The sequence below is a fragment of the Parasteatoda tepidariorum genome, chromosome 2 (assembly GCF_982258835.1).
Source record: "Parasteatoda tepidariorum strain Cologne lab strain chromosome 2, Ptep-v5.0, whole genome shotgun sequence".
In the NCBI taxonomy this organism is placed as follows: Eukaryota; Metazoa; Arthropoda; class Arachnida; order Araneae; family Theridiidae; genus Parasteatoda; species Parasteatoda tepidariorum.
This window is the reverse complement of record NC_141756.1, coordinates 14,215,513-14,359,691: the sequence shown is the minus strand read 5'-3', so window position 1 is coordinate 14,359,691 and position 144,179 is coordinate 14,215,513. Positions and strand designations below refer to the sequence as shown.

The window sequence follows — 144,179 nt, the reverse complement described above, 5'->3', positions numbered from 1 at the left end:
CGTTTTTGAGCATTGATTCCCAACCGAACCGCAACACCAAATTTAAATTTTATTTACACAGTTCAATGCAAAATTTTTGGGGCCGGGATAGCCAGGTTGGCAGGGAGCTGAACTCACGCTCGTGAGAGCGGTAGTTCGAATCCAGACGGCCGAAGACTCTCCGTGTAGTAAATGGTGACTGGTACACGTGAAATCTGTAAGGTCACAAAGTCTTCCATGTTCCTATAACGAATTATACCTCTGGGAGTACTGGAACGGAGATTGATTGTTCTCTAGTTCAGGTCGAAATTAAGATCTGTGGATGAGTGAAAGAATGTATGAATGGGTCCGCCTAGGCAGACCCATACGAAACAGGTGCGACGTATGGGTGTAAGAATTTTTGGCCACAGAGGGCACCACTAGAAAGCAAGAAAAATCGCACCCCCGGTGGGGCGATTACCCAGTTAATGGCCGACGACAACAACAACAATTCAAAATTTACTGAACTTTAATTTTATATTTGTTAAATTGCCGACCGGCCAGTGTAGGGGGCAGGGAACTGTCCTCTCATCAGAAAAGTTCTGGGTTCGAATCCCGGGCAAGGCATGGATGTTCCTTTCTCTCTATCTGTGTTCTAAGTCCTTTCTCCTTTGTGTGTGAATGTGACCCGCCCTATAAACGGGTTGTGGTAGTGTGACGTGGGCGACGCTGCTCCACCACCGTGGCTTCGCCACAAGTGCCCACTGGGTAACGAAAAGAGAGTTAGCAGTTCTGGCACTTTCTGTGGTCAATGGACAATAGTTCCAAGTGCCCGCCATTTTAAAAATATATATATATATATATATATATATTTGTCAAATTTTGCGTCTAATGCAGTTTTTGGATGTTATGAATCAAAAACTTAAAAATGCAGAAATTTAATTGTTTTTTTTTGGGGGGGGGGGAGAAGGTCTCAAAAGTTTAGGTCATTTCAGAAACCTTCGTATTATTCTTGTTCGACAGGCTTAAAGTGAAAAAAAATAATTTCCAGTTTTCGAAGTTTTTCCTATCTGATTTGATTGGGCAACTTATGAAAACACTCGAAATAATTTTACTAAATTCAATTACCGATAGATGCTAGGTACTTTGTGTGAAACATTTAAAAAAAATTTTAAGCTGGTTTTAAGACCTAAGGATATACATGGAATAAAAAATATACATACTTTTTGAAGAATATCGCAAAAAATGAATTTAAAAAAAACAGAAAGCATTGCTTATCTTATCTTCGTTATGGCTTTGTCACTTAAAAAAATTAATTGATATCAGACCTTCAACATTCCAAACATTGCTGGTCTTTCTAGTGGCTAATTTTTTGAACGATGCGGAAACTGGCGATGTAATTAACTTGGTCCAAAAAGCAAATACAAAAATTGCGAAGTGTAAAAACAACAACAATATAAAAACTGCTATAATAATTATTACGATAAAATTAAGAAATTCTTCATGCAAATAAGATCAAACTTCATTTTAGATTGTTAGAAATTTTTTCATTATTTAAAGTTCACTCACTTCATTAACGCACGTTTTTTATTTAAAGTATCCTTGTGAGAAAATAATGTCCCAGTTATTTTAATTTGTTTTTATTTTCATACTTATTTTAACCAATTAACTAAATTAAGTTGAAGTTCAATTTGAAAAAAAAATGACATTTATTTATTTAAACATAATGTTTATATTTCCTAACCCTAATTTCCTAATGTTGTTTACATTTCCTATTTTGCCCATCAAAAAAAGTACAACAAAGGACATTCACCATTTTACTAAAGAGATGAAGCATGACTTCAAGTTTTTCTCTTTTTTCACGAAATAATCATCTCTTAAATTGCAATGATGCTGAACATTTATTTCATTCATTTCAGCGTTAAAATCGAGCAGGCATTTCGCAATCGCAGGAAAAAAAACATAAGTTAAACTAGTACTTTTATAACTTTTATATATTATTTCATTTTATATATTTGTTATATATTTTATTTTATACATTTTATACGCTATTTTATTTTATACTTTCTATTAATAAATTTGTTTTCTCCTGAGTATCTGGATTCCTAAAACCAACACTTTTATTGTACATTTTTAGAACCCATATGAAAAGTAAGAACAAAAAATATTTACTCATTAAGTTTTCAAAAAAAAAAAAATAGTGCGTGGAGTCCCTTCGCGCGGAAGAAGTGAAACTTCGTAATGTGGAAATGAAAATAGGATGGGGTAGAAATTGATTTTTAGTAAAATCATATTGTTTCTTTAAGACAAACTTTATTAACATTGCTTACAATTCACAATTGATCACATCTTTTAATTATCATTTTCGAGTGGAGAAATATCCAAATCTATAACATTTACAATGGGAATATGATAACTAAAGTAAGATACAAAATGTTTGAGTTCTATTCTTTCAATATTTCTTGCAAAAACTGGATCAATGGTAGTTCCCGCTTTGGTTGTTGGATCATTCCTACCATTTATCATTTCCAATCCAAATTTATCTTTAAGGGGACACTTCAGGTTCAAAATGATTTTTTTAAAATATCAACCAATTTTAATGAAAATTTCATAGATTGTGAATAAAGCATTTAGAAAGATATTCCCAAAATTTGAAGCAAAAATATTAATTTGTTGAAAAGTTATAATTTTTTTAATAATTTATCCGCAAGTTAAATTACTAAATGTTCCAATATTTCAAAATGTTTCCTGCGCATGAGTTTTTATCGTAGCTGTATGAAACTCATTTATATTACAGTTTGAATAAGTATAAATAAAATTGGATATGTTTGAACAACTTAGCACTTAATTTTAAACATATAAAAAATTAAAATATCATAGTCTTTATATAATTTTTAAAAATTGAAACTTGAATAACAATTTAAAGTAATTAAAAAAATATTCAGTGAGTATTCAGCTTTTATTTATATCACATTGGTTACGGAACATTAGGCCAATCATATATATGAGAAAAAAATAAAGATTTATTCAAAACTCATGCGCAAGGAACTTTTCGAAGTTTGAATATTATCGTAAAAAACAACATTGAGAAAAAACAGTTTAACTATAAAAACAGACAGTTTACATAACCTTGTTTACAAATCTTGAAATGCTTATAACTTTGCAAAAAATGACTGAAATTGAAAAATTTTTCTTTTTAATAGTAGCTAGATATAACTATTATTTTTTGAAACAAAAATTGAAAAAAGTATAATTTGGTCGATTTTTGGGTTTTTCATCGTGAAGTGTCCCCTTAAGGAAGGTTAATAATATTTCAGCTTCAGGTAACGAGAAATTCACATTAAAATATCCTGCAAGGATCACAGGCCGCTCGTTGCCATGGTAGCGTTAAACGTTTAACGTAACCTTGTTGGAAGTCGCATTAGAAGTTTCACTTCAGAAAAAAAATGCGTGTTAAAAACATCAAAACCTGATTTATCAGACTAATGAACAATGAGAAGTTGAGGACTAAACCAATCTAACTGATTTTGATATGTTAAAACCAGTCTACCATATTCACAATTTATCAGCTAAATTAGATATCGTTTTTCTGTTTTCTTGGCTCAAATATTGATTTGAGAATCCCTCCCAAAGGTGTAATTTTTTTTTTACCTTCAGTTTTGACACATATTCTAAAACTATATATTAAGGATGATAATTGTGTAATATCCTGTATATGTTTCAAAATTTACGTTCCAAAGGGTTTATAATAGAAACCGAATAAAAAACGACGTACAGTAAAATTTTCAACAAAACGCGTTTCTTTGTTTTATGGATGCATTTTCATCGGTAGGACAAATGGAAAAAATTGACAAAATAGAGTTGGCGAAATTCGACTTATGGTCCGACACGTATTAATTGCAACAAATATACAATTAAAGAGATACAATATTAAATTGATATTGAAAGTTCGAAATTCAAAAAAACTTAGTGATTTCCTAATGTAGGATAAATATAGTATAGTAATAAGATCATTAACAATAGATTTTTTTTTCCTTTGATGTGAAAAAAACACTTACATAAATCGAGGACAATGAATGATTTCCATCATGCATATGCACAGGGACCGCAATAAAAAGGATATACAAAAAATTTTATTCATTAACTTGATTTCCTCGCACCAAGATGTAATCTAAATAATTCAAGGGATAAACCAGAAAATCAGGTTAAAATATTCGTGTGAATTGTATCTTTCTCTAACCAAAAACATACTTTTCCTACATAAACATGTTTTTTTTTCAATTTGGATTTGGATTCATAGTCTTTAAAATATGGATGATAGCTGCAATTCTGAAAATATGGTTCAATAATTTAGGCAGGAAAGTGAGCGAAGGTTAGAGAGACGTAAGTCCCTTAATGTTGATTCAAATTTTGCGCATTTCGCCATTTTTAAAATTTCTCAAAAGCTATTCTACAGATTTTATTCAAATTTTAGATTGTGTCAATTAAAATTATGTACTTGGAGCTAAAATTTGCATATCTTAAAATTCGAAAAAGTTTTGGACGCTTAGCAAAATAAATTATTAAGAAATTATAAAAGTTATTCTGTGCGTAGAATTATTATGCAACACAAACATTACATTGTGTATCCTAAATAGTTCTATAGATACGGAGGAAAGTAAAATGCACCAAAAGTGAAATTAACACATAGGGGACAAACTTTCCGATCTCTTTATAGCCTGAACTATTATGGGACCATATCTTCCAGATGGCGGCTACTGCTATATTTTGTGCTACGAATATTCAAATCAGTCGGAAAAGAACACATGTTTACCTAGAGAAAAGGAGTCAGGTACTGTCAACTAAAATATCGTCTGAGCAAATTAACAAATTTAAAGTAAACTTCTTGAATCATTAAAATTGTACCTTGCTATACCCCATTGTTCAATCCCCAAGCATGCTTGGTCTTCATTTTATCGACCCATTGAAAGGATGAAGGGCTGTGTCAAAATTGCCCGATACGAGGATGAAACCCCGGACCTGTGTTACGGGAGTTTTCTGAAATTTTGATATTACATATATTTAATTCACATTGTATTTTTCTTTTTCTTAATGGCGGGCACTTGGGTCTATTTCCCATTGGCCTCAGAAATGACATAATTGCTAATCTCTTATCGTTACCCAGTGAGCACCTTTGGCTTTGCCACGGCGGTGGAGTAGCGTCGCCCACGTCATACAACCGCAAACCCGTTTATAGGACGGGTTACATTCACACAATCACGCAGAAGAAAGGGCATAGAACATAGAGAAGGAAAGAAACATCCATGCCCTGAGCGGGATTCGAACCCGCAACCATCGGCTCCGCAGTCAGGCACGCTAACCACTCGGTCACCTGGTCGGCTAATTCGTATTTTTCTATTAAATATTCTTATTTTACTATTCGATATTGAAAAATTTTTTGTATTATGTTGTGGAACAATTTTTTGTATTATGTTGTGCTTATATAACTGTCACTACAAATATTAAATACCAATTCCCTAGTATATAAGCAATGTTAATTTGAGTCGAACTAGAGGTACTTTTTGATAGATGAAGGTTGACATTGTCGATCATTATACCCCTATAATGTAAATACATTAAACAGAAACGAATGGCCACAACTTATTCTGAAGAATTGTAATCAAGAAAATGGATTAAAAAAGACAGTTTTCTATAAAGTAATAAAAATGAAGAAACGATGGGCAAAAACAAACAGAAAAAGTTTAACTATTATTTATGATCAAAGATGTCCAAATCAGATTAACGAAAAGTGGTCGAGCATCTTTGTGGGTGTCGCTTAGGGCATCCGTCTCTTTGCTCTTCCAGGTCACTGACCTTCACCGTCAACACAGACTCCTGCTCATATTTTGGTTAATCTTACCCCGCATCATTAAACTGAAATTAATGATCTTTGAAAAAGACTCCTATATGTTTTTAGTACATAAAACATGAAAAAAGAAACTTGCGGTGTTAGTTACAATTTATTATTTTACAATTATTTAGTGTATTTTACAGTCATGCCTTTCTATTGTGAGTTTTACAGTCTTGATTGTCTGTTACTCTTGCGAACTAATATTTACTTTAGAAATTAATTTTATCAAAATTGAATTTTATTTAATTTTAAGACGCATAAATTTGAATAAAAAATATATTTCTATAAACAGGAAAGCATCAACACAAAAAAAGAATAAATTTTCTCAACAAAATGAATTGGTTACATCTGATTACAAATTAATTGTTTACTCTGATCACTGAAAAAAAGCTGGAAATTTTTTTTAATCCACTCAGCTTTTGGTGAAGCAAAGAATTCAGCGTTCCAGTCCCAGACAGTTTTTTTTCCCCTAGCTACATACTTCCAGTTCGGCAACGGGACTGACATCCGAAGATCACTAGGGAGATTTCGCAAATTTACGTTAGCTTCCGTGCGTATAAGATTTCAAATAATTGCGCATGCGCATTTCTAGTACCCATGTGTTAGTTCTGGTGAAGTGTGCATGCACCCGTAAAAAAATATCAACCTACGTGAGAGAAAATAAGAGATTTTGCAAAAATCTGTCAGTTAAAAACGCTAACTTAGTGGAATATTGTCTTAACATTGACCACGAAATCAAAAGAAACATTTACAATGGACGTAGATTATCTCTTTAAAGCTGTTGCATACGGTTCAAGATGCTTTGCTCTACGTATATGCGGATCTGTGAGCGGAAAAATTTTACAGATTATGGATTTTGATGAATTCAGTGAAAAAGAATGCAGCTTAATTTTAGTATTATTATTAATATAATTTGAAAAAATATTATTAAACTTCTATCGATTATTTAACTTTTTTTAACTAAATTGTATAGTTAAAAAATAAATAAAATTCATTATTTTGAAATAGCGAAAATATATTTAGTTTCTGTAGTGCAATTAGACAACCATAATGCTAAACCAAAACCAATAAAATTATTTTTTATTGAATGAACCAATTGTTGTTATACACGATTCATTTCTAAATTTCCCCAATACATTTCTTTCAATTCGCTTTCCATGTCCATGTTTTTAGCTCGAAGATAGGCTTAAATGGAAAACAACATTTAATATCTACAAACAACGTGCTTGTAGCTTTGTCTTTGTAACGTAAATCACGCCAACTGATGTAAAGATACGTAGCATCTAAAATAAGCGCGAGCATGCGCAGTTGCTTCAATCATACGTACGGGAGCATGCGGAAGCTAAAGTAAAAGCGCGCAAGCTCCCTAATATCAAAGAAAGTCGCGTCTTTGGCCAACTGGTCCGCCCTATCATTGCGAGATCACCACTATGGTCCCGAACATAAGAAAAATGAACTTCATCATTACCATCGAGGGAGTACACAATGGACTGAATTTCCACTACATGCTTTTCTACAGAAACTGGCTTAACTATTGGGATCTTATTTTCCAAGGCCAAATACTAATGGTCAAGAATCAAAATACGTCGAAAAGACGAAAAGTACCCTGGAAGAACGTTTTTTCTGTCTTATTATGTAATTTAATGAATAGCTAACACTAAATAATTAGCATTTCTGAGGTCAATCCAGGGCTCGAAAAACAGCCCGTCCGCCCGTCCTCGACGGTCAAAAATTCTCCGCGGACAACGAATTTCTGGAATCCGACATCCGCGCGGACGGCCATTTTCCCGTTAATGTTCGTGATACATTTTCAATTTTTGTTATCTTACAAGAGTCTTGTAAGTTACAAGGCAGCAAAATGACCCACAATACAGCAACATACTGCGCATATATTGATGTTTTCTCTGTCTGGGAGTACTGCAGCGGTTGAAAGTGGCTTTGCAGAAATAAACTTACAAAAAAACACAATACGTACTGGTCTTAAGCAAGAAGCTTTAAAAGCAATTATGAACATCTACCTAAATGGAAAACCCCTTTCAGATTTCTGTTCAGAAACCTCTGTAAATTATTGGCTTGATTGTGGAACTGGCAAACGTCATATTTAATTCATTTAAAAAACGCAGTACCCTCGGATAACTTGACATTCCAGATAACTTGACCCTTGTCATTTAAATTATTTCATAAAAGAAATACTAGGTTACTATTAGTAACCTAGTATTTCTTTTATTACTGTATAATGTAATCCTAGTAACGACTAATTCATTGTGCAATTTATATAAATGTTTGTAATAAATAGGAGAAAATTATATATTTATTTAAAAGCGACGGGTTAGTTTCAACGGAGGACGGGTGCATTGTTGGACAAGCCGTCCTCGGGGACGGGTAAAATTTCTGAGTTTTTTCGAGACCTGGGTCAATCTTTAGTGCCATTACGATTGTCACTTATTACTGCGTGGTGCGATCATTAAAACACAAGTTTTTTGCTCACTTGTTCCTCAAAATATTGTGGCAGGTAATTAAAAACCCGTGCCATAAGTTTTTCAACCAGACATTGTTATTTTGGATAACAGATGTTAATTTAGACAAAATAATTAATTTGGAAAAGTTTTACATTAACTTTCATTACAGAACGATTTACAAATATTTATTTTAAAAGGAAAAAAAAGACACAATTTAAACTTTTATTTTAGAATTCTATTCGGTACAAAAGGGCTCGAATTTTAAGGGTGTTGTATAATATTTTTTAGTAAGTGCAATTTGATAGAAATAAAATAATGAAGGCAAGAGGGTGACCTTTCCGTTGGAGCGTGGCAAAAGTGCTGAAAGTGACGTGAATCTGTCTTTTCACCCCAACAGGTCACACATTCCGTCTTCCACGCAGGTCGCAGACTGTATTTATAAACAGGAACAAACACTTTTAAAATCACGTGACAAGGAAATGAAAATTCGTGAAGAAATATGAATATTTTTTTTTTTCAAATCCGCATGGAGGATGTTGTTTACACAATAAGGGAATTTCAGTTTGTGTGAGAAATTTAAGAACACCATTCGGAAATGGAATTTTTTTTTCTCGCTGCATAAGGTTTTAGTTAGTCGTAATGCCGCATGTTTAAGTTAAGGATTTGCCGAAAATAAATTTCTAAGATAATGACTCAATCTAAAGCATGAAATAGAAAAAAAATTCGTAAATTTCGTAAAATTAGAAAATAGTATGAAAGAAATTCACTTTAATTCCACAATGGACAGGGAGTTGAAAATTCTAGCAATTCAGAATACATATTCCATCACGTGATCTCAATTGTATTACATAAATAGGTATTGTAAATAAAGAAATACTACACAAAAATTGATACATTGGGATACCTTCAAGTGACGTAGTGTGGGTAGATCGATCCTGATTGGTTGCTGAAACGCAGCATTTGTTCACGTTTGCAACTGTTCTTTCCATTCTAATTCGAGTATGCCAAGCCCGTCAAATATCAATTCTCTTTAATGAAACATCCTATATTCTTTCACAAAGATTTTAATTATTTCATTATATATTTCTTAACACAATGGCAGGCATGAAGCCAAGTAAAGCATAAACTAATTATGCATCGAAGTTGCCAGATACTCAAACCAAAAATATATAACGGTTACTATAAAATGCAGAACAAATAATAAATCTAACTAAAGTAAAATACGTATACGAGAAAGAATTATATTTCAACAAATTCGAAGTGTATTTAATTAACTTCACGTTAATTAACATTCAAACTTATGGAGAAAAACTTAGCTCAACTTTACCACGCCATTTTACTTATAAACGATCAGTTGGAACTGACGTCATAGATCACATGTGTGGTTATCGTGATCTTCTTTTTAAAGTTCAAGTACCCAATTATTTGCATGCGTAATTTATCATTCTAGTAACGTTTGTGACTGATTGTAATCACCAATTACAATCGCTTTAACCACGCTCTGTCGATAATATTGTATGTATTTTTTCAATCAAGTTGAAGAATAGTAGCAATCATAAGTATCTATCATTAAAATTAAGTTAACGTCATGATAGAGATCAGCTTTGTTATTTTTATTAATTGAACTTCGGTCTTAAAGTATTTATATTATATTTCCACAAACTATAATTGTTTGTGGAAAAAATGCATCTCAGAATCGAAAATAAATATGCTAGACCGTGTTACAGTATAAAATGTAAAATGTGTGGTAACGACAAAAATAATTGAAAAGTTGAAAACGGAATATCAAATATTATTATGTATCTGTTATCATGGTGGCAAAAAAACTATATTAATTGTCTACTTTCGTAATTTGTAAATAGTTTAAAAATTAATTATCATTTATAGTTTATCTTATTTATGTAGCATTATAAAAAGAAGTTAAAAAATAGTATTTTTCTATTCACACTAGATAAGTTATTCAGATCATAATAATTGCTCCTTGACTTTACAAATAAAAAGTAACAAAAAAATGAATAAATAAATAAACTTATAAAATCAGAAAAAAATTTTAATAGTCGTTAAACAATTGTTTATGTTTAAAAATACTAATTCCAAAAAAAAAAAAAAGGAAAGAATAAAATAAATTGTGTGGGATTAAAAAAATTTTGTTCCAGCAGTTAGTAAGCAGAAATAGCTTATTCCGTTATTATACATAATAAACTTGTTTACATTATCTTGCTCTAGATGCCAGTAAGAAAAAAATATTTAATTAAAAAATAATAATGATTATAAAAGTAATAATAATTAAATAATTATAATAATAATTATTAATAATTTAATTAAATAATTATAATAATAATTATTAATAATTTAATTAAATAATTATAATAATAATTATTAATAATTTAATTAAACAATTATAATAATAATTATTAATAATTTAATTAAACAATTATAATAATAATTAATAATAATTTAATTAAATAATTATAATATTATTAATAATTTAATTAAATAATTAATTATTTAATTAAAAAATATTAATGAAAAGGAACACTGCAACCCTGGTAGCTAGATATATTTTTTCATTAAAATTTTGGGAAAAATCAAGAATGTACAACAAATTTATTTAAATATATATCAATATGAACAATAGATTGCCTAAGAAAGTTTGGCCACTTTTTAATTTCAATTAGAAAAACAATTATGTATATAATGTCACAATTTCTTGGAATTTTGTGACACTTTGTACAACATATAATTTTGTTATATTGTTAATATTTACTAATAACTTGTTATATAACTGTAAATAAAATAAAAAATATTAAAAATTAATTTTAAACCCATTTCTTTACACATTAGTTATTCTTTCACAATTCAGTCATTTTGAGTGCTATTGGGCAATATAGGTATACAGGTATATACTAAGGTATATAGGTATATACTAAGTTTCAGTCTTTCTAGTGTTAATGATTAAAATTAAAGAAAAAAAATCATCTCAATTTCGAACATGAAAAATCATATCAATTTGAATTATGACGTAATAATAGCGTCATGAATTTGTATCCAAAACAAGAATTAAAGGGAAGATTAAACTCTCTTGCAAGCAGTCAATGCTTGGTTCTCATAAGAAGAGCCATGAGAAATCCCATAGATTAATAACAACTCATCTTTTACTGAGGTTATCACGCATCAACCCCTCAATTCCCTCCCTTCAATTCCGTCACAGGTATTTCTGGACTCTCTTCAATGCCAAGAAGAAAATCCCGCCAAGGTCGTTGGTTTTTTTTTTTTTGGCGTGGCTTTTTTTTTTCTTCTTGATGTGGACAAAGGTAGTACTCCTCCTATGCATCTCATCTTTAGAAATGATGAGAGCCAAGGGCAATTAAACAAAAATGCCAGTTTTAGATAGCCGCAACTGCTTTTATCTATCTAATTATAGCGTTGCTTGATATTTGAAGAGCGTTATAAAACTTTTGTATAAGAGTTTTGTTGTCTTTAGTAAACAAAGAATATTGTTGTGGGAATCCTATGAGAGTGATACTACAGCTAAGGATAACTACTTTCACAAATAGTTCGACATATTGTTTATTTTCACTACTTCACTATAAAATAATGAATATATAATAATGAATGAGGTTCACGTTCCTCATTTAAAAGTTTTTTTCTTTATTGACCATAGAGGACTAGGGGGAAAATTATATTATAAAACTATTTGGTTGTTTGATATCAATTAAAAAACATTGTTAATAATATTTTTAATGATTAATAATTGTATTATTAATAATAATTCTATTATTAACAATTATTATTATTATTAATCAGTATTATTAGTAATTAAAATCAATATCATGAACGGAAAAGCTACTTTTGAAAATTAAGTAATGCTATAAAGTAACGATATCTCAAGTTGAAAGTTTAGGCTTTGAAAAACAAAGAGTATAAATTGTACATAGAAAATAAAGTAACATTTTTTTAAATGGACTTACAAATACTGTAAAGTAATTAACTTCGTTTAAAAAATAGGAACACAATTACTCATATTTTTAAATTTAATATAGCAATTATTCAACCACAATCATTGTTTCTGAAATTCTTCATTACATCTACAAAATATTTACTTTAAACTGCTGTCATTTTTCTAGGAAAGTAGATTTGCTATTGTTTCTTTCGAAAAATGAAAAAAAAAAAGTCAACTCTTTCTTTAAATAAATACGCGGTAATAATTTATTGAAATCTGAGAGAAACCTAGAGAAAAATTAAAAGTAAAGATCTTCTCAATATTTTCTTTATAAGAGAGGAAACAATTTTTGTACCAACAGCAAAATTATAAACAATAATACTAAACTTCAAAAGTTACAAATTACAATTTAAAAAAAAAATTTTGATACTTTTATTTGTCACAAGAATAGTACAGGTTCACTTTTGTTCCTTGTAAAGAAAGCATTAGGAAAAATACTAAATTTTAAAGTTAACAAAGTTCAAGCATTGCTAAGCTTGTATTTTCACAACATAGAATAAAATTATTTAAATTAAAATACAAAAGATGCTAAAATTTTCTCAAATTATTGATTAAACAGAGAAATTCGGGTTAAAACATGCGAGTATGTTAATATCGTATTTAGCATCATCATTGGTTATTGTATCTGCGCACATAAGTAAATAGTTTCTCAAGTGAAAGATTATAAAAGTCATATTTTAAAGGAAAACTTATTTAGGTAGGTATTTACTTTATTTACGTGGCTCTAGAGCTGCACAATGGGCTATTGGCGACTGTGTGGGAAGCATCCTTGACGATGATCCGAAGACATGCCATCGATATGGACGATAAGTAATTTAGAAGAAAACAATGTTTTATTTATTTTAACACATTTTATGCATTATTTTTTTAAATAAGAATTATTTCTGCTTTTGATAATTATTATATTTTTTTTTGCTTGTTGAAGATTTAAGAGTTAAACCACTTTTATTAATAAAATACGAGTCGTAAAACTTTTATCGTTTAACACGGATGACTCAACTTTCGAATCCCGATCAGATAAGAGTTCAAATTCATTTATTTGTGGACAATAGACGTGATAAGCATAAAGAAAGAGTTACTTACAATAAACTTTTAGGAAAGAAAAAGACTTAAATGTTTCTTCACTTACATTAATAAAATTTCGATTTTCTATTACTATTACTTGTAAAAAAGGGAACCATACAACTCCATTTTTGCATGAAAATAAACCGTATATCATTAAAATGCTAAAAGTTCGTAGTATTTCTTTGTAAAAGTCTTATCAAAGTTATGCGAAGCCAGAGATGCCAACTGCTCCGGGCAAGCCAAATTAACTAAACAAACGGTAAATAACTAAAGTAAATTTCGAGCATATTTGACTATTTTAGCTTGTTTTTCAAAAGGTATAGCATGACATAAATACTATTAAGTGGGGAATTATATAAGCCAACGAATTAGTTAGAAATACCGGTGGATGAAAATCTAATAAATTGAATTTATTAAACAAAGAATCACAATTGATAAGCTACCACTCGAAAATATTTATTCGCTGTCCGGAGCAAGTTGGCATCTCTGCGAAACACATGTGTGTATTTTATTATATGCTGCGAGGGAAAAAAAAGACATATTTTGATTAGCGTAATTTAATTAGCTTAAATTTGACTGGTTAATTTAAGAAGCTATTCTAATTATTCGAAGATATTGGCATGAATACATGATTTCAACAGAAAATACGAATATTAGTTACAATATAATTATTTTACAATCTAATAAATTTGTTTTCTTCAAATTCAAAATTTTTGTTTCTTCAAAAAACTTGAATTTTATAGAGATCTTTAAATAAACTAACTTGCGTATTTTATAAGTTAATGCAGTTGTAAAATGTGTTCAACGGTAAAATTTGGTTTTCAATAAACAAATAAGAGAAAGTTTAATCTAATACGAATTAAAATTTTGAAAAAATTAAATTTTTTACTTGCCAAACTTTTCATAATATTTTGTTTATTCTACATATTTAAATTCTTTAATGTTTTATTTACTTAATTACCAATAATCCCAGTGTTTAACATTTATAATTTTAAACACATTTCAACCAAATAAGAAATAAAAATAATTTAAAAAGTAACAACTTTTCTCAACATGAAACCTAAAGAACTTTACTTACAAATCTAACCAGGAATAACTTTTTCTTTTAACCCTTGATGCAGATGGGACAACAGCGTCCCTTTTTTATATTTTTTCCAGTCACTCCAATTACAAATAGAAATATATTTCGGTATTTTTCAACTATAAAAAACAGTCTAATACACTAAAAAAACTATTGGAGAAATAGTTAGAATTTTTTTTTCATTCATGTTCAGAAATTTATCCACAATTGATTTTGTAAAATTAAAGAAGACTGTTTCTCTTAAATCTAAATAATTTCAAATTAGAGCGAATTTGAAAATGTATTGTTTGGAAGTGAGCAGTATTTAAAAGATTTTACCTTTAAAGCAAAAAATGGACACCATTCTGTTTCATGCTGTATTTTATAATCATATATTATTAAAATGCTAAATATAATAATTTTCACTTATTTTGTTTTAAAGTTATACAAAATAATGAAAAAAGTATGAAAAATATGCTTAATATCAATTCTGCGTCAAAGGGTTAAAGTTTTATACTTCTATTTTTTACATTTTTTTTCCGCAGCCACAATTTTTAAGATGCAAAATCATGAACTCAATTCAACCAAATAATTAATTGGGAATAAAAACAAATTTAAGAATACCAAGCAATTTTTTCGAACTTAAAAATATAAATCGAATTTATAAACTTCTAATCCTCATGGATTAACTCTTTTCTTTTGAAATGTTGTACTTCAACTTAATATCACCTCTTTATGTTATTTCTCATAGTCTCAAATTAAAAATTTTATTTTATTTCAATTGAAATCGAGCCAATCATTGAACTTCAAAAGAAACCTCGCAGTGCAATCACAAATGTAAATGCTTTCGCAAAGACAGAATTGGCGAGATAGGGAAAACGGAGAGAAATCTTGGAAAAAATTATAGCGAAGAAAATAATTTACCTTGACTTCAGAGGAATTAACAGATGAATTTTGTGACCTTCAAAGGGATAGTGAAAGTGGTCGTTATGCAGACACACATCATTGCGTAAAGGTCACTTATATGTATATGCGCGCCTTGTTTGTTGCCATAATAAGGATTGGATCAAAAGGTTTTTTTTTCTTGAAAAAGTCGCCTTTCATCGTCAAGGTTTTGATGTCACATGGAATAATTATCGCATTGCAATGATACCTGTCAGATTAATTTCAATTTCAAAAATAAATGTGTATTAGCATAGGGCGTGAGCGTATTACGTGAGAGCGTGACACGAAATATTAAGCAGTGTTCAGCCATGGGGATGTTGCATAAAATCTGAAGTTTTGGATAAATTGTGAATTGACCGCATCCGGCTCGCACCGACCTCTCTGATGACGTAAAATACCCTCAATGGTAGACGGATCATGGGTTAGAGTCCCCTTGCCATCAAGCTCACCGTGAGAGGATTTCGATGGTTTTCCCCTCCATGTAACGCAAATGTGGATTAGTTCCATCAAAACGTCCTCCACGAAGGCAAATTTCTCCGAATACTTCATCCAGAAGTTCTCTTGTTTTCTGGATTGGGTTCAAAATTACAAGGTTACGGATTTTAACATTAGTAATTATAAACCCAAACTTGAGTCGGCTGTTCAACAACGGTAATAAAATTGTGAATTGAGAGCAGTGATGGCTTAAGGGACAGCGCTTGCTTTTTAATGACCCGGGTGCGAATCCCAGCGATGACTGGTAGTCCGCACCCGGCTCGCACCGTACACAGTGCTGACATAAAAGATCTTCGGTGGTAGACGGATCATGGGTTAGAATCTCCTTATCATTAGGCTAACCGTAGATGGCTTTCGCGGTTTTCCCCTCCATGTAACACAAATGCAGGTTAGTTCCATCAAAAAGTGTACGGATTAATTAACAAAATTATAAAGTTAAGGAGTTGAACATTGGTTGTCGTAAACCCGAAATTGGGTCAGCTGTTCAACGACGGTTGTAAAATTGAAAAATTGTGAATTGAAAAAATTGTAATAGTAAGTATTGAATGAGCTATAGTAAATATGAAAACCATAAAAAAAAACAGCTGTCACTCATGGTATGTTTCTGTATTACTTTGCAGTACGTTGGATTTAGTTCTCACTCCTTACTGATGCCGAATCATTCGAAACTAACGGCACTGAAAAAAATTGCGAAAGTGAACAATTATGCCACGTGCACAATGATCTGCACGTATACAATGAAGATGCACGTATACAACCATCTATCTAACTCAGAAGACAACAGAACTTCTGAATCAAGTATCGATACATCCTTACCACCGGTGAAAATTTAATGGATTGATAGGTTTGATTTATTTGCATCAGTTTCCATCGTGGTGCGCAGTACTTAATGTGACCTCAGAACATGCTTTAAGTCATTAACGTGGATTGTTTATTATTCCAATCTACAGCTTCTTTTTTCGTTTTCTTTTAAACATGACAGGCCATGAATCCATGAAAGTGTCCTTGATATATTCAAGACCACGACTCCAATATTTGCCAAATAGTTAACTTTATTATTTTTGAGATGTGTTTCTTACGATATATTTCTTTCCGTAGTTTTACATTCACATTTAAAAAAAAAATCTGAAGACGCTCATTTGTTTAATTTATTATTATTTAAGAAACCAGCTGTTTTGAATTCTTTCAACTTTTTTTCCCTTTAATTTATCATTCGTGCAATTATATGCAAAGATAAATTTTATGGAAATGTTTTAAAGAAAGCGGCAAAAAAATTGATTTTCACTAAATGGAGGTGTCATGAAGGGGAAGAAAATTCTCACTAAGTCACGCACGATAACATCATCAACTTCGAGTGAATTCCAAGGGTGACCACTGGACCCGAACAAGAGCATTGCCATCAAAATGTCGATTTATTACACTTCCGCGTAATATCACGACACGAAAGAGAAACTACATTACTTTTTAATTTTTCTCTCTTTCATCTAAAACTTTTATCAAAACTCTCTCGTACTCAGATCTGAAGCAATGTCTGTAGAAACTATCTTACCTGTTTTTTTCAACTAATTCAAAACTAATTACCATAAATTTATTTTTGAAAAGCATTTGTTACATCAAAAAAACATTGCAATTATATTGTTTAGAGTAATTTTTATGAAAAAAGATTTTTTTTTAAGTACCTTTTTTTGCCTTATTAGCCAACATTTTCCTACATTCAGTGACTAATTTTAGATAAATTTCGATTTCAAAGTAATTCGTCATAAATTTATCAGATTTTTTTTAATTAAATAGTTTATATTGTTCTTTTTTCTTTGAGTTTTTGATGAAAAAACAAAACTGATCGAAACGAAAATTATGATTTTTGCTCTAATGACTGAATCTGAAACACTTTTGACATTTTTTTAAAATTTCGAATTAGTTTCAAACTTATTAAATTTTGGTGTTTTTTCGTATAATCCAGAATGGTATATCAAAAACTCGCATTTTTTCCATTTTTAAAACACAACTAAAGCCAAATATTTTTTTCTTTGGTTAATGGCGGGCACTTGGGTATACTAAAGCCAAATATTGCCCTTTCATTGAAAATAGTTCTTTGGATTTTATTTACGGGGCTCGATTTTAGTATTTATATAAATTAGTATCTAGAATTCGATTCTAGCTCTGCCATTTACTGTCCTTTCTTATCCACGTGACGTGTTTGCATCCTTTTTTTTCTTCCTCTTTTCAATGTTTTTATTCATTTGCAAGGAATCATTTTTAATTTGTAACTTAACAGTTCGGATTTTTAAACATTTAAATGTTTTTTAACCAATTAACGTTCAAAATTTCATTGTTTCAATTATGTAGAAAGTTATATTATAAAACGAGTGGTACATCAATACTTGAAATCAATACTAGTCAATATTTGCTTCCACTTAATTTATAAGCGAAACAAAATTCTATGATTACGAATCCAAATTAGAGGATGCCAGTTCCATATTATATTACGGTAGTTATGTTTTATTTCTTTAAAATATAAACTAATCATGAAATAATTATGTGTAAAGAAATACTGTCCTTAAATAAGGGCATTGGGAGTTAAAAGGTTAAAATTTTATACTCTTTCTGGTTTCATTTGGTAATTTAAACGTGTTTAATACCAGGTAAAAACTAAAGGTTCTTAAAAATTCTTAAATTAAGGGAGTACTTTTAAAATTTTTCGATTTGAATCTTTATTTTGTCTTTTCGATCTGAATTAAGTTTTTATTCTGAACTTACGCAATGAAATTTTTTTTTCTTTCATGTTCTTAGTAGTTTAAACTTATTAAATGAATAAGATAAAAAGAATAATGTCATAAGAATAATATTACAAGAATACTATTATAAGAATATTAAGAAAAATATTATAATATTAAAAAAATATGATATTAAAAAAAATATTATAATGTAAAAAATATTATAATATAAAAAAATATTATAATATAAAAAAATATTATAATATAAGAAATATGATATTAATAAAAAATATTATAAGAATATTAAAAAAATATTATAAGAATATTAAAAAAATATTAACTGACTATTAAAAAAATATGACTGACATCTGAACACATGTGTATTCATAATTGTATTTTAAATATTTTAACTAATAAAAATATGAAAACTTACTTTTTAATACAAAATCAGATCACTACTAAATTATATTAATCATTGGATTATATTAATCATCATTGTGTATATTTTTATGTATTTGGTGTCTTTTATGACCATTAAGATGCAGAGTTAAAAACTTTAAAGAAAACGTTGCATTTTAATATAAAAATGGAGGGGGAAAAATCGGTTTGTGTTGCGAAAAATCTTTAATATGGGCACTAAAAGTTTTCAAGCCTAACCTTCATTTATTTCTGAAACTTTATTTTCTTGACTCTGTGTATGAGTCAAGTGATTCACTGATGTGACAAAATAGTATTCAGAAATTTTAAATAGTCAAGTAAAAAGACATTTGAATTAAATGTTCTATTTTTATCCATTCTAAAAATTTAAAAAAAAATTCAAAAATTTATTGAATAATAATATAGATGTTATATTTTTCAAAATAGGATTACATGTAAGAATCCAATTTGATTTTTACGTACTTAACGAATAGTAGTCCGTAGTTAACTCAGATGTAATAGGTAGTAAAAAAGATTAGAGTTACCTTAAAGTTGATGTTTGAAAACTATTATTTACTAGAGTTTTAGAGCTTTTCAATAGCTCAAATTTCTAAAATAATTTAAAATAGACATAGTAGCTATGTTTTATTTTATAACCGCCGTTGAACAACCGACCCAATTTTGAGTTTACGGCTACTACTGCTAAACTCCGTAGCCTTGTAATTTCGATCACAATCCAGAAGACGAGGGAACTCTTGGATCAAGCTACGAAAACCTCTCACGGATAGCCTGATGGCAAAGGGACTCTAACTCACGATCCGTCTACCACAGAGGATATTTTAAGTCAGCACTGTGGTCAGTGCAATCCGGGTGCCGAATTCGTATCGACCAGGCATCGTTGGGATTCGAACCCGGTTTACTTCATTTGAAGACGACCGTTCTATCCCCTGAGCCACCACAGTTCACTTAATAGTTATAACAGATTGATTTTTTTTAAGACACAAACTGTGAAACAAGTTTTGTAGATAACAGTCACAATGTTTTAAGCCATGTTCAAAATTGGAACCTATTTTTTAGAGCTTGAAACATGGCAACTATTATTTCTAATTTGTATATTTTTAATGTGAATGAAATTCTTAATCAAGTAACATCTTATTACTTCAATTTCTTGGAATTATTTATTTAAATAAGATTTGTATTTGATACCACGTAATATTAAAACATTTTAAGAACAAGTTTATTTTTAATTCATTTGTCCATGTTTAGAAATCACACGTACTAGTATCAATAAGCAATAGTTTATTGAAAGTAAACTTTGCTACTTGAGAAATTTGAAAGTAGCTCATTGTGTTTGCTTTTCTTATTAGACTTTGGCTGGAGAAATTAAACTATAATTTAAGCAGCTCGAAAAATGAAAAAAAATCCTAAAACAATTTTGAATTACGTATATTTGAATCCAGTTGGTAATTTATTTTTTCATAAAAATCTCTATTTTGTTGAATTTCTTCAATTGCAAATTAGAAATGATTTTATTCCAATTTTTTTTATCATCACATTCTTATCGTACCAGATATTTAAAGTATAATATAATATAAATATTTTATTTTAAAATTTAGATTTTCTTGCAATTTTTTTAATCAATTTATTGTTTGATTTTAGGATTTATGCTTTGTTGTTTTTCAATTTCAAATTGCAAATGAATCTTTTATAAATGAATAAACAAATTTTTAAAACACAAAATTTTTTATCAATATACAAAAATAAAAACTGAAATTTAAAAAAAAAAATACTATCAATATGAAATAACAGCAGAGTTACACAACATTATCGCTTACTTTTTTATTATTATATTTTATTATTAAATTTCAACTTTAACGACCACAGCGTACAATAATAATTCTTCAATACAATATTAAGCCTTCAGTACAATTATAAACCTTTTTTCAAAACATTGCTTTCGTTAAATGAAGGCAATAAACAAGTGCTTTTTTTTTTAATATGCACTGCATATTATATAAATATATGCTACATTTAACAGCAAAATTCAAAAATCAAATATATTTGTAGGAAATCTAAATATTGTTTTTAAGATTGGGTCTTCAGAATCGAATATGAAATCAAACAAAAATTCGAGAAGTATAATTATTAAAAAATTACAATATTTGAATAACTAGTCTTCAAGAAATAATACTTCCCTAAATAATATATCCAAATATAAAGAGAATTTTCATAATAGTACCTTATGTATGAATACAAATACCTCGCTTTAGGTATCGGAAGTGTATTTTGTAATATGGACAGAAATAATGTCTCGTTCTTAGAACAGCAATAGTATCGCATAATATAATGCTATAGTATCTCATATGCATAGAAATTGCATTTCATAATATGTACAGAAAGAGCATCTAATAATATGCCTAAAAATAATATCTGAGTACCTAAAAATAATATCTAAAAATAATATCTGATAATATAATGATTCGTGTAAATAGTATTTAACAATATCAAAATGTAGGAAAAACTTGTGAGCACATTTTTTAAATAGATATGTTTTGGAAATTTTGCGCAATTTGCAGATTATTGCTGTAAAATATTCTGTTATTGTAAAATAATTTATTTACGTAGATTAATGTAAAATTTATGTAAACTAATGTAAAATTTATGTAGATAATTAAAATAACACTTTTTAAGAGAAAACAATTTTTTTCAAACTTTTGTAGTCGTACAAAAAATGGCACATCATCACATCAAATTTTTAAATTTTTAAAAAATATTTTATTCTACCGCTCAACTCTGTTGTATATTACATTTAAAATTTCATTTTCGCATAGAAAATGTAAACTCTGAGTTTCCCTTTTTCAACTTGAAAACAAAACTGCCTAAATTCTTATAAATAATTCATCTTAAATAAATTTAACCAAAATTTCAAAAAATCACTTACTTTTTCAGTGGGATGCTTAATATAGGATTTATTCGAAGATCCGTCATAACTCATGATTTTTTTTTCCTAAAAAATATTGATTAAAAATTTCTAATAAAAATCAGACATACGACGATATTCTAAAGCACAAACTATGCATATTTCTTATTATCGTTTGCTCGAAGGAACACTAGACACAACAACACAACTCCAAGAGAATTCCAAAAATCGTTTGCAGTTGAGTGTCTTCACTTCACCTGATGTTTCTTCCTCTCGAAACCTGGCCTCAGGTCTGAGGGAACGTGAATCTGACCTTCGAGGGAGTGAAAGTGATGGCAATGAAGTGGAAATTCTCCCCTTCCCTCTATCCTCATAACCACTTATTCTTTTTTTTTTTATTCCTCACTTATTTCTTATATATTTTTTTTTTATTTCGTTCGTTTTCTTACCTGGAATCATTTATTTTCAGTGGCCGGTTGGGTAGTCAAAGTCTGCGCGCACCCCTTGTTGTGACTTGCTCGTTGTTACAGAGCGAGGATGATATTATTCATTATTCTCCTCCAGTGAATACGAATAACTTATTGATTACGTCAAATATAAGGATAGTAATGAATTTTTTTTTCTTAAATAATATAGTTGCTTATTTAACGAAATAATTGAAGTTCAGCAAACAATATTTTCCATCTGCGCGCACCCCTTGTGTGCCTTTGAATCAAATGAATTTTTCGGCTTCGAATAAAAAATATTATTCGTTTAGTATTAATTGAACTATTGATACTAAAGCTACTTAAGTAATATTTAAGTTTCAAAATAAACTAATATTTAATTAGAGAATTATTCTCTGTGTTATTTTATAGTGAAAAAAAATTATCTCTTTAATTTTTTTTGAAAAAGAATTTAAATTTCTATAGTAGATGCAAAGATCTGAATTACAACGAGATTACGGTAATTTATTATTTGGAATAATTAAAGAAATAATAACAAAATAGTTCATAATAATACTAAATAAATAATAAAATAATAACAAAATAATAATAAGTAATAATCAGATGGCGCAGTGAACATTTCTACATGGAGGTGATAAGGTAACTATGATATCTTGTCTTAACCTAGAAACTTTCAATACTATTCAATTACTTCGTAAGCGCAAAGTAAAATAAAGTAGATATCAATGATTCATATGTTTTATAAAATAAATAAATAAATGAATAATATTAATCTTTTTATTAAAATAACTGGAATATTTTGATTTATAAACCTGAAGTATATTTTATGTTATAACCGATGTTGGACGGTGACCGATTTTTAGGTATATGATTATAAATTTTCAACTCTGTGGCCTCATAATTTTTAAAACCTTACCCAGAAGACTAGGGAATTCTCGTATCAAGTCTTGTGACAAACCGAGGATTTTTACACTAACATAAGCATAACATTGCAAAATCGAGAAGAAAAAAACCACAAAAATTTACCAGAATTTGCTCCATGATTAGGGTATTCTAACCCATGGTGTTATCTTGCGTGAACACTGTGTTTGATCTGAACTGCGAGCAAAAATTGTATCTACTAACCATTTGCTGGGAACCCAAATCATTGAAAAATGAAGACCCCCGGACCCACCGTGGCTCAACTATATTATATTTTATTTTATAACCGACGTTGAAGAGCCGAACCAATTTTGAGTGCACGACTACCGATGTTCAACTCCGTAGCCTTGTACTTTTGGACCCAATCCAGAAGATAACAAACTCCTGGATCTAGTATTGGGAGAAATTTTGCATTCAACGAGGTCTTTTTGGTGGAATTAACCCGCCCTTGCTTTACATGGAGAGAAAAACCATAAAAACCTCCCACGGTAACCCTGACGGCAAGGGGATTCTAACCCATGATCCATTTACCACTGAGGATATTTTACGTCAGTACTGTGGTCGAAGCGAGCCGGAATTCGGTAGCTGGATTCATAAATTCATATCGACTAGATATTGCTGGGATTCAAACCCAGATTACCTCATTGGGAGTGGCGTGTTCTTTCTTATGAGCCACCAATAAATAAGATTAAGCACTAAATAAGATGAAGTGATTTCGGTAAAAGAATCTGCCACCTACTTTACCATGTTCTGGGTCCCGCAGTGGACTGATCGTTAAGACACGGCTCCCAGCAGATCACCGAAATCAAGCATCACTGGTTGCGGTCAGTGTGCGGGTGGGTGATCACTTGGATCAGTCTGCGTAGGGGCCGAAGGTGTGCGGTATTGGTCCTCGTTAAATTGTTCTACCGTAAAGTGCTCGACTTCGCGTTTAGGTCGTCGGGCTACCGAAGCAGGGGTGCCCTCCCTTCTACAGAGGATCAAAATTGTGATAGTATGTCTTCGAGTCATCCACAGGGATGTTTTCCAGACCGTCGCCAATAGCCCATTGCGCAGCTCTAGTGCGACGTAAATGAACTACAACAACTACCATGTTCTGGGTGTTAATTTCTCTCCCGATTCAACTTCGGTTCCGTGGGCTGTAGTATAGATGAACTATTAAACGTTTAAATTCGCTTCTGAGCACCAAAGCTCTTCCCAGGCTGTATACTCTGAAGCAGCATAGGGGTAAAGGGTTCGAATCCCACCTTAACTTTGAGTTATATATCTTTGTGTATCCTTCGCTAAGTCGTGCTAAATCTTTTTTATATTTGACTAGGGTATAAGCCGTTCTTTGTATTGAGTATATATAACAGCATATATATGGTAATGGAAAAACTAAACAAATTTAGGGATTGCATGAATAGATTATGTGAAATATTCTGTCGCAGTCGGGTCTCGAGTCTCTTTCTCCACTTAGATCCATCAGGCTGAACTATATAGAATCATACAAGCACTGCTTGTATGATTCTATGTTTGTTTATATTTATAAATACATTTATTGCTCATATGTATAAAGTGGAATTCTTCGTTTTTCAACTGCTTTTTTTAAAAAACCAAAACGCAAAACGCGGCAAAAGTGGCCAATCTATGCAGACATTACAGACATAAGATGTTTCCAAATCAAATAATATCATCTGTGAGTAGTATTGCCTCGAAATCTCGCGTTAAAATACCAAAACTGCCGCTAATTTTAGTTTGACTAAAGCAATTTAGGAAGCGTTTTAGCTTAGGAAATGTCACTTGTGATAAAAACTCACTTTAAATCCTCAAAATGTTGGTAAAATATCCCTAAAGCGACAATGATGCATTCCCTGGGAGTTGAAATGGAACGCAAATTCGGTACAATTGCAAGTATTAGATCTTTTGTCCAGCGATGCATTTTAAGTGATTCAGAACTTACCACAGATAAAAAAGGTCACTCATGGGTATCACAACCATGCCTATCGGACGAAATCAACTATTGGCTGGCTTAACTAATCGAATTAAGCGAATTAATCACAAATTGGTATTTTGATTGCAAATTCGGTTGAGCTGGCTGAGAAAGTAAAGCCGCTGTCGCATACTGGAAGGCTGCAGTTAACAAACTTCACTGTCATTTATACTTTGGTAATGTGACACGGAAAGGTGGAGAAGAACAATTGATTCGTTTTATGCATAAAAGGTTTCAGACTTGGATACTACTTTTCGAAAAAAGTAGAAAAGAAAACTGTTTTCTGCTTTTTCTATCACTGTGGAAAATTTTGAAAAAATTACTAATAACAGACAAGGCAATGCATCTTAAACTAATTCTTTTCTGAAACTTTTCACAGTGATGAAAAAAAAGTTTTAATTTTTACGAAAAGTAGTGGTCGAGTAAGCCTGGTCGGTAGGGTGCTGGGCCCACACCCGATAGTTCGTGGGTTTGAACCCCACCGGCCGAAGACTCCCAGTGTAGTAAAGTGACTGATGCACGTTAAATCTGTCGAGTCGCAAAAGTCTTCCATGTTCCCATAAGAAAACAATGCCTCTGGGGGTACTGGATTAGAGATCGATCATTCTCTGATTCAGGTCAAAATTACGATCTATGGATGAATGAACGGATGTATGAATGGGTCCGCCCTATAAACGGGTGTGACGAATGGTGTGGCAGAAGTCGAATTCTTGGCCATAGATGGCGCCACTGGAAAACAAGAACAATCGCACCCCCTCTGCCTAAACAGGCATACGTCAACAACAACACGAAAAGTAGTAAAGAGGACTGAAGCCTTTTCTACTTACAGCGATTCAATTCTAGTTCTCACAATACTGTCCTTAAATTGAAGTTTGCGTATGCTCCTCGTTTAATTCGTTCTTTCATTTGGTCTTTAGAACTGGTGGTGCAATAAATAATAAACTATTTAGTCTTTTTCAATTGAATCAATCATTCACTTCAAAGTTCAGCTCAGAAAATGAATCACAAACTCTAAACCACGTCCTGTCAAGGATTTTGAATCTCTTCATCATGACCGACAGCAGTAGTGGAAAATTGGGGCTCAAGTCGCAGTCATTGACCCCGAGTCGATGTGACAGTATACTCATGGGGCTCATGTCGCAGTCATTGACCCCGAGTCGATGTGGCAGTATACTCATGGGGCTCCTGTCGCACTTGGACATTTTTCTGAAATGGAGTGAGATTACGAGATCCCCTCTTTAGATAAAGTTTTATCAAAAGGAAGATTTTTATTATCTCTTCTTTGGAAAGTGGAAGAATTATTTTTATTTTCGGGACTTAGAAATTTTTCGCAAACTAGTATATTTTATTATGCTTTCAATATTTAAATTAATTTGTGAATTATTATTTTCTCAATTAAGCATTATAATTTCAATGATTTAATTTTAAGAATGAGCCTTCAAAGATTACATTTTTATTAATTTTAGACTATAAAACTAAAAATTCTAAGCTAATTAAATAGTTTCATAATCAGAATGTTTATATTTAATTTGTTTTCTTCAGTGAGTTCGCTAATGTGATGAGCAACGTTTTTTTTTTCCCTTCCAGGGACTTAGAAATTTTTTGCAAGCTAGTATATTTTTCTTATGTTTTTATTATTTAAATTAATGTGTGAATTATTATTTTCTCATTACAGCATTATAAAAACATTAATTTAATTTCTAAATGAACCATTTTTTAGAGATTAAATTTTTACTAATTTTAAATTATATGTCTAATAATTCTAAACTGATGAAATAGTTTATTAGTCAGAATGTTTGTATTTGATTAGCTGAGATAGTATATATGTAATAATCATTTTAAGAGATAACTATACATATTCAGTTGAATAAAATGGTTTATATTTTCATTACTTAAATTAATGTTCGAATTATTATTTTCCCATTAAAGCATTATAATAACATTGGTTTAATTTCTAAATGAACCCTTCTTTAGAGATTACATTTTTACCAATTTAAAATGATATGTCTAATAATTCTAAACCGATGAAATAGTTTATTAGTCAAAATGTTTGTTTTTAATTAGTCGAGATATAGTAAATATGTAATAATCATTCTGAGCGATAACTATATATAATCAGTTGAAGAAAATGGTTTATGAGTTCGAAAAAACTTGATAAATTTGTCTACTCATTATCAGTTATATAGTGTAATTATTATTCATTAATATTTTTATGAAAACTCGTTAATTAAGTCACTAAAACCCGTAATTCATATTTTAATGAAAATCCGTTAAAACTCGTTTGATTAAGGTAGTTCTTGGAAATATCGATGAAATACTAGCGTATTTATCATTAACCTAAGAAAGTTAAGTAAACTCATATCGTCACTCTGTAACTGAAGTTTTCGATAACTATGTCTCGTTTTTAATCATCTGCGTTCCAAAACACTTCAGATTGGTTGTTAATTTAAAGTTAGAAAAATATTCAAAATGTTTGTTCTTTGAAAATTTCCAATGTTATTGGTACTTAGAAAATTTCTGAAGTTCTTTGTACTTTGCATAACTTTCAAATTGTTTTGAGTTAGAAAAATGTACAATTTTTTTGTACTTAGAAATACCCTGAAGCTGTGTGAACATATAAAATTATTTTAGTTGATTAATACGGTACCTTGGTAGTTATAAATTTTTTCAAGCTTGATTGGAATTTAGAAAACTTTAAATTCGGATGTATTGTTGGTAGAAAATTTCCGAAGTTGGTAGTACTTTGAATTATTTTTAAATTGTTTTAACTTTAAAATATTTTCGAAATTTTTGTCCTTAGAAATATTTTGAAGTTTTGTAAACATGTAAATTTTTGAAGTTGGCAAAAATTTATTTATGAAGTAGCAGAAGTTTATATTTTAAGTAATTTTCAACCTGCTCCGGCTTAGAAAAATTTCACAATTATATGTAATTGGAAAAATTCTGAAGTTCTTTGAACATAGAAAAGTATTTTAGTAGAAAAGAAACGCGTTTATGTAAAATCACAGAAGTTTAGTCACGGAAAAAATTCGAAACTGTTTCGGATTTGTAAAATCTTCTAATAATCTGTAGTTTGAAAAGCTCAGAATAGGTTTGTTTGTGAAAAATTCTGATAATGCTTAGAATTAGGAATATTCTGAAGTTGTTGGCATTTTGAAAAATTCCGAAGTTCTTAAAAACGGGTGAATAAAGAATCGCAGAAGTTTGAAGTTAGAAAAATTTAAGAACTATTACGGTTTTGAAAAATTTTCAAATTATTTGTACTTTGAAAGAATTCCGAATCAGTTTGTTTTCAAAAATTCTGAAAAAACATAGAATTTGGAAAATTCTGAAGTTGTTGGTACTTTGAAAAATTCTGAAGTTTTTAAAAACGGGCATGTAAGGAATCGCAGAAGTTCGAAAAATTTTAAAACTGTTTGTACTTAGAAAATTTCTGATGTTATTGGTACTTAGAAAATTTCTTAATTTGTTTGTACTTTGAGCAGCTTTCAAATTGTTCTGACTTTGAAAAATTTTCCAAATTTTTCTGCTTAGAAATATTTCAAAGCTTTGCAAATTAGAAAATTTTCGCAGTTGGGAAAAAATAAAATTATTTAAGGAGTTGTAAAAGTTTGGTGTTAGAAAAATGTTAGATTTGTTTTTCAAATAATTTTCACTTTGAAAAAATTCCGAAGTTGTTTGAACATAGAAAATTATTTCAGTTGGAAAAAACAAGTATACAAAAGTAACAGAATATTTTATTTTTTTTTTTTCAAATTGTTTTGACTTTGAAATTTTTTAAAATTATTTATACTTTGAAAAAATTTTGAATCCGTCTGTGTTAGAAATATTCTGGAGTTGCATGTACATAAAATTGTTTTAATTTGAAAAAAAAAATGGCTATATATCTAGCAGCAGGTGTTTGGTCGTGGGTAAGTTTTTGTAATTTGGAAAATTTTTAATTTCTTGGTTTTAAAAAAATTCTGAAGTTGTTGGTATTTCTAAATTTCTGAAGTTTTTTAAAAACAGGTATATTAAGAATCGCAGATGTTGTAAGTAATACTGTTGTACTGTTTGTAAAAACTGTTTGTACTATGAAGAATTCTGATGATGTTGGAACTTAAAAAATTTCTCAAGTTATTTCTCAAGTTATAAAATTTTTCAAATTGTTTCGATTTTTGAGCAATTTTCGTAAGAACTCTGAAAAATTCTGAAGCTGTTTGCATTTAAATTTGTTTTGATTAAAAAAAGTTTCAGAAATTTTCAGAGTTCTTACGAAAATTGCTCAGAAATCGAAACAATTTGAAAAATTTTCCTAGACCAAACAAGTATGAGTCGTTATCTGCTAATTTCTTCAACTTCAAAAATTGTGTAAGGTCAAACAATTTCAGATTATTTCTAAGAACAAAAGTATTGAAAGTTTATGAAAGTGTAAACAATTTGAAATTATTCAAAGTACAAACAACTTTAGAAATTTTCTAAGTTCCAACAACATCAGAAATTTTTTTTTTCAAGTACAAACACTTTGAAAATTTTTTTCATGACAAAATAATTTGAAAATATTTCTGCGACTTCTTATATACTAATTTGAAAATTATTCAATGCCATTTCAAGACCAAACTTCTGCTACTCGTTATATAACTGTTTTTTCCGACTTCAATAAATTTCTGTGTATAAAAATATTTCTGTGTATAAAAATATTTCTAAATACAAATGGTTCGAAAACGTTTTTAAAGTCAAAACAATTTGAAAATGACTCAAGAGCTACAATCCGCTTCCCTAGTAGGGATCAGAGTTCAACCCCACTGGTAAGGTATTACTGATTACTCTCAGTATATAGCCATTTTTTCCAACTTAAAAGGTTTTCTACGTTCAAAGAATATCAGAATATTTTAAAGTCCAAATAGTTCGAAATATTTTTCTAAGTTCACACAACTTAAGATTTGATTCTAAGTACTGACAGTCTGAAAATTCTGTAAATCTTAAAGCAATTTGAAAATTATTCAAAGTACAAACTGCTTCAGAATTTTTAAATGTACCAAAAACATTAAAAGTATCAACAAAGAATTAAATCCAAAGAAATTAAAAAATAACTTCAAAAATTGTGTTACATTCAAAAAATTTTGGAATATTTCTGAGAAGAAATTTTTTTAAAGTTTTTGAAGTCAAAGCAATTTGAAATTATTCAAAGTGCAAACAACTTCATTATAATTTTAGGTAAAGAAATTTTTTAAATGTTTTAACTTAAAACAATTTTAAAAAAATTTTCAAGTACCAACAACTTTAGTACCAACTAGTGCAAATAATTTGAATATTCAAACTTCTCCGAGACCAAACTTCTGCTAGGCGTAATAAAGCTGCTTTTTCCGACATAGATAAATTTCTATGTTTAAACAAAGTACAAGCGACTTGAAAATTTTTCAAAGCCAAAAGAATTTGAAAATTATTCAAAGGTAAAACATTTTCTGAATTTTTCTAAGTAATGAACATATGCGAGTTTTTCTCATTACAAAACATTCGAAAATTTTTCAAAGAACAAACTTCTGCTATACGTTATATAGTCGTTTTTTTTCACATTCAAAAAATTTTCTGTATTCAAACAACATCAGAACTTTTCTAAAACCAACAGATTGAGAATTGTTCAAAGTACAAAGAATTAGAAAATTTATCAAAGTTGAAACACGTTAAAAAAAGTTTTTATCTTTAAAATTCTGCAACTCCTTTTTGTTTTTGCCAACTTCAGAAATTTTTAAAATTCACGTATCTTCAGAATATTTCTAAGTGCAAAAAGAAAAGTTTTTCAAAGTACAAACAACTTCAGAATTTTCTAAATACCTAAAACATCAGAATTTCCAAAGTATTAAGAGTTTGAAACTTTTTCTAACTTCAAACTTCTGCGACTCCTTATTTATCCGTTTTTTCAGAACTTCAGAATTTTCCTGATTCTAAACATCTTCAGAGTTTTTCTAAAATCAAAAGTTTCAGAATTTATCAAAGCACGAAAAATTTGACAACTTTCAAAAGTCGAAACAGTTCAAAAATTTTTCCTCGTCCAAACACCTGCTACTCCTTATAAATCCGTTTTTTTTCCAACAAAGGAAAGGAAAACTTTACATTTAAACAACTTACGAATATTTTTAAGTACAAAAATTTGAAACGTTTTATAGACTTCACTCAGCTTTAGAAATCTTCCTTAGTATAAACTATTTGAATATTTTTTCAAAGTCTAAGCAAGTTGAACATTTTTCAGACTTCAAACTTTTGCGATTCTTTATTTATCCATATTTTTTTTTTAAACTAAAAAAAAGTTTCCTAGGTTCAAACAATTTCAGAATATTTCTAAAACCAGCAGATTAAGAATTTTTCAGAGTATAAATAATTTGAAAATTTTTCGAAGTTTAAACAATTTGAAATAAACTTCTGCAACTTCTTATAGATCCATTTTTCCCAACTAAAATAGTTTTCTATGTTTAAAGAATTCAAAAACAATTCTAAGTACAAAACAGGAAAAATTCAGAATTTTCAAGAAATCAGAATTTTCCATCAAAACTTTTCGAAGTACGAAAATGTAAAAATTTTTCAAAGTATGAAAAATTGTAAAATTTTTCAAAGTCAAGACAATTTTAAAATTTTTTATAGAGCAAATAACTTGAGAAATTTTTTAAGTTCCAACATCATCAGAATTCTTCATAGTACAAACAGTTTTTACAAACAGTACAACAGTATTACTTACAACATCTGCGATTCTTAATATACCTGTTTTTAAAAAACTTCAGAAATTTAGAAATACCAACAACTTCAGAATTTTTTTAAAACCAAGAAATTAAAAATTTTCCAAATTACAAAAACTTACCCACGACCAAACACCTGCTGCTAGATATATAGCCATTTTTTTTTTCAAATTAAAACAATTTTATGTACATGCAACTCCAGAATATTTCTAACACAGACGGATTCAAAATTTTTTCAAAGTATAAATAATTTTAAAAAATTTCAAAGTCAAAACAATTTGAAAAAAAAAAAATAAAATATTCTGTTACTTTTGTATACTTGTTTTTTCCAACTGAAATAATTTTCTATGTTCAAACAACTTCGGAATTTTTTCAAAGTGAAAATTATTTGAAAAACAAATCTAACATTTTTCTAACACCAAACTTTTACAACTCCTTAAATAATTTTATTTTTTCCCAACTGCGAAAATTTTCTAATTTGCAAAGCTTTGAAATATTTCTAAGCAGAAAAATTTGGAAAATTTTTCAAAGTCAGAACAATTTGAAAGCTGCTCAAAGTACAAACAAATTAAGAAATTTTCTAAGTACCAATAACATCAGAAATTTTCTAAGTACAAACAGTTTTAAAATTTTTCGAACTTCTGCGATTCCTTACATGCCCGTTTTTAAAAACTTCAGAATTTTTCAAAGTACCAACAACTTCAGAATTTTCCAAATTCTATGTTTTTTCAGAATTTTTGAAAACAAACTGATTCGGAATTCTTTCAAAGTACAAATAATTTGAAAATTTTTCAAAACCGTAATAGTTCTTAAATTTTTCTAACTTCAAACTTCTGCGATTCTTTATTCACCCGTTTTTAAGAACTTCGGAATTTTTCAAAATGCCAACAACTTCAGAATATTCCTAATTCTAAGCATTATCAGAATTTTTCACAAACAAACCTATTCTGAGCTTTTCAAACTACAGATTATTAGAAGATTTTACAAATCCGAAACAGTTTCGAATTTTTTCCGTGACTAAACTTCTGTGATTTTACATAAACGCGTTTCTTTTCTACTAAAATACTTTTCTATGTTCAAAGAACTTCAGAATTTTTCCAATTACATATAATTGTGAAATTTTTCTAAGCCGGAGCAGGTTGAAAATTACTTAAAATATAAACTTCTGCTACTTCATAAATAAATTTTTGCCAACTTCAAAAATTTACATGTTTACAAAACTTCAAAATATTTCTAAGGACAAAAATTTCGAAAATATTTTAAAGTTAAAACAATTTAAAAATAATTCAAAGTACTACCAACTTCGGAAATTTTCTACCAACAATACATCCGAATTTAAAGTTTTCTAAATTCCAATCAAGCTTGAAAAAATTTATAACTACCAAGGTACCGTATTAATCAACTAAAATAATTTTATATGTTCACACAGCTTCAGGGTATTTCTAAGTACAAAAAAATTGTACATTTTTCTAACTCAAAACAATTTGAAAGTTATGCAAAGTACAAAGAACTTCAGAAATTTTCTAAGTACCAATAACATTGGAAATTTTCAAAGAACAAACATTTTGAATATTTTTCTAACTTTAAATTAACAACCAATCTGAAGTGTTTTGGAACGCAGATGATTAAAAACGAGACATAGTTATCGAAAACTTCAGTTACAGAGTGACGATATGAGTTTACTTAACTTTCTTAGGTTAATGATAAATACGCTAGTATTTCATCGATATTTCCAAGAACTACCTTAATCAAACGAGTTTTAACGGATTTTCATTAAAATATGAATTACGGGTTTTAGTGACTTAATTAACGAGTTTTCATAAAAATATTAATGAATAATAATTACACTATATAACTGATAATGAGTAGACAAATTTATCAAGTTTTTTCGAACTCATAAACCATTTTCTTCAACTGATTATATATAGTTATCGCTCAGAATGATTATTACATATTTACTATATCTCGACTAATTAAAAACAAACATTTTGACTAATAAACTATTTCATCGGTTTAGAATTATTAGACATATCATTTTAAATTGGTAAAAATGTAATCTCTAAAGAAGGGTTCATTTAGAAATTAAACCAATGTTATTATAATGCTTTAATGGGAAAATAATAATTCGAACATTAATTTAAGTAATGAAAATATAAACCATTTTATTCAACTGAATATGTATAGTTATCTCTTAAAATGATTATTACATATATACTATCTCAGCTAATCAAATACAAACATTCTGACTAATAAACTATTTCATCAGTTTAGAATTATTAGACATATAATTTAAAATTAGTAAAAATTTAATCTCTAAAAAATGGTTCATTTAGAAATTAAATTAATGTTTTTATAATGCTGTAATGAGAAAATAATAATTCACACATTAATTTAAATAATAAAAACATAAGAAAAATATACTAGCTTGCAAAAAATTTCTAAGTCCCTGGAAGGGAAAAAAAAAAACGTTGCTCATCACATTAGCGAACTCACTGAAGAAAACAAATTAAATATAAACATTCTGATTATGAAACTATTTAATTAGCTTAGAATTTTTAGTTTTATAGTCTAAAATTAATAAAAATGTAATCTTTGAAGGCTCATTCTTAAAATTAAATCATTGAAATTATAATGCTTAATTGAGAAAATAATAATTCACAAATTAATTTAAATATTGAAAGCATAATAAAATATACTAGTTTGCGAAAAATTTCTAAGTCCCGAAAATAAAAATAATTCTTCCACTTTCCAAAGAAGAGATAATAAAAATCTTCCTTTTGATAAAACTTTATCTAAAGAGGGGATCTCGTAATCTCACTCCATTTCAGAAAAATGTCCAAGTGCGACAGGAGCCCCATGAGTATACTGCCACATCGACTCGGGGTCAATGACTGCGACATGAGCCCCATGAGTATACTGTCACATCGACTCGGGGTCAATGACTGCGACTTGAGCCCCAATTTTCCACTACTGACAGCAAGTCGAAAATCAGGCGAGAGGAGTTGCTATGTATTTGTCTGAATGAACTATGCCATCAGATTTAATTCCTTACTAAATTTTTTAACGTGATGAGGTCCCGCAGTGAACTGATTGTAAAGACACGGTTCCCAGTAGAACGCCGAAGTCAAGCATCACTAGCTGCGGTTAGTAAGCGGGTGGTTGACCACTTTGATCAGCCTGCGTTCGAAGCAAGGGTGCGCGGCATCAATCTTCATTAAACTGCTCAGAAAGTAAAGTGCTCGACTTCGAGCTACCAAAGCAGGGGAGCCTCCCCTCGGCAGAGGATCAAATTGCGATGGCATGTCTTATGACCTACCTCTGAATCATTTTTTATAAATTTCCACATTTACGTAAAATAGTAGTACTTGTAATACTCTTAAATCATTAATGTAGCTCATGTAATATTTTCTTTTTAGACTTCTTTACACACGTTTCTTAATTAGCTTGTTGCTACGTGGTTAGTACCCATTGGTAAAATGGTCTTGTTTTGGGTTTGATCGCGCGCATCTTATTTAGACGTCATCACACTTTTCAACTGTGTTCAAGAGTAATAGTAAAGTGTGCGTGTTTCATCATTGCATGCTTTACTGCGGAGACCGCTGCTGTTTGGTAATTTTTTTAGAATTTTCTTTTTCAGTTTTAATTTTGTTATGCATTAAGTTGGTGAGTTTATTTTTGAGATATGGGACCAGAGATATCCTATTAATACTTCTTGAGTTGTGAATAAAAGAAAATTTCATCATATTAACGATATTTTTGTTGATATTGTTTTAATTAAGAATCAGAAATTCTAATCACAGTTCAAACTGGATCGTTTTCAATACTAATTCAGAATATCACAAATGAACACAAAAAGGATCTGAAACTGATTGACACGGTCCCAAAAGTTAGAGTTGAAGCAAGAAAAAAACGATGCCAAGGCGGCCTAAACTTACCGAGGCTGAAAACGCTAAAGCCAAAGAACGTAGGCGGGAATACCTTAAGCGTTACACACGAATAGAAAAGCGAAAAGATTCCGTTCGCAAACGCAAGCATGAAGCCCGTTCCTCACAAAAGTACCAAAGTGGTTGACAGAATTGAACCCTACCGAAGAGCCAGTGGTGGCTCTACGAACCCCTTTCATGTAAATACGAGAACTGGGTGTTGATCATCAGTTAGGGATAAAAGGATTCATTGTCAACGTACCCAATGACTTGCACAAGACCGTAGACTGTCTTCCACGCAACATAAATGATTCATTCACTATTCATATTAAATTGAAAAAAAGCATAGCTTTCAAATTCCATTTCATATATGAACTTGTGAATCCGAAACGGATGTATGATGCAGCTTACAATCTCCTTCAAACACTATTGTACCAATCCGAAAATTTTAATATTGATCTCGATTGGCTGTTCAATGCCTGTTCAATCATCAAAAGAACTTACCCAGAATGTGTCTGAGCTGCATTTAAATGTGTCTGGTTAATAAGCTATTAAATGTTGTTTAAAGATCATATTTTAAATAAATGCTTGCTTCATAAATTCAATTTTCAATGAAAATTCTTTTATTTGATGTATAGTTAAAACGGAACCATTCAAGTAACCCAGAAAAGCTATTTGCTTATTTATTTTTAAAGAAACAGACAAAAACAGGCATTCAGAAACAAGTTCTAACAACTTAAGGTCGTTTATATACTACATATATAAGTAAATAAATTCAATAAATTCAATAAATTGTAAGTAAATGACTATTTTCATCACATAAGCGAGCTCCACTTCCCCTGCAATTCGTTGCCCATTTCATCTTTCTTTCGAGACCTGATTGAAAGCCTTTTAGAAAGCCATTAGAAAGCCTTTTTTTTAAAAACTGTTAGCCCAATTCATCGCGGCACAATTACCCATGTTAATAATTTTAAGTACTTAAATAGCCTTCAAACTCTCACGCCAATGTTAACACTGCTTAACTAGCGAACTTGTTTGCTCCATAATGGCGGACAGCTCAACTCCCACTATAGAGGAGCATTAGTTATGTTCAAGAGCAAAAACTCTAATCTTTGATTTATGTTTATCTTCATGAAAGCTATTTTTTTTAATCTCACACATTTTTTGTAATGTGTTGAATTCTCACAATGCAGGACAAGCAATAAGTATTTTTGTCGAAAAAGTATAATTATATCCAGAAAAAAAAAAAACTTTTTATTGGTTTTTGCATTCTTAGTTTCTTTTGTTATCTAAACTGCGACGAAAGCAAATAAAAATGTTAGATAAGACAGACTTGATAGATAGAGTAGAGGGAGGGAAAAAAGATAGCCTTCTAAACTGCCACAAGCAATTTATTGTCACTAGAAAGGAAGAACAATCTTTTTAAAGTTAGTTAAGGATTCGATGAAACTGCAATAACTTACACAAATAAAAGTAAATTTACTAGTCTTATGGTAGATAGGTAGGTATTTTATTTACGTCGTACTAGAGCTGCACAATGGGCTATACTAGATGCTCTTATGGATACTAACTACAAGTAAATAGTTTCATTAAGTAGGCTACTAGTTTAAAGTTAAAACAAAATTAGTAAAAAGCTAATAATTATACTATTAGCTTTTAGCATAATGAAACTATTAAAACTAGTAAGTTACAATCTGCTAGATTAACTAAGTAATCATTTGTATTATAGGGTCATCATGCATCACAAACATGAAAAATCATGAACAACCTTTACCATGTGCAAATGCCAAAACGGAATTGTGTATATATGTCACGATTTTTGTTTTTATTACGTTTTTTTGTGTAAAAATTTACACGTAGTAATAAATAAAACGTTAACATTTTTGTAAGATAAGCCTAATTGTCCAGAAAATAAACATTTCAATTTTTTTTAAAACCAATTTCTTTTGTAAATTAGACTGGGGCAAAAACCAATGAAGAAATAAGGAGTGGGATAAGATGGATAAGACAGGCTTGATAGATTGACCAGACAACTGGAAAAAAAAGATAGTGTCAAAACTGCCTCAAGCGATTCGCTGACTCTCACGGGAAAATGATTTTTTTTTTCTCTCTTATGTCGTTTAAGAATTTGACGCAACTGTAACAACTGAATATAAATCGTATTAAACTGCAGGTTATATTTTGTTAACTTATTACGCTAAGTTGTTGATTTTAAGATACAAAAATTTGTTCTTTAAATCAACAAGACTCTTTGCTTAAAAATACTGAAATTAATCATTCTAATCTTTAGAGAACAGACAACAATATACAAAAATCTTTTTATCTTAAAACTTTCTTAAAACTAGGCAGATTAAGTAAGAATTTTTTTTACGAAATACTAAAATAGTATGCAAGCAGTAAAACGAAAAAATATCTGAAAGAAAAATGTCTTCTCAAATTTATAATTGGGATTTTCTCCCCGCGTTTTATTTGATAGATGAAGCTTTTTTAAATTAAAGTGAAAAGCAACGGGAATAAAGCACAAATGAATCGCAGAAATGGGCTTAAAGTAACTCTAAAGATACTAAAGATAACTCTAGAGAACCGAAGCTACAGTATGCCCATTTCTGTACTTAATTTGTACTTCATTCGCGTTGCTTCTTACTTTAATCTACGTAACACAAAGTATACCCTATCCGTCTGGTACGAATTTGTAGTACGAGTGGTTTCTATTTTAAATTCTCTTCAAATTTACACCCACCACGCTTCCTAATTATTTTAATTAGCGCATTGACGAATTTTGAAAGTAAGGGTGAAAATGCGAGATTTTAGGTCTCTTCTCGAACATACATCAATATTCTAGTTTTAATTTTGTCGGGGAAAAAACGTACGGTTGTTAAATTTGTGATACGAGTGGCTTCGACTGTAATTTCTCTTCAAATTTACACCCACCACGCTTTCTAACTATTTTAATCAGCTCGTTGACGAATTCTGAAACTAAGGGTGAAAATGCGAGATTTTAGGCCTTTTCTCGCATAGACCGAACATGAACTGGCCCATCAATCGAAAAAGATTTGCCATCTCTGCTTGAGATCGCATAATATACCAAATGCTTAAAATAATTACAAAACTTGGTTTAATGAAATTTTAATTTAATGCCATTTTCTTCGAGTTAATGTCATTTTCCTATTGCTCACAAAAATATACTTGTACAGTTTGAAATCACAGTACAATGGTTTAAATATTATTTTTTAAAAAGAAAAATAGTATGTGGCACACTGAACACCTGAAAATAATGATTCGCAATTTAACTGGTAGATAAATCGAAAAAGATTCGCCATCTCTGCTCTAGATCATATGATAGACGAAATGCTCAAAATTATTATAAAACTAATGTTTTGTACTTATCACGTAAGTAAATTCTATTGCTCAAATTTTTTTTTAAATTCATATAAGATAAGATATGTTTTTTAATAATAGCCCTTAACCTATATTTTTTAAAATTGGAAAACACTGGGAAACATGAAGATTAGAAATTCCTATACTTGGGTGGGGATTCATTAGAAATACATTTCCTTAGTTACTTGCTCCTAAATCTTTTGTAAATGTAAGTTAAATATAAATTGATTTTCGTTCTAAACTTTTTTTTCATAAATTTGGAAGACAAAGGCCTTTTAGAACTCCTTTGAAGTAAGTTTCCATTATATGCATCCAATTCAGGTATTGAGAAAGCAAAGAAAGATTCTTGCAGCTGCTCAATAACATTGTCACAAAGTTGCTCAATGACATTATGATATCACAAAAGTAAATGTTGAAAAATAAATATTGTTTAATATTTATTTATGGAACTAAATTATACTTACATGGCATTCTCTTATAGTTGTATTCGTTTGAAATCAAAAAGAAAATTGTTTCTTGAGAAATAAACACTAAGTTTATTGATTTATAACTTCAATTTAGAATAGTGAAATATAGAAATCAAAGAATCATATTTAAATTCAATTTCTGAATTTTTTTTGAAAAAATGGAATAAAATGCCAAGGAATTAAAGTATGTCTCTAATGTTCTGCATCGTTTCCCATCTACAGTAGATTAATTCTCCTAAATAACCACACAATAAAAAAAAATTAAGAAAAACTTTTAATCACTTACACTTAGCAACATAAAATAACATTCATTTCAATACATCAACAAATCTTACATTTTTTAGATCTATTATTTTCTCATGCTTTCCTTTTTTTAATGAAATTAAATTGTACCTTGAAAATGAATCATTACAATTTATTTATTGTATGAATATATTTGTAAGCAACTGATTTCAAAACTTTTTAATTATTCATAAACATTTGGTATGACAAAAAATTAAGAAAACAAAAGACTAAAATTTCGCATTTTTAATGTCCACTGCAGACGGTAATAACAAAAAATTACATTGATTTAAAATAATTTTTAATGAATATCCAGATTAATTTATAAATAAATAAGAACATAAATGAAACGTTTCCTGCAGTTTTTTTTTATCTTAACTTTTCTTCGCTTTCCCTCATATAGATCTTACCATGAACGACCGAAATTAAGAGAATGTCGACTTTTACCGGTGAATGTCAACAATCACACGTTCGCTTTGGTGAATGTTCGAAATATTTGTTATATCCGATTTGATATAAATGTATTCGTTGATATTATTATCAAGAGAATGTCGACTTTTACCGGTAAATGTCAACAATCACACGTTCGCTTTGGTGAATGTTCGAAATATTTGTTATATCCGATTTGATATTCATTTATTCGTTGATATTATTATCAAGAGAATGTCGACTTTTACCGGTGAATGTCAACAATCACACGTTCGCTTTGGTGAATGTTCGAAATATTTGTTATATCCGATTTGATATTCATTTATTCGTTGATATTATTACCAAGAGAATGTCGACTTTTACCGGTGAATGTCAACAATCACACGTTCGCTTTGGTGAATGTTCGAAATATTTGTTATATCCGATTTGATATTCATTTATTCGTTGATATTATTACCAAGAGAATGTCGACTTTTACCGGTGAATGTCAACAATCACACGTTCGCTTTGGTGAATGTTCGAAATATTTGTTATATCCGATTTGATATTCATTTATTCGTTGATATTATTACCAAGAGAATGTCTACTTTTACCGGTGAATGTCAACAATCACACGTTCGCTTTGGTGAATGTTCGAAATATTTGTTATATCCGATTTGATATTCATTTATTCGTTGATATTATTACCAAGAGAATGTCGACTTTTACCGGTGAATGTCAACAATCACACGTTCGCTTTGGTGAATGTTCGAAATATTTGTTATATCCGATTTGATATTCATTTATTCGTTGATATTATTATCAAGAGAATGTCGACTTTTACCGGTGAATGTCAACAATCACACGTTCGCTTTGGTGAATGTTCGAAATATTTGTTATATCCGATTTGATATTCATTTATTCGTTGATATTATTACCAAGAGAATGTCGACTTTTACCGGTGAATGTCAACAATCACACGTTCGCTTTGGTGAATGTTCGAAATATTTGTTATATCTGATTTGATATTAATTTATTCGTTGATATTATTATATTTGTTCGATATTTTAACATCTGCTGAGGATAGATAAGGAGAAACATCAGAGCTCGGAGTACCGGTTAAACGCATACTGGGCAATGGCAATGAACCTTAAAAAAAACATTGATGAAGGGTATACCTGACAAATGTATACCGGGCAGTGACACTTAACTAGACCTAGTATATATTTCGGACATTTACCAAAGCGACTATGTGATTGTCAACATTCTGTGGTGAAAGTCAACAACCACCACTTTCGGTTATTCACAGTAACATAGACATAAAAAGAGTACCGAGGGGAAAAAACCATCTTAGAGGATGGTGTAACAAGTTCAATTTTGTGTATAATTGGAAAGTTTTCCTGCATAGTAAACCAAGTCTCTCTGTATATCAGTGAAGATACAGCAAAAGTAGAGTTCTAGAGTTATCCAGTTATAGTACGATACCTAGCTGTGCTATGATCCAATAACCTGTGTCGATAGATATTGCTGTTGAAATGTTCTCGCAGTCTGCTCACTTTTTCAGAATCCAATTTGAGACTCAAAGGTAAACGTTTATTAGCAAGCTTTTACATAATAGTAATAATTTTTGCTTATCGTGTCGAGTCTGTAAGTCTCGAACTTCAATACCTCGAAAACCTCGTTATGTCAAAAAAATATTTTTTCCTTGCCTGTCATAAAAATAAAAACCACCGAGAATGATCTATAACTAAATATATGCAGAATGTTCAGCAACCACCGCCCTTATTATGTATCAGAAGAACTTTTGTTTAACACTCAGTTAAAAAAAAATTATGCATATCGAGGGTAGCAAATAAGTACCTCAGTTAAGAGAAAAACATTTTACTCTGTGTTCAAAACCAGTTTAAATGCCTGGTGTTATTTAAAGGTGTTTCGTATTATCACTTTTCAACTCTCATTTTGCAATCAAGCGAATTTCTTATGCTTCGAGTCCTTCCTTTTTTTACTAGACATTTTATAACGTTTAACAGCCGACCAAATTTCTGGGTTTACAACTACTAATAACAAGCTTAAGCCCGTTCCGCCCCCGCAAGGGGGCATCCGGGGGCACTCCGAAAGTTCGAAGTGAGCGTAACAGTTCGACTACTAATGTTCAACTTCGTATCCTTGTAATTTTGAACTCAATCCAGAAGACAAGAGAACTCCTGGATTAAGCAGTGGGAGGAATTTGCCTTCGTGGAGGACTTTTTGATGGAATTAACCCACATTTGCGTTACATTCAGAGGAAGACCTCGAGAACCTCCTACGGTTAGCCAGGCGGCAAAGGGACTCAAACCCGTGATCTGTCTACCACTGAGGATATTTCTTGTTAGCACTGTGGTCGGTGCAAACCGAATGCGGATTCGTATCGATCAGCCATCTTTGGAATTCAAACCCGGTTCACCTCATTGGAAGGCGAACGCTCTATCCCCTGAGCCATCACGACTCTTACTAGACCACAGTGCTGACGTGAAATATCCTCAGTGGTAGACGGATCATGGGTTAGAGGCCCTCGTCATCAGGCTAACCGTGGGAGGTTCTCGTGGTCTTCCTCTCCATGCAATGCAAATGCTGGTTAATTCCATCAAAAAGTCCTCCACGAAGGCAAATTTTTCCCAATACTCGATCCAGGAGTTCCCTTGTCTTCTGGATTGGGTTCAAGGTTACGAAGTTGAACATTACTAGTCGTAAACCCATAAAATTGGGTCGGCTGTTCAACGACGGTTATAAAATAAAATAAAATAAAATAAAATAAAATAAAATAAAATAAAATAAAATAAAATAAAAAGGATTTAAAATTGATGTATTAAGAATGATTTTTATGAAATGCACTGTATATTTATTTCGAACATTGAACTTGAAGTACAGAAGATAAATTTCAAAATAATATACTCTAATCATTATTTATTAGTTGAATCTAATTATACATATAAAAAGGTTTTCCCTTTTGCACAGTTCGAAGTAGTTACTATTACATAATTTAGCCCGGAACGGCGTTCCGCCTAAATTTGCTCTGGCATAATTCAGTCGCTGCTCCTATCCCATACTGCATTCATACCAAAAAAAAATTTCGTAAAGAAAAAAAAAAAAAAAGAAGATACATTGTTACAAAACACATTTTTGATATTTTGTTGTCAGAAATTTTTTTTAAAAAAAAATGTCTGATATTTAATTTATCAGTACGAAATGTATATATATATATGAAAAAAATGGGAGTAGACGGGAAACCAACCCGTGAAGGAACACTACCCAGTGAAGGAACATTTCATATATATTGATTAAAAATAAGAATTTGAAAGTTTTTCTTTAGTTTGATTGATAATAATAGCTTACTGCCAAACAATAGGAAGTCATCTAGCAATGTTTTGGATTACCTGGTCGAATAGACTACTCTGGAAAAAATTTTGAATTTGTTTTTATCTCTGCAACACCTTGCTTCTTTGAAAAAATTATAAGGTGAATGTTTGTATTTATATGTTTGAAGTGGAATTAATTGAATGTAATAGCTTTATTTATCTCACTGTGAAAAAGAGAATTCAAAATATAGTTATTGAAGTAACATTTTTTTTTTTTAATCATCATAGCATAATAAAGTACTGAGAAAAGGAGGTGTTTATTGAAAAACCAGTAAAGGAACAAGTGTTCCTTTACTGTTTTTTTTTTCTAAGTTAATGAATATAAAAGATAAACTTTAATTTTCTTGTACCTTTAGTGATGTTCCGCATCAAAAGTATGTTAAAAATACGAAAAACAACTTCTAACCAGTGAGGGAACAGGCATGTTCATTTACTGGGCATAGATTTCCCAGTGAATGAACGATATGTGTTAATATGTTGACACTTTAATTCTCAATTCATGATTTTAAAAAAAATTAACATTTTCCAAGTATTTATATGTTTTAATTTCAAGAATAGGCTTGTTTTTAAATATTTGTACAATATTTAAAAGCAATTATAAATTCATAAAGAACATTAAAAAATAACCAAAATTAAGTTTTCCTTTACTGGGTGTTCATTCACTGGTAAGAGCTGTTCCTTCACTTGGTCTTCTTACTACTTGTTATTTGAACCTCCGAAACTTTAAAACAATATTATGTAAGTTCTCTATATTTTTTTTACATAATTTGCAATTAGTAACAAATATGTTGACACTGTCATTTAACTAAAATTACGAATTTTGAAATTAATATGATTTTTTAAAAGGCAAACGAAACTTAAGTGTTCCTTCACTGGTTAGTTTACCCTATAATGGAGAAAACCAGAGGTATTCTGATTTTTGACTTTTAAAGTGAGATTAAAATAAGGTACTAAATTTTTTCAATTATTTTAGTTATGTATACTTTTGATTCATTTTTAGTTATAAAATTATTATGATTTAGTTGCAAACAAAATTCATAGATGGCAACACTATGAAGAAGTTGGTGTGAAGAGTAGAAGATTGAAAATTATTACTTTTCAAATTCAAAAATAAAAATTTTTTGAGTTTAATTTTTTATTATTATTCTTTATTTTATTTATTTCAAAAGCTAAAATAGATATATATATAAATGAATAACATTACAGATCTACGGATCTTCTTCACGATAAATTTATAAATATTGAGGTTAAAAAATTTTTAAAAATAAATCTTATTCTTTACCCTGACGGAATTTTTGAAATAGCAAAATTGTTGTTTGTCTGTAATTTTAATTTTTTTATTTGAATTTTAATCGTTTTTATTTTAGTAATTTTTTTTCTCCATACATTCAGATTTTATAATTTATATTATAAGTTTGTTTGACAGATCTAATGTTTCTATTTATGTTTCTTAAAGCATTAAAAAAAAATTTTTCTTACAAATTTTTTTCATGCAATTTTCATGCTATTTATGGCAAAATTTCTATTTAATTGATTTTCTAATGTTTACAACTCAAATTTAATATTTTCAGAATGAGGAAAAACTATCCACATTATTTTCAATTACTTATAGTTTTTTCTTACAAATTTTGTTTATATATTTTTATTACATATTATGTCTCGTCATATAAGGCCAAAATTTTATGAAAGCAGGCATTCTCATGCTGAGATGATATTTTATAATAATCGAATAACACTTCTTTATGTTTGTCTCTCAGATTTCATTTTACCCTTTTCATACATTTTCTGGAGTAGCTACAATGACTCCACCTTTGATATTGAAAAAAATACAGCTTCAAACCGTAATCTTACAAATACAACTTCAAACCATATTTTTAAAAATATCGCCCAAAACATATACTTATTGTGGGTAAGTAATAATTTAAACAGCAAGAAAAATACGAACCCCACCCTATTTCATCCAAGTACGATCAAATTCATTATCTTTTGCTTTCAATCATCACTCCTACAAGGTTTTGATGTTTTGTTTTTATACGTCTTTATCGCCATCTGTCAGATTTCGATTGCGTTTTTGTTTTCCCTCTCTTAAATGGTAACTTTAGAACCCCAATGAGTACACTATTATGTCTACATTTTTGATAAGGATTCTAAAAATAGTATCTGACAGAAGTTTTTATTGCAGAACAAAGCGAAGCCTGCTTGACAGACTCATAATTGCATAAATTAGAGTTCCACTTCAAACTGTTAGGAATACAAGTAACTTCTATTTCAATTTATTCTAACCACCATGTCATTTTTTTAAGTAAAACTAACAAGGTATGTAAAAAAAAAAGAATAGTAAACTGTTACACTATTTTAGTGGGGTGATATTTAGTAGCTCAAACTTTCGGCCGCTCTTCCTAACTTCCTAATTGAACTGTTGGGACCTTATTTCCCAGATTGCAGCTACTCCTCCTATGAGGAGTAGCTGCAATCTGAATATATATTACTGATATATATATATATATATATATATATATATATATATATATATATATATATATATATATATATATATATATATATATATATATATATATATATATATATATATATATACAAAAATATATATTTTGAAAGTGTAAAATCCTAATATGTCACTTCCGCAGTGGACTGATCGTTAAGATACGGTACCCAGCAGATCACCGAAGTCAAGCATTACTGACTGCAGTCAGTGTGCGGGTGGGTGACCACTTGGATCAGTCTGCCTAGGGACCGAGGGTGTGCATTATGGGTCCTCGCTAAACAGTTCTACCTTAAAGTACTCGACTTCGCATGCAGGTTGTTGGGCTACCGAAACTGGGGTTCCATCCCCTCTGCAGAGGATCAAAATTGTGATGGCATGTCTTCGGATCATCCTCAGGGATGTTTCCCAGACCGACGCCATTAGCCCATTGTGCAGCTCTAGTGCGACTTAAATGAACTATTACCAATACCACAACAACAAATGTGTCAACAAAAAAAAGTCCCGTTCAGATAAAGTAAGGGATAGTGGGGTAAGATCAAATATCTCGATTATGCCGTTTTCCAACGGGCAATTTCTGAATTACGCATTGCAAGTCAACGAGAAGAATATATTTATCGGTTATTACAGTTACAAAAAATCATTTTTAGTTCAGCTTATTATACATTTATTAAAGATTCATACCTTAATATACAATAAGGGTTTAGTCCAACAATAACACTGTTCCGTTACGTTTCGATCACCTCTGTTCTTATACTAAGACCAGACCGGGTACTAATCGATTTTGCAACCACCCCCTTGATGTGAATCTATTTTTGACCCACGAAAGTTGCATTGCAGCAGAAGAAGGAGATAACCAAATCTACATTACATGCATAATTTTTTTTAAATTGTATTATACACTATCTGGGCCAAAAGTATCCGGACAGTCAGTGTTATGGACTTAGAGCGTCCTGAGGCACTTATTGTAAGCACTTAATGAGGCACTTAATGTAAATAATAATATGTGATTCAGGACGCTCCATATAGCAAAATAAGGTTTATTTTCAGTCAGCAAAAAAATTTTAATGTAAACCTAAAAAGGTTTGTTACGCGGTTTACGTGTAAACCTTCTGACCTTAAAACGAGATCTGAGACAATCTGTTCTATTCTTCGCACATAACCCTAATCCAAAACCTTGGAAAACAACCTTCTATATAAAAACCTTAAACCGAGATTGACTTAGCGTGAAAAAATTCTTTAATAAAGCCAATCTCAAGGTGGAAAAAATCTTAAATGTAGGTAATTATAAGGTTTCTTTTCTCAACGTCTTGTATGCTCAGCTAAAATCCACCTTATCATGAAATTTTAATGGACGATCCAATTTGATTCTATCTCTAGTGTGATGTCAGCTAAAACGTCATTATAGACCTAAGTGACAATACTTTTCAAAAAAAGCTTTTAAAAATAATTTTTAATCTTTTTAGGACGAAAGGCTTGAAACTGCAATATTTTTGCTTTGTTTTGAGAAAGGTTTTTTGTGCAAACATTTCCGTGACAATAAAAAGAAAATTCCGACACAAGGTTGCCCTAAGGTTACGTGCTTTCTGGGCTGGTCCCCCTTTTGCATCGATGACAGCCTTGGGATAGGAATTGACGTCCATCTCAGCTGAAGTAAGTGATTGCAGTCGATTTGGCTGACTACGCAATCTGCACTCTAATTCGTCCCAAAGGTGTTCTATGGGATTTAGATCGGAGTTTTGAGAAAGCCAGTCATGTTTTTGAACACCCGTTTCGTCAAATCACGTCGGTGCAAGTCTCGATGTGTGAATGGAGCAGTTATCCTGATGGAAGAGAAATGGGCCTTCCAGCAGGTCGCACACATGTGTGGAAAATGTAACATACATTTCTATTTCATATACACTATCGGGCTAAAAGTATCCGGACATCCAGTTGTTATAGTTGTGGAAGCGTGATGGTGTGGGTTGGTTAGTTCCTGTAGTTGGAAACATGAACTCTGAGATGTATGTGTACATTATGGACAACGCTGCACTCCCAACTCTATGAAAATATTTCGTTGAAGGCCTATTTCTCTTCCAGCAGGATAACTGCTCCATTCACATTTCCCCGAAATATTTTCATAGAGTAGGGAATGCAGCATTGTCCAGAATGTACACATACATCTCAGAGTTCATGTTTCCAACCACTGGTACTAACGAACCTAGGCCAAACCACGAGAAACGCCCCCACACCATCATGCTTCCACCACCATAGCATCCGGATATTTGTGGCATAGTCCGGATACTTTTGGCAGGATAGTGTATATAAAATAGAAATGTGAGCTACATTTTCACTGAAATTCTAGTATTTCTAAGTTTTCTTACTCCATTAGAAGGATAAGACCGGGAGATTTGACTTTTTCTAAAGAAAAAAATCATTTATAAATACACGACTAGTGGTATTTTCTTCTACTCGGCTTGGAGATGACATGTAAGTTCCTTCACCGATTTTTGACGGGTAGTACACCCTTTAATTCGGCTATCCAACTCGTCCCAGAGGTTCTCGATTGGGTTCAGGTTTGGGCTCTGGGCAGGAAAGTCCATTCGATTAACCCCATTGGCACCATACCAAGGCTTGGTGACCCTCGCAACATGACAGCTGGCATTGTCGTCCTGGAAGTAACAGGGGTTCACCTCGTAAGACTGCAACAACGTAGGCAACATCCAAAATAGTGCAGTAGGCATCTTGCATGGGACTAATGCCAACGTTGTTCCCTACACGATATATACCGGCGGAGTGCGTGACGTATCTCAGGACGGCAGATATAGTCATTTGCATAGGTGTCCAAATACTTATTGGTAGATAGTGTAGTGCACAACTAAACAATGAATTTCTTGATTATATCTAACAGTTTCTATGTGGAACAGTTTAGCTACAAAGGACTTTCTATTCCTACCCTGTCCTGCCCCACTTTCCTCTACGTTTAAGTGTCTGATTTCGCGTTAAGTGTCTAATTTGCAGATTTTATGCACCTCGAACCACTGATATTGAATTATTATAAGTGGAAATTGATTCATCAGATAAAAATTAATTCAGGTTGTTTGCATCTTTTTAGCGCTGTTTACTTAATATATGTACCTAGTTGAGCGACATTTTAAAGTTGCTAAATCAAAATTAAAGTAGATTTACAATTTAATTCAGTACACCAGAAGGAAGAGACGTTAAGAGATCACTTGCTCCACGTGGAAGTTTAATAAGCTAAAAACGATTTAAATTTTATTGCATTTTATTCTAAATAATTAACCATAACACATGTTACGTAATATATTCAGTTTAATCTAAATCATTAAATGAATGTAAAATTTAGTACTGTATTTCATTTTAGCACTGTATTTCCTTGTTTTTTCCTCCTCACTATTTCCTTTCGCAATCATACCTGTTTATTACATTCGCATTCTTGTACTGTGATTGCTAACATTTCGATGGTATTTTTTTCCGTGGTTAATAATGAATGCGAATAATTTTTTTAATTTTTTTTTCTTCAAGTATTTAAAAAATATATATTAAGAGCAGTCTTGACAAAACACCATTAACGAATTAGTACAAACTAGATTTTGTAATAGTTTATTAAGAGGAGTTTGGAAGATTATAAATCACATAATAATCGAAGAAGTGTTTCTTTACAATAATATATACAAGATTTGTGAATTTATCGGGCTCTTTTTCAGAAATACATTTTAAATTTCACAGAAGAAATACAAAAAGATTGAAATTAACGTAACGCAAATTTCCGAGACATCATATTGTTATCTTGTCCTCTCATCAATACACAGAAATATCTTGCATCGAAGATAGAAGTACGCTTTTGTCTTGCTGCGTTATATTAAAAAAATGTCTGTTGATTGAGCGTAGTACAAAATACTGGGACGAATATATCATTCTGTACATTTCTCAGTATTCAGTAGTTTGTACTTTTAGTTCGCTTTGTTTTGCTTTGATCCATTTGCTCATAACTGTCATCACCTTAATTCTCTGAAAAGGAAAAGATAAATTTTTTCTAATATAAAAAAGAACTTAAATAATGGACACTTTTACTATCATGAGACTATTACAGATTAAAGTTATACAGGTATAAATGACAAAACGAATATCGCAAGGAACTTGTCAAACTTGTGTGAAAATTTAATTATTTAATTCTTCAATATTATAATACATTGTATCCATCTTATTTGGTCGACCAAATGGCCGAGTGGTTAACGTGCCGACCAGGTGGCCGAGTGGTTTGTGGTTGTATGACGTGGGCGACGCTACTCCACCACCGTGGCTTAGCCATAGGTGCCCACTGGATAACGATAAGAGAGTAGCAATTCTGGCACTTCTGAGAACAATGGGAAATAAATTTAAGTGCCCGCCATTAACTAAATATATATATATATATATATATATAGATAAATATCTCATTTGTTTGATACTTTTCTTAGATTATGCAATACGAATTTTTGCAGGTGATAGTTTTGTCTGGTACTATTAAGTTATTGTACCATGAATATTTCCGAAATTAAATGAAAACTGCGAATTTAAGTACAAATATTTGATCATAGAAGACAAAAAGTGTCTTCCATAAAATAAATATCGATATAGTATTGATACATTTATTTTCATTCAATATTGTATAAAGGCAAAATAGGAGAAAATTAAATACCTGCTTAGCACATTCGTGACTTTTGCTATTGTCCTGTTGTCTTAAAAAGCTTAAATATTGAGGGAATATTGATACTCTCCCTTTTATTCAATATTGAATAATCGAAGTTTATATGATGTATTAAGTACCCGTCTAACCAGGGCTCGAAAAACAGCCCGTCCGCCCGTCCTCGGCGGTCAAAAATTCCCCGCGGACTACGAATTTCTCGAATCTGACGTCCGCGCGGACGGCTATTTTCCCGTTTAAGTTAATGATGCATTTTCAATTTTTGTTACCTTACAAAAGTCTAGCGTCTCACTTCTAAAACGACCCTCTAATCTAGAAATACAGCAACAAACTGCGTATGATGGAATTGATGTTTTCTCTGTTTGGGAGTACTGAAGCAGTTGAAATGGGCTTTTCAGCAATGAATTTACAAAAAAACACATTACGCTCTGGTTTTAAGCAAAAAGCGTTAAACGCAATTATGAAAATCTACCTAAATGGAAAACCCCTTTCTGATTTCTGTGCAGAAACTTCTGTAAATCATTGGCTTGATTGTGGAACTGGCAAACGTCATATTTGATTCATTTAAAAAACGTAGTACCCTCGGATAAATTGACATTCCAGATAACTTGATCTTCGTCATTTAAATTATTTCATAAAAGAAATACTAGATTTTATTATTAGTAACTTAGTATTTCTTTTATTACTGTATAATGTAATCCTAGTATTTGTAATCCTAGTACCTACTAATAGTAAAAAGTGCAATTTATATAAATGTTTGTAATAAATAAGAGAAAATTATATTTTTATTTATGTAGAAGCAAAGGATAAGTTTCAAAGGAGGACGGGTACATTGTTGGACAAGCCGTCCTCGGGGACGGGTAAAATTTCTGAGTTTTTTCGAGCCCTGCGTCTAACCTATTCGTAATTTCTAAGTTTCTCTGTTATTATCCATCATTAAATAACTCATAGAATTATGAGGCACTACTTTTATTTAATGTTGAATAATAGAAGAGTATGACGAGATCAATACCTGCTAAACATATTCGCAATTCATCTGTTGGTTTTAGATTTGATATTTATTTCATATTATTTTTTATAGAACATTTCTTACAACTTATTGGATATTTGTAATATGCATAATATAGAGGGTACTTAGTAAGCATCACCTTTTATATATATCTTTCGAATTCTTATCAAACATGTGTATTTAAAAAATACAGCGTTACGAACGGAGTATGTTACATAAATTAGTAAAAAGGTGCCTTTACCCGAGATCACCTACCCGTAAACTAGACTGAAAGCGTTTTGTGATTTTGTCACTTTTAAATGGATTTCCGAAAAAGGATGCCATGGCTGCATATGTTAAAATAATACTTAAATATAGCAGTTACTAATCGCTTATAATTGCTCAAAGAAAAGTTCATTTACTACTTTCAAGTAAGAGCAGAGATCAATCTACACATTTGAGATCCATTGATTTTTTACTAGTACAATAATGAAGTACCACTTCAATAAAAGCTAAGATTCCGAAATGACGTAAAGCAGCTGATACACTCATAAGTAAAATTCATGGTTTTGTATCGTTACTCAAAAGAAACAGCCATCATAACCCTTATCCAAAAGTTGATTGTCCTCGCCTTTTTTGTTTAAGATGTAGGGTTCAATCAGCACTTTTGCGGGTTTGTCACCACTTTGATCAAATTACGAATAGACCGTACGGTATCGGTCCTGCTTAACCCCTTAACGCACAGATTTTTTGAAAAAAACCGGGCAAAAAAAATCTATTTTTTAATGTAAAAAAACACACTTTAGAACATTGTCTTTTCTTTAGTGGACAATTTTGATATACTGCGCTTTTGTTCCATGGAAAAAGGCTATATTCAGAGTTGCCAACTGCTCCGGACAAGCCAAAATAATTTTTAAAAAAGGGTAAATAACTACAAAGTAAATTTTGCAAATATTTTACTTTTTTTCTTGCTTTTGAAAAGGTATAGCATGATATAAGTACTATAAAGTGGTGAATTATACAAGCCTACGAATTATTTAGAAATAATGGTGGATAAAAATCTGCTAAATTGAATTTATTAAACCAAGAATCACAATTGATAAACTACCACTTTAAAATATATATTTGCTGTCCGGAGCAAGTTGGCATCTCAGTAATATTTTATTTTTTAATAAATAAGTGTTATAGCTTACAATCCTATGTAAATGATAAATATCAATAAAACGATTTTTTTTTCTCAGGTTTCACATTGTTATTTTCATTTCTCGATTATATTCGAGTGTGAAAAATTATAGCTGCTTAAAATACAACGCCGCTCGAATTATCTCGAGTGTGCACAGTTTGGTCTGTTTAGCGACCTCGAATGAACTCGAACGTACAAGTTAAGACTGTTCTACAGAACAGTGCAAGATTTTGCATGTAGGCCGTAGGGATACCAATATTGTGATCTTCTTCGGAGGGGATGGCTCCCCCACAGATATCCTTGGAGGAGTTTCTCAGACCGTCGCCAATAGCTCGTTGTGCAGCTGTAGTGCAACGTAAATAAAGAATTACAACTACTGGATTAGCATTTTAGGAATTTAATAATATATTACTATTGCATTATTACGAAGTGAAATTGGTCCTACTTCAATATAGCGCTTATTTTACTTGATTGTCAACGTTCTGAAATCCTTTTATGCCTTGTTCTCTGGTAATTTCGAAAAATGAGCCTGTGACCAGTGGTCGAAAAAACTATTATTTTTTTTTATTATTATTTATTTTTGTAACTAACCACAACTACTTTATTACAAATATAGCTAACTGCAACTACTTTTTTTTAAATGTAGTGACTATAAACTACTTTCGAAATGTAGTGACTACTTTACTACTTTAAAGAACCGAACTTTGCTGGAGAAATTAATTTACACCTGCATAATTTACAATGCTGGAAAAATTAATTTACACATTATGTTAATTAATTTACACATTATTTGTCATTACACAAAAGAGTTTCGAATTAAGAATTGACTTATATTGCACATGAAGAATTACTTAGAAATATTTATTTTTATTTACGAGAGCCAGTTTGTTATTCTAAAACATTTCTTTTTTTTAAAATTTGTCCATTTAATCTTTAACAGTTTATTCCCTTTTTGACAGAGAGTATTTAATATAAGAAATGCTTGGAAATTATCACAAATACTAGCAATTTCGTTAATTGTTTAATACTCTTTTATTTCCTTGAAGAAATAAAGTACGTTGAAAATATGTTTCCTTCTTTCGAAATAACATCAATGTTTCACGAAAGTACATTTGCATGTGAAAGTGTGACCTAAGCCTTAAATTATCCATTATTCATAAGGGTAGCTTAAATATTAGTTATACGTGACTCGAAATATGCAATTCTTGTTAACTCAGGTCACAGAGGCATTTTAAATTGCGTCCATTGACAGACCCGCAAAGATTTAATAGTAACCATCAAATTCGAAAAATTAGTTGTGTTAGAACCCTGCTCATATGCTAAACTAACGTGAAAAGTAGTTGACAGATATTGCTACAAACTACCGTTTTTTATATAGCACTACTCACTACACTGCTTATTTTTTAAAAAAAAGCTGCACACTACACTACAAACTACGAAAAAAAGTTGCGACTACAGTAGTTTCACTACTTGTAGTACATTACTTCCGACCACTGCTCGAGACCATATCTTCCGCACACTCGGCCTCCCTATTGTTGCAAATATCAAAAATTTGAAGACTTGGAATACTAAAACTCTATATATCATAAACTAAATAAAGTTGATGGGTTATCATTGCAAGAAACACGGATACTTGAATTTGCTGTGTTTTATTACCTGAGGTCGAAAGGACAGTCAGTGTAGACTCTAATCATGAATGAACCTTGTCTATGAGGCTCAAAAGTAGCCGGTATGATGACATAGTGTCCGGGCGAGAGTTCGAACCTCGCGAATACTTCACGGTAGTTGATGTAAGGACCTGAGTTGCCCTCCTCTTCGTTGGTCACAAAATCTTCAACTGTTAGGCGTCTCTTCGGATCCTCTACCTAAAAGAAACAGCACTCAGTTAAAATCATATATGTTGTGAACCAGTCTGTAAGTAAAGAAATTAACTACGATATTCAGGAAATAGAATGTTTGCATCAGGTTCGAATACCGCTGTTGTTGTTGTTAATTTACGTCGCACTAGAGCTGCACAATGGGCTATTGGCGACGGTCTGGGAAACATCCCGGAGGATGATCCGAAGACATGCCATCGCAATTTTGATCCTGTGCGGAGGATGTATGAATGTGGCCCACCCTATGAACGGGTATTTCTGGCAGTGTGGCGTGGGTAATGTTTCTCGCCTCCGTGATTTTGGTTCACAGATGCCCACTGGGTAGCGATAAATGAGCAACACTTCCGGCATCTTCTAAGTTCAGTGCCTGCTGTTATTTTAAAAAAAAATGACAATTCTGTGTTATTCCTGTCCCATTTTGTAGTGGCTTAAATGTAGACATAAAATATCATCAGGTATAAATATACGATTAGATATTGAACTAAATTACTGAATGAACTTCAGTGTCTGAAAAACTGGTTTAATTGTCAGATCGCTACTTCAACTGTAATACTATATGGTTTTTAAAAAAATTTAACCATAGGTTAACATTAAACCAGGGGTGATTGTATTCCGGGTTTTTCGTATCCTTCTTCTTTTTTGAGCGAAGATCGCAGAATTTCACGTATCTCAAGACCATTGTTTCGCGGACTTCCGCAAATCAAAAACTTATAATCCCACAGAAATTTGAAGCTTTTTTCCAAATCCCGTTAGCGAGAGGTTTACACACATTCTTCCGCCAGTTACGTGAAGATTTACGTCTTACGTGATTCTTTCGCCAATTCGATTCTTTTGGTTTGGCTGATTATCGCCATTTTGAATATTTGAAACAGCATCGGAATCTGCTAATATTGCAATTCTTATTTACACGAGTTTAATGTCAAACAACGATTTTCGTATTTACCTGATTCAAAAGCTGCGCGTTACGTTTCGCATTCACGCGATTTAAAAATCGTACATCGCAAATCCTATTAACGTGATTTAGAAATCCAATAACGCGATTTATATTTAATCGTTTTTAAAACTAAATATCACGATTCGTATTCAGGCATTTTTAAAATCCAATGTTTCAATTCGTATTCAATCGTTTGTAATATCAAACATCTATTTTCACATTTAGGCATGATTTAAAAACTATTTGTATTCACGCGATCTAATAATTATGCACAGTGATTCGTATTTGCGCGATTTAAAAATTCAATATTGCAAGTTGTATTCTCGCGTTTTTAAGATCCAAGATCGCGATTCATATTTACTATTTACACGGTTTTAACGTCCAATATCACGATTCTTGTAAGAACTAAGTTTTTTTCTTGAATTAATTATTCTAAAGGGGTGATATTCCGCATTAGAAGATAACTTAATTATAAATGTTAGTTCAAAAAATTATATTAAATATGAAATATGAATCTTTGAAAATGGAATAATCCATATATTCTAAATGAATGTTATTTATATATTTTTTCAATGATCACCCGAATATTGATTTTTGACTACTCTTTCAGATTTGTTGCATACTCTTTCAGGGGAACCATATTAGGTGGGCTAACATTGCTCCCCCAGTAAGAAAGACAGATAGTACAGAGAAAAGAACATCCATGATCGTATCAGGGATTCGAACCCTGGTCATTTTTGATTTGAGGTCAGCTCCCTGACAGCCATACAACTGGTCGGCATGTTATTTGTATGTAACATGGAAAATACCCTATCTCTTTGATATAAAGTAACCCATGTATTTGAAAAGAAAGTAAACTGTATAAGAGAAAACTAAATAGTTTTCATATCTAAAGTGAAAGTCCTCAAAATATTTGAAAATTGCAATTGTTGTTGGCGTAAGCCATTAAGACAATGGGGTTGCAATTGTTCTTGTTTTACAGAGGCGCCATATATGGCCAAGAATTCGACTTCTGCCACACCCATACGCCACACTCTTTTATAGAGCGGACCCTTTCATACATTCATTCATTCATTCATCTCCAGGTCGTAATTTTGACCTCAACCAGAGAACGATCCATCTCCAATCCCGTACTTCCAGAGGCATAATTTTCAACGGGAACATAGAGGATTTTGTGACCCGATAGATTTAACATGCACCAGTCACCATTTACTACACGGGGGGAAATTGTATTTATTATTTACGAATATATTGTAGCATCTTTGATATTGTATAAAGTTTTGAAATGAATATAGAACATTGTGTGTGCAGAAATAATTAGAGTTCTGCAGTATTATTTGAGTTGATTTGAAATCAATTACTAAAATAAACATATTTTTTTTAAAAAAAAAGTAAGGAAAGAACAATTAATACCCTATACACCACAAATCCAATCTGCATCATCTTTCTTCCTGGATGCTTCATGCATTTTTTGCGCACTTGCATAAGAGCTATGACGGCAGCACAATTATTCGACATGGAACCTTTACGGCCTTTGTGACGATTTTCTATGAGATGGAAGAAAAGAAATTAATTGTCTCAATGCTAAAAAAAAATACAGTATACTCTCTATATATAAAAGTTGAAAGGATGCTAAAAAATTCCGAGATAGCGAGTTTTCGAGATAATATGTTCAGAACTAAACTAAATATATTCTAAAAAGTGGAAAAAATATATTCTAAAATATTACTTTAAAAAGTACTGTCATGAAACATAAGAATAACTTCTATTAAATGTGTATTTCATGATAGTTGGCAATAAGTCGAAACGCAACAATGATACTCTTATTTTTAAAAGTAAGACAAAAATAATTATGCATTAAGTAGAAAAGAATTGGTTTAAAATAATTTTGCATTGGGATTTTTTCGAAATTATTCAATTTCTATTTCGAAGTAACTCTGGGATTCGAAGGAATGAATTCTGGAAACTCCGGGATTCGAACCCGGTTCACGTCATAGGAAGGCGGACGCTCTATCTCCTGAGCCACCACGGCTCACCTCGATTGAATTTGTGTAGCTGCACGTAAATAGGCGAAATTTTTCTGTTTCCACTTCACGCCACAGTGAGAATTTTCTGAAAAAAATAGTTACAACTGCCGCAGTGAGAATCACGCCTCAGTGAGAATAGATACAACACACACGTTGCTTTTATTTTAGTATTGCATAGAAATAATTTGTAAAGAATGTTTTTAGTCTGTATTAAATCAAGTTCTAAAATTCATAGATTTCATGAACTAACGCGAAAAAGTGTGCAAATATTTTCTGTTACCGAAACCTATAAATTGCAAATAAAATTGCTATTGTCAATTATTTACAAAACAGAACAGAATTTTTGTGCAATTTTTAATTTATTATGCTAATATCGCTATATTTTAATAAATATGAACTCAGTGTTGTAAATACGGGTAGAATAGTTTTAATAACATTGTAAATCGAATTATAAGCTGTCATGTCGATTCCGCATAATTTTTAAACAAAACTCTTCTGCAATTTTTAAAGGGTCCGAATGATTTACATACTGAAAAAAATTTATCCTAAATACTTCAATATTTTAAGTAAATTATTCTTAAAACTAATTATGAAATTATAGTCAATAGATTTAGTTGTAGATCAACAAAAATAGAATTAAAGATTAGCTATCGGTTGATTTACTTCGTCATATGTTGCCTGGTATCGTTTTCCCAACAACATTGTTTCTCTCATAAACATTTCTATGGATTTCTTGGTTATTTTTTAAATGCTTCATTTATCAGAAATATAAAGTCAAGGCAATCCCCTCATAACAGTTTTTTGCCTTTTAGCCAATACATTTAAACAGTCTACAGTGAAAAGTTTTTTTTAAAAAAAGTCCGGTGTTAAAAGTTTCTGGCACGCAAGTGTTTCAGACATTCCGTGATTCTAATTAACAATAAAAAAAATTTTTAAAAAAAACACAACAATTTTCCTGAAAAATCGTTTATAACGTGCGAGATTTTTTTCTTTTCTGCACGGTATGATTTCTTCTGTTTAAACATTACTCAGTATAAATGCTTTTCTTTTAATTATAAGTAAGAGAGACCACCGGCTAGCTCAATTGATAGAGCGCGAGACTCTTAATCTCGGGATCGTGGGTTCGAGTCCCACGTTGGGCGGTTTATTTTCGAGCCGTGGTGGCTCAGGTGATAGAGCTTTCGCCTCCCAATGAGGTGAACCGGGTTCGAATCCCAGCAATAGCTGGTCGATACGAATTCCGCACCCAAATCGTACCGGCCGCAGTGCTGACGTTAATATATACTCAGTGGTATGGGTTGGAGTTCCCTTAGTTAGATCATGGGTTAGAGTCCCCTTGCAGTCAGACTAACCGTGGGAGGTTTTCGTAGTTTTCCACTCCATGTAAGTTTCATCAAAAAGTCTTCCACTGTGGCAAACTTTCTTCCAATACTTTATCCTGGAGTGCCCTTGTGTTTTGGATTTGGGATAAACATTACAAGGCGTAAGCGTTAAACATTGATTGCCATAAATTCAAAATCTGGTCAGCTTTCAGCGACGGTTATTAAATAAAATAGGCAAGAGAAAAAATTCCCTTCCGGTGCCTTTATAGCTCAGTACCGTGTGCAGGTACAAATTTGTTAACTAAACATACCCTATTCTGGAGGCAAACACAGCAAAAAATTTATAATATAAAAAACTATTAAAAATAAAATAAATTTCACAAACTAGTTTTAAGGAAATATTCGTTTAGAATACAATTTAATTATTTCTAAATACGCTTTTTAAATCAATATTTTAAAATCATAAACATCCTCTTTTACCAACGGATTCGGATTCTCTATGCTCAATATATGAGGACAAAATCAGTTATGGAGAAATGACATTTTGAAAATTGTTTGTTACTCAGATACTGTTAGACCGATTTAATAAACATTTTCTATTTTTTTTCCTTTAAAAATACATGGTTTAAAATGATTTTAAAAGTTTTACGCAAGTACTTAACAGTCAAAAATATCTAGCAAATTTTTAAATTGAATAATTAAGAAAATTAAATAATTAAAAATATTAAATAATTAAGAATAATGAAGAATTATGAAAAATGAATAATTAATAATAATGAATAATCAATAATAATGAATAATTAATAATAATGAATAATCAATAATAATGAATAATTAATAATAATGAATAATCAATAATAATGAATAATTATTAAAAATTATTTTTTGTTAGAAATTATCTTTTAATTATATTATATATAATTATATATTAATTATCTTTTAATTATAGAGGCGATTTTTAAGGTTGTGTGCATGACGATTTTATTTTGCTTAAAATAATTATAGAATATATTTTGTTCTCATTTATATTTAATCCTTATTTATATTTCATTCTTATTTGTAATTTATTCTTATTTATGTTTTATTCTTATTCGTAGTTTAGAAAACTCATTATTTTATGTCTAAAATCATCTAACGAATAGTGCGACTTTTTTTTTTCATTTTATTAAAAGCTTAATCCCTTTTTGTTGGTATTAAATTTTGAAATTAATTAATTAGATATTTCATCCATAATATAATTTTTTTTTCTCATGAGTAGGCTCTGATTATAAATTTTTTTATGTAAATCAGAACAATCCTAGTGTAATTTATTTATTTGAATTTTCTGTTTCAAACCGAAAAAATAAAGTTTTCGACAACAATCATAAACATCTAAATCAAATAAATGCGTTTTTCCAGTATTCGGAGTATTTTCCTAACATTTGGAGAGTTTCTAATTCTCATTCATATATTTTTAATGCTATTTTTTAAAATATTTTTAACCTGCTAAAAACACTTTTCTCTAACCATATGTATCAAAATTGTCTGTACGTAAGCTAGATATCTTTAAATCCTATTATAATAAACAATTCATGGTGGAGAATTAGAAACAATAAAGAGCTCGATCATTGATTTAAACAAAAAAGATTATTTGATTCGTAAAATCGAGAGGCTTAGCATGATTAGGCCATAGAAAAAGAATGAATGAAAAACATGGTGATGATTATTAATTCCAAATTGAAAGAGAATGAACTGAAGACTCAGAGGAAACAAGAAGTTATTATAATATTTAATAAAAGATCTAATCATAAAGAAAATTACAAACTGGATATCCAAGCCCGAAAACAGGAAAATTTGATGCAACATCGTGCAGCAGACCAAGGTCTACAATGGGTTATAGCCAGCACCATTTTTATCAAAAAGAATGAAACATACAGGAAAGACCACCTCTATTTACGTCCACGTTTGGAGAACACTGACTTTTCCGTGGACTTGGTGCTGAAGAAAACCTTTACGAAAGACCATCAAAACCTCTCCCAGCGACCGGGCTAACATCTGCACCAAATGCGGTAAAGATCAAATAAGGAAACACGAAAGAATATCGAAACAAAAAATTTAACAAAGCAAATAAGTAGATTAAAATGTATTCACGATATATGTGCGAGGTTCTTAGTTAGAGAGTTCTTTTTGAGAATATAACCTCATGTCGCAGTCAGAGTGTACTGAAGACGATGCTATCAATGATTTACTCTTAGAGTTGGAAGTGAAATTAGAAAAGAAAAGTTAGTTTAGGAACAACAAGCATCTCAAAAAAGAATCTTCTCATCTTTTAAAGCTAACTACTTCTTATGATATAAATTAAATGCAAACTTTAACAAAAAACAAAATTATTTATTTATTTGAAATGGCTTTATCATTCATAATTGGTAAATTTATTTTTACACATAATTATATGTTTTTATCTTTTCATGACGCCAACAGAAGTGGCATTTCTGTACCAAGAAAATGACACTTACTAGAATTAAAATCGTTCGAAATATCATGCACCTTCGATAATAAAGTCAATGGAAGTAACTTCTAAGAACGGCCAATCTTCATCAACGATCATTTTACTGTGGAACGGAGAGTGGTCGCTCACGAGAGGTTTCACTGTTTATTGCATTATGCATAAACTTTTAATAATTTGATTCTAATAACAGCAAAAGTTAATTAGATGCTCTTTGCTTATTAATTACCACGTCATGCTATTTTCCGCCCAATTAGAATTCTCGGAACAGCAAGTAAATCTTAATGTAGACCTTATTCTGCTAATAAAGCTAAATTAGATTTTAAAACGATTCGTTTTATTCTGCATGCCTGAAGTTAATGTCAAATTATTCATTTTTTTAAAAAACAAAAAAGATCTTACCATGTTCAGAGACGGACAACAAATACTGAGGGTTTCGAGCAAAAAATTCTAAATTATTCCTTGACCCTCCACTCGTTTTTGGAACTTCCCATCTCCCGCGGATAGCTTTGACCTAAAATTAATAAACAATATTATATAAATAAATAATAATTAACTAATAATAACTATCTTTTACCATTGTATCCGTAATATCCACTTACTCTATAAGATTGATTGATTCTGATGTCAATTATTTATGCTGGAATATCTCTTGTGGGGAGAGTAGTTACAGACCATGTCAACCTTCATCTATGAAAAGGTACCCCCGACATAGAGTCGAGTTAACATGTCTTATATACTAGTGAAATGCAGTTGTAATTTTGTAGTGGTAGATACGCTACAGTACTCCCCCACCAGAATTATATCTGTGATAGAATTCGATGAATGGATACCACTAGTTGAATCATTGCTGTTTTTGTGCGAAACCGGGAGAGCTGTATTAAGATCACCGTATTTTTTTAAGTGCTGAATGTGAGAGGTGTATTAACTTCACGGTTGTAGTCGCTCCTGTGTTGCCGTTAGCAGTCAAGTGTATGCAAGCCAACGTTGTGTGTGATCGAGATGAGACTGAGTAGCAACTGCGTGAGGAGGTGGATAATGATGCAGTCACAAGTAGCAAGTCAACTGTTCAATGGGGACCATCCAACGAAGTAGGCGTTACTGCCGATGTAGGCGTATCCAGATCAAAGTGGGCGTTTTTGCCAAGGTAGGCGTGTTCACATCACGTCCGGGTCCCCAATGTGGGGCTAGTAATTACAGACCATGTCAACCTTCATCTATGAAAAGGTACCCCCGACATAGAGTCGAATTAACATGTCTTATATACTAGTGAAATGCAGTTGTAATTTTGCAGTGGTAGATACGCTACATCTCTCATAATAATCGCATATTTATTAATCGACTAATTCGCAAGTATTCCCCCTTGTCTTCGTACTTCTTCAAATTGTTTCAATCATTCAGACCTTATCTATTCATTTGCTTATTTTTCTTTTCTTTAACGTTTTATTCATTGCTCTACTTTTAAAACAGCTAACAAAACTGAAAGTACTAAAATCTTATTAAAATCAAAATTATAACAATGGCATGTAGGGCGTAAGGATGCATAGGGTAAGTTCCCTTATCCGATGCCCATTAAAAAAAAGTGAAACACATTGGGTGTAAGCAAAAAATTTTAAAAACATCGCATGAAAGATACATAGTTATAATAATCCATTTTTTATATAAATGTAGGGAGAAATTATTCGAAAATCATGTATGTTTTAGAGTCCTTTGTCGTCTATTAGATGGAACCATTTTCCCCTTTATTCCCGCCTTGCATACCACTGAATTATGATCTTGTAAAACTGTAGAAAACCATATAAATCTTTCACTTATATTACGTGTTCAGGGTCATATTAACTTTTTTGCAAGATACCATTTTCGACATAATACGAAAATTAAAGTTTCGAAAAATACTAATTGTAAATTAAGATAAAACTGGACCACTTACCATTCCAGCTTCCTCCGCTACTCCATCGCCATCAAAATCTGGACCCAGCGTGCAGATGGTCACTTCTTCAAACTCTCTACAGAAATCTTTGTATTCCATCCAGAATTCCCCGTCATCTCTTCGGCTCCACTCCAACTCGTGCTTCGTTTGCAAATCTACCTCACTCCAACGAGAATCACTAGAAATGTAGTTCAGCCGTAAGATTTAAGAACACTTAACATTTTCAATGATTTTAAGTTATTCGCAAAAGTATCGCAAATAAACACAACGACTCTAAATAAGAATATTGTATGTTTCAATACGTTAGCTTAACATGAATCAAGAACTTTGATTTTATTTCTCAAAAAATAAATTATTCAAAATAAATTTTACTTGAGAAGATTTTTATAGGAATTATACACGAGAACAAATGCATTATTCGTTTGAAGGTGATACTATTTCAGTCATGAATAATCGAGGTTGGACTAGGTGAAAATATTAATTTCATGAGCTTTAGCTAAAAGACTTTTACAAATATTACATTCAGTGGAGATTATCGTCATACGCAGTGATCGGAAGTAGCGCGCTACAAGTAGCAAAACTACTGTAGTCGTTACTTTTTTCGTAGTTTGTATAGTGCAGTGTGCTACTTTTTAAGAAAAATGGTGCAGTGAGTAGTATGATACAAAAAAACAGTAGTTTGTAGCGATTCCTGGCAGCTACTTTTTACGTTTGTTTAGTAAAGAAGTAATTTTTAAATTCAACTAATTTTTCGAATTGAATTATTTCAAATTTTCGCTGGTTCACCAGTGGACGCTATGAGAATGCCCGAACAGTTGAGGGACATTAAGAATTGTGCATTTAGAAATACGCATTGCGCAACTAGCCATTACGAATAATAGCTGATTTATCACTTTGGACCCACCTTCAAATGTGAATGTACTCTCATGAAACATTGACGTTAATTCAATTAAAAAAAACTTCTGCTTCATCATGTTTAGCGAAAATTATAAACAGGGGCTTTACAATTTTTTGTAGCTACGTATTCGTTCGTGTACCTGAAAATGAAAAAGATTTCTCAATTTGTTTAAATTGCAAATTAGTTGAGTAATTAATGCGTTTATATTGAAGAATTTTTTCGGATTTTTTGACCGAATTCAAAATTCTTGATGGTACCATCAAAACATCTTGACGCTTTACACTGGCTTCAGGTCCAACATCATTTGACGGTCACCATCATCCAACATTTTCCATTATGAGTTCATGGTTTTTGATATGCCAACAAACTTTCATCGTTCTATGATGGAAAATGCTACTTTAATACTATGATGGTTAACCATCAAGACAAGCTTGATTCTAATGGATCAACAATCCATGATGGCCCATGATGGTTCCAACTACACATTTCCATGATGGTTTAATGGGAATTCTTGTTGGTTCTCAGGAATATACCATCAAAGCAATTTGGTTCTTCGTATGTTGGACCATCATAAATCAGTCCGAATTCCTACATCGGGCCTTTAATGATCGTTCCAACATTTGATTTCTAAGATGTTATGATGGAAATTCGCGATGGTCCATGATGGTACAACAGTGCATTTCCATGATGGTTTAATAATAATTATGGTTGATTCAGCAGGAATATACCATCAAAGCAAAAAATTTTATGTTGGCCCATCAAAAATCAGTCTGAATTCTTGCATTGGGGTGATGGTGATTCATGATCGTTTCAACATTTGACTTCTAAGAAACAAAGATGGAAATTTCGGATGGTTCAACAAGAACAAACCATCAAAACAAGTTGCTGTTCTTATGTTGAACCATCATAACTCAGTTCAAATTCCCACATTGGGGTGATGGTTACTATGTTGGTTACCATCAAAAATATAATGTTTCATGATGGAATTATTGATGATTACCATCAAGGTTATGTTACTCTATCAATGGAAAACCATCAAAACATTTGACTTGGGGATGCAAAGTCTTTATTTCAACAAATATTTGATATGTTAAAATTTTGGATAAGTTGAGATATGAAATCTAGACTCGAATATAATTAATATTAAGTATGAAAGATATTAAAGCATAAAAGCAGGAGTTTGAAATAAGATAAAGATGGGAAGATCGAGCAAAGTGATCTCAGATCGTGTAGCAATTAGGAATGAACTGAATAAGCAGTCCCGGGGATCGATCGCCGAATGATAGCGAGCCAAGTAGTATTATAAAAATGCAAAATCGGGATATAATAATGGATGTTTATGAAATAATCCTACAAATAACTCGTCCATAAAACAACCTAACCTAAAATATTAACACTTTGGTAAGTTTTAAATTTTAATGTTTTGAAGTAATTAAATTATTTAAATCTATGGGATGATTTTTTTTATATAAATTTTGCTATCATTTTACATTGATGTAGTTCTTTATTAACTAGTCTCATTATTTTGTTTGAAAAAATATGCAATTATTCATAACATATTTAAAAATTTACGAAATAAATTCTATAGTTTTTATTTGCAAAAACATCTTGTACTATTGCGTGATTATCTTAAAGTTTCTTACTTATCATTCCAAGATCCATTCCACTCAACATCATTTCCCCACGGGTTCCGAATTCGAACCAGATTTACTTTGTTCCCCTCCTTCATCGGAACCTAAAAGAAAACAATATTGTTTATTCTCTTTATGCATAAATTTTACTATGCGTGTTATTTAAAAGTTCTTAACACGTAAGAGGCAAAGTTCCTGCGTCGAATAAAACTTCTGAATGCAAATAAAAAGATAATGATAAAAAAAATTTTAACAAAAATATTGCCGATGCTGATTGGCGGATTGGGAAAATAGATCTTTGTTCTGCAAAAAGGTACCATATTTTATTATTCAATTATGAGGCATCAGGCACTGTCAGAATTTTTATTCCAAAATTACTGAATTACCAGCAGCAGTCTGTCCATCCAATTAATCGTAACGTTTACTGTAAAGAACATTTTTACCTTTACGATTTTGAAGCTAGAGTGGTTAAAAACCTTGAATAGTGAACTATGCGGCTTTTTTACCACTTACTACGAGCATGGTTTCAAAACCGTAAATGAGAAATTTAGCATGACATTGAAGCTAGGTTTTTCGTTACGTAATTGGCATTAGGTTATTACGTAATTGGAGTTAGGTTATTTTATGAAATGGACCATGAAATGTGGTTTAATTGGTTTATCTGGTTGTTCAACTATCGTAAGAGATGGTAAGTACTACTCTTTTTTATGTTAAGCAGATTTGCGGTGCTGCCATCTATGCGGGAATGAGAGTATCCAATTCAATGGTCACAAATTGGGAAGTGCAGACCACTGGAAACTCTTCATGTGTTGCAGGAAATGGAGAAAATATTGTTATGTCAACGATGGGATTCGAACTGCAAAATATATTTTATGTAAATATATTCTACAAAATAAGTACTCTACAACCTACATAAAACGAGTGCTTCCTTGTGCCCTTATCAGTCCTATTTAAAGCATTTTCTTCATCGGAAAAGCATATAAAGTTTAAAATTTAAGCTTAGCTTTTTTTGTCCTTCAGTATTATAAAAAACTCTTTTATGTGTTCTCTATAGAAGGGCTTATAAATCACAACTGTTTCTTGAGTAAGTTGCATGCAATGTTACACTTTGGTTGTTCTGGTTATTATTTCCAAACACGTTATCCTTTATGCACGCTTCCTTCTTTGAAAATAGTGCTCACGAGATCTAGCGGCATAAATATTGTGCATTTTGTTTCTTACTTTTGAACGAATTTTGAAAATAAATAATTTTAAATGCGTGACACGCATTGAAATTTAGAAAATTTGCTATTCTTGTCTGCTTTTATGGAATTTTCTATCCTGATTTTAAGTGTTTTCCCTTACAAGCTTATATTCAGAATAGCACTTCTTATGGTTCCATTCCTTTTCCTTTTTTTTTTAAATTTAAAATATTGAGGAAGATCTTCTAGTAAATAAATGTTCCTTACCCCATTTGACGATCTTCTAATTCGTCTACACCTGCATTACTGGGTGTATAGAAATCTACATAGAATATATAACTAAAGGTATATAAAAGATGTATATAAATTTTATGAAAATAGAAAATTGCTACGAAATTTTCTAGTGTGGTTTTTAATACTTTTCTAAATAAGCTAAACTTCAAAATAGTACATCTTATGGCCTCTAACTCCTTATTATTTTAAAAAAGTTACAAATTGAAGAGGATCTTCTGGTAAATGACAGCACAATTTAGATCTTTTAACTATCGTGTAATGAATCAATGACAACTTCATGTGTTGTATATAGAAATCATTACAATAATGGTGACCAAGTTTGGGCAGTATGGAACAAGAAAATACAAAGTTTTAGTATTTAAGATTATTATTAGTTACAGTATAGTTTTATAGATAAAAGAAGCCAGTTTATACGGCATTTTTTCTTTTATTTGTATACATACTTTTCTTGGGCTAATAAAGATACAAAACGCTTTTTGTATTTGCAGATATAGTAGGCGTGGCTGGGAAAATGATATATACCAACATATTAATATGAATTTGTGCTTATTATTTCAGACATTTGGGTACATTACATAATATGATATATGTTGGATATGTTAGTTAATGGAGATTTTAGCCTTGTTTTTCTTTTTCGAAGGAATAGGCTGATTGTTTTGAATAATTTGTCTTATTTCTGATGTACTAAAGTTACGCAAGTATGAAAAACTGATAATCTAAATGTTTTCACTTTCATTAGAACGATAGTTGTTTTGTTTTTCTAATAGATATTTTTCAAAAAGTATTTGAATATGTTACTTTGTTTCAAGATACTTATATTAATAAGTTAGAAAGTACGGAACTTTTCGAAATGCTTATCAACACTGTATGAACTCAAAACTATATTGATTATTTTGATTTATTAAATAACACGCCCAAAAAAAGTTTAATTATTTTTGCATTAAAATGAGTAAAATTGTTGCATTAAATTATTAAATATTTTTTGTTACTAGCTCGAGATCAGAAAATATAGCAACATTTTTTTTTTTCACAGAGGAATAATTTTGGGTAGAATAACTATCGAAGACCTTTTTTCATATATTTCCTCATCTTTAGATAACCTGCATTATTACCCTAGTTCCATGATTTATTTATAATTTTTTTTATAAAAAAAAAGTGATTAAAATTGTAGATAATAAAATAAACAATTCACTTTTTCATTTCTAAGACTTTCAAAAGATATTTTGTTTGAGGAAAGATTTTTCACTCTAATATTATTAATTCAAAATATAATTGAAATTAAAATTCCGAAATTCAGAGAGCCTTCAATAAGAAAAAGATGAGTTCAATTCGGCATTTCAATTTGAAAAGTTAATTAAATAAAACTTTGACTATAAGGAAGGATGCTTAAAGAAGCATATCTTCATTATTGTCTATACAAATTTAAATATCACATTGTCGATGGTAAAGTTATGAGTTGATCATATAAATTAGACTGCTAATTAATATTTTATTACAATCACTCAATTTTTCCCCATGGTTGGTACTTACTACACATTGACTTCGAATTATTTCGATTTATATAAGCACAATTTAAATGCACAATAGGGTACTTGCACTGCAAGAAGAAGAAGACCTCCCACACCCTCACATGTGACCTATGACGTCAACGCCAACTAGTCTTTATCAGCAAAATAGCGTATTAAAGTTGAGCTAAGTTTCTTTACATAAATTTGAATGTTAATTAACGTGAAGTTAATTAAATACAAGGCCGTATCGCCCATCGAATTAGTTAAAATATAATTCTTTCTCGTCTGCTTCTTTTACATAACTTTGATTTATCATTTGTTTATGTATTTTATTGTAACCGCGATATATTTTGGTTTTGTGTACCTGGCAACTTCGATGCATAATTAATTTGTTTATGTCCCACATGGCTTCGCTCTTGTCCCTGTGTTGAGTTTCTGTGTAAATATATAGTGAAAGAATTGATATCTTTTAGAAAGAATTTCGCATGAGTCACTTAAGAGAACTGATACTTGACGGGTTTTGCTTACTCGAAATAGAATGGAAAGAACAGTTGATAACGTAAACAAATGCCACTTTTCATCAACCAATCAGAATCGATATACAAACACTACATAACTAGCAGATATTTTACATTTAGGGTTAGGGATGTGGGACAACATTTAGGGATGCGACCTCCACAAACCACGAAAACTATTCACATTGATTCTACCTGTGCTCTATTCACATTGATTTGGTTCCTCATGTTAAGTAATAACATGAGGAACCAAACATAAATAATAAACAAAAACGTGCAAAAAAACTCACGCTCAAACTCGTTTTTTGATTTAAATAAGCTTGTGATATTGTGATCTTTCAACAAAAAAACTTATCTTCAATTTAAATGAATGAATAGTTTTCCTTGTTAATGCTATAGAATTCTTGAAAGGAAGTTTATTAATTCGTAAATCATTAAGTGTTCGCTAACAAAGCAGCAATTAACTTTCACCCAACAGATCTTACTTTTAATGACATCATTAATCTCTAATATAATTCGTAAAAAAAAACGATTGTAGGAACATCTCTTACAAATCTTTAACTAACAAGATACAGACTTAGAAGTGAGAATTAATCACTTCTTCGAGAGTAGCTCCCATTCTTCAATGCCGCAAATTTCAAATAACACAAAGATTATTATACTTAAAAACTGTTATTTCTGCACCAATTATATTACAGCTTATTGAATAAATTACAGTGTAAGATGAATTAAAAAATGTCTTACCTTGGCTACAGCAGTAACAGTGTAGGCGTGTCCAGAAACCAAACCATTGGAATCGGCGGTATTGGCCATTTGCCAATCTCCCTGAATATGTGACAGCATAGGTAAAAGATACATAATTGCATAATTAGTTTCTGACGAATTACCTTAAAAAACTAGAATAATTTTTTGAACCTGAGCAGAATAGTTGGGATGAATATTATATTAATAATGTAGAGAGCTCTTATTCTGTCACTGTTCGTAAATGAAAAATGTTGAACATTTCGGGTTACATTTAAAATGAAGCATGCGTTTAATAATTTAAGAAGGATTAAAAGTGTATAACATTTATGTTACATTTTTGGTTTAGGTCGTCGTTAAATCTGCTAATATCATTAATGTATTTAAATTACGACGAACACATAAGTGTGTAATGCATTATGTGATGGTCATACTTTGTTAATTTTATCTATTTTTCATAAATATTTATTTTATTTTTCTTGTCTTTTAAATGGGACCAAATCCAAAAAATTTTTAAATTATTTCCGTTAGAAACTATTACTCACTGTATTTGGTTATAATTATGCAATCAAATGTATTTATTAAAAAGAATATTTGCAAAAGTTGGATTGTGTTTATAAACAAGGTATCATTTTTCAAAATGGAAACATTACATGAGTTTAGTATAAGTATAGATAGCACATTATTTTTAGATTTCAAGATAGGAATACAGATATTTTTTCATATAAAAAATATAATATATATACATATATTATATTTTTTATATACTATCTAGTTATAACTCAAATTACCATAACTAGATAACATTAAAGTTAATCGAATGTGGAATTCAGCGGTTAGAGTTTGAACTAGATAATTAGACAGCAGAGTTAGACAACTTTTAAATAACTCGAAACATTATGATTTTTTTCAAAACAGATATTTTTGAGTTATCTAGTTTTAATACCAAACCTAAACATTTTTGTATAGTTTTTGTTCTGTATTTTATAAATAACTAAGTAACTTATATCATTGAAATTCGAAAAGTTGTCTTATGAACAGAGTATCAACTCCAATTTATGATAATAATATAAAAATTATGTTATGATTTAAAAATACATAAAAATAATAGTTATAATATAAAATTATAATAAAGTATAAATTTAAAAGATATAAAAATTATCGAATAAAAAATCATGTTTATTTCTTTAATAAATAATGTTCTAAAGCACAAAAAAATACCAATAGAATTTTTAAAAAAATACCACTGGCTAATTATATTGAAAACATTTTTAAACATTATTTAAAATAATAATACAAATGCTGAGTTTGAACATGAAGAAACCAACAAACTTTGAGACATTGAAATTTGCTAAAAATCATAAGTATTCGTTACAAATAAAAAATTACTAAAAAATGCATACATAATTGTTGCTCATGTAAACAGCGGACACGTGTGGTAATAATCAGAAAAACAGTAACGATAACAGTGACACTTTCCAGGATCAGAGAAGAAGGTGGCACAAATGCATCCTATAACCTTTTAAGAGGACTTTTAACTGCGAGAGAAACTTTTCGAGGCAAATTCTGTTTCACCTCCATTTGCAATTTAAAATTTAAAGTCTATCTCGTGGTTTAGTGTCTTCCTAACCAATTTGTATTTGAACAGCATTTAGAGTGTATGTTAAGTCGTACATGTAATGGATCCATTCAGAATGTAGCAAAGCGCATTTAGAACCTATTGGTTTAAAGGGGGGTGAGCTTATTACAGGCATTTATCACCGAATAGTAGTTGTTTATAACTATCTTGAACGATTGGCAGAGAACAAATGGTGCATAAATTTCCTTAAAGAGTGGACATAAATATCAAATCTTCCACGAGCAGACTAAGCAAACACTGTAATCTCCAATATCTCCATGAACCATGAGAAAAAGGGCACCGGAAAGAAAAAGCTCGTAAAAAGCACAGGTAAAAAACACCTCGTTTACTATTATATAATTGTGTCAAACCCAAAATAGATGCAGTTAAATCGTTATTCTTTCATAATTAGATATTTTTTTGAAAGAATTAATCGAGATTGCAATGTTTAGTATGAAGTTGACTGAAAAAAACTTTTGATACTTTATATATTTTTAATTCTTTATATCATTTTAATTGTTAAGATAATTATATAATTTAAATAAAAAGTTAGAAACCAAAAACAAGTAAAAACGAAATTTTGAAGATATGTATGTTAGTAAAAACAGCACTTCATCAGGGGACACATTGTCTGCTAACAGACTGGAGCCTTTCCGTAGTCAGTGGTTAAACGTAAACCGAAAACTGACTGTTCCCTGAGGCCCCATAATGGATAAACTAAATTAGAAAATGCAATTTAAAAATTCAAAATTGAATATTTGAATCTGAATTTTTGATTTGATTTTCTTATTTAGTTTATCCATTATGGACCCTCGTGACGCAGTCAGTTTCCGGTTTAACCACTGACTACAGAAAGGCTCCAGTGTGTTAGAAGACAGTGTGTCCCTTGATGAAGTGCTATTAATGCTAACATACATATCTTTAGAATTTCGTTTTTGCTTGTTTTCGGTTTCTAACTTTTTATTTAAATTGTTTAGATAAAACAAATTTGGTTTTAGCTAATTTTAGGACTTTTCCTTTTTGACTTATTGTTTTAAAGTTTTTTCTCAAAATTTGCTTAAATCAATTTCATACTTTGATTGTATATAATTATATAATGCATGATAGAGCCGCGATGGCTCAGGGGATAAAGCGTTCGTCTTCCAATGAGGCGAAACGGGTTCGATCCCGGCGATGGCTGGTCGATACTAATTCCGCATCCGGCTTGCACCGATCACAGTGCTGACGTGAAAAATGCTCAGTGGATCACGAATCATGGGTTAGAGGCTAACCGTGGGAGGTTCTCGTGGTATTCCTCTCCGTGTAATGAAAATGCGGGTTAGTTCCATAACAAAAAGTCCTCCACGAAGGCAAATTTCTCCCAATACTTGATCCAGGAGTTTCCTTGTGTTCTGGTTTGGGTTCAAAATTAAAAGGCTACGGAGTTAAACATTAGTAGTCGTAAATTCAAAAATTGGGTCGGCTGTTCAACGACGGTTATAATATAAAATAAAAAATAATGCATGATAGTATTTTTATAAATTAAATATTAGTTAACAGGGTCAATTATTTTTATGTAGTACCTAATTACGTTCGAATAATTATTTAATTGCATTAATTTCGGGTTCAACATCTTAAATCGGTTGTTATAAATACACAATATCAATAATATGTGTTTTATTCTGTGCTTTTCTTAATTTTTTTCTTCTGTGCTTTTTTTTTCTGCCTACCTAATTCCATGGTTACTGATGATGAAATGAGTTGAGTCTGATTTTAAACATCAGCTCAGCACTTTAAGGGAATGAAACAATCACTTTCAACCAATAAAAATCAAAAAGTGCAGCAGGTTGTTCCTGTTATTCGTAATCTGTAACGCCTTCCTTGTATTTTTTTTCTAATCTTTATTTGTGACGCTGCTGTTTTTTGAGGCAATCACGTGTGATTGCACACTTTTAATTTGGGAGAGCTCTAAATGTATTTTTACTCAAAATCAGTTCAGCTGAATATTTTATCTGTGCATACTATTTAATCAGAGTTCTTAAAATATTTTTAGATATAAAAAAATATTACATGAGGGCCTACACATTAAAGATTAAAAATTGTTTGCAAAAAAAGAAGGTTAAAATAATATTAACAAGGTCAACTCCAGTGAAGCGGAAATTAAAATGATCAAGAAAAGAAGTTTAATTATCTAATTAAAGCAAAAATTTGCTTTCTTGTACATTTAGATTTAATTGGGAGAAATATACTTTTGCTCTTTTTCCTTCCACCTATACTTTAGTATTGTAATGAAGCATCGTGACAAGATTTTGTTCGTTTCTTTCTCCCATAATTGTTTTTCAAATTTTAACCCTTAGTATCTATATTTTTATGACTTCATTTTTGAGAATAATTTCATTAATTTATCATAAAAGATCGTTTTTATACGATTCCCTGTATACATAAAGTTATAAAATTACCAGAAAGCCATTGAAGAATGAGAAACATTCAAGAAAGTTCGAACAGCAAGTCTTTAATGTATATCAATTCAAACGTGTTCATTACCAAAAAAACTTCATAATTTTAAAATATTTTAGAATAATTTCTTGTTGGTTATTAATTATAATAACCAACAAGAAATTATTCGAAAATATTTCCCATTCCAAGAACTAGGAATTACATTTTCATCACAAAGTCTTTTAAACGTTACATAACATTTCGAAAAAAAATTTCATTTCTTCAAACGATGTCCATTTTCATTTTACATGCGCATTCATCACGCTTTCCTTGTAACTGCAACCGATCTTTTTGTTCTTTCCTCGAAATCTCCCGAAGGCGTGGCGCTAAACAGTCCTCATCTGCATTCAGTAATAAAACATGAACCGGGGGCTTGGTAAGTAGAACAGAGCGGCTTATCGTTTAGTCAGATATTTATTATTAAAGAATGGCAGCACAGTGAATGGCCATCTGCCCGATATTTGGAAGGTCGTGGACAATTCATTACGGGAGTGGATCACCATAATTACGTGACATACTATTTGGGAAACTACCTGAATTACTTTTTCTTAGAACGAAGGCCATAAGGTAATAAAGGTAACTGCAGAGATTAGAAAGAGGTTAAAAGATTACTAATCTGGGTGTCATAAGTTTTGTTGTGCTAATTTGTAGTTTTGTCGATATAAATCTTTCTCAGCTGACAGTCAAACATTTTTCTATAAAATTATTCAATTTCGCCAAAAAATCTATATTTTTATATTTATAATACAATTTGAGGACAACAAATATATTTTTAAAATTTTTCTAATTAAAAAAAAAGTTATAAGCTAAGTCGAAAAGAAAGTTCGATTCCAAAGGATTTTGAACTAAACCATGTCTTTATTGCTTAGCTTCAACACTCCCCGTGTATATCTTCTTAAATTATCATTCTAAAAACTGATCGCCTCCCTTATGAAGCTTTTGAGTTTCTGTACCTTTTGTCCATTTTTAAATCCTACTGTGATCTCACAGTGAACTGATCGTAAGACATGATTCTCAGTAGATCACCGACGTCAAGCATCACTGATAGCGATCAGTGAGAGAATGGGTGACCGCTTTGATCAAACTACGAAGGAATCGAGTATGTACGGCATCGGTTCTCGTTAAACTGTTCTACCGTAAAGTGCTCGACTTCACGCACTTGTTGTCGAGCAACTGAAGTGAGGACGTTTTCCTCTCTGCAAAGGATCGAAATTGTGATTGTATGTCTTTGGATCATCCTCAGGGTTGTTTCCCAGACTGTAGCCAGTAGTGTCATTAGGCAGCTCTAGTGTGACATAAATAAAGTACTACTACGAAACCTAGTGTGAACTATCTACCAAAAGAACTACCTATTTTTTTTAAAAAAATCTTAAGTTTGGTTTATAAGCTCAATGGAATTAAGATTAGCCAACCAAACTACTTGTTAACCACGGGTTACTTGTAGCTCGAGATCGGCGATTGGTAATAGATAACTGGTCTAAAATATAATAGTTAGTGCATGCTGAATGTCGACTTTTTCCGGTGATGCTTATTTAGTTACTATGTGAATACTGACTCTCACCGAGTTTGCCAAACATCTGCCCTTCACATATATGATATAAAAATGCTTATGCAATTTTAGGGATAAAAAATTTTGGCATTACCTTTCTGGAGCATGTTATGAAGGCACCTCCAGAGGAAGCTTGCAGCAGGAACTGATACAAGTTCAGTGGAGCAGATTCTAAATCGTATCTCTCTGAAAGGCCACTGGTCAAGTCTACTAAAGCATCCATTGCTTGACCCCCTTCTAAAGCTTCGTACGATCCGTGCAATCTGGAATGATAATTGTCCCGGAACTTTTATCAATTCTTTCTAAACAAAGAAAACTTTGTCAAATTTTAAATTTTGGATGGCAAGATCTCTAAATTGATAATTTAAGCTACTTACAAGTTGATGTGATAATTAATGAGTTAAACTAACTACAATATGTTATGGTAATTTGTAATTTAAACTACCTTCAATGTACTATTACAATGGTCTGTTTTCTATTGTAGAAAAGGACAGTCAAAATTCATTATTTTATGATCAGCTAGTTAAAAATAAATCCTCTTTAGTGCGTTTTATAGCAAGTATGTTAGGCGTTATTAATTGGGAAAAGAAAATGGTTGCGTATGTTTTATGGTAAATAAGTCATTAGAGAGAAAAAGATAATCGATAAAAAATAGGCTAAATAAGGCTAGAGTCAGATAAAGTTTTCAGTTTCCATAATAAAAATTTTCAATTTATCCTTAAATGATGAAAACGAAATCGATGTCAATTATCACCACCTTAAATAACAAGATAAAACATCATACATACTTCGCATAGGCTTTTTCGAGCAGGGCCACCCAAAATTCTCTCCTGTCCGAGCATCGAGAGAAGAGCAGCTCTCCATCCCTTGTCGGCAGAAGATCATCTACGTACACATTCACCCATTTACCGAAACGCCATAAACGGAATCTCACTATACCTCGGTAACCCATACCGTATAATGGCTGGTATGGTGCGATTACCTAAAAAGAAAGATAGAGAGACGTCAACTTAAAAATACAGTGCACATCATCTTTTCCAATTGTATAATATATATATATATATATATATATATATATATATATATATATATATATATATATATATATATATATATATATATATATATATATATATATATATATATATATATATATATATATATATATATATATATATATATATACTTGCCATTACTAGCAAGCCTGCTAGGTGAAACCAAACTAATTTATGGTAGAGAGTGTGCTTTTTGTTTTTCAGTGGCGCCATCTATGGCCAAGAATACAAGTTCAGCCACACACACGTCATTGCCAGTGGGTGCACCCATTCATATATCCATTCATTCATCCACAGATCGTAATTTTGACCTGAACCAGAGAGCAATCAATCTCTAATTCAGCACCCCCAGAGGTATGATTTGTTATAGGAATGTGGAGGACTTTGTGACCCGATAGATTTAACGTGCACCAGTCACCATTTACTGCACGGGGTGTCTTCAGCTGGCAGGAATCGAACTCACGACCTCTTGAACATGAACCCAACGCCCTACCAACCAGGCTATTCCAGCCCCTGAACTACTTCTTACTAAACGTTTCCAGTAAGTACGGGAAACTGTTCCTGTTTCCCGTTCAAAAAACAAATTTTCTCTTAGTGAATTTAAATTGCATAGATAAAATAAATTCTGCCTATGTTTGGCATAGGTTTAAATGAGCTATTTAGATAGATAAAAGGAAATATTATATTAGACGTCAAAGCTAAGAAAATTTGGGGAAGAAAGCAACAATATTAAAAGACTCCTGCGTGTACATTAGACTAATTACGCCCTGATATTTTATTTAAATTAGGTGTTTGCCAGAGAATGTAAGATTCAAGAGAATACAAAAGAGGATAATTTTGGCATCGTTGTGTCTTAAAATCCTGGATTACCTAGCTAAATAAAAAGTGACCAAGTGGCAACGAGTCGCTACTTCGCTATTTAAGCTTCGTATCCAGGAATTTACTTTATCTGGCACGAATAGCACATTGAAAAATATTTACTCGTTTATTTTGCATAACACATCTGTTGGATGGCACATTAACACTTCAAATTAGAAATTAACCATGTATCATAACGTTCATAGTAAACAAAGCATTAAATAGCTTCGAATTTCGTATTAAAAAAAAAACTCTTTATTGTTAGCATTAATTTGTTTTTGATTAAACAATGTAAATTTGAATAGAAACTGCTTTTGATGTTTCTTGTGAGTTGTACAGTTTAATAATCAAGGTAAAAAGTATATTCTTGGACTATATAGTAGATTCATATTCTAGAAAATATGAAGAGTAAAATTTACAGTTTATGATAAGTAATGTAGATTAAATTAAAAACTTGATATCCTCTTTGAAATCATCTCAACATTATAAATTAATAAGTAGCCCCAAGACTAGATGTAGCCTTTCCAATGAATTAAACGTTGTGAAAATCACGTGGTTTGCATTGACTCACGTAAAACATGCTCGAATCCACAGGTAACTTTAAGTCTTTACCGATCTATATTCTTAGTCTATGATACTGGCCCACACATCATGATTTAGATTCGCGTTGAATGTGCTTAAAAAGAAGTATCTGATCAAAATTAAAAGAATGTAAATGTTACAAATAGACATTAATAAAATATAACAGGTGGCGTAATGAGATAGGAGGAATGAACTAACCCGTCTCATGAGGTCCGGCCTTTGGGCAACAGCTGCGCATGAAGACAGAAACCAGCAATCAGCGAGCACACCCTGCACGATATCATGACGACTGATTGTATCGATTAGTAGTTTGGGCTCTGGAAGCATTTCCTGAAAAAAAATTTAAAAAATGGAAATACTACAGATCCAACTGACACAAAGAAACATCAGTATTATATCAGATATTACGGGGGCTGTTTTTGAAGTAAGGGCAGTTTTATTGTGTACACTAGTAGGTGACGCGTACGTAGCAAAGAGTGCTTGTGTCGTGTCCTGGCATTTCTTTTATAACTGTTTTTAAAACAGCCCACCCACTTTTTTGGGGTTTACGACTACTAATGTTCAACTCCGCAGCCTTGTAATTTTGAACCCAATCCAGATGACAAGGGAACTCTTTATTGAGAGAAATTTTCCTTATTGGAGGACTTTTTGATGAAACTTAACCACATTTGCGTTACATAGAAAGGAAAGCCAGAAAAATCTCTCATGGTTAGCCCGACAGCAAGGGGACTCTCCGTCTATGATCCGTCTATCACTAAGAATGTTTTATGTCAGTACTGTGGTCGGTGCAAAACGGATGCTGACTTCGAATCGACCAGCGATCGATGGGATTCGATTCGGGTTCACCTAATTGGAAGGCGAACGCTATATCCATTGTTCTCAATTACAGCTGTGTAGGCAACTTTTATGGTCAGTTCTGTGTTTTTAAAATGTTCAAGTTTAACAAATCGCCCACCGCGTATGAGGTATGGTCAGTGATGCATTTTTAGTTGGCAAAAACCTCTCTGTCTCATGCATTCACCGGTAGATTTGTGAAGCTTATGAAGCTTCCTACTAACATGCTGACTGAGAATTTTCCCACTCAATGACAATGACTCTCTCCACAACTCAGTCCCGAACTTTATTGGACTTTTTTGGCTGGGAAGTTTTGGACCATCTCTAATATAGCCCGGACCTTGAGCTAAGTGATTTTCATCTTTTCCGATGTTTCAAACATCATTTTGCAGTACAACGATGACGAAGACGTGAAAACGGTCGTGACCTCTTGGGAGCAGGCGGCAAGTTACTATGAAGAACGTATACTAAATCTAGTTGTAAGGTATGATAAGTGCTTAAGCACACCTGGAAACTATTTTGAAAAAAAAAAAAAGAAAAACGTATGTAGAATCAAAAAATAAATTTGCTTCATGAAAATTTTGTTTCGTTCGGTTTTTATTTTAAAACGGCCTTTACTTAAAAAACAGCCCTCGTATTATGAAAATATTGGTAATAAAAAGAAAATTCTCTTACATGGGGTCTCATCCAAGTGACTTTTCCTTCCACCAATCGATGGCTGTAATAGAGAGAGGATTCCAATGGCGGGAAGTTTCCATCCATAAATAGTTGGCCCACCCTCAACAGAGCTAGAGACCGCAAAACATTCTCATCATCCTGCGACACACACAAAAATGCATCATCATACTTTGAATGCTATATAGAAAATAGTGTATGGAAATATTCGCTAATGCGCTGAGAAGATCAAATAGAGTTAGAGGTAGAATAAGGGGAATGCAAAATCTCTCTATTACCTCGTAAACTTTCTACTATCTATTCCATTTCTAAAAATAAATATTCAAAAAGTAAGTCATTAAAATAATTTTCACTTTTTTACTCTATAGCCTTCATACTTTTACGTCTTTTTAGAGAAATATGGGTGTTGTCCTATTATATGATCTGTGTAGTTACTTTATAGATTAATGGATGGCGCTATTATAGTATAGTGTGGTAAAGTATGCCAGGCAGAGTCAATTACCTTTAAAAAAGGAAAATATAGGTTATACCTGGCAGTTTTACATAACCTTAAAAAAATCAGTTTAGATTATATCGGGCAGGGCACTTAAATTTTTCTTTTAAAAAAAGAAAAAAGGAAAAAAGACAGCAGTGTGTAGGGTATATCGAGCAATAGCACTACAAAAGCAAAACTAAAAAAAAACTCAATTTTTTAAGAAAATAAATGTCTATTACATAGGTAGATCACATATTTGGAAAATACCGAAGCATATGTAAACAAATTGGTTGAAAATTTAATACGGTCTAGAGGTCCAAAAACATTCTCTTTGTAATATTTTAATTGAAAATAAAAAGGTTAAAGTATTATTTATTACATCAATTTTAAAATTCGTTTCTATCTTGAAATGAACATTTACTGAAGATACAAATATTTAAATATGTATATAAAGGAGTTTACGTCACATACTTTCTTTTCTCCGTGAAATTTCAAAGCAAATTCTTTTTATTTAGATTCAAATAGACATTGTACTCAAAACTCGAATAATCACACTAAAAAGATATTAGCTAGTTAAGTCACGAGATTTCAGGAAATTTGTAAGCAGATATTTATCTTTCCTATAAGAAGTAGACATTCTATTAAAACTTCAATGATCCCATTAAAGTTACAGGTTTCGGCTTTTCATGTTGCCATTTCTCTTTGCCTCATAAAACTTGAATTAAACTATACCAACAACATTAAGTAACAAGTTTATTACCACAAAAAATACATTTACTAGATAAATTATTAATACTTTGTTGTGAAAGCATATCAGTCACTAAAATTATTCTACGACAAACTCCATTACCGTAATCGATTTTAAAAAAAAATACGAGGAAAAACTTACTAAAACGGTGATACAAAGAGGACAGCAAAATAAAATAAAAGTTGATGCAATGCATTAAAAAAATAAAATAACAGTGTAAATTCATTATTTTATGAACAGCTTGTTAAAAATAATTCCTCTTTCGTGAGAATAACGTCATTCACAAGTAATAAGTTCTATAGTAAGTATGTTAGGCATTATTATTTCGGAAAAGAAAATGGTTGCATATGTTTTATAGTACATAAGTCGTTAGTGAGGTAATCGATATAAAAATAGCGTGTACACATGGTAGTTTTCGGAAAGCATAAAAATAGGAGGCATACATGAAAATTGAAATAAAAGTACTCTCAAAGAATAGATAGATATCGATTCATAATCAATACCAAGAACTATAAAAGGCTGAAAAAAATGGCCTAAAAATAAAAATGCTGTTTTGCATAATAAAAAAATGTATTTGTATTCAGAACTGCTCGAATACATGTATTAAATTTAAATGGGATATTTCCCTGAAAACTAAGTTCTGTCTTCATTTTTCAGTTCTGTCGGATTTTACACAATGCACAAATTTATATTATTATCGACTAATTCATCCAGTAAAATGATTTAGCATCCTCTAAAGTAGATTAGCAGTAATTAGACGTCATCACGCAGTCCGCCAAAAAAAAAATATAATCCTCAATAACTTTTGACGTGATGATCGGATTTTCACGTTCTATGACTCAATATTAATGGCTCCAGGGGATAATCTCAAATATGCTAATTAATAAGCGCAGACGATACTTTAAGTAATAAAATCAAACGCAAAAACGTACTTTCTCTGAATAAACACACTTTTTTTAGACAGATTGGGATGTCTGACCCCCCAAATATATGGGGTAGCCGCAATCTGGGAAGTAGGGTACCAATAGTTTGGTCAGGAGAACGATCCAAAATTTGAACCCCCTAATAATTATTTTATTTTTTGCATATTTCACTACAACACGAGAACTTTTTAAGCGAATTGTAAAATCTTCGCACACAATTATAAAAAGTAGTATTAAATTTACTGCGATTACTAAATTGCTGTTTTTATCATAGTTTAAGGTACTATATTGATTGAGTTATTGAGTTATATTGATTGATTATTGAGTTATATTGATTGATTATTGATCTATCAATGATTGAATTCTCTGAAATAAAATCATTTTTTCCTAATTTATTTTTTTCTTCAATTTGGCATCTTGTTTCAAAATGTTTTATTTACGATTGCTTAATTTACCTATTTTGCGATAGTTATAAAGTGCACGAAAATTTCACTTATAAGACCAACTTTTTTGGGTGGAGTTAGGAACCTTTTATACTTATATCTGTTCTTTTGACAAAGACGTTTCCATTATAAAAGTTTTAACTGAAAACATTTACGAAATAAGTCCAGGTTTTATTAAACTGCTGTTTGTAGAAAATGCAACACCATGAAAGAATCATCAGAATCAAATGAAATTTAATGCAGAAACGACTTGTACTGATACAAATAAATGATGAAATTTTCAAAACAAAAGAAACAAATTAAGCGTCCGAAATCAGTATTTGGTGCAGCCACCACGCGCTGCAATAAGTGCTGCTATACGACGTGGCATGGAGTCAAACAGATGTTGAATATCTGCTTGAGGAAGAGAATTCCATATCGCTTGTATGCGCAACCAAAGTTCGTCTTTGGAAACTGCAGGACGCGGATCACGAGTGAGACGCCGACCAACCATATCCCACACGTGCTCAATAGGCGACATATCCGGCGAATAAGCAGGCCAAGGAAGAAGTTGCATGCGTTGTGCTGAACAGAAGTCTCTAACAGTCCGCGCAACATGTGGGCGTGCATTATCCTGCTGAAAGATAGCTCCAGGGATGCCTTGAAGGAAAGGAACGACTTCGGGCTGTAGCACTTCACGGACGTATCTGTTGCTATTGAGATTACCCTCAATTCGTATCAAATTGGATCGTCCATGATACGAAATCGCACCCCAGACCATAACTCCGGGTGTTCGACCACTATGTCGTTCAATAATACACTCAGGAAGACAGCGTTGACCGGCATAACGTCTAACACGAACACGGCCATCATGGGTCCACAAATTGAAGCGTGATTCATCTGAAAAGACAACTTGGTGCCAATCAGCTCGCCAGTCTCTGTGCTCAAGAGCCCACTGCCGACGCAGCCGTCGATGATCCGCCGTGAGGGGAATCCTGTATAATGGCACCCTTGCACGCAATCCACGGCGCAGCAGACGACGACGAATTGACGAAGCCGACAATTGTACACCTGTAGCAGTAGACCAATGTGCTGCCAGCTGCCTGGAGGAAGCTGTGCGATCATTCACCGCCATGCGGAGCAGGTGTCGATCATCGCGCTCTGACGTCACCTTCTGTCGTCCAGTGCCTGTTTTTCGAGTTGTTCGGTGCTCGTCGGTCCACTGCTTCCAAACTCGCATCACTGTGGAACTGTTCCGCTGCATACGAGCTGCTATTGCGCGATAGGAAAATCCTCCTTCTCGAAGACCGATTATCCTCCCTCGTTCAAACTCCGTAAGTTGCTTGAATTTCTTATTCTTCCGTCGTGGAGGCATACTCATGTCTCACTAAACGTTTGCCACTAACAAATAATCATAGACTATTTTCAACGTCCCGCTACAGCACTTTATTTATACGCTTTCAGCATCAATTCAGAGGGCGCTGCGCGCGCCACGCACGCGCGATGGCTCTGAAACTTTATTAATTTGCATAATATCCTATAATTGACATTTGCTGCGAATTTCATTTGATTCTGATGATTCCTTCATGGTGTTGCATTTTCTACAAACAGCAGTTTATTTGCAGTTATCCGTTCGAAGTTTTTAACGCAAAACATCCCCTTTTTAAAAAAAAAAATTCGCAATTTTATTTTCATTGATGCTCGGGGCTATAGGTCTAAATTTTTTTTTAGCTGAAAATTTCGAAATATTATTTTTATAAAAAATGACACTGTCGTTAATTTGAAATTTCGCACTTATAACTTTATTGTAGAATTCAAAATAATACAAGGTTTGACTTAAATTGTAAATTAAATTAAGTAATGGCTTAAAATCAAGTTGTTGAAAAATAAAATTTTTAGATATGACTCTTTTTATTAAAACTTTTTAACTTTTCCTGGAATTTGAATTAGTTACTCATCTTTTAAACACTTTTAGCTCTTTTCTAAAAGATTAAGATAGTGCAGTTCATATTAAATTCAAGCAGCACTTTTTTAAAACACTTAAATTGTGGTTTAATTTTATTTTCATAGTAGAAAAAGCCTTCGAATAACAGCTTAAAAATTTATTTAAATGTTAAATATTGCACTTTGTGGAACTTTAAAATTATGTCAATTTATTTCCTATTTTCATTAATTTATATATTAATCACTGCAAATAGATATTTCACAAAAGTTTAAATACCATTTTAAAATGTTAGTTATGCTTACTATTTTATAGTTAGACATTGCATATAAAGATCATCTTTAAGAATTAAATTACGAAACGATATATTCAGATAAAAATTTTAACTAGGCTAATAGGAATAAGAAGGAGTTTTTGATTTTTTTAACATAAATAACTAACAAAACATCTATTAAGTTTAAATTGCAATTTTATCTTTTTTAAACTACTGCAATTAAAACTTATATTGTTAAATTTTTTTTCCAAAAATATGCTTGAAATGCATAAAATGTTAAATATTAAAATAACTTTTGTATTACTTCTCCCACCTCCAATAAAACGCAATTTCATTTAAATATGGTGTAAATAGGATGCTAAAACAAATTAGTGAATTCAACACCATATACTTTGCAACATTCAATGTAAGATTCATATTAATAAACTCGTTGTGTATCCCCTATTAACATTAAATGTAAAACAGTTTTCACGGCATTGCTTGAAATGCGTGTAATGTTAAATACTAAAATACATTTTGTATTACTTCTTCTCCTCAAAAATAACGTTAATTATTTGAAATATGGTGTAAATATGATGCTGAAACAAATTAGCGAATTCAACATTCTATGTAAGATTCATATTAATAAACTCGTTGTGTATCCCCTATTAACATTAAATGTAAAACAGTTTTCACGGCATTGCTTGAAATGCGTGTAATGTTAAATACTAAAATACATTTTGTATTACTTCTTCTCCTCAAAAATAACGTTAATTATTTGAAATATGGTGTAAATATGATGCTGAAACAAATTAGCGAATTCAACATTCTATGTAAGATTCATATTAATAAACTCGTTGTGTATCCCCTATTAACATTAAATGTAAAACAGTTTTCACGGCATTGCTTGAAATGCGTGTAATGTTAAATACTAAAATACATTTTGTATTACTTCTTCTCCTCAAAAATAACGTTAATTATTTGAAATATGGTGTAAATATGATGCTGAAACAAATTAGCGAATTCAACATTCTATGTAAGATTCATATTAATAAACTCGTTGTGTATCCCCTATTAACATTAAATGTAAAACAGTTTTCACGGCATTGCTTGAAATGCGTGTAATGTTAAATACTAAAATACATTTTGTATTACTTCTTCTCCTCAAAAATAACGTTAATTATTTGAAATATGGTGTAAATATGATGCTGAAACAAATTAGCGAATTCAACATTCTATGTAAGATTCATATATTCATATTAATAAATTCGTTGTGTATCTCTTATTAATATTAAGCGTAAAACAGTTTTCACGGCATTGTTTGATAACCGATCGAAATGAGGACATGGTCGTTCAAAGGAGGGAAAAAAAACTTGCTAATGTGCTAATGTATTGCGGAAAAACTAGAATCGGAAACCCATGCGCGAATATTTCCGGTACGATCAATAAATTAACTTTTCATTTAATTTATTCGGAGAAATCGATACATTTTCGCATCACACGTTAGTCATAAAAAGTCTATGTTTGCATTGTTTCTTTCTTATTTTATTTTCACCCTCTCCAAATATAATGCTGTGTGATTTTAAATATTTGATGTACTGAACATTAAAACTGAATTGTTTTACTGATATATAATTTACAAATATATAATTAATACATTTTACAAATATATAATTAATACGCATTCAAACTAAATTTAGAAGCTTCAAATAAACTATTTCATCCTTCAAATTATTTTTCCATTTTAATAATTTTAAAGGTATTACTATTCAAAGAAAGTGGCCTGTATAATGTTGTGATTCAAGAAAAAAATCCTTTGTAACTTTTATTCTAATGACTGGATTTCTGCGCACTAATTGCCAATCTTAATGTTTCAAAAAGTTGTTCCGAAATATGCTGGTTAATTATTGTTAAAATTTCCTTAAGATATTAAATACAAAAACGTAATTTATCTAAAAAGAACACACTTTTTCTTATATTTTTTCCTATGAAAATATGGTAGTTTGCCACAATCTGGAAAATAGGGTCTTTTCGTCTTAGATAACAGCTAGATCTAATTTGCCTTACACTCTTAAATCTCTCTAGAAAAAAAATACTTTATGGAAGGTGTAGTACTTTTGAAATGTATGCTTTTGTACATAAATTAGTATTTTTTAAATTATGGAAATTAATACTAAAGAAACTCATGATTTGATGCAATTTGTGATAAACCGCATTTCTTCTATGTGACATTCTCACATTAAACTTCCCCTTAATTCAGGTAAATGATTTATGGATTTCCAGAAATACCACTATGTTTTTAGAACACTACGACAAAATATCGTTTTGCTTAAGTGGAAATTGCGACACCCTTTGCAGCACAATTTTCTTAAGAAAATAGTCCAAAATCAAAACGAGTGATTCATGTAGTCATTCATGCACGAGTGAAGCATGCCTAAACATTTTATTTTCTATTGACACCTTCAATTAGCTTTAACTTCTTTCTATTTAGGTTTTTCCATGTCCTATTCATCTTATTCATGGATGAATATATATATATATATATATATATATATATATATATATATATATATATATATATATATATATATATATATATATATATATATATATATATATATATATATATATATATATATATATATATATATATATATATATATATATATATATATATATATATATATATATATATATATATATTCATACGTGCGTCTTTAAAAATAACTTATGTCAACCCCCTCACTGCTATGAAACCACTTACTTATATGAAAATAACTTCTATTTATAAGTTCAATGCGTAAAGAATCAGTCACCCCAAGCTAAATGCCAGCTAATAACGCGTAACGTTGAAGCTAATTTGAGTAAAACAGCTGCAATAGAAACGAAATAGCTCCGATTGGGAGGAAAATTCAATCATCTTTAGGCTAAGAATAAACAAAAACTGCATCATAAAATTTAATCTTTTGAATAAAAACCAATGGAAAATAAGAGTTTCAGATACTTTTAATTGTAAGTCTATAAAATTATTTGCATGCGATGTATAATGATTATAATGTTATAACGTTTCACAGCTCATGATACAAATTATTCGCAATATTTTGAAGCGTTTTGTGACATGATTTCATAAACTAATGAGTTGCTACAAAAGTCGAGAAAAAATAGTGATAATTATCCAAAATTATATTTGCTCTGGTATAATACAATTGTAAATTCATTTATCTTGGATTATATCTTATCCCCTGTAGCATAATACGTAAATTAAACATACATTTGTGAGAAATCGGTACAGTCAATACGTTTTATACGTAAATTTTACGTAATATTGATGAAATCGTAAAAAAAGTATTTTGGTAAAGGTATATAGTATTCGGTAAAAAAGCTTTGGTATATTTTACCTAATATTAACGCAATGGATTTTATTAACTACCCTTCGGTAAGATTGTTTTAACATATTTTACGAAAGATAGACGAAAGAATATTTACCATTTAGATTTAGTAAAAATAACTCTGTATATTTTACGTATTATTGACGAAGCAAATTTACCATTTAAATTTTGGTACGAATTTATTGACACATATTTTCTGTTTTTTGGCTAACCACTTTTTTTTATAATTCGACGTTTAAACTTACGAAACTTTTACGAATGTTCAATAAAATTTAAAGGTGAAATATCCGTATTTCTGACGTAAAATTGATGATTCCCTGTTGACACGAATGTATCTTATGTTATGTTTATCATATGTATCTTTATAGTGTGTTTTACTTCATCGAGAAAATCTTAGAGTTATTTAATGTCAAAAAGTGTTTTTCAATAAATTATTCAGTTTAGTGAAAACCAGTTATTTGTGGTATAGCAATTATAAGATTTTATGTTGAGTGTTTTTGGTCGAAATCAAAGAATTGGGTGGATGTCAACAAAGAAACCGGTGAATGTCAACAACCACAAATTTCCCTCATTCACAGTAACAGAGATATCATACAATAATCAAACAGAGATATCATGCAATCGTGACAGCCCGTAGATGGTCAAGGCCTACTGTGCCCATCTCAGTTTTCTTGACATTGGGCTCATGGGTGCAGGAGCAGATGTTCCGGTTGGGTGGTCAGCCGAACCTGGATCCCCTAGTCCTCAAGCACGCTTGGTATTCATTTTATCGACCCGCTGAAATGATGAAGGGTGGAAACAACCTCTGCTCGGCCCGAGGATCAAACCCAGGACCTGTGGCTCGAGAATTCGAAAATTTGGAGCAAAGTTGCTTCAAATAATAAAATTTTTGCTTTAAGCTTGGTTAGCAGTTAATTTTGTTACGTTGCAAAATTAAAAGATGACTAGTTGTCTATTTATCGGCAAATTAATATTTCTGGTACTTACAGCAACGTCTTCGCTGTCGTCTGAAATGTCACTGATGTGAAAAGCTTCTTCTTCCACATCGTCCTCCCTGTCAGTGCCCCATCTCTGATCATATCCCATTGGACTGGGAGGCCTACTGCCTTTCACTCTGTCCACATCCCGCCTGGTGGCTCTGGGGGGCATCTGGCCTGGAATGTTGGGTATGGGTGGTGACTTCTCTCCTCCCATACGTTGGTGGCCGACCAGAGGGTCCCGGATCGAAACCCTACGGTCCTTGCCGGCTACCATGTCCGGAGATGTGGGAGGTAAAGGGTTGATAGGATCTTTATGGGGGGCCGCTGGGCCAACAGTAGTTGAAGTTTTGGTGGCCCTGCTGCAGCCGCTACCCATGCATTGGCACACGATTTACGGGTACTCCATTCCTAAAAAAACGAAAAATTAAATGAATTTAAAAACAATATTTACATTAAATATTTAATGAGGTTAAACAGAATTTGATCCTGTTTTTCAATGATATGTATTGTAAGGAGCTCTTTTTTAATCTTCTATGCCTTAAGTAATTCTAATGTGCTCTTAAACGACGCCATAAGCATGTCGAAGAAAAAGATAAATATAGTTCTCCATAAAAGTTTAAAGTGGCTACCAGAGTAGCTTAAGAAAAAGCTGTTTAACAATTTTAAAACGGCGGAATTTAACTTTTGAATCTTTGCTATTACATTCCATAGATTTAATTCCTATTTCTTTAATTAGAAAAAAAGCAACTTTTCATTTTATGTCTGTCATTGAATAGCTCAACCATGTTGGATTTGTTGTTACTAATATTCAACTCCAAATCTTTGATATTGTGAACCCAATCTGAAAGACAAAACTCCATCAAACATTGGGTTGAGCTGTAGTGGCTCAGGGAATAGGACATTCGTCTTCCAATGAGGTGAGCCAGGTTCAAATCCCAGCGATGGCTGATCGATACGAATTCCGCAACCGACTTGCACGGACCACAGTGATCACATAAAATATCCTCAGTAGTAGACGGATCATGGGTTAGAGTCCCCGAGCAGTCAGATGAACCGTGGGAGATTTTTATGGCTTTCCTCACCATGTAACGCAAATTCGGATTACTTCCATCAAAAAGACCACCACGAAGACAACATTTCTCCCAATACTTCATCGAGGAGTTCCCTTGTCTTCTGGAGTGGGTTCAAAATTACAAAGCTACGGAGTTGAACATTTGTAGTCGCAAATCCAAAAATATGATATTTTTCGAATCTCATTTCTGAATTCCTACATTTTGAGGAATTAAAAACTGTTAAACTTAATATAATTGACATCATATTTTGCGTAACATAATAATTTTTTAATCTTATTTCTAAATTCTTTCATTTTGAGGAATTAAGATTTGTTAAACTTAATATAATTTACTTCATACTTTGCGCAACATGATAATTTAAGAATCTCATTTCCGGATTTTTACATCTTCAGTTAGTAAAATTATTACAGCAATTCTTTTGCTTCAAATTTAATAAAAGAGACAAATCCACCATAAAATTTTTGAACCGGATATAAAAGTGGTGACTCTTTTTATACGTGTGTAATAACATGAAACGAATTTTAAAAATTTATCAAAAAATAACTTACACCCATACAGCAGGTTCTCCAACAAAACGAAGTCTGTTTTCAAATACGATGAAAGGAGAATTATGAATTTATTTCATAATTTCCTATTCTGAGATCATTTTCTTTTCAAGCAAAATATTATTCTTCAACTCTCCTTAAAAATGAATGAAAAACGATAATATTTTAATGAGACGAAAGATCTCCGGAATTTTTCATTCAACGTTGCCAAGGTCTCATTTTAAAACAAAAGACTGTTCGTCATCTTTTTCTTGATGGCTCCACCCAAAAAAAATTTTTTGATGAAAAAGATTCATAAGTTAGTTCTATTATCTCACAGTTTAGGAAGATCGGGGTTTTTCGATAGAAGTAATCAAAAGTTTCATTCTCCCACTCTGTCATTACAGAACATTTTTTTTTTTAACCTTTTGAGGGCAGATGTTTTCAACTCGATGACAGTTCTCTGTCATTGTCAAATAGATGGCACAGACCTAATTCTCGATCACGGCTGGTCAAAATATCATAAACTAAAAAGTAGCTTTATGTGCCGTCCTTCCACCATTTTGAAAGGGGAGGGGATGTGATCCTCGATCACGTAAGGTCCCTGGTGAAATATTATTTAGTTTAATGATCCACCGCCAAGATAAAAGCAATAATTTTTTGGCGATATTTCGAAGGGAAGAAATATTTCCTTATTCTGTTTTGACTATTAAGCAAAATTGAGAGACATGTGCTTTTAAGCAGTTTTTAAGTCGATTTTTTCTTATTAGCAGTTGTAAATAATAAGAAAATGGTCTATTCAACTTATAAGACTAAATTTACAGCACAAATATTGCTCTCTGATCAACGATATTAACACTAGAAAGACTGAAACTTAGTATATTGTACCTATATTGCCCAAAAGCAGTCAAAATAACTGGACTGTAAAAGAATAAATAATGTGTAAAGAAATTTGTTTAAAATTAATTTTTAATATTTTTTATATTATTTACAATTATATAACAAGTTATTAGTAAATATTAACAATAAAAAAATTATATGTTGTCCAAATTTCTAAGAAATTACGTCATTATATACATCATTGTTTTTCTAATTGAAGACACTTTTGGAAGAACCGGTTCAACGCTTAACTACCATAATTTGAGCCACGATAACGCGCAAATATCCTGAAACCTTATTGATGCGTTAATCTAAACCGTATTCTCCTTCTATTTGAGCCATAGTATGGTTTTAGCAAGTTTAAGACAGAATTATTTCCACAATGGTTAAGTACAACTTGCTACCATATTAAGCTTACAATTTGAATGTCAATGTTGTTTAATACAATCCAAAATTTTTAACACAGTCTATGAGTATGGTTAACAACTTAACAATTATTATACAAGAATTTGAAATTAGTCCACCAATATGGAAACTTTAAATCATGATTTAATTAGATTTGATTGGGGTAATTATGACCATGGGGTAGATGTGACCAGTGGTATTTTTTAAAAAAAACTTAATCAATACTAAGAATTTTAAAAAATATGTTTTATAATGTTTTAAGTGTACATTTTGTTTCGAGAATTTTAAAATACTTTTTAGATAAAAATATTGTCATTATTCAAATGATTCTAAAAAACTATCGAATTCTTTGAAAAATAGTTTCGGCACATGTTGATTCAAAGTGATTTTAACGGTCGGAGAGGTTTTGTGCAAGTGTCAATCGATTGATAGCCTAAGCCCAATTATATTTTCTTCCACTTTTGATTATTATTTTCCGCTTGTATTAAAGTTCATTACCCGAAAGTATATATGATCAAAATTACATCATTGTTTTTTTACCAGTACGATGTAATTATGACCCTATTTCATATTAATTCAAAATTGGCGACATTTCGTCTTTTTTTTTGTACAGAAACGTACACAAAAAAGAGTATCATTCTCTTTACTCTCTAAAAAAACCTGCAAGAAGCTTTTGTGATGGTAAAAGGGATGAGACTGAATCTGTTGCAAATTAGAAGAGAAATTATTTCAGAAAAGCCACGACGATGGCCGCTTTGAACAGGAACTGGAAGAATAGAAACTTGTAGATTTTTTATTTACAAAAACCAAGTTTGGTTATCCTCTTAACCAGCAAGAACTTTTGCCTCTTATGGAATCTTACGTAAAAGAATAGTAAATATTACATTTCTAATTCGAATATTTTTAACGACGGTGAGCCAAAGAACAACTGGTCTGTGAGCTTAATAAAAAGACACCTTTGTTTTCTTGAAGATTGTGCCTAGCAAACACAATTTTGAAATCGTGTTAAGATTTTACGAAAATCTGTTACAAAGAATAAAAATAGACATCGTCAGATTAACCTTTAATCACGATCCCACCCATGTGCATGGGATAATTGAGAAGGGGTAAGTACTGACCGTGAGTCAAGAACAGTTCTAGAATATTTATCGGCTGATTCTGACCCCATATGTAGTCAGAATTACTCAAAATTTTCGAGTTTTGAGAAATTTAATGGGACCAACTCCTTACTATCCCTTTGACCATCCCTTCAGATCTTCAATCTATGACTTTAGGAGCATAAATACGTTACTTAGAAGTTTGATTACATTTTTTTTTTCAAATTTCTTAAAGAATCAAAATATTATCCTGTACTATTGAAATATTAATTTTAATTTTTTAAGGCGACAAATTATTGTTCGAAATGAAAAAAATTCAAAAGTGGTCATAGTTCCCCCATTTGACCCTGACCTCTGTGGATATTTATGACAACAATATTAACCAGGGCCGGGATAGCCTGGTCGGTAGGGCGCTGGGCCCATATCCAAGAGGTCGTGGGTTCGATCCTCGCCGGCCGAAGACTCCCCGTGTAGTAAATGGTGACTGATGCACGTTAAATCTGTCGAGTCTCAAAGTCCTCCATGTTCCCACAACAAATCAATACCTCTGGGGGTACTGATCCAGGAGTTTCCTTGTCTTCTGGATTGGTTCAAAATTACAAGGCTACGGAGTTAAACGTAAGTAGTCGTAAACCCATGAAATTGGGTCGGCTGTTCAACGACGGTTATTTTATAAAATAAAATAAAAACAATATTAACCAGGAAAAGCCAAAAACAAAACTCTACAATTCCGTCTTGTTAACTCGGATTGATATCAAAAACATATCTGTAGTCTCAGTAGACTCAGTTTCAATAGCTTAATCGACGATTGGTAATATAAATAAATAGAAGATATTTCTTGGGATAAATCTTGGCAATTTCAATTTTTGACGTATTTTAGGTTTTATGCTTGACCAGTAGATGAATTCAAATGTTTAATACTCCATCAATTTTTTTCTTTGATTGCTGCTCCCTCCCTCATAATTTATCTATTTATTTTTAAAAAAAGATATGTAAAAATATTTTTTTTTAAATCATAAACTGTACATTTTTTTAAGCAGAAACCATGATTCTTATTAATTGATATAAATTTTTTTTCCAATGCCCACCTGTGTTAACATTTCGTCAATTCAAGCATTTACAGGTCCCGCAGTAAACTGATCGTTAAGACAGCGTTCCCAGCAGGTCACCGAAGTCAAGCATCATTGGCTGCGGTCAGTGTGCGGGTGGGTGACCACCTAGATTAAGGACCGAGGGTGTGTGAAATTGGTCCTCGTTAGACTGTTCCACCGAAAAGTGCTCGACTTCGCTTGCAGGTCGTCAGGCTACCGAAGCGGGGGTTCCATCCTCTCTGCAGAGGATCAAAATTGTGATATCATGTCTTCGAATCATCTTCAGGGATATTTCCCAGACCGTTGCCAATAGCCCATTGTGCGACGCAAATGAACTACAACTACAACAACAACTGCAAGTATTTACAGGGCAGAGTAGTTAACTACTCTCTTAGGGGCACCATATTAGGTTGACCAACATTGCTGTCACAGTAAGAACAGATAGGACAGAGAATGAAACAGCACCCATGCCTTGCCCGGGATTCGAATCCAGTTCCTTTCTGATGCAATACCATTTTCCTGACTCCTACACAGTCTGGTCGGCCATAAATTAATTAATTAATGGCACAGAATTTATTTGTCGAATTTAGTTTAGTAGCTAAATTTATTATTTTACGAAACAATCAGGATTTGAAGCATTTTATGACATTTTAATGACAACGTTTATGACATTTTCCAAAAAAATAAGGAAAAATAGGTTTTGATATTTGTAATAAAAAAGTGGATGTTTTTAATTTTTTGATCATAAACAAAAAACATTTCTGGAATTTTTTGAAGATCTTATGTTATTTTTATTTTATTTGTTCATTTATTTATTTTTCACGTTGCAGACACCACAAATAATTTACTTTTTCACGTCTATTAGGATTATTAGTACTGTTTTATGTTTTGATAATTTGCATCAGTTTCTAAGTTACAGAGTATTCTTTTAATGTATTTTGCAAAAAAAGATGCGAATGTAAATGCTTTGAAACAAATGTTAAAGTTCATTGCAAACACAAAATAATCAGTTAACATAAATAAAATAATTTTTACCCTCCGTTTTCTAAATAAAATTGAAATATGTTGTATCGAAAAAAAATATTGATTTTTACTCAATATCCATGGAATTATCCTGATCAATTTTTATCCTGACTTTTCAATTGTACTATTGTAGCGTGACTAAAAGTTTTGTTAGACTCAAAACAAATGTGTTGCTCTGGGGAAAAAACTAATGTTCACTGATTGGTTTTACAGTACGTGTGATATTATTTCAAAAACAGTAACACAAAATTAAATTTTCATGAGTTTCACAATCTAATTAATACAAATTTTTCAAATCACAGCTAAATGGCTCTGTCTGTCTCATTTATGTGTTTTTATTTGGGTTAATACATTTAGTTTTCGTGGCATTTGTATCGTAGCAACCGCGTTTTAGAAAAGGCAGGTGACTCGTCAATTATTGATGCTAAGTAAAAGCTTTGAAAAAGGACTGAAAAGAATAAACTGATGACCTACAATGTTCATGAATAACTGAAATTGAAAGCAAACGAAATACATTTAACGCTGCGAGATCGTTATTTATTATTTTCATGCACAGAATTTGTGGTTTAAGCGATTATAGGCAAATACCAAGTTAAAGACAGCCGACAAAAAATGGTTTGATGTATTAAGTTTAATTTTCAAACACGTTTTTCTAATTGATTTATCAGGTGTGTGTTTTGGAGTGATTTTTCCTATGTGTTTTGGGGTAATTATTTTGAGGAAGTATCGGAACCAACGAAATAAATCATAGAACCGACATGAAATGGTTAGGTCAGACAGAGTTTAGATAAACTACATTATTTTTGAAGATAACTGCAACTACGGCTACTTTTTTTCAAATATAATGACTACAAACTACTTTGTTGTTGTAGTTGTTAAGGTAAATAACCGAAATTGGGTAGTTGTTGTCTTCCAACGGTGAATGTTGACAATCATACAGTCTCTTTGGTAAATGTCCGAAATGTATACTAGGACTAGTTAAGTACCACTGCTCGGTGTGCCCTAGCCAGGTATACCCTACATCAGGGGTGTCAAACTCGCGGCCCGAGGTGAACATTTTTGCGGCTCAGACTATATATTCGACGCAAAGTAAAAATAAAATAAAAATGTGAATTGGAAATCAAACTAGCATATAAAATTATAACATACTTTATTTATAAACTATACGGATCACTTTAAATTGTACACGCGAAAATGTAAGATTCTAATTGGCTTGCGGCACCTGCCATTCCAGGGATACTGCATCGTATCAAAAATACGCAGAAAAAATTTCAAATCTTAGAACAGAATTTGAAACAAGATTTAAAGATTTTAATTCCTTTGAAGACAAATTTTGTTTGTTTTCTTCGATTTTCTCAATAAATATAGACTCAGTACCCAGTAATATGCAAATGGAAGTGATTGAGATTCAGTGCAACTCAAATTTGAACGCAAAATTCATTGAAGTGGGTGTGCCTGAATTTAACAGATATTTACCGGCAAGGTTTGAAAATACTCGAAAATTGGCATAAGAAATTATTTCCATGTTTGGAAGTACTTATCAGTGCGAGCAATTATTTTCTGTTATGAATGGAAATAAATCTCCTGTCCGAAACCGAGTTAATAATGCTCACGTTGGTCAATTTTGAAAGTAGTCTCGGCCAATAAAATTTCTCCCGAAATAGGAAAGATAGTAGCAGAGAAGAGATGTCAAGTATCAAACAATAATTTAACTTTATGTTTATTACAACGTACTATTCGAAATAAAAATATCTGTTTCTATGAACATTGATTTTTCTTTCTTTTTGCGGCCCACCTAAAGTTAAGCATTGTTTATTTGGCCCAAGTTAGCTTTTGAGTTTGACACTCCTGCCCTACATCAATGTTTTTTAAGGTTCAGTGCCACTGCCCGGCATACCCTACACTTATGAGTCTTTAAAGTTAAGTGCCACTGCCGGTATGCATTTAAACGGTACTCCTAACACTGATGTTTCTCCCAATATATATTCAGCAGATATTAAAATATCGAATAAATATAGTAATATCAGCGAATAAATTAGTATCAAATCGGATATAAGAAGGTTGAACTCCGACCCATCCCAGAGGGGTATACGGAGATAAAAGTAAAATTATTACAATAAAATTTCTCTAAAAACTAAAGTTACAGTAAAATTTCGCCAAATGACAGTGGTGGTGATCAGTTAAAAGTGGATTAACAATAAACTTTGACAATTAAAAATATGTGTTAAAGGCAATGAAACCCAATAGCGCCGGTGTAAATGTCGAGAATTAAATGATTATAATAATAAAGAATCAAGAGATAAAAAATCTCAAAACTAAAATCAATGAAAGCTAAAAGTCCAAATAGTAAATGTCTAAAAGTAAAAGTCTGACTAGAAGTCTATGAAGTCTAAAATCAAAAGTAGATAAAAATTCAAAATGTAAGGCTAAAAGTTGATTAGTAAAAATTAACGATGACATGCTCTATTGTTGGTTCATGACTGGGGTCAGTTGATCTGGGGCTAGAATGTCCTCGAGGGTTTGTTTCATAATTTGAGTCACAATTTTCCTGCAGGTCAATATAGCGAAGAATTGATGTTCCTCTTCGCAATTATTCATGTGGGTTCCACGAAGTGCTCGGAATCTTGGACAGTGCTTAAGTAGATGATCAATGTCCTGTCTCACTCCACAGTAATTGCATGAAGCTGATTTTTTGATCAAATCGGATATAACAAATATTTCGGACTTCACCAAAGCGACTATGTGATTACTAAAAAACACCAGCGAAAATCGACATTATCTTTATTTCGTTGATTCACAGCAACATAGTTACTATTTCTACTACTTTTAGAAGACGAACTTGGCTAGAGAACTTTATTTACACCCATGTAATCCCTTAAATTACACTAAAATAGTTCGGAATAAAAAATTGCCTTATTCAAATGTGATCAATCATCGAGAAATATTTATTCATGTTTACATGATCCAGTTTGTTAAGCCATTTATTATGTTCTTTTAATCTTCAACATTTCATGCCTTTCTCGACAGTGAATATTCAATTTAAGAAAAGCTAGGAATTTATCAAATATTTTCAATTTTGTTAAGTGTGTACTGCTCTTTTATTTTCTCAAAGAAATAAAGTACAAAAAAAATAAGTTTTCTTTTATTGAATTAACGTCATTGTTTCATGAGAGTACATTCGCATTTGAAGGTGGGGCGATGACATGATATGAGTGATAAATTAGCTATTATTCGTAATGGCTAGTTGCAGGACCGGCTTATGCATGTCGCGGCCCCTAGGCAATGCTCGTCTCGCCCCCCCCCCCCTACCGTCTTCTAACTTCCTAATATATTTTTTCGTTAACACAACACTTTATTCATAATTACGCTGTTTTTTATTACATAGGTATATTATCACATTATTCAATAAAAATATTGAATCAAACGAAAAGAATATAAGTAATTAATATATGCATTTAAAAAAAATCATACAATAAGCTTAAATATTAACTCTTCTAACTTTTTTTATTACAAAATCGTTCAAGACATCAACAAAGTTAACCTTTTCCAATACATCATTTTCAATTGCCATTATGGCCAATGAATTTAAAAGGTTTTGAGACATAGTTGAACGATGACAGTTTTTAATTAATTTCAATTTGGAAAATTTTCGTTCACCAGTGGCGTTTGTAATCATTAGACTTCTATATATTTGCAAAACTGTCATTACATTCGGGAAAGTTGATTGTGCCATGTTACCAATAGTCAGTTTGTAAGACTCTTCGGCAGGCACATTTTTTTTTCCGGCGTCTTCTAATTGTAAGATGAAGTATTTATACTGCACCATTTCGTCTATAAACTCAGGCTCAATGTCCTCAAAATAATGTTCCTTAAACTTTGTGTAAGCCTGTCTAATTTCAGCGTCGGATTTTGACACAATACAACGTATGTATTTAGCGGATCGGGGAATTCCCCAGTCTTGCGACGAAAGAACCAGTACTGCCAACCTTATTTTTACATACTCTTTGGTAGCTTGGCCATAGAATATACATACCTAAGGTAGGTACCAGAACAGTAAGTGTGCATTCACAACGAAGAATTTTGCGCGTTTTTCAAGCGTGTTGTGTTAAAAAAGCTGCTCTTGCTGTATAGTCATCTGATTAGTCGGCGTTAAAATTGCCGCGATAAAATTGCTTGCGATTATATTACTGCGTTATATGAACTAACTACCATAATATTAATATCTAATTTGGAATGCGTTCAGAAATGTACTAAAATAGCGCCGATGTAATGTACAGAGCAAGACAATCGTCATTGAAATTTCGAATTAAATTTTTACTGTTTAAGAAACATTGTCAATTTTTTTCTCTGTAGCACAGGGCCCCTGAACGTGGCGGGGCCCCTAGGCAGCTGCCTACAGTGCCTAATGGATAAAACGGCCCTGACTAGTTGCGCAATGTGTATTTCTAAATGAATAATTCTTAATAATCCTCAGCTGTAGGGGCATTCTCATATCGTTCACTGACGGATTAGCAAGGATTTGCAATAATTCGATTCGATAAATTAGCTGAATTTGAAAATCGTTTTCTTACTAAACAAACGTAAAAAATAGTTGTCAGGAATCGCTACAAACTACTGTTTTTTTTTTTTTTTTGTTTTTTTTTTTGTATCACACTGCTCACTTCATTACTTTTCTTAAGAAGTAGACTACATTACAAACTACGAAAAAAAGTAGCGAAAATAGTAGTTTTGCTACTTCCGACTGCTCTGTTAAGTATATAAAATACAATATTAAACATCTTTTTCTAATCAAGTTATCAATTTTAAGCTTATTTTGTGGTAATTGGTGAAGTGTTGTATTAAGAGCCCGGACCGACAAGTTAAATCTTAGAGTTAGTTCAGAAAAAGACACCGGTATTTCATGCTATATTTCATACCATAAATCAAGCTAAATATAACATTTCTCAATTGTTTTGATCTAAATTAATACAAAATAATGTAAAAAGAATAAAAAATATGTTTAATAAAATTTCTGCGTCTGAGAGTTAAAGTTTTAGTTTTTAAAGTTCAAAATAAAAAGTTTCAGAAACTTTCTTTTCAGTTACCTATTCTTAGAATTGTTGGTAAAAGTATCATAAAAAAGATATATTTAAATCATTCTTATAATTTTAAAACTTAATTTTTCTAAACTTCTGTTAGTAATTTAAATAATAAAAAGCATAGAGTGATAATAAATGCCTTTGTCCACAATTATTTTATTTTGATAATAAAGTGCATGTTTAAAACAAAATTATGCCCTCTAACTTTCATTATTGTATACATTTTTTTTCTATGAATTCCACATCAAGACTTTTATAAAAATTTACTTTCAATTATTGTAGTAAAGTTGCGTTGTTTAATTTTCTTCCTTTGATTAGACATGAACGAATTATTATGGTGGTTTTTCTGGTAGATTCTTAGAAAATAACATTCGTATCATTAAGAGACCATGATCCAACACCGAGCAATCAAGAGATGTTATTGAACCTTATGAAAATGCGGTTGATACTTTTACCTTTTCGTTATTCATTTCCTCGTTTAAATGTGTTCTTGATACATTTATTGTAATAATTAACCCTATTTTTTATTGAAATCAAAGTTAACAAAATTAACATAAGATTTTTATTTTTAAACTCCCTTTTTTGCAATTTCCAAATTTGCATTTCAAGATATAAATAAATAAATAAATCTGACAAAGCAAGTCACTGAAAAATACGAAACAATGTGTTTCAACCAGAAAAAATTTATTTTTTAATGATTCCAAAAAATTTTGAAAGTTAGATTCATTAAACGTATCATGATCATATATCTTTCGATCTGGCATTAGCCTCATATTCGTTAATAGAATAAGATCTAAAAAGCAGCTTTGCCCTGCTGTACTAAATAATGCACAAGTATATATGTATCTCGTATACCTGCTTTGATTTTTAAGATTAACTCTATTAATAAAACGCCAACTTTAACCCTATACACAAATGGTAATAGCCCCCTTTAACCCAATTTTTACGCTTAGTGCTTTTCAATATGTAAATTGGGGCACCGTACGTGGGAAACATTAATTTCCATACCTCTTGACAACCGCTCACCGGATGTGGTAATAAAGAAGAAACGCCCGTTGCCATCCTAATGAAATATAATAGTAATCGAAAATGAAACTGGCGTTTAAATTGTTGTATTTTATTCTAAAAGCATTTAATCTGGATGGCATACTTTAGTAATTAAATTTGCAAGTCAAATTAAAGTGATTTTCCAACTATTATCGCCGTATTTAAAGTCATTTGCTTTTGAAATAGAATTATTTTACTATACAAAAAACTTATAAATATAAGTTTCTTTTTTTTCTTCATCGCATCTAGTGTACTTCTCAAAAGCGAATTTATTTCTCGTATGAGGCATCAAAAACGTGGGTATTTCTCTGTCTAAATAGGCAACACTATAGTCATCTATAATAACTCATTTTGCGAGATTGTTTTAAGTAATAATTTAAGCAGTGTTAAATAATAATTTATACGTTAAGTATTTGTTTTCCCTAATTTTATATTTTTCTGGAAATAAAAACTTAGTTACGAAATAGGTATTTTGGATTTGTTCTTGATACTTTCTAAAATGGATGTAGAAATTTTGAGCATAAAAGGGCGATAGTGTCGCTTACTGTAATATTAATTATTGATGACGCTTTTTCTAGCAATAACATATGTTATACGGAAAAATATATTAGTTCTTAAATCTTTTGCACAATATAAATATGTAATACACAAAAATTGGCACAACCTGCAAACTTAATTAAAAAAAAATCTGGTCCCTTATCCAGCATAACAACCGATCGACACCCTCTCAGCCAGAGAAAAACATGTCAAATAGGGTGTATGATAACCACTAACAGCTACACAACGCTCGCATCGATGTTTCATACCGTTTACAGGCTCCTTATTAATTCCTGCGGTAATATTCTTGCACCAAGACACCCTGGAACTCATCGATGAACGTTGGAGCTGGTCTTTGAGCTGCAATTGAGCGTCCAAGGGCGTCCCATTCGTGTTCGATGGGATTAATGTCAGGGAACGTCACAGGCTACTCCAATTGTCGATTATCCTCTGATTGGACGTATTCGTTCACTAACTGAGTCCTGTGTGAACGGACTTTACAGTCCATCAAGAAGAAATTTGATCCATATACAGAGCGGAAGAGTCTAAGTTAGAATCCAAGGATCTCGTTCCTGTACCACTGACCTGCCAGAGTACCTCTATCGGACACATAAAGGTCAGTATGCCGGTCTGCCATGATGTTCGCCTAGACCACCATACCCCTCCGACAATAGTGGTTCTTTTCAACTGTGTTAGAGGGCTGATATTGACTCCTGAGTTCTCTCCAAATGAGAACGCGTCTCAAGTCGTTGTCCAGACTGAATCGAGACTCATCACTGAAGAGAACCCATTCCCAATCATCCTCTCTCCAAGAGAAGTGTTCTCAGCACCATGCTAGAAGGTCCTTTTATGATTCACAGTCAAAGGGGTGCAAACTACAGAGCGCCTGGCATACAGGCCACCTGCGTTAAATCTCTGGGTGACTGTTCTTCTTGTTTCATCATACAGATTGCAAGATGGTTGTGTCACTGTTGCGGAACCTTTTGGCTAGAAGTTCAAAGTAACGGTCTTGAGCCAGCGTTGTTGCCCTTTTGGCTGCCTTGATCATGTTCCAGGACCACTGTCTGTGAACTGTTTCCACAGACTAGACACCACATTCCTAGAAACCCCAAGATCGCTACCACAGGTAGCTTGTAATGGGTCCGCCTTGAGTCTTCCAACTATCCGCCATCTTGTGACATTGTCTTAGTCATCGTTTGACTGGCCATACTAACGGTGGGTAAACAAAGAATTTCAAAAAACAAGGATTGAGCTAAGCTAAGGTATTTCAAAACGTCCTTACGCTGCAAGCTTCGACTAGCAAATGAGGTACATCTTCACAAAGTGATCACAGCGCCAGCCCGGCAGAGGTGCCCGCGAAGAGCTTAGCTTTTACCTGATACTTTATTTACGTATAGGCGTTACTTGTTTTGCTTTTAATAGAAAATCGTTCCTTCCTTAAATTGTTTCCATTAATATTATTAAAACTAGCTCACTTCACTGATGACTTAATAATCGAGTAAGTTCTAAGTCGTTCGCTTAACCAATTTTATTTACAAGCACAATTGCGAATATTTTTTTAATCACAAGCCAAAAGTTTAATAAGTAAACTTATTTATCTGGCTATAAAAAAGAAACATGTGCATTATTAGATGATTATGTGATAAACTTATTTCTTTATCCCAACTAGAGGAATCTTCAAATTCCAATAATAACGTTCAAAATAAGTAATCCAGGTTTCATTTATTTACTTTATCCCAACTAGAGGAATCTTCAAATTCCAATAATAACGCTTAAAATAAGTAATCCAGGTTTCATTATCTTTGACCAGATAGACCAGAAATATTGGTCAACTTTAACCACAGTTCATATTAAGGTTGTTTTTCAAAGGCTCCGTCGCAATATGAAATTGTGCTTTTTTGCGAATAATGTGCTTTTTTGTAACTGCTGTGAGTTGGGAACTGTCACTCATGACTGTTTGATTAAGTTTAGCCTATCTAACAACAGCATCGCTGTCTACGCTTATTTTGAAAATGGGGCAAAACGTCAATATAGAGAAAAGCCACAGTTTTGAGAAAAAGAAAAGCGTTTGTGGTCTAATTTTTTAATATTGAAAACTTACTCCAATGCTGCATTACTTGGGCTCATAAAAAGTTGCAAAATCTGAGAATAAGGCAGTGATTTTGATAATTTTCATCTAAGTGGGAAAATTTAACAGAATTGACGTTTCTTAAAAAAGTTTAATAAATTTAAAATATTTAAGTTATTTGTCTGTTCTAAAGCCCAGATAATTCGTCACGGCAAGATGTAGTCATCGCATTGCTTCTAATGTAACTTAACTTAACTATGGCTTTTTTATTTTTCTTGGCGACTGAGCTTCAAAAAACAGCGTTAAGAGTGTTGTTCACCCAACGGAAGCAACATTGTTTTTGAATTACCTGTATAATGTAATAGTAATAATATTTGACCTTATTTTAGTATAATAAGAGAGCCTAATATCTAACAGCTAAGCTACTGATCTTGTTCAACCTTTTCTTAACAATTCATGGTTTATCTTACTTGAAAAATTAATTTTCAATAACCATATATTTTATCAAGTGAAACTAATAGTAAGAGGCTCAAACTTTCAATAGCTCTCATCCTGAAACAATTTAAATCCAAGTTCAGCTGCCCCTTCCCTCAATGTTTTGTAGGTCAAAAATCTAAATTCGTTTAAAAATATGTGTGTTTATTCATGGAAAGTAAGTTTTGCGTTTGTTGTTTTAGTAGCTTAATTAATATTGAGCACTAATTAATTAGTATAAATGAGGTCACCCTTTTATGCCATTAAGATTGGCACTTAATTTGTAAAATTTAATTAGTATTAAAAAAAATTAATTTGTAGAATAATTAGTTTGTAATAATTAATTTGTTAAAATTAATTATTATAAAAAATTATCGTTATTAAAAAAAATATTTAAGGTGATTTGTTTTTATTCTGCTTATTGTACATCAGAATATTTACTAAAAAAGAATGTGCATTAAATATGTAAATTCTGCTGTTGATCTTTCAATAAATTGTTTGTTAATTTTATGATATAATCTTATGAGGGGCTTTTGGTCAAAAATTTATTAAATCAAATGAAAAATTTATTAAATCAAATGAAAAATTTTATTATTTATTAAAGTTTTATATTTTTGTAAGCTTCTATTATGTATTCCATTTTCCTTTAATATTTTATAATCCAAACTTATAAACAGAATCAAAATAGTTAAAATCTTTCTAACATGAATGGGGTTTTAACTGAAATATCTATTTTATTTTTTAAAAATATCTCTATTTTTATGGAAGTTATTGATGTTTACGTTTTTATTTCAATGTTTTTGATGGCACTGCTTTATACGGGATTGCGTGTCGACCAGTTTTTGGCACTCCCCACGAGGCCATGAAAATTAAACGGAAATCCTCGCTCCAGTTTTCCTACACAGAATGGATACATAATAACGGATGGATCACGCCAAGTCACACAAGGCTGTCAACATTTTAATTTTTTTGAGCAATATTTTCAAATGTGAAGGTAAGACTTTTAGAAAGAGAGAAAGAAAAGAAAGTAACGATTAATTACATAAGCTAGAAAATTAGGATAGCTTTAGTGCGATCGGTTAATAAAACATCGAACAAATATTCGCATTGAGATAGTAATTGGGAATAAATTTATCATAAACAGAACAAAAAATGGCCCTAAATTAGCATTATGAAAAAAACATTAAAAATGCCCGATTGTGAAAATAAAAATAAAAAACTTTATCTGGAAAACAAACAATTTCAAGAATCTCTGTCTGTTTATAAAAAATAGTGCTAGAAATTCATTCCGTAAATTTTGCTACATGAGGAGGATATGAAATTTTTCTTTCCTCATCTTTCTGCCGTTCAGTAAATCCAAGATGTCAGCGAGCACTTTCATCTGAGGAAGGGAAATTTTAGATATCCATGTCGGGCATAAACCACAAAATTTAAAGCATTTTTAACTTCCTCTTAATTATTTTTGTTTTTTTTTTTGTATGTGTCGTGGTGGTTCAGGGGATAGCAGGTTCGGCTTCAACTGAGGTGAACCGGGTTCGAATCCCAACGATGACTGCTCACACCGATTGCAGTGCTGACGTAAAATATTCCCTGTGTTAGACGGATCATGCGTTACAGTCTCCTTGCGTGACTAAAACACACTTTTTTACCGTCACAAAACTTTTATTTCAACAGTTTTATTAAAAGTGATTAAATTTTTAAAAAAATAATTTTCATCAGGCTAATCGTGGGAGATTTTCGTAGCTTTTCTCTCCATGTCAAGCAAATGTGGGTTATTTCCATCAAAACATCCTCCACGAATATTTTCTCTATACTTGATCCAGGAGTTCCTTGTCTTCTAGATTGGGCTCAAAATTGCAATGCTACAGAGTTGAACATTAGTAGTCGTAAACCCAAAAATTGGTTCAATTGTTCAAACGACGGTTATGAAATAAAATAAAATTATTTTCGTTTTCAACACCGAAAGAATTGATCTTTATTAGTGATTCTGGCTATAGGGACTCTATAACAAGCTTTTATTTCAACCCATTTCGCAATTATAAACAGATCATTTTCAAAATAAATAAGAAATATTTTTTTTTAATATTTCGCCAAAATGTAAGTATTTTAATTACTACTTAATCAATTTTCAGCTGCAGCTAGAATGTTTCTTGCCCATAAAACTTAAACAACAATGCACTTTTTGATTTGGAACATAAAATTAAAAGAAATGAAACATTAACATGAATCTGCAATACGTTCCCCTCCCCTGTTACCCTTGTTTAAAAGTGTTTAAATTTTACAAAAATAAGTTATCTGAAAGAGTAAATAAATTTACACTTCAATTACACTAAAATTGTTAAATCATAAAGTCTCATAAATGGTAGGTAATAGAATGAAAAAATATAACAGAGGAGAAGTAGAGTCAAATATTCTTGTAGTGCAGATTACTGAATTTTAGTCATACAAATGCTGATACCTACCTATATTTTTCTTAATAAATTTAGTATTTAATGAAATAATCAATTAAAAATCAATGAAGTTACCGCGAACATGATAAGAGAGTAGCATAGTAACGGTGAGGAAAAAAGAAACTGCAAGTTAATTTACTTGAACAAGTTCAATGTAAAAGAAGAAATTTTTTCGTAAAACTGAAAAACGTATTTTTATTTTACCATAAAAATATCAAATGAACATTAAAGCAATAAAATAAAAACAATTACGCTCGTAACAGAGGGGGAAAGGAATAAAACATCCATTCCTTGTCAAAGCTTTATTTTATTAGAACACAGCAAATACAGTAACAATTTTTAAAATGGCCAACTAAAAATGGAACCCACTTTTGAAAACTAAAGAGAAATAATTTAATACAACAACTATGGTAACAGAGAGAAAAAATCTTTGGTAATTTTTTTAAAGTAATTTTAAGACTGTATATTATATAAGCGTTGCTGTATCTTACACATGACGCAATTTTCACAACTAGATAAATTTAAATTATTTTCAATTAACAGTTGGTTTAATTGCAGTGAAATAAGAGATAAAGAAGTGTGGAAAATAGCAAAATATAGTTGCATTATTAAAAAGGTATAACACAGACATTATTTTTAAATGTCTATGCATCTGCATTAACTAAAAACATATGGTAAATGAATTTGAATGCTTAAAAGTGTTATTTAGAATTTAATTTCAGTAAAATCATAGACATCAAAAGTTTTTTGAAAATGACCCAAATGTATATTTTGCTGATTTAGTCTTGAAATATAAAACATATATATATGTAAGCAACTTCGATTAGCACCCTTGCACACGAAGCTTTTCTTTTTTTAATTTTTACCAAAAGATATAATTTTTTCTTCAATTACTATATTTGATTGATTTCATGCTTTTAGTTTGTGTTTGTTAATTTGTTAACATCGCAAAGTCCTTGAAATTTAGTTACCAATAATACTTGAGCTTACTTAATAAAATATACTTAATAATACTAAACTTGATAATACATAATGAACTTGTTACTTGAGCACTCCAGTTCATGGAGGGTGGTTCGATATTTCAATTGAAAGTAAATTATGTTAATTGATAAAATGAAGCATAAATTTTTAATAAAGGGGAGAAGAAGCCTTTGAAACTTATATTATAATTCAACACAGAGCTCCATTCCGTATCCTAATCACTATGATTGGTTTAAGTACTCCAACTAGTCGAACTATGGTCAAAAGTTTGATTGACGATTATATTCTCTTTGTTGATAATAAGGTTATATAGTCTGTTTGTAGTAATTGAGATTTGAATTGTCATCAATCACAGTGTTCGAATAAATGTTTCAGCGCTCTATCTATTCTAAGAGAAAACAAAGTAGCAGTGGTGGCTCAGGGAATAGAGTGTAAGTCTTCCAATGAGGTGAACCAGGTTCGAATCCCAGTGTTGGCTGGTCGATACGAATTATGCCCTCGGCTCGCACGAACCACAGTGCTGACGAAAAATATCCTCAGTGGTAGACGGATCATGGGGTTGAGTCCCTTGTCGTCACGCTAACCGTTGGATTTTTTCGTGCTTTTCCCCGCCATGTAACGCAAATGCGGGTCAGTTCCCGTGAACCCAAAATTGGGTCGGCTGTTCAGTGACGTTTATAAAATAAAATATAAAATTTAAAAAAATAAGACAACGAAGATACCCCTATCATAAACGATAATGTGAACTAATAAAAATTCAGTTATAAATAACACAGATGCCAGATTTACCGCGTAGATAAGATCGTTAATGTAGCATGAAAAAATGTCAGCTACTACTCCGTTAAATTATAAATAAATCCATTGAAAAAAATCGAGTGAGGAGTAACAATTAATTAATATTTAATATCCCAATGTGTTTTTTTTCATTCATTTCTCCTCCCTCTTATTCAAGAAAATCGTATCGATTAAATTCATTCACATTAGTCTTTCATTGAAAGGTTAAAGTTCTTATTTGTCAGACAATGTTTTTCCTTCCACAAAAAAAAGGAAAAAACAAGTAATTATTGCAGATTTCCGTGACATCACGACGGAGAATTACATGTATTGCAGCTTTTTCTTTTTATGAAAGATCAATGTACTGAGAAATCATGTTGATCATTCAACATGAAAATGTCATATCTCTTTCGTCAGAAATTCTATTTGAAAGTCAACAGTTACCTTATTTTCATTTCCATAATTAACATTATTGTGAAACTTACCGTCATCTAACAGCCTGTTGTGACTCAGGGTCATTACATTAAAATACTGAATCATCGACGAATTATAAAAACTACGGGTACTTATCCATTTCTCCGGAGCATGTGATAAAATCACCGATAAAAGCAGTAAATTCAACTGTTTCTCCATTTATTTATTTTTTTTATTTAGTTATTTCATTTTTTAGTTAAATAAATAAAATTTTAGGAAATAATAAAAAATAAGTAAATAAAATAACACAATTTAGTTGCAGCTGCGAAATGTTTAGAGACTACAATACGTTGATAAGAATTTTGAATATCCCCTCATTTTTGAAAAACTTCTTTTTTTCAAAAATTAATAATGATTGATAAATGCTCGAATTATGCTTTGATAATGTAACAATACAGTTCTCAAAAGTATCATAAATAGTGCACATAAAATAATGTTCATTATTTACAGCGTATAGTACTATTATGAAGTAGCGTTCATTCCGTGTTTTTATTTTTTATTTAAATAAAACAAATTAAAATACATTTTTAAAGAAATAAAAAATAAGTAAATAATCAAAATCGCTAGATATGTTACGTCAGCGGAATGTAAAAGTACCGAAATAACTTAATTAAAATACTGAATTTTTCCTCATCTTTAGAGTTAAAAAAAATACGAAATTTAATAATAACTGATAAATTTTCTCATTGCACTGCTATAATGATAATATACATTACGCAAAAAAAGTTTTTACACTAAATGTCAGATAGTTTGAATTTTGGCAGTTTATTCGTAATAGGCATGTGGAAAAATAATTTCTAAGATTTGTCCTATGAAGAAAAATAAATAGGTTGTTTACTCATTGTTATGACTTATAAATTTGAGATAAAGTTTTTTTTTCTATTATTTGAAAACATAATCTGGAAACTTATGAAAAATTTAAATCTTTCGTCAAGAAATTGTCGCATAAATAATAAATTTTTATTTGTTTTATTTATTGCTGCATGTAATTTGTGGGAATAATAAATCAAATCGAGTTTTTTGTTAGATTACTTGTTAAATTAAAAATTACATTAGAGCAAATGCGACTGAAGAACAAACATTATTTTGAAGATAGTAATATAATAACTAGATTTTATTTATGAGTAAAACATTTAAGTATTATATGTAACTAGGTTTCCAACGCTAAAATTTTGAATTTAAAAAAAGAAAAATCGTGAATCTTCTACATAGTTTATACAACAATTCTTAACTAACAATTTGATTATAACTTCAGACTTATATAACTTTAACTGTCATTTCCTTATTGTCTAATAAGATAACTTATTGTCTGATAGGATATGAGCATTAAGATTCTTTTTTTAAGATATTATTTAATAAATAAATAAATTTTATATAAATACAAAATTTATTTTCTGTGGCGAGATATTATAATACATTTTTTAAGTTAAGATCAATCACTATGCTTTTAGTCATTATGATAAAAATAGTGTTACACATAAGTATATAAAAATATAAATTTGATTTCAATAATCAATAAAGTTAATATGTAATTAATCCACTTAATAAGACTTCGATTAAAATAAACACTGAAAAAACTCAAGTTCATTGATAAATTATAATAAGACAAGATCGAAAATAATGTCAGACATTTATTTTCTTTCTACAATTTAAAATTAAGAAACAAGCATTCTTAGTAGTTTTTGTATTAAAAAATAAATCTACATTAATTTTTTAAAGGTTTTAAATGTAAGAATGAGAATTCAAAATCATTTTTTTTTAACTTTAAATTTTATTATTTATCAATAAGGCAGAAATTTTTTTAATTTGGCATTATTTCGAACTTTTAAATTCTCTTTAATAAAAACATTTTTAAAAAAAACCGTGCCATATCAATAACTCGACAAGAAACCACTCAATTTGACTTGAATGCCAATCACATTTTTTAAAATTACCATTATTTGTATACTTTTTAAAATTAAGATTTAGATGACGAGATAATATTAAGCATGGTATTTCAAGGTCGTCATTTTGTTAAATATTCAATCGAATCAAACATTCAAACGATTTTATGACCAGAAAAAACTTGTGAACATACTTTTCTAACAACGTTTGTTTTTAAAAAGTTGGTAATTTGTGTTTATCGAAAAAGAACTTTCTTATTAGATCATAATATACTTTAAGTGTTTCTATATAAAAATTTTAAAAAAATTTAAAATTAAACTAAATTTTAGTAAAACAAATATAGTAAGTTGTAATTATTCTATGTAATTTTGAATAAAAAGTTGAGGATTTTCGTTTAAATAAAAGCAAAATTTTTTGAACTCGAACCTTTTTATACACAGAAACATACACTTTGACTTCTCAATAATACCTTCAATTTAAAATATTTTTATTCCTACATGAATTCTCATAACTGTGAAATTGGTATTGAATCGACATTTAACATCTTTTTACAAAACAGTTCGATAAAAATCTTAAGTTCCCTTCTCATTATATGAGTCGTAAATCATGAACCATGTTTACCATTAATTCTATAAAATCAGCTTCGGTTTCATTGAATTTAATAATTTTTTTTGGAAAAAAAAACGAAAAAAAATACATTTGTCTTTTCAACTGTTTTCATTAGTGAAGTTTGTGCCCTAACACTAGAGTTATAGTAAACTTTTGTTTTGATTAGAAAATTTGCTTATCTCTAAACTTACCATAGTAAATGAATCTTTACGTTATCTAAAGAGTTTTGAAATAATACCTTTAGTAATTCTGGTACCAATAAGTAATATTTTTTCTCTTTTTGTTTTGATGATGCATTTTAAAATTTTCGTAAACATAACCAAAGAAATCAAGCCCGACAGAGACGATATTCTTGCTTTCGAGTGGGCTGATATCAAGAACAAAATGAACAATTTAAAGCTATCGAAAAGAGGATACTCTTGAATGCTCCTAAGATGCTGATTACGATTAAAAATTTTAGCATTCAAATGTCATATAAACAAAAATAAAGTTTTATCATGTTGTACAAATTTTAAAATGTGTCTCTTAATATTTAAATATGCAAAAGAAACTTTCTTTTTTTTATTTGATAGTTTACAGTTTTATTTCATTAGCATAATCTGGTGCAAGGGGTTACACAGTCTAACACATGGATTACATTCGAAATAAGTGGTGCAAAGAAGTCCCCATAGATACATAATAATTTTTAAAATAGCACAAAAAAGGTAAAAAAATTTAAAAACATTTTACTGTTTATTTTTTATATTTTCAGTCTCTTTAGTTTGTTTAATTTTTTAGTTTGCTTGGATTTGGTAATCTGGATTTTTAAATTAAAACTGGATTTGGCCACTAAACAAAGTGATTTTATTTTCTTATTGACGAATGTGTAAGTAAAAACACGAAAAAGTGACTCAAATTTCCCCCGGTTGATGGAATTAAATCAAAGCATATGGTGCTTTCTCAATTATTAATTTAATTCATGTTTTACTTTAAATGTGCTTTTTCTTATGCTAAACCAACGAAAAAATAATTCTTATTTTGTTAATTAGTTATTTAATAAAAATTTTACTTGAAATGTATGTGTGTAGTTTAAATCAATGACCGAATTCGACGCTAGCACGTATAACAATGTATATGAGTTATTGTTTCAGTGTGAAATCAGAAAATAACTATTTTCTAAATAATACAATAATTTAAATTATACCTTAATACAAGTATGCATAATTTAATATTCAAAAATGCCAACTTTATGTTTATTGCATTTTACATTGCCAGTTGATATAAACTAAAAATAAAATATTGAAAAATCATTAATTAAAAAAAGATATTTTAAACTTGACGGATAACATAAATGAAACTAACACAACAAATTTCAAACCATCACAGATAAATTTGTATCAAAATTTTTTTTTGAAATTTAGAATTATGATTTTTATGTTAAAATTATAAAAAGAGAAACTAAATACAAACTACAATGATGAAAGTTTGCCGAAATACACTATAAAAAATTCCTGATCGAATTACGGTATTAAGTACCAGTGTATCATCCTTAGAATCCATTTTTACCGAAAATCCATTTTTCCCGTAAATTATTATAATGTAAATTTTACTGTAATATTTATTTAATTCGAGTGATCCAGTGATTTTTCGGTTATTATTACTGTAAAAATTGCAGCATATCAGATGTATCCATAATACTTTCCGAGGAAAATGGATTTTACGAGAAAAAGTACGGGCACCCTGAGTGCCGGTGATCGAACGAATCAACTTTAGTTAATGGCTAGCGAAAGTGCCTTGTAATCTGTTCTTTTAATGAAATATTTGTTTTTTAACAATTACTATTTTACGAAGAGCATTAATGAAAGGAAAATTTATGATTAAAAAAAATTACAACTATGTTGCATTCAAATGAAGTTTTACAATAAGAAGAAGTTTTTTGAAAGAAGAAGTTTTACAATATATGAACATGTAAAGAAATTATAATTGCAAAAACTACTGTGTTTGGCATATTCGTATTGATAACATATTCGAATGTTAAATTATAAAAAAAACATTTACAAGGAAACGAAGATGTTACTTAAAATTTATTTTATTATAAATTTATAAACTTTAATCATTTTGTTATAAAATATCAGAATGCGATACTTTGAGCTTAGGTATTTAAAGATCAAATTATTCAGTTTAATATAGAATATTTATATTGACTATAACGTGCAAAATGCGTTCTAGTGCGACATTTTTCCTACTATCATGCATATTCTACTCTAAATTACTTGACAAAGATTTAATCATCATGTAAAAGTTGTCGACAAGAAAAAATTGCGTCAAGATATTTAAGTACAATAAATATGAAAAAAAGTAATTTACATCATTTTATTTCTCTGAGCCCAAATTTTGAATGTAACAATACATGGAATAAAATTTTGACTTTTAAGAACGTGTACTAATTTAACATTATTTCTAAAAATATTCATTTATTAATATAATCAGTGAAAATTCCATTTCATTGATGATGACAAAAATTAACTCTAAAAGCATCCTGATGTTGCGTTTAACAATTTAAATCGTGTAGTTGAATTCTTATGAAAAACTATTAAATGTTTACAAAATCTCTTGCATAGACATTGAGTTATTTTAGAAAAAAAAAACAAATATCAGTACCAGAATAAACTTAACAAGAACAACAGTTCAAAGCAAACTTAATAAAAACACATATCAGTGCGGAACAAACTTACATTTATATTAATTCGGAATTCATTGAATTCGTTCTTATTCTGGACGAATGAAACAAGGATTGTTGTATTTTCAAAACAATTTAACGTTACGGGCAGGAAAAGCCATGGCACCCGTTTCCGAAAAGACAGTCTTGTCAATAAAAAACTATTTTTCGAAATTTCATATTTTTGTTAATGTAATATCGCTGGTTCAAAACTAAAACGACACTTCGGCACTCACTTCTCGTGTTATTTCAATGAGAGGAGAATTCAGAAGTGTCGTTCTAGTTTTGAACCAGCGATATGTTTATTTGGTCTTAAAAAATACTAAAACAAGTCTTTAAATCAAATACAAAACTTAACCCCATGTGCTTTTTTTAAAAAAAAGTAAAAGCTCAGAGTGGAATTCAAATGAAAAAGGTTTCTAAAATGTTATAAATTACTTATTCTAAAATAGAGCCATTTTTTCTTTGTCACCAAATTTACAACATCATATATCGAGCTGTGGTGGCTCAGGCGATGGAGCGTTCGCCTTCCAACGAGATGAACCAGGTTCAAATCCCATCGATGGCTGGTCGATACGAAATCCGCACCCGGCTCGCAGCGACCACAGTGCTGACGTAAAATATCCTGAGTTGCAAACCGGGTTAGAGTCCCCTTGCCTTCAGACTAACCATGGAAGGTTTCCGTGGTTTTGCAAATACGGTATAATAAGCAATGCCGGTGAGTTCCATCAAAAAGTCCTCCGTGATGGCAGATTTTTCTCAATACTTTATCCAGGAGTTTTCTTGTCTTCTAGATTGTGCTCAAAATTACAAGACTTCGGAGTTGAACATTAGATGTCTTAAACACAAAAAATTGGATCGGCAGTTCACCGACGGTTACATAGAAAATAAATAAAATAAAATTCAAAAAAACGTCATATATCAACTCGAAAGTCATTAAACTTGCTCTTATTCTACATGAATACAACTTTAAAAGCACTGTTATATTTTCAAAACATTTTAATGTTACGGAGATACTTCCATTTCTGAAGAAGACAGTCTTGACTTAAAAACCAATTTTTCAAGTATCACATTTTTAACAAATCAAATGATGCTGAATTTAACTGAAAAAGTTTTGAAAAATGTTACAAAATCTGTTACCCAAACATTGAGATTTTAAAAAACTTACCTCACATCGAATTAACTTTAAAAACATACCTCATTTCGAATTAAATTTAATAAAAATCATACATCAGTTTGGAAATCATGTCAGTCTTGTTCATATTGTAAATGTATACAACTTCAAATGTAGTGTCATATTTTCAAAATAATTTCATGTTACGGGAACGCTTCCGTGTCTGAAGAAGACAGTCTTAACTTTAAAAAAACACTTTTACGAATAAAAATTTTTGTCAATTAAATGTGATTAAATATTAATATTTACTGAAACAAATTTCAAAATTGAATACACAAACTAACTACATTTACATTTTTTTTAACAAATCAAGTAGTTCAATTTAATTGAAAAAGTATTCCAAAATGTTACTTACCCAGACATAGAGTTATTTTTTCCTCGTCACGAAATTAACGTAACAAAAACATATAATAGTTCGTAAATCATTAAACTCGTCCTTAATTTAGCTAAATACAACTTTAAAAGCACTGTCATATTTTCAAAACACTTTAATGTTACGGGAAAGCTCCCATTTCTGAAGAAGACAGTCTTGACATTAAAAAACTATTTTTCTAAATATCACATTTTTGTAAATTAAATGTCTTTATAATGTTTACAGTTCTCAAGAAGATGCGCTAAGAAGCATTTTTAGATCTAAGAGAGTATCAACGAAAACCGAATTTTCCAGGCTTATCATAATGAAACATACGCTGTTAATTTGTTTTGTTATTAACTACCAAAAATGTTCATCTAATAAGTTCAGAGCCGGCAAATGTTGCGCGCTGTATCACATTCGATAGTGCATGGAAAATCCATCCATGATAATTCAGCCTGTGTGGTTGCTAGACATGGGTCATGTGACCTTGGTGTCATAGCAACTGGGACAACAGCCGAAAGTGAGTGTACTAAGTTTTTTTTATTTTTTATTCCTATCTGCTTTCACTTTTTTATGCCATGTCACTCAATTTGTTGACGCTTTCATAAATTTGCATGCTATGAGTTAGAAGCGTGGTATAAATTAAGTGACGAATAAGGAGTGATGTGATTAATTTTCCTTGCTTAGATAGCTAAGACAAATCTTTGGTTCGTCACTTGTTTGATTTGAAAATAAAAAAAACGAATGGAACTTTCCAATAAATTTCTGCAACTATAAAAAATTTATTCGTGTTTTCTTTTTTTTTTCTTATTAACAATTCTGTATCGTAGTAAAATTTCACTAACACATAAATACAGTTTAAGAAATTATTATGCTGAGAAAAAAAACTGTTTCGTAAATGATAAGTTTAAATAAGGAATTTTTTTATCACACAAACAGAAAATTAATAAATAAAACTATCCATTGAATTTCTCATTTTCCTTTTTTTTTATGATAGCTTACTCCTTAAATTTTGTATCATAATAGTAAAATATAATAAATAACCAAAATAAATTTACTGTCATTAAGGTAAAATTCCTTAAAATAAGTTTGGTTAAATGTTAATATAACTTCCAGACTTTTATGAAGCATAAATTAATATTTTATCCTTCAAAAATTATTTTGTCATTTTACACATAATTTTTCGTGTTTTCCGATCTAAACATTTTATATCTAAATTATAATAAAAATGAATGTTTGATGACAGGAAAAGAAAAACTTTAGTACTGACGGTATTAGCTGAAGATTTGGTGAATTTTTTCTAAATACTGTAAACAAATTTTAAAAAATTCACCCAAATACATAATATTTTAAGAATTAAGATTAAAAAAACACATAATTCGGAACATGCAACTGCCTCGATGCTGTTGACAAAAATTGAGAATTCTTTTTAATCCAGAGACCATGAATAAAATTAGGCTATCTTTATTAATTTGTAACTCTCTATCTAAAGCTATTAGGAGAGCCTCAAGAGCAGGGCCCGACTTAGCCTGATTGGGGCCCAGGGCAAAAACTTGTTTGGGGGCCCCCATTTCTTCACTACTTCAGTAATGAAGAACCGAACTTTATGGAGATAGTTAAATTTTTCACCTCATTAATGATAACAAGAAAATTTACTAGAACCTAAAATAACTATTTAGTCCCCCTCCCCTTCAATGGTTAGACGAAATAAAATGTCAATTTTATTGATTTTTCTGACAATCCTATGACATGCCGAATGTAGTTTTCTGAGTGTTAACTTTGTCATCCAGCTGCGAAAAATTAATATCCTTGCTGACATTAGGGCGGAATCCAGCTGAATTTTCGCAATTACCATGGCTCAATTAAGCCAATTAGAGGTCTGTATTTGTAAACATATCGCCTTTTGAGATATGTAAAAATACAGGCTCTTAATTGGTCAAATTTGTTCATCGTAATTGCGGAAATTTAGCTGAATTCCTCCCTAGAAAGCCATGGATTTACGAATTATAGATTGAGTTCATACGATCGATTAATGAAGAACATGAAACTTGCGGATTTTACACTACATTGATCAGACACTAGATGAGTGCTTCACACTTATATTGCAATTCACTTAATTTTTATTCATTTATTTTTCAACAAATTTGGCTCTATGTTTCATTATCATATTTTTGATTAACAACAGAAAATCAATATTCTTGTATTTTTTCTAAACATATTTGAGGGTGTGGCAATCAATTTTTATTGTTATCGTAGTTTTACTTCGGACATTATTATTTGTTACAGAAGGTAAATCATTTTCTCTTTTCTTATATATATCTATATATTTAGCGCAATCTTTTTTTTGACATTAGTGGATAAAAGACACGGGTAATTAAAGCATTAATGAGCAAAAAGTGTAGTTTTAAACTTAAGCGGACTTGCTCTAAACGTTAATATTTTTATTTACTACTTAGGAACTGCCCCATCTACGAAATAATAGCCATATTACAATGACTTAAAATCATTTTTATAAATACATAACTACCACCGCTCAAACGCTATTTGAATGTTTATAGACTTTGTACTGTACTTATACATCTCTCTCGTTAAAATTGGCTTTTTCAAATGCGTACTGATTTAACTGGGTACTAATATTACGCTTTGAAACCAGTACGTACTTGAAAAAAACAGTTTTCCCACTTATGAAAAACCAGGAAAGTGACATTTTTTTTAAAAAAAAAATGAGATTTCTCGGAAAAAGCTCTCATTTTTGCCTTATTTTAATATATAACTTTCATTTATATTGCTGAATCTATTAATTCCTATGATACTCAGTGGAGAAACCAGTAGATAAGTAGCATTAGGTTATTCGTCGAGTGGAAGAACCAGGTAAGTGACTTGGCAATAAATAGTCAACAAGCAACACTAGAAAATCACTGGCTTTTTCGTCGAACGCTAAGATGCTTGAAGAAAATGGGAAACTGAATACAGCAGCTTCATTCATTAAGGAGGAATGCAGATTTCTTTTACGAATCAATAATTAAAAAATAGAACGAAAAAAAATAACCCTAAACTGTTTCAACATATAATTTTATTATTTTTGGTATGCAATATTTTGAGTTTTAGATACATTGCCTTGTTAATGAATTAAAAAAAATTTCTGTGCAAAATCGCATAGAAAGTTCGAATTATTTTGTGCTTGCGTACTTTTTCGTTATTATTGTTACTAACTAAATTCCATACTTCGTACCGTACGGGACTTAATGCTCATTCCTCGTATGGGGCGAAATAAAAGCTAAATAATCAGTTTATCGGTAATGATCAACACTGCGAATTCAAACACATAACTAAATAAGACATACTAAAACAATTAATAAAGTTAAATCAATTTTATATATATTATAATTTATTATTATTTGTTGCTCTCTTCCTGGTGGCTTTGCATTATTAGATTAAGCAAAACATGTTTTTAGACGTTTATCATATCAAAATAAAAATTAGCGAGAGTAGTGTCGTTTGGCATAATGCCATTGCTCGAGGCCAAAATTTGTTTTTTTTTTTTTTTTTTTTAGTCAAAAATTACCGTAATCAACCATTTTCTCTGATACTTATCCCATTCGGCAGGTCATAAAAAATCTATTCCCCCATTTTCTACAGTAAGTATCGTGGTTTCTATATTAGAATATAATGTATTTAACAATAAAATAGAAACTAAATTTTTAATTTACTAATCTAATTTTTGACTAAAATTCTATCTCGTGAATATAAACCTAAATTTTCGCATATTTATTTTTGCTTTCAAAACAAAATTATATTCGTGAAAAAACATTAAAATCCTCCATGAAAGCAAGTAGATGCTACGCACAAGAAAGATTAAAAATCCTCTGTTATAAAAGAGTTAGGGTCAACTAAACGAACTCCCCAAAATTTTATAAGTTATGTCTTCACAAAAAAATATACTAAAAACATAAAATAACAAAAGTAACAAAAACGAGGAATTTATAAACTTTAAAGCTCATTTACTCAAATTCCCTAAAATTTCACTTACCTGGTTTTTCCACTAAGTTCTTCATATAAGAACTCAAAAAAGTGCCGATTGTACCCACTATATGTTACTAATTTTTAAATCTATTTATGGATCTGAAATAAAGTAACAGTGATTTTTCAAAAAAATATAATAATTTTGTAAATATACTGCGTGTAATAAAAATAAGAGTCAGAACTAAAAGAAGTGATAGTAATCGATTTCTTTTTTTAACTTCTTTCTCCAAACAGGCAGTTAGGTCACTATGAACTTGTGTTTTTACCTCTCAGATCTCTTAAAATATACATATTTTCCTAAATACTTTTTTTTCTATAGAGATAATGTTGTTTATGAAACACACATCGAATTACCGGGGGGCATTGTAATGCAAATTCGTGTCGCAACTACATTTAAGTAAAGGCCAGGGAACCTCCAACATTGTATGATTCCTTTTATTTCAGCTGCTGATCAAGTTCTAACAGATCATACCAATACAGATAGCTATCACTTGAACAGTTACTGCAAAGTTATCAACAATTAAAATTCTTTGTCCTTTTTTATTCGTTTTCATTGTATTTTTCATTTTTACCTAACGAACGTTCACCCTTTGTTTTTCGGAAAAACATTGCACAGTAAAAACTATTTGCTTTGGCTAATTCTATTTCTCCTCACAGTTGTGACAATTTCGTTAAATTGTCTTAACTGTAAAGCATAAATTATGTTATGAAAAGTATAAAAATTAATTATACTGCTTTTTACTCATCGGGTCAATGCTAAAACTGCATCCTCAAACCATATATGCAATTTGTAAACAATTCTTATGTCATAAATAAATTTTGTGTTAGATTTAATTGTTATGACAAATATAAAATAATGAATCAGCCTTAGAGTCAAATGTACACTATTTGTAAGCAATCCTTTCGTCATTAATAAATTTTATATTACATTTAAATTTACGACAAATATAAAATAATGTGATTCCGTTCCTAATTTGTGATAGATTTCCTACTGTCCTAGGAACACTATTCATAATTTTCTGTCCCTTCTCTTAAAAAAAGGAAAAGAAGAAAAAGTAAGAAAGAAAGAAAAAATATAAAAAAGAAAGGAGGCCAAGCAATGTAAAAAATTGCTGCCATAGACTGAACTTAGAATAAAATGGTGCTTTTTAAGTCTGTCGAGGGAAGATTGAAGTAAATTATTATGCAATTTCTACTCAAACAAGTCCATTAGAAACTCGGGTGTAGTCCCGCAGTGGACTGATCGTTAAGACACGGTTCCCAGCAGATCACCGAAGTCAAGCATCACTGGCTACGGTCAGTGTGCGGGTGGGTGACCACTTGGATCAGTCTGCGTAGAGACCGAGGGTGTGCGGTATTGGTCCTCGTTAAACTGTGCTACCGTAATGTGCTCGACTTTCGCGCGCAGGTCGTCGGGCTACCGAAGTGGGGGTGCCATCCCCTCCGCAGAGGATCGAAATTGTGATGGCATGTCTTCGGATCATCCTCCGGGATGTTTCCCAGACCGTCGCCAATAGCCATATATGGCAACGTTACTTTTAAAAAGTAACGAGTAAAAGTACAAGTATTCTTAAAAAAAGTAACGAGTAAAAAGTAAAAAGTTCTTATTTTAAAAAGTAACGAGTAAAAAGTACAAGTAAAAGTACAGGTACTAAACAAAAAAAGTAACGATTTAAAAGTACATTTCTAGGAAATCGAAAATACAAAGTAATCTAAAATTTTATTGAATAATATTCTTATGTTCTTTAATGTTTTATCAAAATTGTAGTTATTAATTTAATTATTTTAATTTTGAAAATTATGGATTTATTTTTAAATTCGGAAGAATATTATAATATAATTTTATAATATAATCGTAAATAATTTTAAAATCAAATTTAATTTTAATATCAAACTTTTTATGGATTTGCACGAGAAAGAAATTTTATCTATTGATTTTAATTTTTTGTTTACTTTTATTTATTTAAATTACCATTGATTTAAAATTATTTTACTTTATAGAAACGCGTTTTAAAAGCACAAACATAAACAAAGCAAACACGGGGTTTCAGAAAGCTTTGTGATCTTTGAGCTAGTAAAAAATAATTGAATGTGCAGTATAAGTTGAAACAGTACAGCCTACAGTTTTATTTGTAACAATGGCTAATGCTGAAGTTATGCAAGAAAATCATTTTCCGAACATTTCTGCCTAACGGAATAATTAAAATTTGTAAACGAATTTTAGTATCAGCGGCTAAATTAATACCTTCGAGTTTTCAAGAATTAAAATAGTAATTATAATAGTTTTCAGTAGCACAAATAGTTCTGAAGTTCTTAGAGATTTGACTGGGCATTGTTTGACAAGGTCGGGCATAAACATAATTTTAGTAAAAAATGTACTAGGTAAAAATGTATTTAGTAAAAAATTTATTAAGAAAAAAATTGTATTATTAGTGAGTTCAATAAGAAAATTGAAAAACGTAATAACAAAATCCACCATTTTTTTATTTAAAATGTATTAAACAAATGCATAAAACTCGAAAATGAATGAAAATAACTTGCTAATTAATATTTTTATTCATTTTGCAAAATAAGTGCATTTCGAAAGCATTTTTTTTTTTTAGAAAGTTTACTGAGTTTTAGAAAAAAGTAACGATTTCATTCGACATTTCCGTTACAAATACTTGTACTTTTTCCCTAAAAAAGTAACGAAAGTACAAGTAAAAGTACTAAATTTAAAAAGTAACGAAGTACAAGTAAAAGTACGCACTTTTTACTTGTACCGGCGGTACAAGTAACGAAAGTAAAAGTACTGCCATATATGCCAATAGCCCATTGTGCAGCTCTAGTGCGACGTAAATTAACAACAACAACAACATAGAAACTCGGGTGAAAATCTGATATTGATGAGGAAAATCCGAAAATTAGGTAATACATTTCTCGGATACTTACCAATGAAATAAAATATAAAACTTCTCTTGGATAGTGGTTGCTTGAAAAAAATTTCTCTACTCTTTTTTCTACAACATTCTATAATAATTAAAATAAGATTGAGACGAGGAAAAAATTTAAAAAAAAAAAAAAAAGGCTCCAGCAAATCATGAGTTTTTAAGAAAATGTCTTACAAATCATATTAATTTGTTCTGAAGAAACATATGTTAAAATTGTAACATATGTTAAATTGTTAAACGCATTTTATGTAAGCATAATGATGCACTGAGAAGCCATTAGCTTGAATAGTTAAACTTTAAAAGTACGGTTTTCTAGGTTTAAACCGTTCATATTTTTTTATTTTTTTTTTTTTTTATTTTTTAATCTAAATCATTACTTCACTTGCACCTCTAATAACAAGTAACTACATATCAGGGTTTCCGCTACGGTAGCTTTTTTCGCAAAATGCGAAAAGACCCCTCAAAAATGCTAAAATTCAACAAAGCATTTTCGCATTTTTGCTAAAGGATTTTACTAAATTCCATTAAAAAAAAAAGCTTCCGCGAAAAACCATGACGCTAACATCCATGAAAAAAACTTGATCAAACAAGAAGGAGAAAAAATCTAAATATCTTTCGCAAGAAGAACCATGACGCTAGCGTTCACGAAAACCAAAATATATAAACCAAAATGTTTTGATAAATAATAAATGTGTTTTTTTTTGTTATAGGTATTCTTTTTGATATTCTTGTACATTAAGCTATTCTTTGTCAGATAACTTACAGTACTTGTTTGATATAAAGTAATTTTATAAGCCTAATGGCATTTTAGAATTTTGCTAAAACTTTTTTTCAGATTTTAGCTTTTTTGCTAATGAATTTTTAGACTCAGCTTAAACCCTGCTACATATACTAACATGATAAAAGGTGTCATGTGTTATTAATATGCTTACATATTACTTTAAAACTCCATTTTATAAACAGGCACACAACGTATCAAATTTATTTCATAAATAGGTAAGAAAAAGGTTTTTTGCTTATAATATGAAAATGTCATATTTCAACAATAATTTACACATCAATTTCCTTATTTAGAACTATGCAATTTATAACCTTAGTATTAAAAAAAAAATTTTAGATAAATATTTCTGTTTTGATTTTTTATGCATTAAATCAATACAAATTTAAATTAAAATATTTTAGATTAAAATATTTCTTTTAATTAGAAAGCATTTGAAAATAATGAACTGATGAAAAAAATAAAACTGGCAAATTGATGGTACATAAAATAGTAAAAAGGTACTTTAATACTAATGGCTTAATAATATATAAAGAATAAAACATTTTTTAAATTTGTTTTAAAATAATGGAGAAGTTTAACAATAATTAACACTAATTTAACAATACTTATTAAAATATTACTAAAATGCAACATTAAATAAATATTAAATTAATATATATATATATATATATATATATATATATATATATATATATATATATATATAATATATATATAATATATATATATAAATATTAAATAAATAAATATATATTTGTTAAATTCAAATATTTTTTTGTTTTGTTTATTTTTTATTTTTAAATGCATATCAAAACATTACAATAATGAATAAAGCGTGCATATAAACACAATATTTTAGACTTACAACATAAAATCAAAAATAAAATATGTTCATAAGAACACCTGATTTATGCTTTTTATTTGGAATCATCAAAAATTTACTGGGGACCACATTGATTGAATATATTTTCTGAAGTACTTCCATTATTTTATTATTGTATGATGAGATTTTATTGTTACAGAATCTCAATGTTTGTTTCTCTTTAAAACGTACAGATGGCACTGCAAACGTTGAGAATTAAAGCTATATAAGCTATAAGCTAAATTTTTAGTTAAAGCAATAATCTCAAACTGGTCAAGTATACCAATAGTAAACATCGGTGTTTCCTAGTCAAAATATTGAAAATAAGTATTTTAACAACATATTAATGTGAGTTACCTTAATAATTTTTAGAATTCGCTATACAATGCTTTATACAAATCGGCAAATTTTTCAAGGTTTAAATAGAATCAAGTTCGTAAACAGTGACCGATTCTGCGAGGATAAAAAGTTTTCATGTCTATTGCGTAAAGCTTATTCTACTGCAGTCTTTTCAACTGAAACTGCTCCAAGTCATCAAGATGACTCCAGTGATTCATTTGGTACTTTAAAGAAATCTCTTGAAAAATGTAAAAAAGTATCTACTAATAAACGAGTGGTGCGTATTAAAAAATTTTCTCCTAGAAAAACTGATGGAGCTAATGTTTTTGGTAAACTATCCGATAAAGATCCTATGTGGTATCCAGATATAAGGGAAGTGCCCAAAATTGACAATGATCAGACTGATGATAGCACAATGGTGCGAAATATTAGCAGATGGTACAGAGATCCTACAGCTTACTTAGAAAAAATGAAAACTCTTGTCAAGGAAAAACGGGTAATTAGAATATTTTTCTGTTTATGGTTTTATTAATACTAGAGATTTTTAGGGGAAAATTAGCGTATCGTGATCTGTAGTAGAATAATCGCCATGTCTTGGAAACTTCTGGGCAGCGGTCTTCGAGAAACTAAAAAAACAACACATAAAGGCGCCAACTTGAAAGGTATAACTCATAGCCACCCCCCGGGGCAAACATTTTTAAAAAAAAAATTTTTAGGAAATGAAATTTGCAATAAAATTATCTTGTTACCAATATTTTCTTAGACAGTAAAATAAAGACAAAAATGATTGTAGGAAGTATTTCGAATAAGAGATGAATTTGAGGAAAGAAAATATTCCTAAAATTTTTATTCCAAGTGTTTTAGAGGTCAACAATAAATTTTTTAATTCTAAAATTAAATTATTGCAGTTAATGTTAAAGAAGAAACTAAGGGTTAAGTATTGGAATAAGCAAAGAAAAAGGGACTTGTAATTTACTTATTTTTGCTGATAAAGAGGAGTATGAAATTAACAAAAATGTGCTTATGTAATATTTGAAAGGTGCCTTACTAAACAGATAATGAAAATAATTTTTTTATGTGCACAATTCGACTGTTGATAAATCAGGGAAATGCTTATTTCAGGATGAGCAAATTCACAAATGAATCTGGTAGTATAAATTTTAACAAACTTTTTATTAAAAAAATGTAGAAAACTAGTTTTGCATCCTCACTAAAGACAACAGTTTAAAAAGAGTTTACAGTTTAAAATATTCAGACTTTTCAAGTTTGACACCAACTTGGTGAAAGGAATGAACAGTGATAGTACAGCTACTTAAAGGATGTGTTTTTACACTTGTTATAATTCAATTTTAAACTGCTTTCTTCGCTTCTGTTTGAGTTATTTTGCCCACATATTCTAAATAGCTGCCATTTTTCTTCAAAGATGATTTTATGTTAAGAGTAATTTATGTTTTTTTTTCTATTGTTATATATTCAAATAAATAATTTTTATGCATTTTCATATTGGATTTATCTTTATCTAGGTAGCCTCGTCTTTGTTATAATAAATTTGAATTTACAGGGGTCTGTCCAAACCAAATTTACCACCGTTTAGCAGTACCTTCACAAATTCAACTTTAAGAAAAACGAGGTCATTTCACAAAATACTTTTTCTTGAAATTTTATTTTTGCGTCTCCTAAGAAACGATAAATCCATATTTTTACCATATTTTTGTTTTGATTTTTAAATATAATTTTAATTTTCACAAATTATGTCTAAATTTTCACAAAATAGGTACCTCTCAGAAAAATCTAGACAGTCCCCTGATTTAGAGAAGTTCAATCTCGAGTAAAATGTAAAATTGTTATAAAAACATTAATAGTTGAATTAATGCAAAAGCAAAAGAATGAATAAATATATATACAGTCTAACCCCGCTATAGTGAACCTTCAAGGGGCCGAAATTTTGGTTCACTATAACCGGGAGTTCACTATATCCGTTATGCTGGCAATTTAACTAATGGTTCCCAAACTCCTCCCTTTTATTGCACATTATTCAAGTAAATGACTGAAAAATATTACGTAGTAGCAAAAAATGTGTTATTTTTCATTACTCTTTGTCTTCGTGCAAAAAAAATTAGTAATTTTTAGCTGATGAGCAATCCTCAACATCAGATATGGAAACACTTCCTGACTCTCAGATAATTTTTCCTGAATTTCTGATATTCCACTTTTTAAACCTGTCTAACCTGCCATTCGAACACAGAAAAGTAGTCTCATAAAATCGCTTAGCAAATTCATCGACATTTGTCCAGATACTGGAAGATTGCGGCTTCTTCGAATGGTGAACCACTTCAGTAATGCTTCTTCAACATCCTTGTAATATGCTTTTCTCAACTTTTTTTCCGCCTTCTAAATTTTTTTCATGAGCGGAAATTATTAATTGCCTATTTTTCCATATGTTACAAACTGCAGATTTGGATAGTTTATATTCCCTGCAAATATCAACTTGATTGCATCCATTTTCAATTTTTCTGATTATGCCCATTTTATCATCAATGGAGAATGTTATGTGTTTACTGGTCACCATAGTTAAATTTAAGACTCTTGTTTGCAGACTTTTTTTAACTGAACTGAGAGCAAAGAAAGAGTTGAAATGAGGGCCGTATCAACACATATTTGGGTCCAACCCTTTGACCAATAACGAATAAATACTCATTCCCACTGACAGAAAAAAATATTGATCCCACTGACACCTTACAGGTGTCTGGATTGGAAACATCTGCTTGGTTTGTTTAGGGATTGGAAAGTGAGATAAAAGAAGCAAACAAGTAAAAATGCTTATCGCTACTTTCCCCTCTAAAGATGGTTTTAAACATTTATATATGTATTTATTTTGAAGTAGAAATTTCAAAATTATTACAAAAAAAAATGAAGGAAAAAATCAGTCGAAGACAGAAAAAAGTTCATTATATCCAACTTCCTCACTTTTTTAGTTCACTATATCCACAAAAAATAACATTATACGCGTATAGCAAGGCACAGGACCGAACATTTCGTTCACTATATCTGGGAGTTCACTATAAACCGTGTTCACTAAAGTGGGGTTTGACTGTATATATATATGTTATATTTAGATATATATTTACTTTTATTACGAGTTTTGATTAGTCCAATATATAATTGAGAAGAATGAAGTCTTATCACTTACCCTACTACTTATATCCTTTTTTTCCCTTCTGATAAGTTTCTAATAACACAGTTCCAGTTGATAAAGAGTCTACTATTTAATCCATGGATTATACTCATTTTTCTCTTGAGACTGTATTTTTTTTTTTTTTTTTGAAAAGAAACAGAAATGACATGTTTTATTTATGTTATATATTTTAATTTTATCTGTAGTTGAAAGATGCTTTGGATCTTTTTGTTGAGATGAAGAGAAATTTTGTGGTTCCGCAGAAATACCACTTTACATTTATGATTGGTGCTTGTGGGAGGGCAGGCTACACAGAAATGGCTTTCAAACTTCTTAGACAGGTAAAATATTTTTGCTATTTTTAATGGGATGATTAATATTTGATTTGTTTATATACCTAAAAGTATTTCTAGTAAATACTCATCTACATTATTTGTTTTAAATATTCTAATGCATCTTATTTAGCTATTGAAGTTTTTCTACTTATCTTATTGGGTTAGTAGGAAAGTATTGTGAGAGTATTATGTTATTATCTTTAAATTACTAATTTAGATTTAAAGTCCTTGAATTTCATTTTGAAGTATGACATTTTTCAGTATTTATGTTCTTTTCAACATTACTAACAAGAGTCTTTCATAGACATCAAAATGTATTAAAATTTATTTATTTATTACACATTAATTTATCAAAAATCTAAATTGATGTGTCTATATTTTTTTCTATTAGTTTTTTAATATTATTTAATTTGTTTTATTTAAAGTTTTTTATATCTTTAATAAAAAAGTTTAATGAAAGAAAATATAAGACATTTTTGTGAGTATAAAAAAATTTAATTTTTTAGCATAACATCAGCAAGAAGCTTTTTACTAAACAATTTTGTTCATTTAAAGCTGCCTTATTTAATGATTTTGCAAAATAAATTTATATTCTATCCTCGCACCATCAGTGTTAACGCTTGACTTTAGAATTAGCCTTCCATATTTCTAGGTCTCTTTTTACTGAAAGTGGGTCCTTATTTTGAAAAAGAATTCCAAATCTCTTTATCCATATATTATTATTCACATTCATAATATTATTTTTTTAATGATAGACCAAATAAAGAATTATATTCAAACTATCAAAACTTTTTGTTATGGCTGATCAATGCGATAAGTTCACATTAGGAGTGAATCCATATAATGTTCATGAACGTGCGAAAAATTTGTCCCGATTAAAAATTAAATTCACATGATTTAATATTGCTCATTTTGATTTCTGTTTACTTGATTTAAGATCACACATACTGTTTTTTATTTTCGCAATCTTATATCAAATATTGCGTTTTGTATTCACATGATTTAAGAAACCGCTGTTATGATTTGTCTTCAAGTGACTTAAAAACTAGTCATTGGAATTCATATTCACGTGATTTTAAAATGAAACATCGATATTCGCATTCCCTCGTTTTTAAGATTTTAAAATCAAATATTAAAAGCAGTATTCAGGCAATTTTGAAAACAAACATCAAGATTCGGATGAATGCAATTTTAAATCAAGCATTGAGATTCATATGTACATCATTTTAAGATCAAACATCAAGATTTGTATTCACACGATTTTAAAATCAAATATTGAGATTCATACTCACACGCTTTTAAAAATAAATGTCGAGATTTGTATTCGCTTGATTTAAAAATCATTCACTGAGATTTACATTCACACAATTAATAAGTACTCACGTTCACTTTTTTACTAAGGCATTGATAACATTCTGTGAATAAATGCTTCCTGCATACTTTTTCTTTGTCTAAATTTCAGGTATTTTTTCAATTATTTAACAATTGTTTTTTACGTATAACAATATTAGAATTCTATTATCAGATATTTTGGTTTTTGACCAAACTCACCCCTAAGGCATGTATCAATGTAGATTTCTATAAAAATTAAACAATCCAAAAAAAATCCTTGATTTTCAAACAAATTTCGCCAAAATGATTTGGTGACTAAAGAGTCAAAACTAGTTACAAGAGTTATCAATGTGTGCAGAAATTTATTCCACTGAGATTTTGTGTTAGCAGAGAAAGTTTTTCATTTTATTTAAGTCTGAGTAGGAGTAATGAAACATCTGTACCAAAAAAAAGAAAGCAATACTATAATTTGAAGCTCAGAGTTATTCACATTTCTTTTCCATCAGCTATTATTAACAATAGAAAATAAATTTTAGATGTATATTTAAATTTTGGTTTTAATTTACCTACATAAATCTGTTGGTGTGCTTGCTATTTTTTCTGCACTGGAATAAAGCAACCCAGGGGCTGAGTTATAACATTTCTTTTGAGGCCCCTTTGCAATTTATGGTGTATTTGATGGTTTTTTAACACGTTATAACATGTAAATGGAATCGCTTATTCTATCCTTACACCATGCCATATTCTTAAAAAAAGTGGATTTTGGATAAACTCTTTAAGTATGTTATTAAAATTTCTTATTATTTTTAGATGACTGATCGTGGAATGAAACCTTCTCCTGCTACACTTACAGGACTTTTCAATTCCTGTGGAGAGAGTCCTTATCCTGAATATGGACTAAAAAAAGCCAAGTCACTGAAAGAAAAAATTGAAATTAAGAACTGGGAAATGAATCAAATAACATACCATGCTATGATAAAAGCCTTCGGACGTTGCGGGGACATAGAAACTGCTTTTCAAGTATAAAACTTTTACCTGCTATTTTGAAACATTTAAAACTTCCTCCCTTTTAATTTAATATGTATTTATAACCATCATTGAACAACCGACCTTGTTTTGAGTTTATGACTACTAATGTTCAATTCCATAGCCTTGTAATTTTGAACTCAATAAAGAAGACATGGGAACCCCTGGATCAAGTATGAGGGAAAATTTGTCTTCAAGGAGAACTTTTTGATGGAAATAACCTACATTCGCGTTACATGGGGAGGAAAACCTCCCATGGTTAGCCCTACAGCAAGGGGATTTTAATATTGATTAAATTTATTTGATACAAGAACTCTTTATATATTTAAATTTGTATGTTTTTATAATTATTATTTTATTACCAATGTAAACTGCCTCCCTGAAAGAATTTTTCGAAAAGGAAAAATGAAGTATTGCAAATTATTCTAGGACATTTGAAGAAACAATGAACTTATGACACAATAATGTAATAGTTAAACAACTACTTAATCATTCTCAATTTAAAATAATCCTGAAAAAACATGATTAAATAAAATTTTAATTTAAATTTTTGAAGTAAAAAATTTTTTACACATTATGTTCAACATTTTAGTTCACTAGTTTTCTTCTCAATTCCGAAATCTAGATCATGCATAATTTTTTAACAGAGAAAATTAAATCGAAACATAATTTAGAAAATTAAATTTTTATTTATCAAATTTTATTATGCTTATTTCTTTAATAGCTTTGAATAATAGCTATTGAAAATATCTTAGTACTTATGAAAAATTATTAATTTCTTCACAAACATGTATATTTTGTGTAAGACATGTATATTTTGTTTAAGATGTATATTCTGCTTAAACATGTATAGGTTACAAAAGGTATTATATAAAATTTGTAACATTATGTTTTTATTATTTCATGCAACATAAAGCAAACCATATGACAATCTCTTTAGAAGATCTGGTTATAATAAGTTTTTTTAACCTATTCCTGTTATTCCATTTAACTATTTCTGTTATTTTTCTAGATTGTTGATGAAATGGCTGCAGCTGACATTAAAATTGATGTTTCAACATATAGCTTTTTGCTGATGAGTTGTGTGGAAGACAAAAAGTCTGGGTTTACGCATGCGATTGAAGTATTATTTTATTTAGTTTATTATTTTTATTGCATTTTTTTGTGCATTTTTATTTAAAGTGCTTTGTAGAGGTTATCCTTGTTGGAGTGTATGGGTTATCACTAGTCAAGTTTTCTTAGAAACTGCTGAATTTTATTTATTTATTTTTACAATTCTGAATACTGGCTATGCAGAAAACTATATCTCAATTATCATTATTGTATTGTATTTGTCATCCTTAATCATATTTTATTAGTATTTACTGCAAAGAGACTTGGCACTGTTTTATTTTTATTTATTTTTGATAAGAACATTTGCGTGTTTAAAGTTTATAAAGTATATAAAGTTTTTTAAAACATAGCAGGAAATCTGAAAATTAGTGGACAATTAAAGTGTTCCTGTCCTGCAATTTTGTCTTCATATCCAGTTCTGCTGCAGATGTGTTATAGCTCTTGAGGATGTTTGAAGATGTAACTTTGCTATGGTAACCTAAGGCCTATGGTTACCTAACCTATAATATAACTATCAGGTGGAAACTTGTTGTTTTTTTTAAAAAAAAAAAAAAAAAAAAAGGCCTTAGAAATTGTATAACTATACAAAAGTTGCTTTCGAAATCATCATTGGCCAATAGCTGAAAATTAAAACGCAGTTAATAACATATTTAAGAAACAGCAATAAAATAAAACTTGTGTCAGTCGGCATACAGATAGTATAAAAATTATGAACAGCGACAAATATATCAAAGCGAAGCGTTCTATTTACGTATCAAATATGTTGCCACATTTTTAATAGAAAAGTTAAACTTTTCTTCACGTTGATAAATGTGAACTAATGCAAATCTTACAATTCAATTATTAATTCCTTCGTATATTATTGGTTTAAGTTGTCGAAAATTAATATTTCAATTGTAAGTTAGCATTAGCATACATTTATAAGAGTGGAGAAAAGTATAATTTTAATGGTTTTTTGAATATGGCTCTTTGAAGATGAAAAAGCATAGATTTTCTTACAAAATGACTGATAACTAAAAAACTAATCCAAATTTTTGAAAAAGAAAAAAAAATACTTCTTCATTACGTCAAAACACAATTATATGCCGAGTTTCGTGCCTGGGCGAAGCTTCTGGGGCGATATATTGTGATTACAGACACACACACAGCCGCGTTTATTATTATGTATAGATAATTAAGGATGTTGAGGCTTAAAATCTGGTACTGAAAGTAACAGCTCATTTATAAGTGTGAATGGCATTTATTTTGTTATTGTTCCAAATGGGAAATCATCAATGCTATATGGTAGTAGAAGGAATAAAAAATGTTAGTTCTATAGTTCAACTGCAGTTATTATCTGATCATGGAGGAGACTTTCTCTTTTTGGGTCATTTGCAATTGCTCACTTCTTTGTTTCGGTATGTGGTCTTTTTTTAAACACAAACGATATTGCTAAAATTTCTCATCTTAGAATAAGCAAAACAATAAAAAATTACATATGTCGTAGCTTATTATTTAGTCCCAAAAAAAGCAGTTCAATTTTTTATAGAATTTTAACTGAAATTTTTAATAGCGTATTGTGTTACTCATTATTGCTTATCTTAAATAATTAAAATATTTATAAAATTCAATAATAATGATTTTGAAATTATGTTTAATATTTATTTTTAGCTTGTTTGTATTTTTTTTTTCTTTTATATCTTGTAACAACAACTTCAGATTTATTTTTTAAAAAATACTTGAATGATAACTGAATTATTTTTCTTTGTAATTTCATGTTTACTTTGCTTGTAAATTACTAGGGAAACTAATGCAATATTTCAAAATTTTCCTTCATTGTGAAATTTTTTTAAATGGAAGTAATATTTATTTAGAATTTGTGTTAAGAATGCATTGAATATAGTCTTTCATTTAATGTTTGGTATGGAACTCTTAAGTGCAAATTAAATACCAATAAATATATTAATAAATGAGTGTGAAGTAAAGCTTACAGATTTTAAAACTGGCTTCAAAAAAAAAATTTTTTTTTTTTTTAAATTTATTATGTAAATTTATGCAGCCTTACTACTTCATCCTAATTTTACTAGTATATTGCTTAAAATCTTGCTATCACCTCATTTAATCAAAAATTTAAATTCTTCTATTATTTCAAATATAATTTGATCTTCTTTATGAAGAATAACAATTAGACTAATTAGGAATGGAATTATCCTTTCAATTGTTTTATATTTAAATTATATTAAAACTTTGTCTCAAAATCTGTAAAAATTATGGTATTTTTTTATTAGATTATACATCAGGATTTTCAAATTGCTTAGTATGAATTACTTACTCCATCTTTTTTGTAGATTTATTATTATTTTTAGAAACTTTTCTAATTCCTTTATTTAGGTTTGGCGTAAAATGAAGGAACGGAAATGTATGCCTAATGTTTTTACATGCAATCTTCTTTTGAGAGCTGTTCGTGATTGCAGTATTGGTCCAGACGAAATCTCTTGCCTTCTACTCCAACACTGGAGTAATTACTTAAAAAGACCATATGGCTTTAAAAGAAAAGAAATCACCTTTAGTGAACCTAAACCTATCCTACAAATTGAAAGCTCGGGCAAAATCGAGAACATTGAAGATCTTACTTCGGAGGTTATTGATAACACCGAAAAACTACTTAATTCTAAGACATTTGAGAAAAAAGATTCTGAGCAATCAACATCTCATATAATTGAAGCACCAGATCCTTCTTTTAGCTTACAGGTTACAACAGTTTCCCCTAGTGTTTTGGGAGTAAGACCTGAAGGTTCAACTGATGTGTTAGATCTAAAAGCAATCAAAACTCCTAGTGATAGGTATGTCATGAATTTTTTTATCACACCTAGGAATATTTTTTTAATTGTAATAATTTTCTATAATAACTATATTTATAATGATTGCATTTGCAACCTAAATAATAAAAGACAATTTTTAATTCGAAAAAATACATATTGCATAGGTAGTAAAACACAAATTTTTCCCACATCCCTGATTTCTATTGTTTAGAGGTTTTAATAGTTATATAAAAGTTGGAAGTGTGGTCAAATATGACTTTTGATTTGAACTAATTCCAGAATTAATCTAATTTTTTCCTTCAGTTAATATAGTTATATAATATAATATAATTATGCCTACATAAATCTGCTGGCGCTCTTTTTTTTCCCGCATGAAAATTATACCACATCCCTGATTTCTATTGTTTGAAAGTTTTATTGAATAAATAAAAGTTGGAAGTGCAGTCAAATTAGACTTTTGATTTGAACTAATTCCAGAATTTATCTAGTTTTTCCCTTTAGTTAATATAATTATATAATATAATTATACCAACATTAATCTGATGGCGCTCTTTTTTTTGGGGGGGAGGCTTAAAAATTACACCAGGGGATATGATGAGCTTTCTTTAACTAAAATCTGAATCTGTTCTTTCCAACTGAATCTTTTCAAAAAATGTCCTAACATATCCGATTTACTTCAAAATATTCAGGCTTACTTGATTTATATGCGTACTTCGTAAGTCATTTTTTTCCAAACCATATTTGCTTAAGATATAGACAAATGTCATAATTTTTGTGCCATCTGCTTTTAGTAAAAATGTAGCTCTGCTTTTTCTATTTAGTTCTTAAAGGAGGTCATTATTAGATTACAAAATATTATTTAAAGAGAAAATCTTTTTAGCGAGAATGAATATTTTATTGAAGTTTTTTTTAATCATTGGTACAAATTTTACTGAAGTATAATATTATAAAACATTAAAAATATCTTTGTATATTTTTTCATGTCTTTCTAAATGTATGGCTCTCCCTTATTTTTTTTTTTGAAAAATCAATAGCTGTGCTTGATACTATCAGTTGACTATCTTTAAATTACCATAGTTTTTATCATACTACAATTGGCAATATCATAAAAAAATGTTTTTAATTGAATATTTACTATTATTATTTTTTTATAATTTTCAGAATGGCTCTGTTAGGTGGTGCCAAAGGATTCCTTGAAGATATGAAGAAAGATGAAATAAAACCTTCCATCAAAACTTTCACCCTTCTCTTAGAAAGCTTACCTCCATATTTTGAGATTGAAGAAGAACTAATCACTCTTTTAGATATTTATAATGTCTCACCTGATATTGGATTCTTCAATATTCTGATGAAAAGAAGGATTTTTAGACATGAAGGTTTTGCTGCTAAGGTTATTATTATTGTATTAATTTTACAATAGAATATTTGTAATTATTCTTTTTTTTTAAATTAAAACTGCATTTTTATATTTTTGTTTTGAATAAACCAACATTTATTAATAGTTTATAAAATTATCCTAAGCTTGTTTTTAGAGCAAGTTCTCTTTTTTATTAATTATGTTACTTTTATGCTAAATAAAATAGCTTAAAATAGTTTGCTCTCATAATTTATTTTTCTATTGTTTTTAATTTAGTCATTATTTAGCTATCATTTTTAATTTAAGCATTTTTTATTGTGATTAATAGTTTTTAATATTCTTAAAAGGTATGTAATTGCTTAACATTATATGACAATTGTTATTGTTTGTCAAAATATGAGTTAGTTAAATGGGTCTAAATAAATTTTAATTAATGCCCTCTGTCATAAAAGTCTGTAATGTCATCATTTATCGTCTGTTTAAATTCTATTCTTTTATCGAAAGTGTATTGGCAAAAACAATTTGGCATCATTGATGTCAGTATGATAATTTTTTCTGCTTCTACTAAATTATATGTTACCATTTCTAATTTTGAATTTTAGTAAATAACTATTTTTTTCTTTTTGATGGTAGCTATTACCAATATTAATCAAATCATTGGCCTTAATATTTTTCAATTTTTCATGTTTTTCCTAAATTAATTAGCACTATTTCTCCCTCAATTTGTTGCAATGATGTTATCATTTACAATATTTGATAAAACAGAATTACCTATTGTCTATAGCTGGTATGTATAGGAACAATGGCAACCAAAGAAAAAGTTCAATTTTTCAAACCTCTCTCTTGAATGATATAGTTGAAATTTTTGAAAGATTTTTTTCGGATCAGTGATTCAAATTGTACCTTTCAACCACTGTCCACTAACTAGCAAAATTGATGCTGCAGTCATATGAGAGTACCTTTCAATAGCTTTTTTCCTCTTTCTGTTCAAAATTATTAATTTTTTCCTCAAATTTGTAAGTTTTTGTTTAAAATAAATACATTTTGTTTACTGCCTTTTACATAATCCTACAATGATTATAAAATATTCTAGGAATTATTGAGATCTCGCAAAATAATTTTTAATTTTTTGGCACTATAAGTCTGTTTTATATAAGGTGTTTAATATGATTCTCATCTTATATAAGTCTTGGAAATAGTTATGATAAGTCTTAGGAATGAAAATGTTAAATAAAGCTCGAATAAAGAATAAACAAAACTTAAATAAAGAATTTGCATGTAATATTTGTTACAATAGAATGTGAAATGTTATAGGCCTAATAAAACAATGTGTGATCTTTGAATTTTTGTTATTTTTCTTTTTTTTTTTCCTTTTCTTTTTTTTTCTTTTCTTTTTTTATTTATTTATTTTAGTTGCAAAGTAACCTGTTAACCAACCTTATAATCAAAACATAAATATTTTCCTTGATGCTGATCAACATCATATGAAACTGCTTTCTGCTTTTGCTCTACCTCATACAGGAAAAAGCAAAACTAATTTTAAAATAGAACTTGAACTTCTTTTTCAGCTATAACATTAAGGCAAATGTTTAAATTTGGCGTTACAATATGTTTAAGACTTTGCCCATCAGGAGTTGTCTATTGATTAATTGTGAAAACCATAACTCATACTCCTAAGAAGATCATTTTATTATTTATTGTGTTTATGATTGTTTACTTAAAATATAGGCTTATTTATATTTTAAACCTTATTTTTTTGCATCATCATAAGATAAATAAACATTTTTTTTTTAAATAATTTCAGCAAGTTTTGGAGTTAGTTAGCAAATGGGGCCTTTGTCCAGATGTTATAACTTTTGGTGTTTTAGCTACAGGATGTCGGACTTACAGTCAAGCTCTTACATACTTAAATGATTTAAAAGTAAGTCAACGCTATTTCAATGTACATTAATTATTTAAAAAAAATTATTATTGTTTATTATTGTTTGAATTAATTATTGTTTGAATATTTTTTTTTTTTCAGAAATATTTTTGTCACGATACATAACATTTGAAGCAATGCAAAATGAGTACGATAATTGTCACTCACCAACCCTGCTGAAATTTTGTATACATATAGAATCTTAGACTAGGAATTTATTCATGAAATTTTTTCACTGTTTCCAATTAGTAGGGTTACAGATTGTTTAAAACAAGAATTTTTTCATGAAATATGATATCAATGTTTAGTATCTACAATCGAGGAACAGTGAAGGATGTAAAAAGTTGCATTAATTTAAGAATAATTTTATGTGGCTATGTAATAAATAGGCTTTCAAATAACCTTTAAGCTAGTTGTAGCTTATAATGTCAATAAAAATAGCAAATTTTAATATTATAATTTTTGACACATTTTTTTATTTGTTTTATAATGGTCTGTACTAAATATAAATTATTCATTAAATCATTTTGTACAAAATAATGTAGTATGATGCATGTAGAAAGATTTTAGTAACATTAAAATTTGTTTTTCAGAACTCACACTAGACAAGAGGATGACTTTTTTTTTTAGAAAAAGTTTTAATGTTCAAAATTGTTTGATATTATTAGTAGTTGTTCAAATAAAGCAGATTTGAATCTGGTAATGAACAAATATTTGAAAGAACTTAACTTATGAAAAGTTATCGATATGCAATTTGTATTGTTATCTTATTTATTTCTCCACTATGTTATCTTAATTACTTGTTAAACTTTTGTGCTTAAAAAAGAATATTGTGTTACAGTAGGTATCTTCTCACTGTAATATCTATGGAAACGAGATGGCAGATCTTCTAGCTAAAAGAGGAACTGACATTTTATAGAGTAACCAGAGAGAAATTCCTTACTCTTCCATAAATAGAATAATTAAAAATACGATAAATAAGAGTTATGAAAATAATTTAATTGAACAAATTGGTGACAAGGCCTGGAAAGAGACTTTGAATGAAATTCCTGATCATCCGAGCTGCATTATGGTTGCTGACTTTAGGTTAGAAACCGGGCACGACTGCTTTGCCGCTCACCTCCATAGACTTAAGATCTTTCCCTCTCCAAATTGTGTCTTGTGCGGGGAGGACCCCCCAATGAATACTGAGCATATGGGGGTTCGCTCTGCAGTTACTGGCAACATCTATGACAAATACTGGAATGCTAGAGAACAGCTGCCGGCACTGCTAACTGACTGATTTTCTGTTTATCTTTCTATTGTTGATATTCTATTTCATGTTCCTTTGTTCTAATTGTTTTTGTATTTCAACTTTTTTAATGGTTTTATTCATTTATTTTTTATTTGTTATTATTCCTTCTGGGTCTCTAAGGCGTGTTTTTACACTCCAGTGAATGATATACACATCAAGTGCTGCTGCTAGAAATTTAAAAAAATTACATATAAATATAGCCTAAAACAACTTATTATTGAACTACTTGCACTTTTTTTTTATTTTTAATTATTTATGTATAGAGACAAACTGCACTATACAAAGTTTTTACAAAAGGAATAATCATGTTGAATGATAAAAACCTGTTTTAAAATGTAAAGAATCTAAAATTATTAATATCCAAGTAGTTAGCCTTATAAATATTAAGCATTTAGAGAAACCCTTGTATACAGTTTTCACTCCCATATGCCACTTTTACTTATAACTCAGCCCATAGAGGGCCAAGGCCTACTGTGCTCATCTCAGTTTTCTTGACCTTGGGCTCTAGGAGGCAGGAGCAGATGTTCCAGCTAGGTGGTCAGCCTAGCGCGGAACCCCCAGTGTTTAGTTCCCAAGCATGCTTTGTACTCATTTATCGACCCACTGAAGGGATGAAAGGCTGAGTCAACCTAGCCCGATCCGAGGATCGAACCCGGGATCTGTGGAACTGGAGCGCGAAGCGCTACCACTCAGCCACCGGGCGTCACTTTTACTTATAATTATAATAAAAGAAACTAGTTTAGTATGTAGAAGAAAAAAGTGCAAAAAATTCTAAATGAAATTCTCAATTGACAAAGAGGATACTTAAATTATTTTTATTAAAATGTGATTTAGTACTTACTTCTAATTTCTTCCTTTCATTTATAGAATTTAGGATTTTGCCCAAATATTGAAATTGCAGGAGCTCTTTTGGCAAATGCTTGTACAAGTTTAAAAAAATTACATATAAATATAGCCTAAAACAACTTATTATTGAACTACTTGCACTTTTTTTTTATTTTTAATTATTTATGTATAGAGACAAACTGCACTATACAAAGTTTTTACAAAAGGAATAATCATGTTGAATGATAAAAACCTGTTTTAAAATGTAAAGAATCTAAAATTATTAATATCCAAGTAGTTAGCCTTATAAATATTAAGCATTTAGAGAAACCCTTGTATACAGTTTTCACTCCCATATGCCACTTTTACTTATAACTCAGCCCATAGAGGGCCAAGGCCTACTGTGCTCATCTCAGTTTTCTTGACCTTGGGCTCTAGGAGGCAGGAGCAGATGTTCCAGCTAGGTGGTCAGCCTAGCGCGGAACCCCCAGTGTTTAGTTCCCAAGCATGCTTTGTACTCATTTATCGACCCACTGAAGGGATGAAAGGCTGAGTCAACCTAGCCCGATCCGAGGATCGAACCCGGGATCTGTGGAACTGGAGCGCGAAGCGCTACCACTCAGCCACCGGGCGTCACTTTTACTTATAATTATAATAAAAGAAACTAGTTTAGTATGTAGAAGAAAAAAGTGCAAAAAATTCTAAATGAAATTCTCAATTGACAAAGAGGATACTTAAATTATTTTTATTAAAATGTGATTTAGTACTTACTTCTAATTTCTTCCTTTCATTTATAGAATTTAGGATTTTGCCCAAATATTGAAATTGCAGGAGCTCTTTTGGCAAATGCTTGTACAAGTTTTGATTTGGAATATTTGCAACACATTTTAGTTTTGATGCAAAAACAAGATATTAAACCAAATGAGCGACTTTTGAGAAAGTTAGATAAAACTTTACAAACTGCAAAGAAAAATATAATTGATATGGTGAGTATACTATTTAATACAGTATGCAATTTACAATTTGTTCATCTTATAATTATCCCATGCAACTATTATACTTTTCTTCACAATTTACAAACTTGTGTTTTTCACCAAGAGCATTACATAAAGAAAAAGTGAAGTGATTTTTTGTAGTGTTTTTTAAATGCTCTTTTGCTTTTTATCTTATTACATTTTAAAATTATTATATAATATGAACGTTGCCTTAATAATTTAATGTCCGATTTTTTTGCAATTGACCAAAAAAAAATTCTTTTGTATTATTTAGTTGTAAAATAATCATTTACTTAATTTCATTCATTTATAAGCTTCAAATTTCATTCATCTATCGTTATCATATACAATACTGTGAAGTAAAACAAGGGATTTTGATGATTTTTTTATATTTATTAATATTTTATATAATTAATATTATTATATAATTTTTATATTTATTACCTAATATGTAGATACAATATAATTGCTGTTTTTTTATTTATCTTAGAAATCTCCAGCTTTTTAAACTATGCCTATACACTAAATTATATTTTCTGCAAAAAAAAACAAAAATTCTTAACAAATGTGCGAGAGAATTAGAAACTCTATGACATTTCGGTATAAAACAGTGGCTGCAGAATCTAACAAAAAAAAAATAGTTTGATAGGAGTATGGCCCCTTTCAGATGTACAGACTTACAGGGATTTCTTCATAGAAAAAAAGGCAATTTAGCAGATCATCCCTACTTGTTCAGCAATACTTTTTTTGAGCTTTGAATGGGTGACAAGTTCTAATTGCTCTTCCTACAGTTTCACTGACTTGCTCTATAACAGTGCTCTCCAACCTTTCTATCCCTTCAGACCAGCTAATTTTGAAAATTTCCCCACAGCTCTCTGAGAGATGGAGAGAGGGGTGTTAATAGCTTATATTTATAGTTTTCTAATTTTATAATTTTTATTTAAGTGTATTTAAACAGGCCTTCAAATTCAATACAATTGCATGTGATGTATCAGTGCAACTTTAGATGATGTTTCTTTGTTTAATAATTTTTATTTAATTGTATTTAAACAGGCCTTCGAATTTAATACAATTACATGCATTAACCTCTCATCCAGAGAAAGTTGTACAAACCCAAGAGAAATACACCACAGTAGATAATTTAATGCTCAATAGGCAGGCCGGTAAAATTCGATCCATGAACCAGTCCTTGGCCCAAGGATTGGAGAACACATTTAAATAGGGTTGAGTTCTAGCGATCTAACTGACCAATCCACCAGGCCTATATCTTTTCCCAGAAAATGGACAAATGAATGAGCTCTACTTCGCCCCTAGTTGCCATTGATAAGTCTGAGCCAATATTCAAAATAAAATTAGGGTAGACTACATCCTTGAAAAGGACACACAGGATACTAAAACACCATTCCTACACCTCACACCAGCCTAAATGTCTCTTTTAATACTTAGGGGAATGGCAGCCATACAGATATCTACTTATATCGGTTCCAGTTTCAGCAGAATTTGATAATAACTTGAAAAAATAGTAAACCTCCAGGAAAGTTAATTTTTATAAATTTTTACTTTTTCCTATCATGGAGTCTATTTGTATTAGCAAGTAGATTATTTGTGTAAAATTATAAAAAAGTACAGTGTTAGATTTAACAATATGTAATAGTTTTATAAAACAAACAAAAAATTAGTACTATGATTATCGGTTGGAAAACTTCTTGTTGAAGGTTTTTGTTGAAGTTAACCATCCCAAGATCATAAAAAATAAATTAATTGCTTTAATCACTAAAAAAATGCCTCTTAAATACTTAATATCATTCCGAACTATGTGTGTTGGTTGAATTTGTGTGTTAGATTTATGGTATTTTTTTTATTTTAATGTCTTTTTTTTATATATAATTTTGCTTTTATTTATTTATTGAAAATATATTATCTTACTCAGACTAATTCGCAAATGAATAAAAAAAAAAGAACCTACAATTTGCAAATTATCCATATTCAAATGCAATACCTGTTTTTTTTTTTTAAGGGAGGGAATGGTGCTTTGTTATTTAAATTTTTTAGCCAATCTGGCTATACATTTACTTTTTGAAAGAATGAAAATTGTTTAAATTGTTCTAAGGGAAAACTTGATAATTGTTCAAAAATCACGATAATTATTTATCTATCGCATCTGATTTGAGAAAAAGTCAATATACGTGTTTTGTTTTTTAAGCTAAGTTTTGACAGAATTGCCTTCAAACTTTTTAATATTATCAATTTAAATGTTTCTTTTTTATGTTTCTGAATAACATGTGTTTCATTACTCGTCTATATATTTTCTGTTTAACTATTTTAGGAACATGGAAAAAAGGTGCATCAATGCTTTAAAAGAGAAAACTTTTCTAAATTGTACAAAGAATTCTGTGAATTTTACGATACCTGGTTGCCAAGTATGAAATTCGAAAATGAAGAAAATGTGTGGTCTCAATATAAAACAGAAATTGTTGAAAAAATTGTTCTTGAACCTTGTAAAATATTACCAAGAACTGAATAAATAATTTTTTTATTTCGTTCCTTAAACAATCATAACACACTTATTACTTTATTTAACTAATTACAAATACTAAACGGAGTTGGTGGTGGTCAAGCATATTTAAAGAAAACTTCATTTTAACATAGAAAAATAGATTTTGGTTGACTTTTTAAGTTTTCCTGGTGATTCCAGGGGTGATTGTGAGCCCAACTCAAACATCTTGAAAATTTCTTAAGTAAAACCATTAATGTGGCATTTCAAAAAATTAATGTCTTTATAAATTTAAATCATTCATATTTTCAAAACATTAAATTCTAAATAAATTACATTCAGTATAATTTAAATGAACAATTATGTATTAGTCTACTTTTATATTTAATCACATTTATTATTCTATGAGAAAAAATATTTACAAATGAAAGAGATGTTATTAAATAAAATATACAAGAATTTTTATACATAAATGTGATCGATGATTTTTTGAAACTTCTGAACCTTGGATTTACGGATCACGATCAGCGAAATATTCGGAATTCCGGAGCACAATCATCTCTGCTATTCA

At 30.4% G+C, this 144,179-nt stretch overlaps 3 protein-coding genes across 6 annotated transcripts in view; 1 reads left to right on the top strand and 2 right to left on the bottom strand.

Moving 5' to 3' along the window:
- Positions 1–23,428, bottom strand: part of LOC107455926 (uncharacterized) — a 93,160-nt gene extending 69,732 nt beyond the window's left edge. Inside the window, exon 1 of one of the 2 annotated variants that reach the window (XM_087156885.1) lies at positions 23,399–23,428. In XM_087156885.1, the coding sequence (XP_087013011.1) occupies positions 23,399–23,413 (15 nt within the window). In that variant the 5' untranslated portion in view covers positions 23,414–23,428. Of the gene's footprint in view, positions 1–21,947; positions 22,297–23,398 lie in introns of those variants that run through there. The other variant, XM_043046121.3, reaches the window with a different exon arrangement.
- Positions 23,429–49,918: 26,490 nt separating this feature from the next.
- On the bottom strand, positions 49,919–116,479 carry LOC107455915 (calpain-A). Of its 2 annotated transcripts, none has more exons than XM_016073643.4 (13): positions 116,006–116,479; positions 89,318–89,718; positions 80,179–80,319; positions 78,868–78,999; positions 76,963–77,156; positions 76,269–76,437; positions 70,536–70,616; positions 66,306–66,397; positions 63,765–63,942; positions 62,237–62,348; positions 57,414–57,547; positions 54,846–55,054; positions 49,919–50,342 (listed from the first exon to the last, which is right to left on the bottom strand). In XM_016073643.4, the coding sequence occupies exons 2-13, from the start codon at positions 89,684–89,686 to the stop codon at positions 50,330–50,332; spliced, it is 1,824 nt and encodes a 607-aa protein (XP_015929129.1). In that variant the 5' UTR covers positions 89,687–89,718; positions 116,006–116,479; the 3' UTR covers positions 49,919–50,329. The 2 variants fall into 2 exon arrangements, with proteins under 2 accessions (XP_015929129.1, XP_071033278.1); XM_071177177.1 differs by lacking the exon at positions 116,006–116,479 and adding an exon at positions 90,932–91,065.
- Positions 116,480–124,854: 8,375 nt separating this feature from the next.
- LOC107455927 (pentatricopeptide repeat-containing protein 1, mitochondrial) lies at positions 124,855–143,664 on the top strand. Of its 2 annotated transcripts, XM_087156884.1 has the most exons (9): positions 124,855–125,436; positions 128,322–128,456; positions 130,593–130,802; positions 131,821–131,931; positions 134,292–134,743; positions 135,884–136,112; positions 137,884–138,000; positions 140,917–141,105; positions 143,441–143,664. In XM_087156884.1, exons 1-9 carry the CDS (start codon positions 124,987–124,989, stop codon positions 143,636–143,638), a joined length of 2,091 nt encoding a protein of 696 aa, XP_087013010.1. In that variant the 5' UTR covers positions 124,855–124,986; the 3' UTR covers positions 143,639–143,664. The 2 variants fall into 2 exon arrangements, with proteins under 2 accessions (XP_087013010.1, XP_015929142.3); XM_016073656.4 differs by lacking the exons at positions 140,917–141,105; positions 143,441–143,664 and adding an exon at positions 140,162–140,269 and having other exon boundaries at positions 124,857–125,436.
- The last annotated feature ends 515 nt before the right edge of the window (positions 143,665–144,179 follow it).

Excerpts from the sequence above, each read along its gene's own strand:
- LOC107455915 (XM_016073643.4), bottom strand. The coding sequence starts at position 89,686 with ATGGGTAGCGGCTGCAGCAGGGCCACCAAAACTTCAACTACTGTTGGC. Across the intron at positions 80,320-89,317 it reads ACGACAGCGAAGACGTTGCT|GATGATGAGAATGTTTTGCG; the intron begins GTAAGTACCAGA and ends TGTGTGTCGCAG. Across the intron at positions 55,055-57,413 it reads TTGGATTTGTGGTGTATAGG|GTAGAGGATCCGAAGAGACG; the intron begins GTATTAATTGTT and ends TGTTTCTTTTAG.
- LOC107455927 (XM_087156884.1), top strand. The coding sequence starts at position 124,987 with ATGCTTTATACAAATCGGCAAATTTTTCAAGGTTTAAATAGAATCAAG. Across the intron at positions 130,803-131,820 it reads ACATAGAAACTGCTTTTCAA|ATTGTTGATGAAATGGCTGC; the intron begins GTATAAAACTTT and ends TTATTTTTCTAG. Across the intron at positions 136,113-137,883 it reads ATGAAGGTTTTGCTGCTAAG|CAAGTTTTGGAGTTAGTTAG; the intron begins GTTATTATTATT and ends AAATAATTTCAG.